This window comes from Rousettus aegyptiacus, unplaced genomic scaffold (genome assembly GCF_014176215.1).
Source record: "Rousettus aegyptiacus isolate mRouAeg1 unplaced genomic scaffold, mRouAeg1.p scaffold_m13_p_1, whole genome shotgun sequence".
Lineage (NCBI taxonomy): Eukaryota > Metazoa > Chordata > Mammalia > Chiroptera > Pteropodidae > Rousettus > Rousettus aegyptiacus.
Window position 1 is genome coordinate 14,442,529 of NW_023416284.1, and position 121,896 is coordinate 14,564,424.

The window sequence follows — 121,896 nt, forward strand, 5'->3', positions numbered from 1 at the left end:
CTCTCCATGCTACTGCAAAGACACTCTGGATTCGTTTTCTTTAAAAGAGGGGTACAGGAATAGGGGGCAACAGGGAGAAAGCGTCCCCCTCAGTTACCAAAGTAACACTCATTTAAGAACATTTGGAAAGTATTGGGATAAAAAAAACACATGCCCACATAAATCCAATCACTGCCATCATTCTGGCGTGTTTCCTGCCCTCCCCCCACATAGATTATTTTGATTTATTCTTTTTATAGTTGTAATGATACTAGCAAAACTGAACTGATTATAAAAATTATGGGGTAGCTTAAGGGAGACAACTCGAATGTGGTGCAGAGAAAACAATAGAAAAATCTACCCAGCGGAGACAAGGGTGCTGAAGACCAGCACCTCCTCCAGGGTGGGTGGGAGTGTGCATGGGCAGAGCCTTCCTGGGGGGCGGCTCGACAACATCCGTCAAAATCTTCTCTACGCATGACCTCGACTCATAATTCTGCTTAGAATTGTACAACAGAAGTCAATACAAATTTAGGTGAACGAGGATGTTTGATGTACCACTTTTTTTAAATAAAACAAGGAAAAAATGGAGACAACCTAAATGTTTATAAGGGCATAAGTTAAATTATAGTATGTCCACAGAAATGAAATACCACGCCGGTATGGAAGGCGCTCCATGGCACTTCGTGAAGGGGAGGGGAGACACACTGCAGGACGGTATGTGGTGTCTCATTTTGGTATTAAAGACAAACACAGAATGTTGATGACCTGTCAGGCACCGAACCGTGAACAGTGGTGACCGCTGCGCCTTCCCTTTCTCACAGGTAAAATGGAGGTAATACGGGGTAATAGTTGTTCTTATAGGATTGAAAGAAGAAATTATTTAGTTCATGTACAACACTCACCAGTGCTTAGGCATATGAATGTGCTTAAGCAGTATTAGCTAAGTCAGAGATTCCTCGGTTGCATTCCAACTCTGCCACTCACTCATTGGGTAAATTTCTTAACTTCCCTGAGCCTTGGTTTCCTGCAGGGTTGTAAGGATTTGGGCTAAAAGTATGTCAATATCTTGCTGAAGAAATTGTCTCTAGCTGTAGTCGCTGGCCCTGCTGCAGAGATGGTAATACCGGTTTCTAAATGTTATCCCTGAGAGTGGATCCCCTTAAATCCCCGGGAGATGGGGAACACACATCAGTGCTCCCAGGCCGGTCGGAGGGTACTGGCGTGGCGTGGCTGTGGCGAAGGGCCAGGCTCGGCTGCCACTCAGCGCTAGCCATGTGTTGCCCAATGGAAACAGCCGAGAGCTGCTAGATCATACTGTTTTCTAAGAGAAGTTGTGAAATCTCTTGATTTTTAACTTTTGGGCAATTAGTTCAATTTTGTAAACACTGAGAGGACAAAAAAAAAAAATATGGCAGCAGGCCATATTTAGCCCATGAACTGCCAGTTTGCTCTCTCTGCTCCAGCCTTTCTATGCTTGGGTTAGCAAAATATTAACTAAGTGCTTGTACCTGTCTGTACTTCTCCAGTGCCTGGTCAAGTTTATTCTGCAACCTCGGGTCTGCTGGCCTAGTATTCCTATCAGGTACTAATTCAGTCTGGTGGGTTCGAACGGGTATTTCATTGTGGTTTCAATTTGCCTTTCCCTGATTACTACTGAGATTAAATATCTATTTATGTATCTATAGCAGTTTCCTCTTCCTCAGTAAAGTTTTTAAGTCTTTGGATCATCATCTAGTTACTTACAGATTTAGGGCTTCCTTAATGGAATTTTTCTTTTGAACAGCATCACACCCACCAAACATAGTGCCTGCCACAGAGTAGGGGCACAATAAATATTTGAATGAATCGAGTCCTGTTTCAAGAGCATGATATTTCTTCATTTATTCCGCAGTTCTTGGCACAAGTATTATTGATTTAGCTATGAGCTTATTTAACAAGCACAACTCCCCTACTTTGTTGAGAAAACAGACTAAGAGAGATTTGTCTGTGTCTTGCCCCATTAAAACCAGGAAATGAAAAGAAGTGGCTGGCTACAAGGGAACAGTGATTCTTTGAGACGATTAGGGAAGTATCTACTGAAAGGGGTATGAAAGTTTGAGGGAGGACGAGACTGGAACTCTGATAGTCAAATGCATACATAGAGCTTATCCTAACAGGCTGAGATGTGAGTGTGCCCTTGCTAGTTGTGCGCATCATTTGATGCCTAGAATGGAACGTACCCTTTTACCCGTGACAGAGAGGGTCCTCCCTCCATTACTGGTCAGTCACAAAGTGAAGCCTCTTTTGTGGTGAAATGGGAAGAACCAGAGACCTGGGTTCCAGTTCCAGTGATTCTCATTACTTCACTAAACCTCAGTTTCTTTTTCTGTAAAATGAGGATAGTGCCCACCTCATAAGGCTGTCCTTTAAATGAGAAAACACTTAAAGCACCCACTTCTGCTAAGTCACCTACTTGATTTTTGTTGTCACTACCATAATTAGTCTGCCTTCATAGCAGGTCAGAGGAGCCTCTTATCTGGCGGGGTGGGATCTAACAGATAATCTGTCTCTGGATCAGCCTGCCTCTTTTAGACAACTCTGCTCCCAGGAATAGTCTTCCTGCGAGTTAGCTGATTCTTGGTTATACAACAGCTTCTCTAGATAGTAAGTTCCTTGAGGGCTGAGGGCGGTCACGCTGGTTTAAATATGATGCTTCTGTGTGGCTAGAGGTCATGCTGGTTTGCACACGGCAGTTCTGTATGGCTGGTTTTGCATCTGTGTTCAGATAGATTACCTGCTTTTTTTGTCTTCAAGGTAGAATACGCCACCCTCATAATGGACTGGTAGTATTTGTGGACGTACATTTATCAGTTTCAGGGCGCCTTGATCAAGGTTGGGGGAGGGAGGGTGCGCTGTGAGCATTGCCTTTTCCCTCGGCTCTCCTTCGTATACCCTCCACTGAAGCCACACTTCCACTTCCTCCAATACTGCAGACTCTACCAGACCTCCAATCTCTTTACTCCTGCTGTTAGCTCACCTGGAATATCTTTCCACACTCCTCACCTTTATTCTCATCCTTCAAGTTCTAGGTCAAGTGATCTCTCTCTGAAGGCTCCTCTGGCCCTCCAAGCAGAGTTAGGCCTTCCTTCTTTGTAGATGTTCATTCTTTCACTCACTTGGTTACCAACAGCTTTACTGAGGGTCCTGTGTCCAGGCAGAGGCTACTGGGATTCATTAAATAACAAAGAGTCCTTGCCCTAAACAAGTTCACCGACTAGTAGGAGAGACTGACCCAAGCATGGGGACAGACATGCAGACTGAGGAGCAGCACCTCACCTGCTTTGGGGCACAGATGACAAGGAATGTTCCTGAAGGTGGTGACACCTGCATTCTAAGAGTGTGTGGGTATCCAGGTGAGGGACTGGCTTGGACAAAGGTACAGAGGAGAGAAATAACGGGGTGTGTGCATGACAAAGGCAAGCAGTTGGTTTTGCTAGAACATAAGCAGACACTAGAAACCTAGGACTTTCTGTTAGGCTGAACCATATGAAATTGTTCTTTTTGTAGGTCAAAACAGAAATAGTCATATATTATCAGTTTCTTATGATTCAAGTAATATGTCACCCTTAAGGTCTTGGATTTTATCTTAATGTTTCCCAAACTTTAGTCATTCTTGAACCTTCATGATTTTACCTTATATGAATTTCTACCTACTAAGTATCCACTTAATTTTTATTTAAAGAGACTCATTTTTTTTTTACTTAAGTAAATTTATTTTAAAAGGAAACTTTGTCAAAATTTTAAAAAATACATTATTATTCTAAGTAAAAAGATAATTGTAAAAATAAACTCAATGAAAACAAAACTCTTGCTAGATCCTGTTGCCTGTCATGCTCTGCCTAAAAACTTCCCCTTTTGTAAATAAAGGGGGTCTGAGCAATTGTTAGAGAAGTATATAGCTGGAGAGTTTGAGAGAGTAGACATTGAACCAAGAAGGTTCATGCAGTAGGAAATTAGAGGAGAAGATGGAACAGGGATTAACTGGATGTGGTAGGAGAGAAAAGAGGAATTGAGAATGGCTTTCAGGTGTCTCCTCTGGAAGAATGGGGGTGGATGATGGCGCCAACTGTAACGGAAAACAATGATTTAGGAAGGGGAACCGATGAGGTAAATTTTGCATGTTTTGCATTTGACGTGCCCCAGGGTCCCTTCAGGCTGAGATGCCCAACAGGCAGCCAGGGCGAGGACTGGGAGCAGAGCCATTGGGTCCAGACAGTCGTTGAGGCTGACGATGTGACCCTTCCAATAGAATAATTTGGAGGCAGCTATGTGGTGGGTGTGCTTTCTGTAAATCTTCCCAGCCTAAAAATAGATCTCTGCCTTTTTTTTTTTTTTTTTTTTTAATGGAGGAGTAGATGGAAGTCCCAGGGGGCAACAGTGTTCTGTTCTTAGTCATCTCTGTCTCAACAGCTCCTAGCTCACCAGAAGAGAGGAAGTTTAAGGAGAAGTTGACAAAGTCTTATCTTGAACCTGCTAAGTCATAGGGTGATTCCAGGGGAAAATATCCATCCACATAGATTCAGAGCTCCACTGAGCAATCTGAAGTTTGGGACTAGACTTATAGATTTGGGGATCACCAGCCTGTAGGTGATGGTAGAGACCATGAGAGTGGATGAGGACATCCAAAGAGAGCAGAGTATTATAAAAGTAGTGGGCGCAGGACTCAACCTAGTGGAACTGTAGCCTTTAAAGGGAGAGAAGTGGTAGAAAAGGAGACAGAGAAGGAACAGTCAGAAACTTTGAAGTTACTCAGGAGAGCGAAGTGTCATAGAGACCAACAAAATGGAGTTTCACACACAGGAGAAATGACCAGTGTCAGAAATAGTGGAGAGGTCTGACATGATAAGGACTCCTTTAAATATTGCAATTGGGATTTTACTGGTGACCTTAGAAAGGTTATTTTCAGTAATGTGGTGAGAATAGAAACCAATATTCATATTGGATTCAGGAGATGAACAACATAAACAGCAAATATTCTTTGTTTCTTTGGGAGTGGTATAACATATCTTTGTTATTTATTAATTCAGCAAATATTTATTGACTGCCTGCTATTTGCCAGGCACCAGTCTAGGTGGTGATGAATAAAGCAGTGAAGAAACACAAACTTCCTGCTCTCATGGCGCTTACATTCTAGTGGTGGAGAGAGAGACATTACAAAAAATATATCAGGTAGTGATAAGTGCTTTGAAGAAAAATAAAGTAGCAAGTGTATATGTGTGTACTATTTTATATAAAGTATTTAGGTTAGGTCTCTGGTCAGACGACTGTTATAAGGGATTATTGAGTTTGTTTTAAAGCACAGTATCAGATCAGTTGTAGTCTTTAATTCTTGATATATTGTCTACAGTGTTAAAACAATTTATAGGTTATCACTCCCCTACCTAGGATCCATAAAACTTTACCATAAAATATAAATTCCTTACCATGGCCTCTAATACCCTCCATAATCTGCCCACTGCCTTTCTCACCAAATTCATCTGGTACTACTCTTCTCCTTTCTCATTCCACTGTAGCCACGTGCACCCAGGCTGGACTGAATTAATTAACTAAGCGTGTCAGTTAGATAGTGTCTTCTCAGGTGGCTTCTCTGGCAACTGTCAGCAAAGCAGTTTAAGGTCAAAAAGCTTGAATTTTGGTGCCAGACAAACCTGGCTTTGACTCTTGGATGCGCTCCTTGGGTAGGTCATAAATCCTCAGTTTTCTCATCTGTGAAATAGAGATTATATGATATCTATATTGCTGGATTGTTTGTAGGAGAAGGTTGATAGTTAATGCAAATTGCTTAGCATGGTGCCTGGGACATTGTGAGAGTTCAAGAACTGATACTGTTATTATGATCACCATTGTTACTTTGTTATTACTTTGACCTATCATCCCTTCTCAGTTCTCATGAGGAACATGCAGCGAGTCTCATGCATGGAGGAAAGGGGACTGGCACCCAGGTGTCAAGACACGGAGTGGAGGCCAGCGTGGGCTTTGCAGCTGAGCAGACCTTGGTTCACATTTTGAGTTTGTCACTTACCACATTTGAACTGGTTGCTCAACCTCTCTGAGCTTTGGGTTCTCCATCCTAAATGCTTCACAAGATTGTTGGAAGGTGGAGAGATGAAGCTTATACAGGTAGCATAGAGTGTCTAGAAGGCACTCGACAAGCATCAGTTCTCATCCCTGTGTGGTATTTTCTTAATCTTTTCTTCTTAACTCGGTGGTTTTTAATCCCTCCCCTCCCTAACCCCGCCCCCCCAACAAGAGGAGGGAGATGTGGACCCTTTGAGAATTTGTCATCTATGGATACCCAGACTCAGGGTTTCACAGACCCCTGCTAACATTCAGGTGAAAACTTAATCAACCCAGACTGAATCTGATTAGTCCATCTCTCCTTCTCCCTCTCTCTCCCTCTCCCTTCCTCCTCTCCCTTTCTCTTTCCTGTCCCACCCTGTCAGCTCCAGGCTAGCTGCCTTTAGCTCATACTTCTTCTAACAACTTCATTCCAAGGGCATTCTCAGCAAAGACCACTTTCTGGGGCTGAGGACATGGTATCACTTAAGTTTCCTAAGCATCAATTTCCTCCTCCATAAAATGGATAGTGAAGATTAATTACGATAATGTTATTGGTTGATAGTATTTTGCTATCAAGACAGAAATCTCATTTAATCTACAGAATAATACTGTGAGGTAGATCTTTCATTCATCTCAGTATTTATTAATTACCTACTATGTTCTAGGCATTTTTAGCCAGGGCGATGCCTCATGCAGCCTACATAATGGGAAGTGAAGATTAAAAAATGTGAACACTAAATAAGGTCATTTCAAATTGTGATAAATGCTATAAACAAAATTAAAACAAGATAAGGGAAGGCATTTAGGTAATTACCTGGGTACAATTTATATAAACTTTTAAAGTATGAAAGTATCAAAGTATATACTCGTTACTTTGATTTTTATGGTAGTTTTTTTTTTTTTTCTTTTTCCTGATAAATACAGATTCTCCACAGGCTGCTCTCCATGGGCATTATAGAATGCTGCAGTCTGCCCTCTTCAGACAAAGGGCCGCAGAGGATTTCTAGGCCTGATGTCCTTCAATTGTTAGTGGGGATTTAATCCAGCTTCAAGACAGTCTGTGGAAAGTGTGGATTTTGAATGTCAGACAGCATTCCCTGGAGCTGGCGGACCTCACTTGTATTACCATATTTGAGGAAGGTGAATCCAGCCTGAGAAACCCAGAAAGATGCCATCCCTAAGCAAATAACCAAGTGAACATGTTTGAAGGATGTGAAACAAAGATGAATATAGTCAGTTCAGAAAAATGAGCCCACTGGGGAAGAGAACAGTGGCTACAGCTGTTATCATTTCAGAACAAACTTCCCAGATGGAGCGTTTTCTATTCTCCTTTACAGCAGAACACACTATTCCCTTTACCAAGGCAATGAAATAGCTCTATTAATTGCTGCCTTAAAAAAAAAAAATCTACTCTTTGTCAGTTCCTTAATATCGATAAGCCTCCTAAGAAATCCATTAAGTGGGAGGACACAATGTCAGTGAATTCAAGTAACTTTTGACTATGGTTAGCACTGGTAAAATTGGGGGTTGGAGCTCAGGTTCTCACTGATCCCCAACTCTGTGTCCTTTACATTCACCATCTGACCAACCTCAGATGCTGCCTGCTTGGTAAGATAGTGGCAGAGCCAGGCTAGGAGAGGGCCAAGGGGAAACTCTCCACCCAGCAGTATTCCTCACCTGACATACTGTCCAGCCTGCAGCATCTCTCTTGACCATTTCATGAAAGGTGAGGCCTCCTTTCTTCTACTGAGGACAAGTTGGTTGTGGGTTTGTTTTTCTTACTTGTTTCAATGTTTTAAATGACACAAGTACCAGCCAGCCTGGGATTGCTCTTTTCCAAAATAAAAATACCTTTATTTTCATTAATAAGTAGCCCATATTAATTGCAAAAACTCAGAAATGTGTTTAGCAGAAGATGAGAGCTTCCCTGCCCATCTTTCTCCCCTGGTATAGCCTTAAATGTGCCTTCTGAGCAGAATGAGATGGGTTTTTAAATTCCTCTCATAGGGGACTCTATAGTGCTAGCAGAAGAGCTAGGGAGTCCCACCCCACTCAGGTTTTCAGGTGATACTCTGAGCTAGCCTTAAGTTTAATAATTAGTTCAGTTTTTAACAAACCTTCATGGAATGTTACCTGTATGCTAGGTATTGCTGAACTAACATGGACAAAACAGCCTCTGACCTTGGGAACTCATTTTGGTGTTGAACGCCCTTGCGTAAACCAAGGACCACAGTGGTAACTCCCTAATGAACATATACAGAGTACCATTTTTAGAAGTGATTAAGAACTTTCTTTTTAATCAGAATGACACATATGTAATTAACTGGTCAGAGAAGTAGTCACATATTCAAGTGTAAGAGTCCTTTGCAGGTAAGCCTGACTCAGGCCGACGTAGACGGGGTGGATGGGTGCACCCTCTTCAGAAGCCCCCATGCATCGGTGCATTGTTTCTTTTCATTCTGGTTGTTGAGCTCTCCCCAGGTATCAGGCACAAAATGTTCCATGTGTCCCGAGTATATGCCAGGCCAGTTAGTCAGCAATTCTGCTTCAAGAATCAGCCCATTTTCCATTGCACCAAAGCTACATTTTAAAATGGAAGGAATTTAAAATGTAAAAGCATTCGCTGTGCAGAGAGAGACTAGGGCCGGGACTAGAATTCATGTCTTCTTACACCCAATTTGATGTTTTTTCCATTATTCCCCATTATACGATTGAGTCTTAAGGCATCAAGTGGGTGGTCATTAATCTTGTATGGACTTTTTATCCAGTGCCAATGATACCAACTGGATTGTACCACTAACAGAGATTTAATGTTGTACAGGTCAGTCACCTGTGCATTTGATAAACAGCCCAGTGACAAGACAGAAAAATAATTGGACAATGTATCTACACCTTGAAAAATGTCGGTGGTGGAGGGAGGGGCACCAAGCAAAGGGGTGAGAACACTGTAGGGGAAGGGCTTCTTAGCGTAGTGAGTGCTGAAAGTGCATTTGAAGAAACAGCCTCTGTCATTTCCTTTTACGTAACTGGCACCTGGAAGAATCTCTGAGCAAGAGGTCAGGTACATTGCTAAACTGCTGCTGGAGATCTGACTAGGATCGAATTTCATCGGATCTAATCAAACGAGATGTAATCAGTGCTGGCATTTTAAGTCTATTTTCAATGTTTCGTAGTCCTTTTTAGTAGTAATAATCGTACTAGTAAAATTTAGTGCTTTAATACCCTCCAGGATAGTATCTTGGACTGGTCTGATTCAGGCCCTACTGCTTCAGAAGAAACAGCCATTCATTCATTCATTCATTCATTCAATTAGTATGTATTTGGTGCCTATGTACCAGACACTGGCGGGCGGGAAGCAAGAACCAGGGGCTATTACTTCATGTAGTTAAGCTGTTGGACTTTTCACAAATCCCTTTCTCTCTCTCTGGGCCTCAATTCCTTAACCTAGTCAGAGATGTGTGCTCATAGTGGACCTAGATTATTTGGATCCCAATTCCAGCTTCACCTCTTTCCTGTTCTGTGGCCACATGCAGGTTGATTTGGTCTTCCTGAGCCTCAGTTTCCTCTTCTGTAAAGTGGGGATGATAGAACTCGTTTCATCCGGTTGTACTGAGGATGAGATGAAGATAACCCAACCACCAGCGCTTAGTGTGCTCAACCTAGAGTAGTCGCTGTCGTCAATCCCTGCTGGTCCCTCCGAGCGGCGGCGGTCCAGCCCCCGAACCACTGACAGGTGTTAATTAGGCGTGGCTCACAGCCCCCCGAGGGTGGGGGGGTTAGGATTTATAAACCCGGGGTCTGGCGCTGTGGACTCAGTGTCTTGACCAGACACGGGAGAGGGGTAACAAGGTTCGGCCCCGCACACCGAGGGCCAGAAGCGGGGCGGGCGCGAGCGGCCCGCGCGGGGCCAGCGCGCCGGGACTCAACGGCTGCAGCCGTGGGTGCGCGCGGCCGAGGAGCGGGCCCTGGGGACCTGGGGACCTGAGGACCTGGCCCCCCGGCCCGGGGGCGGGGCCTGCAGCCGGCCGGGTCCCCGCGCCCCGCCGAGGCCCGGAAGGGGCCAGCCGCGCTTCCGTCTCCGCCGGGGATGCACCGAGGGCGGAGCCGCGGCCTGAGGACGCGACGCGAGCCCAGTTCCGGCGAGGAGGCCGCGCCAGTGACAGCGATGGCGGCGGAGTCGGCGCTCCAAGTTGTGGAGAAGCTGCAGGCGCGCCTGGCCGCGAACCCGGACCCGAAGAAGGTGAGCGGCGGGGGGCGGGGGGCGGGGCGGGCGTTGGGCGCGGCGCGGCCCGGTAACGGTCGGCGGCCCGAGCGCGGCCGCCCCGGACCCGGGGCCGGGCCCCGCCGCGCTCGCAGCCGGCGTCGGGAAGTTCGCGGCCCGTGGCCGCGGCCCACGCGGGGGGGCACGGCGCGGCGGCGGCGGCGGCGGCCGGGGCCCCGCGTCCCCGCGTCCCCGCGGGCCGGGCTGCGCTCCGCGCGGGCGCCGCGTGCCGGCCGGGCCCCCGGCGCCTGCCTCGGCCGCCCGGGCCCGCTGGCGCCCGCGGCGGAGCTCGCTCGGAGGTGGCTCCCGCCCGCTCCGTCCCCCCCTGCGCGGGGCTTCTCATTTCCCACCGACTCGACGGCGGGTCGCAGGGCCGGGGGGGTGCTTCTGCCCGTGCGGGATGGAGTCTAAGCCTGGCGTGTGGTCCTGCGTCTCTAAGAGACATTTTCATTGCTTTCCGGCTTGACATTAGAACGTGGGACCTTTTCGCTTTCTCAGTAATTCCCTTTCAAAACAAGACACAATAAACCTCATGTCACCTCGCTGTCTAGACGCCTAAAACTTAGGTTGTAATTGGAAGAAAAAAAGAAAAAAAGGTTAGAAGTTGAAGATAGATTTCCTTCTGGCCTTGATAGAAAGGGTCAGAGCTACCGTTTCTGGTTTTCAGCGAAGGATGTGCAACCATTTTTTAATTGTACTCAGCTAGTTTTTTCTTCTTTCTTTTTCTTTTTTTAAAACTGTTACGTGCATTCTTCTGCCTCTCCGACTTTTTGTTATCCACCTTATCGATGTCTGAGAGAGTGGTGGATGTTAGAATTTTTAAAAATTGAAATACATCGATGAAGACACCCAAGGTGTTTGACAGTCTCTGTCAGCATTCTAGTTAGAGTCTACAGTTTCTTAGAGTTGGATCTCTGATTCCCTGGAGTGCCTTTTGAAGAGCAAGTGCTTGAAGCAGTCCAGATAAAGTGGTGGTGAGATTTGGGTTCTAATCCATTTACCAGAAATAGATGTTTGGAGACATTCTTTGCTGATCCTGGTTCCTCGCCCACTTCTTCCTAAGACTAAATTAAAAGACCTAAGCGCCAGGCTCATGGGAAGTGCTCTGTTGGTATTAATCACCACTCTTCACAATTTTATTCCCCTTGTTCCCAGCTTTTCGTAGGTGAGATATTTTCCCTTCCATTTCTAAAGGCATCTCACCATCAGGCTACATTTTAATTCTTCTCATTCATACCTAGCTCAAAGATCCACTCCTTTAGGAAGTCGGTTTAGCTTTCTATCCTAAAACTGAAACGCTTTCAATTGTTTTGTGTTAGATTTTCTACTGCGGCTTCAGTACCTCGTGGCCAGGCGTATTTACAAGTTTCTTTTTACGGTAACCCTTTATGGATGTTTAATAAGTGGTCATTACTTCTGAGTACTGGTTCATTTTCATAAACAGTTTAGGTTTGTGACTAATCTTTAAAACCTTAAAACAGTGTTATGTACACCTACCCACCCCCAATTTGGTCTTTCTAAACGGTTAAAAAATAATGCACCATGTAGTACCTATAGTCATTCTTCCACTACAATTTAAATTTTGAAGTAGCTTTTCTAGTAGTTGATACGCATGAAATTTCAAAGTAGGAAAAGGTTTATTTGACTTCCTCATCCTGCTTGAACTGTTAGTGATTATTGTGAGTATTTGGGCTTTCTCTTCCCAGATAGAAAGTCACCCTGAACTTCTGGCTTTGCGTTACGAAGTGAGCATTAAGACGATGAGAAAATAAATGTTGGGAGATCATTTTTGCAAAGGGCACAGTCGTTGGCATTCAGAAATGAGCTAGCTGCAGGGGAAAAACTGCAAGCTGGCACACCGGCCTTCTCCTCAACCCTCTGTTAACCCAACAAGCTCCCACAGGTTGTTCTTGAAATTGCCAGATGATTACATAGCAGTATTGAATTTGCAACTGAATCTTGATTTCAAACCATTATTAGCCAATGGGTGTATTCTACACCTATGTTCACGGATTTTTGGTATAAAACATTTGGTATTTAACTGTACTTGTTTTTGCTTTAAGTCCATCTGTGATCGAGGCCTACTTGGGAAAGAGGTATGAGCAGAGACCAGGGTCACTCAGTTCCTACTATTTAATTGGAAACAATTTTCATGGCTGCTGAAGTTACCTGTCCTGTGTTATATTTTGAATGTGAAACTAACCAGAACACGGTGTCATGGCACGTGGAGAATGGGGGTCAACATTATGGACATCTTTTGCTCTTTTGGTTGAAGGAGTGTGCGTGCAGAGGACAACTTAAATTCCTCAGCATGTACTGTGCAAATATTTGACATTTCTCAGTGACCTGTTATCAGTTCTCGCAAACTCTACAATTGGTCTGTTGGTTTGGTAACAGTAAGTTTCCATCTACCTGAGGATGCCCAAAGTGCTTTTACCTTGTTATTGCTTTGTTTTCTTGAACCTCATTGAAAATACAGGGGCTCTGAATCTCTTTTTCTCTTACGTTGGGCTAAGTCATTTTGAAAATCTCCAGGGCTTTAGTTTTGCCTGTTATTAAGTTGCCCCACTACTAATCCAAAGCAAGGAAGAAATGCAGCATTTATTCCTCCTGTTCTAGGCTTTGAGATGAACACACCCTCAGTGACTTCTGGCCCCGTCCTTAATGTCGGCTTCGTAGAGGTCCCGAGGACCCTTTGTCCCCATGGTGACCTTTACACTGTGGACTTTAAACTGTCTTAACAACGCTTAACACTGTGGAGGAGCTCTTTTGCCTTCTTTGGGATGTGCTAAGAGGCACATGAGCTACAGCTCTATTTTCTGTTCCTGTTTTCTGAGGACAAGATTATAATGTTGGATGTTTCTCCTGACTTTGTAGTATACGCTGTGGCAGACACACTTGATATAACAACTCACTAGGCAGGTTACCTAACCTCACTGAGCTTGGTTTCAGTATCTGTAAAATGGGAGAATAATGTCCACTTTGTAGACATGGTCGATGAGGATGAAATGAGGTAACACATGTGAGAACTTAGAATAGTAGCCAGCAAAGTGGATGGTATATAAATGCCTTCCAGGGAATGGCATTAGGGGAGACAACCTGTTTTTAGCCTTTTCAATGATTTTAAAATTTCTTCTAAGAAAAGGAATTGGCATTAATCTTCGTACTCATAGTTAGGTGACAAGAAATACACATAAATTTTCCCCTGAGTTGGTTGGTGGTGGTGATCACATTTGAAGTGGAGGATACTTTTCAATCAGTTATGAAGGTGAAACTCCCTGGATACACCACTTGACTTCTCATTTATTCCTAGTCAACAGTATTATCACTTGTGATCCACTTGCTCTGTCTACTGACCATATTCAGTAATTAGTGATGTAGAATGACCAGAAAAACATACTTGCTATTTTATATAATAGCAATGTGACATAACTAATTATACCCTGGGCTACTTATGGAAAAAAAAACAGATCTTGTTATCTAACATTTAAATGTAAAGGTAGTTCAGTTATATATCTTGAACTACGTGTGCTTTGCAGTACTCCTTGAATGGTAAGCACGGAAACGTTTCCTAGAGAAAGGCATGGTCAGTCGTGACTTTTGGTAGAAATGGAACAAGTAGAAAATGGCTAGGGAATATCTGTTTGAAGATCCAGGGTAGTCATTTAAAATCTATCCATTCGTAAATGAAATGATTGATAATAAAATTTATTGAGCTTTTATAGCATTCTAGGCACTGTGGCTAAGGCTACACATGAATCCTCACAGCTTGTGAAGTAGAAACAGGATCCAGTTCCTGTTTTGCAGATGAAGTAAATGAGGTTCAAAGAGGTTACTGACTTGCACAAGATCACCTGGCAAGGAGGTGGCAGAGCCAGACTGAAGACTTTCTGACTCCGGAACTCTGTCTTAACAGCAGTGCTCTCCTGATTTTGACCAAGCTTCAGAGACTACAGAAAGGAAATGTGGCCAAACCCAGATCACTTTTCTAATCTACCCAGACACTTTTCGTTCACCATTAATGGCAATGCTCTGATTCTGGCAAGTTGAAATTGGTTTTGGTTTCCCACTGATTCCAAAAAAACAATTCTGTTAAACACTGCTGACTCTTCCTGGAAACATGATACCCTTTTCCTGTAGAGACCTCTTCTCTTTTTTATTTTTCTCTGTGCCAGGTCTGTGGGTAATTTTCATAAAATTGGTACCTTTCTCAGAAATTCTCTCTCAAAACTGGGGCAAAATGATAGTAGTTGATGACTTGTCTTAGAGTTGGTAGGTTTGATTCTCTTAAGTCTCATTTCCCCTTTATGTGGCATACTAATTGAAAGCAGGGACTCTAAAGCCACAAGCCTACTTGCATCCAAGGGCAAATAACTTACCTTTTCTGGGCCTGTTTTCACACGTGTAAAATAGGGCTAGGAACTGTACTTATTACTGTATAACACTTAGCACTGCGTATTATTAATATTGTCAGATGTTTTTATTTGTTCCAGTGAATAAGTATGATTTTATAGGAATTAATTTTTATTTTATTCTCTCTGCAGCTATTGAAATATTTGAAGAAACTCTCAACCTTACCTATTACTGTAGACATTCTTGCGGTAAGAATTGTGTAACTTTAGATATTATATAAAACTATATCCAATCCCCTTCCCACTGGGAGAGATTGTGCAGTAAGATAAAGAGCATGGGCTCCGGAAGTGAAAGAAACCAGACACAAGGCCATATATTGAACGATACCATTTATATGAAATGTCCAGAATAGGCAGATCCATAGACAGAAAGTAGATTGATTAGCGGTTGTCAGGGTGGTGGTGGTGGTGGTGGTGGTGAGAAATTGGGGGGCACAGGGTTTCTTTCTAGGGTGATGGAAATGTTCTGGATTTAGTGGTGATGGTTGCACAGTAATGAACCATTGAACACTTTTAAATGATTAAAATGGTACATTTTATGTGATGTGGATTTTATCTCAAAAACTTTTATTTCTAAAAATTAAAGGAACATTGGCTTTTGTATCAACTAGTCCTGGGTTCAAATCCAAGTACTGTGACTTTTGGCTGTTCATTCTTTGTAAAATGGGGCAGGTTTCTGAGTTGTAGGCATTGATTCAGATACTCTTAGCTTAGTGTCTGACACCTACCATAATCACTCTGGTTATTATTGTTAAAGTTCTGAAAGTGTTTTTGTTCAGGGTTTTCCTCTTCTGAATCTGGTATGCTTTGCTGCTATGTGCCATTAGAGGTTCGGGGTATAGAAACAAACTAATTTTGTACTGAGACTTTAGGGTATAGTTTAGGAAGGAAGTATTGGCCTGATTTCTTTGAAAATTGTGAGCCTTTTTCCACAACCCTCCAGTAATTACTTTGTCATATTTATAGGAGACCGGGGTTGGGAAAACAGTAAATAGCTTACGAAAACATGAGCACGTTGGAAACTTTGCCAGGGATCTGGTGGCCCAGTGGAAGAAGCTAGTTCCTGTGGAACGGTAAGAACATTACTTTGTAGGTTTGTTCAGTTTCATGGTGGAAGCATTTTGAGTTTTTATACCTTCTGTGCCTTATTTAAAATAATTATTTTGCCTCAATTATAAAAATAATCCATGATCATTATTGAATATTAGAAAATATTTAAAAATAGAAATAAGGATCAAAATTTCTGTGGTTCTATCATCCAAAGGCAAGTATTAATACTACATTTTGGTATGTTTCTTTCTAACCTTTTTAAAAAAGGCAATTTATATAGTTGTGAACAAACTATATATATATATATATATATATATATATATATATATATATACATATCAGCCCCTTTTTTAAAGTAACAAATATGTCCCTGTGATGAAAAGAAATATTAAGTGTTTTCATGTCCGCAAGATGTTTGATCTTCATATCTTGTAATAAAACTTGTCATTTTCCACTTAGCGAATATTTGAGTTTTCCCAGTTTTAAAACTTAATCGAGCATCTTTGAGCAGAACACATTTACCTTCTTCCCAAGACCCCGTTTCTGACTCTGCATTCTCCTCAGCTCTTTTGTGAGTTCAGGTTCCGTGAACTCACAAAACAATCCTCTAAACAAGGATTACACTGAGATTTATAACTGCTTTCTCTGCTTTTTCTTTTATTTAGAAACACTGAGCCTGATGAACATGACTTTGAGAAGAACAGTTCCCGAAAGCGCCCCCGGGATGCGCTTCAGAAGGAGGAGGAGATAGAGGGGGACTACCACGAAAACTGGAAAGCCTCCAGTAGCCGACCATATAGTCCTGATCACAGACAGAAAAAACACAGAAAACTCCCAGAGCTCGAGAGACCTCACAAAGCATCTCACGGTCAGGAGAGGAGAGACGAGAGAAAGAGGGGCCACAGAGTTTCACCGATTTACTCTTCAGATCATGAATCTTCCGATTACGGCCATGTTCAGTCCCCTCCATCATCTACCAGTCCTCATCAGATGTCTGTGGACCATTACAGATCCCTGGAGGAGGACCATGAGCCCTTTGTTTCACACCAGAAGGCTGGAAAAGGCCCCAGTAATGCCTTTCAGGACAGACTGGGGGTCAGTCAGGAACGACACCTGGGTGAACCCCAGGGGAAAGGGGTTGTGAGTCAGAACAAGGAGCACAAATATTCCCATAAAGAAAAACGCTCAGTGGATGCCCGGGGAGATGAGAAGTCATCCCTGAGCAGAGAGAAACCCCATAAGGCCATCTCCAAAGAGGAAAACCGGAGGCCCCTCTCCGGGGATGGCACAAAGGAGAAACTGCCCTCTAGTGGTGTCAAGAAAGAGAAGGAAAGAGAGGGCAGCACCAAGAAGTTTTTATCCACCTTGGAGGTTGCTTCGGACAACCACCTCAAAAAGCAAAAGCACAAAAACTCAGAGAAAACCAAATCAGACAAAAACAAACAAAGTCTAGACAGCTTAGACATAGGAAAGGGGGCAGGTGACCTGCTTCCCAAGACAAAAGAGAAGGTTTCTAACAACAACCTAAAGACCCGGGAAGGAAAAGGGAAAACTCCTCATTCAGATAGAAAGTCAGTGGGCTCCCTCCCAAAAGTTGAGGAGACAGATATGGATGATGAATTTGAGCAGCCCACCATGTCTTTTGAGTCATACCTCAGCTATGATCAGCCCCGGAAGAAAAAGAAAAAGATTGTTAAAACAGCCACAACTGTTGGAGAGAAAGGACTTAAAAAAAATGATTCGAAAAGCACTAGTAAAAACTTGGATTCAGTTCAGAAATTACCTAAGGTGAACGAAAACAAGTCAGAGAAGCTTCAGCTCACTGGAGCTGATTTAGCCAAGCCGAGAAAGGTAGGTAACCCCTTCATCCCCTTGGTGGCTTCCCGCTCAGAGCATCTGGCTCTGCTGAGCTCTCAGGACTTACCCTGCTGCTGTTTTGCTTGACTAGCTTTTATATGACCTGTTGAATTTCAGTTTGAAGTAGTTTCCTTTGGGCTCCTCTAGGATGGGGAGTACCCAAGGAAAGTATGTGCTGAGGTGTCCCGTTGTGCTGGGCCCATCTATATGTATTTCCTGACTTAGGCTGTAGGTGTCAGACATGACTGCTGCCCCTTCTCCAGCCCGGATTTGCCTGTGACATTATCTGTCTAGTCGGCACTGCTGGGAATGGACTGTAGGAAGGGAGGCTGTGCTTGCAGAAGAGGGCTCTCCAGTCACTAGTCTCTTCTCTGCAGGTCCCCACTGATGCATTGCCAGTGTTGCCAGACCTCCCATTACCTATGATACAGGCCAATTATCGGCCACTTCCTTCCCTTGAATTGATATCCTCCTTCCAACCAAAGAGAAAAGGTAATTTTTCTATCTCTGTCTTTTTAAATGGAAAAAAGGATTTAAAAAATTGATTCATGCTCTGTCATCAGATTTTGGTGCATTTCCCAATTACTTAGGCTCTGAAGTTTGATGTTATGAGTCTGAATCCAGCTCTGGCTTCGACAAGTTATATGAACGTGGGTAATAATTTCCTTGGACATCAGTTTCACATTCTATAAATGAAAATAATAATGGTATCTGCCTGTTTGGATTAAAAGTGATAATGCTGGTTTATATTTCATAGCAAAATATTAGCAATATATTTCATAGCAAAAGAATTTAAAATCAGGTGTTCCTCAGCAAGAGATCAACAGCTAAATCATGGTTCATCCACACAGTGGCATCCTATGCAACTGTAAAAAATGTGGGAAGTCTGTGTACTGACATGGCATGATTCCTAAAATGTGGTAAATGAAGGGAAAAAATGATAGTATGTTATTAATTGGTTAAGAAGAAATAAAATACATAGTTGCTTATTTTTGCAAAAACTGGTAACTGGTTGCCTTGAGAAAGGAAACCGGGAGGATGTGGAATGGGATGGAAGGAGTTTTTACTTACATTCCTGTTTTTCCTATACTATAGCACACTCTTCACCCCAGGAAGAGGAAGAAGCTGGATTCACTGGACGAAGAATGAATTCTAAGATGCAGGTGTATTCTGGTTCCAAGTGTGCCTATCTTCCCAAAATGATGACCTTGCACCAGCAGTGCATCCGGGTACTTAAAAACAACATCGACTGTAAGTCACATGCTTCTCTCTTGCTCTCAGGCATGTTGTGGCACTGGGATCTTACCACTGAGTGGCTTGGCTGCTACTCAGTGCTTTCACCTTTGATCTCTGCAGCAATCTTCGAAGTGGGAGGTGTCCCTTATTCTGTTCTTGAACCTGTTTTGGAGAGGTGTACACCTGAACAGCTGTATCGTATAGAGGAATACAACCACGTGAGTATCCTGTTTGGGTGGAAAGAGAGCAGTTTTCTGGCTTCTGTCTTCAGAAATAGCTTTGTCTTTGTGAATTTGCTATAGCTGAAGGACAAGCCAGTGGTCAGATTACTGTTCTGGACATATTTGGTTTGCCCGCGGACCTTTAACCCATTTCCTTTTTAGAAAAAAAAGTGCAGCTTGCTGCCAGCATTAATTTTATATAAACACACTCTTCGAGGCTCAAGCAAATCTGACTGGTTTTCACTGTGAAAATAAATTATAAAAACTGTTCTTACAGTTATTTCTACACAGAACTTGTCTCTAATCCTGTATAACAGAAATGTGTACGTAAACTGGATTCATCAAATGAATCTTTGGCTAACAACTGTTCAAGAACGATGTAAACATCATGCATAGGAATGCTACGTTTTCTAGGATTTGACATTTTCAGCAATTGAGAATTACTGTATTTTGTAAGTGGAAACACCACTACTAAAAACAGAATAAATAGAATGATGTCATATATTTCCAAAGACGATCGATATCCTAGAGCGATGTGAAAATAATAATAAAAGTGAGATATTTCATGGCAGGTTTTGGGGGTGTGGTTAGGACTAATCTGTGAGTTATCTGGAGGTAAACGCTGCAGCCACAAGTGCCACTGGTGAGCATTCTCAGGGCAGAAGGGAAATGGGTTAAATGATATTTTTAGTACCTGCCTCTAGAGGCTTAAGTGGGTCTCTGGGGTAGAATCAAGGTGGGATTCAAAGGGAGTGAGAAAACGCTTTCCTCATCTCCCTTGAGCTTGCCTAGTCACAGAAATTAAGGGGGGATTCTGGCAGCACAGCCCTCCGGGACCCAGGGTGGGGACAGGGCTTTGTGTTGATACTCAGGTGTCTGGTGAATTTTTAAAAGGGCACAGATGACTAGGTTTTTCCTAGAGATATTCAGATCTATTCAAAAATCCTTCTTGTAATGCTGGGATGTACTCATTTGATTCCATTAGCTGTTTCCCATTCTGAGGTTATAACATCCCTCTTAGGTGGCCTGCTTGCCATTACAGTTCAGTGCTTGGGAAATGCCCAGATTTGACTTCATCTTGGTTCTATCCTTTACCAATTTTTCTAAAGGAAAATACTGATCCTAAACTAATTTTGTATTGTTTTGTGTCCTAGCCCCACAACCCCGCAAAAGCAGCTAGCACAGTGCCTTATACTTCTTTTAATTTAGCGATTTAGTTTTTTTTCTAGAACTAGGGTATTTTAATATGCTACTACTATGCAGATCAAAAAATCATTAGGAAACGTAATTAAGGGTGGAAAAGAGATATGTAAGAGCGCTTGCATGTAAATGATGTCCTGGTTCTGGTTTTAGGTATTAATTGAAGAAACAGATCAATTGTGGAAAGTTCACTGTCACCGAGACTTTAAGGAAGAAAGGCCAGAAGAGTATGAGTCATGGAGGGAGATGTACCTTCGGCTTCAGGATGCCCGAGAGCAGCGGCTGCGAGTACTGACAAAGAATATCCGATCTGCACATGCCAATAAGCCCAAAGGTGGGTGGGGGTGCCGACGGGATGGGGCCTGGCAGAACAGTGAACCCTGTGCCCTAGCTGACAGCAGGGCTGTGGTGGGCTTGGCTGATGTAGGGCCTCTGGCTCCTAAGTCTCTTGAATTTGCATAAGTGGGGCAGGAATGGTGGTTTCTTCTGCCCCTGCTAATGCTACCCTACAGAGGGGGTTTTTCATGGTTGATGAACTTTAGGGGCACTTGAGCCTTTATTTCTTAATAGTGTAGAGTATTAAAAAACAGCATCTCTGCTCAAGAAGGCATATTTTTTCACAGGCCGACAAGCAAAGATGGCCTTTGTCAACTCGGTGGCCAAGCCACCTCGTGATGTTCGAAGAAGACAGGAGAAGTTTGGAACAGGAGGAGCAGCAGTGTCCGAGAAAATCAAGTACAATCTCTGCTTCTCTGTGGTTTCTATATGCTCAGGGAAGGGTCCAAGTGCTTGTCATTCACCCTGAAAAGGCAGCCTAGGGACAGGAAGCAATTCATTTGGGGGGTGAAAGCACAGAGATGCAGGGTGGGTTCTGGAAGCTGACCCTGACCAGCTTGGCACTTGACCTCTCTGAACCTCAGCTTCCTTGACTGCAGTGTGGGCTGGCTAATTATTCTTGCCTCTCAGAAGGATCAAGATTAAATGGAGTGCAGGGCCTGGCTTCTGGGAAACATTCACTTATACTTTCCCTTTCCTCATTTAAGCAAAAATGGGTTTAGTATGATGCCTAATTTAATCTAAGTCACATTGGCATTTTCGCAATGCAGATTTACACATAAACATTAATGAGAAGTTGAGATCATCATTCATTCTGAAATGCTGAAGCTGTCATCTCAGAGCCATCACCAGAATCTAGAGTGCTGAGTTTCACTGGTCAAAGCCACGAAACTGAGCCTACCTCAGCAAGGCCAGCTTCAGGCTGTTGGTGCTAAGGGCAGCTTTCTCATGCTGTGACTAACCGGCTTTGTTCTGTGATACAGGATTAAGCCAGCCCCATACTCCACAGGAAGCAGCCATGCTCCCTCCAGCAGTGGCAGCAGCAATAGCTTTAATGCCAGCCCCGAGGAGCTGGCATATGATGGCCCGAGCACCAGCAGTGCCCACTTGGCACCTGTGGTCAGCAGCACTGTTTCCTATGACCCTAGGAAGCCAGCTGTGAAGAGTGAGTAACTTGGGGTTCCTGCTCGGATTTCAAAACTAGCATTTGTACCCCTATAACGTCATTACCACATCACATTTTGTATATTGGAGGTAGCACATGTATGATGCCTTGCTCATAGCTTGTCCAAATGTCAGTGCCTCCTTTCTCCTGCTTGTTCATATGCATGTTTATTTTTTAAATGATAATTTTAGTGAACATCCATTTTGGCACTATCCCCAGTATTCTAAGGTGTCCATCATTCAGTATTCATTTCAGGTGCCCCGGGAGGGTGGGAGTCCTGGCCTAAGCTTTGGCTGTGCTCAGGTTAACCAGTTGAGAGAGCAGGCTAGCCTTCCTTAGGTGGTATGTGCATTCAGGTCCTCTTAGACCTGTTGCCACGCTGGACAGATGGGGGTGGGAAGGGAGTGATTTTGCCAGTTTGGAAGTTGGTGAAGCAGAATTATATTCTGGCTCTGTGTGGCCATTAGAGTCTGAACTGAATTCCAGTTCTGCGACTGACTGTTCAACCAGGGGCAGGTTGGCCAGTCTGCGTCTTGGTGAGGTTGTTAGAGATGGTTCTGGGCCTGGCAGGTGCTCAGCAAATGTTAGCTGTGTGCTGCTGCTTTATTGTGGTGTTAGCTGACAGCTACTACCTGCATCCATTTAAGGGGTGGTGCAGAGGCCAAGACTTTGGGTTTGATTGTATACCCCTGGTGGTAAATGTCTAAACTGCTATGGATCTGAAACAATGGCCTCATTTCTCTTTTCACAGAAATTGCCCCAATGATGGCAAAGACAATTAAAGCTTTTAAGAACAGATTCTCGCGACGATAAACTGAGGACTTGCCTTGGAGATGGAGTTTGGGGGTGAGGAATACAAAGACAGTGGGGATTGGGGAATGGAACTTCCAAAGGAGACGAGAGTCTTTTGCTCGTGGAAGCTCTGGTCTCCGAATGTGCACGGTTTGCAGGTGTTGCACCTGCGGGCCCCTGTGCCGCAGCCACTGCCTCCCTGCCTGGAGAACACTTCAGAATTCTGAAGAAGATGTGAAGCCTCAGTCGCACTGAGGATTTTAAGGTCAATTATACTTTTGTTGTTAATTAGCTTCTTTGTAAACTATAAGACATAGTTTTAATTAATAAATATTGCCCCCAGATTGTATTTATATTACCCCCAGGTTTTTCTGCTTTTGTTTTTTGTCCTCTTCCACACACTTAGCTTTTAATTTTCAGGGTCCTTTATTAAAGCTAGACAAAAGCCTGGTGAAAGCCATTCTCCCACCCCAGTTCGACTCTCCTGAGTGGATTCCGGTCCAGCGGAAGGACTGGGCATCCCCAGGGCCTGTGTGCTGCCTGTTCCACACAGGGCAAGGCGTGGGTCCTGGGCTGCCTCTCCTAGAGGGGAGCCTCCACGTGCAGACAGGAAGTGTTTGGGTTGGACCCCTCACCTCTGAGGCCCTGCTCAGTGTTGCTTTGAGTTCCTACGCAGGTGCATCTCTTCTTACTCATTAAATAGTATTTATTAAGGAGGGTTATTTGTAAAGATCTGGAGTCTTTCCCCCATCCTTTTTGCCAGTTCCTACTTTTTTTTTTTTTTTTTTTTTTTTTGAGGCTCACTAGAAGACATAGAGCCTTGGGAATCTATTTGCACAGAAGCCCAGCATTTTTATAATTTCCAGTTTCTGATTCATAACTTTAGGGTTTTTTCCCCTCCCCTGTTTTTTCTTCTACTAGCATGGGGGAAAGACATATACGTGACAGGGCTTTTGTAGCACCCCGCCCCCCCCACCCCAATACAACATTAGAGTTTTAAAAGCCAGCACTTTAATCTCTTGATCTCTATGAATTACTACTAGAAGTGAATGGTTTTAAAAGTTGGAAATTGGTTTTGTTTTTGCTTTATTTAAAAAGTAAGATCATGAGATTGGAAGAGCACAACAGTTTGCTGTTTTATAGAGAATTCTGCAGCTAAAGCTTTTTTGAGTGTTTAGGACAGAATTTGAAGGGAAGGGCCAACTTAGCAAAAGTGTCTGAGCCAAGGCATCAGATGGGGGGAGCCGCAAGGGCACCCATCTGGTTTGGGAAGGGAGGATCTCGCTTTCGCATTGACACAGGAACAAGCTCAGAACTAGGAAGACAGTGTCAGTGCCCTTGGCTGCTGGAGAGCACTGATGTAGTAGGAACCCACTTGGTGGTGACCGAGGTGGAAGCTGTAAATTTGAGGTGCCCGTCCTCAAGAAACCTGAGGGCGTGATCAGTGTGTCAGCCTGAGGAGCTTGGCAGTCAGTCCCCTCTATGTGCTCAAAGCCCAGAACTGGAGCCCACAGTTTTTAACCAGCCTGGAGACCTCAGTTAGACTAACTTTAAAGATTCCACAGCAGCGCAGGAAATCTGTGCAGCAAGAGCTGCATTGTTCAGTGAGTGTTGCTTTGCAACGGGACATAAGTATTGCTGTGTTTTAATTTGGTGTATTTTTAAATTGGGTTAAGTGTTATTTCTCTTGATTGTTTGTATTACCATTCCACCCCTTTCCCCTACCGTGCTCGGCAAACCTGATATTAGGAAGCCTCTTACCTAAAACCAAATGAGCATCTGGGTCAGGTGCCAGGTATCTGTTGCCTAGAATAGCTTCCTCGAGGTATCCACGACCTTGAATTTGTCTCTTAGCTGTGTGTTCAAGTCTTTGTCATTGAAACCAGTTTTTCATATTTCAGATTTAGATGTGTATGATTTAACTTCCTTTATTAGGTGTCTTTAGGCAGGGCAGGGAGGGAATAAAAAGACATATATATGTTCATCCCAACATCACTACCATAACGATTTTTGATCACCCCTGTTTGCATAGAGCCAGATCTTTCCCCTCTCCCCCTCCAAGAGTGTCTGCATCAGGGATGTGACTTGGTGAGAAGAGTAAGGAGGGAAGAGGAAAAACCAGATTTCTAAATGACCTTCTCACCTGGGTTATTGAGACGGCTGCAGAGCAGACACAGGATGATGTCGAACCTTTGGTCTCATTTGTGAAAACTTGTGCAATTTTATTTTCTGTGCTACACTACATACAAATCACCAAGTTACAAATTAACCGTTTGTGATTGTTGGTGTAATGAGCAGTTTCTTTGGGGCTTTTTCTTTCCAGGAGGCGGGAGGGAAAGGAGCAAGGTATCATCCTGCTCTTCATTTGTATTTTGGTCCCAAAATGTAAATACAATTTTCTATGTTACTTTTTTGTGGTAACTACCAAGATGAATATTTTAATTAGATAAGTTATATGAAAAGGAAGAAAAATTCCATGTCTAAATAAAAAAACAAAAAATCTCATTTACTGTTGTCTTTCTTCCTTTCTCTCTTATTGTGTCAGAGGATGGAAGTTGGTAACAAAGTGTCTGGTTTGTGGGCTGTGAGGCAGAGATCTTCATCCTTGGGCTGGGCCATAAAGGATGTTGGATTTTTGTCTGTAGCAATGGCAGGATTGGGAAAGGGGAAAGAGCCCTGCGAGCAAAGGGAGGAACTCATAAAAAATGAGCACCTCGTAGGGACCAGGCACTGTCCTTTGTTATACTTGGAACCCTGGGACTGAGTTATTGACTCCATTTTACAGTTAGAAGCTGTGGCTCAGAGGGGTGAAATAACACAGCCAAAGCCACATAGCTAGTAAGTAGCAAAGGAAAGGGTTGGAAACACATTCTTTGCAAAGTGTGTGCCACTCCACCATTCAGTCACTTCTTGGGAGTTGTGAAAGACACAGGTAGGTCTCCTCAGTCTTACACTGGTTTCTTAATGAGAGCATAATGAACACTAATGCAGAAAGGTGAGTCAACAGGGAATTAATGAGAACCTGCTGTGTTGGCATTGGCTGAGATGCTGGAATTTCAGCATTTGCTAATAGAGCCAAAGGCTTGGTTTTAGCTCCTGCACATATTGAGTGGGCTGGATCTTACACCAAACCTACAACATCTCATAGCAACACAGTTGTATTATCTCTTCTCTCTTAAAAAGGGCATTCTTGGTGTATGGGCTGGCCTTATTTTTCCCAGTTCTTTACTGGATCTAATTTTCACTGTTAGATATCAGTATGCACTGAAGGTAATTATGGAATGTGGTATCTGATGGATGACTTTATCCAGAATTTGTAAGGTAACCCTTTGTCCCTTATTCATTAACTCTACATTTGCTGAGCCAGGACCTGCATTAGACCATGGAATACAGAGTAACAGTCAAGTCTGGTGCTTACAGTCAGGTAACAGTAACTGATCCCACTGGTTATGCACCTGCTACGTGCTAGGAACCACTGTCTCATATACATTGTCTTGGTTATCACAATGATCCTACAAGGTAGGTAGTAAGAGCCCCATTTTAAAAATGAGAAAACTGAAGCATGGAGAAATTAAGAACTTGCCCAAGGTCATCAGTGAGCAGTGGTGCTGTGTATTGGCCTGACTCCCAAGCACATTCTCAGTCACATTTAACCATTTCATACACAAACGCACATACCCAATGTTCGGTTTCTGCAGCAAAGCTGACTGCAATGCAAAAAGATGCCCGGGCCGAGGCCATAATCATTTCTAAGAATGACTTTTTTTCTCTGCTGTATATAACTGATGCCCAGAAGAATCATCTACCTGGCTTATCACTTTGACAGATGCCTCTTCCTTAAGGTTTTTCCACTTGCATTCCATGTACACTTAAGTCTCTCCCTAGTTACTGGCTAAATAGTGAAATAGGAACTTTGTCTTCAGAAGCCCCCAGACTTCTCTCTGTGTAATGCCTACTGTCTCATCTCTCTTCAAAAGCTGCTGAGGAAGGTTCAAGCTATCAAAACTTTACATAGTTTTCTATACCTGTTTCTCAAGCATAGAATCTTTGGGGTTGGGGCCTCATAATATGAATTAAAAAAAATAAAAGGCAACCCAAGTAATTCTTAAAATGTACATTAAAGTTTGAGAAGTGTTCTGGAGGATTTGCCACAAATAGTTTAAAAGCTCTTCACAGTTGGCCTATTGGTCAGGGCTGGGAAGCTTGTGCATTCAGTCACACAGCAAATATTTGTGTTGTCCTCACTCTTGTCACTGAATAAGACAGACATGGCCCCTGTCTTCAGGGAGCTTTCATTTAGGAGGGAGACATTAATCAAACACCTGTACAAAAATCATGGTTTAAAGTATAGATTTCTAGGCCCCACTGCAAAAATCTGTGCGAATAGGTCAGAGGTAGGATCTGGAAATATGTACTTTTTTATAGGCCTCTTCCAGTGAGTTTGATGAGCAGCCTCGTTTGGGAATGCCAAGTGTAGTGGAAAAACAATGCATGAGCTTTGGAATGAATCAGATCCAGGTTCAAATCCTGACTCCACCATTCTAGCTTTGTGACAACTTCTCTGAGCCTCAGTCCCCTCAACTGTACGATAGTAATAATGGCACCCCACAGGAATTCTTGTAAGGATTCAGTGAGAAGGGGAGTTCAATAAATTTTGGTGTCATTCTTTCATTTCCTCTAAGTGTGGAATGAAAGGAAAAGTTTTGTTTCCTATTGATGGGAATCAGAGTTTTAGGGTAACAAGCTAAGAACTATTTGGAGATAAGCGATTCCTTCTGGATAACTGAAATCTTAGCTAATCTTAGCCCCTACTGCCCCTGACAGCGCTAGTTCAACTTATTTATTTTTTGGGCACCTAGCTATTCTATCGGTCCCCTTACACTATAGTCCCTAACGACCACCAAAAGGGCAGACTCTACGTAATTTCTTATCTCGAGGGTTACAAACTCAAACACCAGGAGTTTGGTGTAAGAGGGGTGGGAAACAAGGAAAAGGAGAGCTATTTACACAGCTGCACTTGATTGTTTCCGGGTGGAAGGCAGGGCCCAGTGCTACCATACTGACGTACTGAGTTTTAAAGAAAAGACAGAAATCTAGACTTCTTCGTAAAATGTCCCAGTTTTTAAAAATCCTGTGCCACAACTATATGCAATATATCATAAAACCTATATAAAGTGGATAATTTTCCGGAAAAGTACAACTTAGCAAAATTGACTCCTATAAAGGTGGCAAGTCTAAATAGACTAATTACCATAAAACAAATAAAGTAATTGGAGAGCCTCCCTTGTAAAAAAGTCCCAGGCCCCAGATAGTTTCATGGGGGACATTCTTTCAGCCTTAACGATCGTGTAATACCTATGCCACATAACTATTCCAAAGCCAAAAAAAAGAAGGAAAAGTACTATTGAAGCTAGTATAATACTGATATGGAAACTGGATAAAGATTACACCAAACAAAAACAAAAACAAAACAAAGGACCAATCTTATTTATGAATATTTATGTGACTATCCTAAATATTAGCAGAACCTAACAGCATATTAAAACGAAGAAGTCATGCCTAAAAGGGGTTTATTTAGGATTGTCAGGATAATCAGACTAATTAGGATATACTAGGGTGGTAATTCTCAACTGGAGGTGATTTTGTCCCCAGCAAGACACTTGGCAAAAATGTTAAACATTCCACCACAGCAAAGAATTATCTGGCCCAAAATGTCAATAGTGCTGAAGCTGAGGAACCCTTGTTACTAGAACTTGGTTATGTTCTAGTAACAGCTGCCAAATCTCAGTGGCTTGAAACAATGTTTGTTTCTCACTCATGATGGGGCTCTGCTTTGTGTCATCTTCACGCAGGGATCCAGGCTAAGGGAGGAACCATCCCCATGCTTCTAAGCTTTTCGAGACAAATGAATATTGCTCTGGCTGCTAAGCTATGTCCAAAAGTGACATCCATCATTTCCATTATATTTCATTGGCTGCACCTAATTTCAAAGGAACAGGGATGTATGATTCATCCATAGGCCTGAACACAGAAAACTGGAAATATTTGCTAACAGCATCAAAGCCTCAGGTAATCCACAAAGCTACCCAGCCTCAAATCCTGTACTTCCTAGATGGGCACCCTTGAGCAAGTGACTTAAAAATTCTCAGTGTCTCGGTTTCTTCGCCTTGCAGAGCTCTCATATAATGACTTAATAAAACATGTAAAGTGCTTAGCATAGTGCCTGGCACATAAAAAGAGCTCAGGACATGTTAGCCAAAATGTCAATGATGAATTCGGTGAAGTATCCAACATGGAATGGGCATTTAATAAAGGATTGTTGTTATAACTGAAACTCTGTAGAAAATGACTTGTCCAAGGTAACCTGGCTGGTAAGTTCAGCATGGTAGTTAAGAGCCTGAGCTCTGGGATCTCAGCTTGGCACATAGTAAGCATTCAATAAATGTTAATATTGGGAGAAGACTCAATGTAGTTAAGAGCACAGACTCTGGAGGCCCACTTCCTGGGTTCAAACTCTAGTTCCACTACTAACCAGCTGTGTGAACTTGGGAAATTTACTTAGCCACTCTGTGCCCCACTTGTCTCATCTATAAAATGAAGATAATAATAGGACACCAGTAATTATAAAGGTTAAAAAACAGAAGTAAAGCCCTTGAGATAGTGCTTGGCAAATTATTATTAGCTATCACTACTACTATACTCTCAGTTTGCCATAAAGAAGTATTCAAAAGTAACAGAAACAGTTTCTCTCAGCCTAAATGAGACAGGAGATAAGGGAAAATGGATAAAATTCATCAGTTCTTGAGCTACCGAAAGTTTGCAGATAGAGCTGGGGAGTAGGAGAAAGAAAAAAATGTCGGAAGCTTTTCCTACCTGCCCCAGATAGTCCTAGAAGTCAGTAAGAATTTCCATTTGTCCTTAAACATCCCTGCGACATAGGACTGCAAGAGAAAGGACAGGCAGAGTAAGCAGAAGCAAAAGACATTATTCCCAAATCAAAGCTACCTGGTAAAGGCTGGTTTATTCCAAATCCAGCCTCCTAAGCAATTGCAGTTTCCCATCTGACCAGACAGAGGCGCTGAGCTGAAAGTCTTGCTGTTGGCAATAGTAATAGACACTAATTAACCACCTTTGGGACAGACATTCCAAGCATATTCATACATTATCTCATATTACCCTCATCATAAAAGCCTACAAAATAGGTAGTCTCATTATTCCCATTTTATATACGAGAAATCTGAGGCTTAGAGAAGCTAAGCAACTTGCCCAGCAGGCCGTACCTAATATTTGCGGCACTGGAGCAAGAGTACAAATGGAAGCGTACTTAAAAAGTTGTAAACGGAACTAATAAAATGTTAAAACAAAATACAGCTTATTCTGGTACTTTGACAAACAAACTTTCACAATGACCCGGAAGGCCACATTCAAATTTCTGAGTCTCTTGAAACTCCGCACTAGAAGGTGGTAGAAGTGGGGAGAATAGGACTCTAGCCCTACTTCCCTTCTCTTCATACCCCTAAATATGTCTCCCTGCAAGGGGCCTTGTGCACATGCATGCAGATGGCCTGACCTGTATGCTCACATTCTGTTATAGGGTTTCTAAATTGAAAGGGCCCTTCAGGTATCCAGCATAATGAATAACTAAAGAGCCACAATATCATCACATTTCAGAATATTAGGGACCTAGAGAAGATCTTAAAAGCTTCCAGAAAGGGAGTGTGGGGAAACTCAGACAAAGAATCAGGAATCTAAATGACATTGTACTTCTCAAAGCTAGAAGAAAACAGCAGTATCGTCAAAATCTGAGAGAATTCAATCCTCAGCCAAATTATCAAATAAATATAAGAGAAGAATAAAGACATTTTCGGTGGTCACTTAACATGTATGGTAGTGTGGCAGTGTAGTAGCCACCTCTAAGGTGGCCTCTAATGATACTTGCACCTTTACATCATCCCCTCACATCTTGAATATGGATGACCTATGGGATCATGGGATATGGCAGAATAGACAGTATGTGACTTCTAAGGCTAGGTAGTAAAAGACATCGTGGTTTCTATCATGTTCTGTCTTGGACCACTTGCTCTGGTGAAAGCCATCATGTCATAAGGACACTCCTATGGAAAGGTTGATATGGCAAGGAATAGAGGCCTCCTGCCAACAGTCCACAATGACTTGCCAGCCACATGAGTGCACCCTCTTGAAAGCAGATCTCCCAGCCCAAGTCAAGCTTTCAGAAGACTTCAGGCTCATGAGAAAGCTGAACCAGAACCCAGCTAAGCCAGAAATTGTGAGATAAATGTTGTTTTAAGCCATTAAGCTTGGGGAGTAATTTCTTATACAACAAAAGATAACTAATACAGGTATGTTTTGGGAGAGGAAAGAGCCATAATGTTTTGCAGTTCTTCCAATCAAAAGGTGAAGTTTATTTCTCTACCCTTGAATTTGAATTTGGCCAATGAAACTTGTTTTGGCTTAAGGGGCATTAGCAAAACTTACAGAAGCTGAAAGTTAAAAAGTGCTTGTGCAATTGGGTCTTCCTTCTCTTGCTCCTCGAACTCTGCAACTGCCACCATGTGACTAAGTCAGGTAGCCTGCTGGAGACATGTGGCCCATCACCTTAGCTGACAGCCAATATCAACTAGACATGTGAGTGAGGCCATTCCAAACTATCTAGCTCAAGCCAACTGGCCCGGAAAATCTTTCCAGGAAATCTACAGAATCATGAGAAATAATAAATGCTTGTTGTATAAAGCTTTTAACTTTGGGGGCGATTTGTTACACAGCATAAGCTAATTGATACAACACATTTACTTCATATGCACCTTTTATTTCAGGAAATTATAGGATATGCTCAAAGCCTGGTTACTTCCTAACTTTATCTGATTTGAGCAAGTTAATTCACGTGTTGCAGCCTCAGTTTTCCTCATCTTCAAATTGGAGGTGACATTAGGTAACACTATCTTAAAGTTCACGTGACAAATAATTGAAATGAACTACATAATGTACTGAACACAATGACTGGCACATAGTGCTCAATAAATCAGTAAAGAATGACAATGATGAAAATGACTGGAAAAAAGCCAAAAGTGAGCAAACGTCATGAGTAAGGCCTGTGTTAGTCCTGCATTGGGACATTATCTTTCAAAGAAAGGCTATTGAGTATATCATTCAATTAAACATATACTAAGCTTCTACCATGTGCCAGGCCCTTGGCCTGAGACTGTGATGCGAAAGCATGGCATTGAACTATTCTGAACTAGAACCAAGCTTGCCTGTTTCACAAAGAATTGAACTAGAACATCAAAATATTTCTGAATGAAACTTGAACATTTGGATATTTTGGTTTGTATTTGGATATTTGGACATTTTGGTTTGTATTTCGCCAGCCCCCAGTCTTGCCTGGATGCTCCAGAGCCAGAAGTGAAGGGCAGGGGCTATCCAGAATATCCCATAGCTCCCTTTACAGCCTCTATCTTTTCTCCTTCCCACCAAGGAGTAAGAACACAGTCTATCCTGAAACCAAAATAATTTCAACTCTAAATAGTGGCTCTCAATTCTTTTAAACTCAACCCATAATATGAAAACATTTTAACAGTGCACCTGAGTACACAAACCCAAGACTTAAAATGTGTGATACATTCTTAATTTTTTTATTATATTGTTTTATTTTTTGAATGCTGGTCACAATCCTCTGAGTGGATTTTAAGACCCCATTAATGGGTCGCAACCAGCCATTTGAAAAAACTGCTCTTAATTATCACACAGGAAGGGGACTTAAAGGTCATCTAGGCCAATCCTTGTACTTTATAGGGAGTAAACTGAGACTCAGAGAGGTTAAGTCACTTGTCCAAGGCCACACAGCTAGTAAGTGGCAGTGCTTGGATTTGAATCAAGATCTGGCTCAACTATTTAATTCTTACCATATGTCAGCCATTGTGCTGTTCTTTAAGTGCCTTATTTCATTTAATACTCACTGCGATCCTATGAAACATATTATCATTCCCACTTTACAGACGAGGAAAGGCAGTCTCAGGATGGAGAAAACGAGTGTCATACCGTCAGTAGCAGACCCAGGACTTGTCTTCAGATCCGGCCGTCCATAAAGCCCAGCTCTCGACCGCTAGGCCCACTGTGAAGAAAGTGGTTTCAAAAGTGGGTTTATGAGCTCTAAGCGCCTAAGCGTGCACATGTGAGGCAGTGATAACGTTGTGCTCCCTGCTCTCCAGGGCCTTATCATTGCGCACGCATTTCTCCACCAGCTCCCCCAAACGAGATGGATTCGAAACCCAGCGCCACCGTTTACTCGGAAAACCACCTAAGCATTCTGCCCATCAGTTTCCACATCTGTGAAGCTAGGATAAGCAATAACATCCATTTCCAGGACTGAAAGAGTCAACGTTAATTCCCCGGCACGGGGAAGCCCTTGCCAAAAGCCAATGATACTCCGCGAGCCCCGCCCCACTTCTCCCTCGACGCATGCGCCGCACAGGGGCGCCTTTTACGACGCAGCGGCCGCGGCGCGCTTGGCGGCCGGAGCGGAGCGAGCGCGGTGCGAACCGCGGAGACGGTTCGACAGGACGCGCGGGGGGCGACGTAGTTATGTCGCACGGACACAGCCACGGTGGGGGCGGCTGCCGGTGCGCGGCCGAACGGGAGGAGCCACCGGAGCAGCGCGGTCTGGCCTACGGCCTGTACCTGCGCATCGACCTGGAGCGGCTGCAGTGCCTCAACGAGAGCCGGGAGGGAAGCGGCCGCGGTGTCTTCAAGCCGTGGGAGGAGCGGACCGACCGCTCCAAGGTGGGCCTTTCGGGGCCTGGGGCGGGCCGAGGCGGGGTCCCCTGCGGGGCGTCAGGCCGCCCGTCTGCTCTGGCAGCCTCATTCCTGAAGTTAAAAATAACGACAGCGCGATTGCCAAGCCCTTTGCCGTGCCCCTTTCCTGCCACCCCTTTGGGAGCCGAACAGGATCGAGTCTCCTCATTTTGAAGAGAGAGAGGAACTGAGGCCCAGAGGAAAGGGGGCGCTTTGGCAGTGTACAGCCAACGTTCTGTTCCAGGGCTTCGGTGGGTAATGAGGGAGAATGGCCATGAGGGCGTTTTGCCTAACTTCTGACCGCTAGTTGCAGTGGCTGCCCGACCATATCACCTGATGAAGACCAAATACTAGCCCTAGGGAGCTGAAACCCTTTTATCCTATCTAGAGTATTTACCATTGTGGGGTCACAGCCATTTGAAAGTTGCGGCCCGCATATGCACAGATCTTTGCGCCCGATTTCAAGAGGCTAGTTGGCTCTGAAGTTCATTCACGGGCTCCGCAATAAGAACCCTCTGATTAAATGGTCTGTGGCTATTAAGTGCCGAAAAACCGAGAGAGGTTTACTGTTTATCTTATCGCACCCCACTTGTAGAACAGGGTAGAATGTACCTGAAATTGTAGGCTCTCAGCAAATATTTGTTGCTTTCTCCCTTCCCCTCCCCACCCCATCTAGTTTGTTGAGAGTGATGCAGATGAAGAGCTTCTGTTTAATATTCCGTAAGTATCTCCTTAGTGCTTGCCTCAGGCTAAATAGACTGTACCCAGTTGCTTTATCAGAATTCATTCATTGGTTGCGTCAAGAACCATATGTTTGTAGAAATGGGGTAAATTACTGTGGTGGGTTTAAGGAGGAAAACATCATAGCTTTCTCCGTGCAGACTGAAAAAGAGGTATTTGTTGAAAGATAAAAGTGAAGGTAAATTTCTTAGACTGCAGAATGTGGGCAGCAGACAGGATCTTAGAAATTATCTGGTACAAGTCTGACACATGAAGCCCAGAAAGGGGAAGGGTCTTGCCCAGAGTCACACAGATAAAGCAGAGGTTCAAAGCCACGTTGACAGCTGTATGTTTTGCATTCTGGCAGATTTACAGGCAACGTCAAGCTCAAAGGCATCATTATAATGGGAGAGGATGATGACTCGCACCCCTCTGAGATGAGACTGTAAGTGGAAAGGGCTTAGGCCCACAGGAAGCTTCTAATTCTCTTTTCTCTGGTAGCACTTCATTCCTGAATAATACTCTTTCCTTTTTATTGGGTTAAATATCCCCTTCCCCCCCTTAAAAAATCTTGGTCTAGTTCCGCATCAGAATACACTCATCTCTTCCTAAATTAATGAGTTTTTTAGATTAAGCATCTTTAAGAACAACAGTTTGTCTCTTTTCAAAGTGCTTGCTGTGGCACCATTTATTCAGAGAGCATCCTATAAATGCCAATTGTTGATGACTTTGCAATTTCCTTAATAACCCAGCTACAGATCTCAAGTGATCTTTATAGATTCTATTAGAGCTTCAAAATGGCCCCTTGCTATTTTATACAGTTATAATCTTTGTGTGTGTTTTGTTGACATGGAATTACTCCATTTATTTGTGTGGCCTTTAGTTAGTAAAATTCAGTATTCCTTTTGCAACACTGGATCTGTCGTCACTAGAACTGGTACTCCTTTTTAACAACTTGCTTAAAAGAAGAGAGAACTGCTTTTAGAGTGTTGGAGAAACAAATATCAGAACTTAAAATTTTTTTCCTGAAAAATTGATCAAATTAGAGACTCATTTATGTGGGAGATGGACTGACTTGAGAAGGCAACTAGACATATTGCTTTGTGGTTAAGATTGGGCTCCGGAATAAACTGCCGGGGTTCAAATTCTGGCGGTATCACTTGCTAGCTGCATGGCTTTGGGACATGACTTATCTTTTCTATGTCTCAATTTTCTCAGATGTTAAGTGTCAGTAGTAATAGTATGAAACTCATGTGATTGTGGAGAGAATTGAGGTAACAACATGTAAAGAGCTTGCAATGAGTCAGGAACACAGTAAGTGCCCAATTTTGGGAGAGCAGGTACAAGTGCTTGCATAGCCCTCAGTTCTAAGCACTTTACACATATACTTTATTGAAGCTGTCATTGATTATACCATTCCTTTATGTGCCATTAATAAAGAAAAAATATTGCCTGTTCAAATACGACATGTCATTGAAACATCCAGAAAAGTTAAATTGAGACTTAAATCAATGAAATTTGAACACAAGGTGTTAGATGATATTAAAGAATTGTTAATTTTTGTAAAATGATATGATAGGTATTTTTGAAAGAAGTTCTTTAAGAGATGCATACTGATATATTTATGAGTGAAATGATATGTTTAGGATTGCTTTAAAATATCAAGCACAAGATGGGGGAGATAGACAAAATTGGCATAATGTGGGTTACTGAAGCTGAGTGATAAGTGTTTGGAGATTTGTTATATTTGCTGCTTTCGTGTGTATTTGAAATTTTCCATGGTAAAATTGTTTTAATAGGTGTGTCTCTTAGAATTGATTCAATTTAATCTCCACATCAGCTATATGGGATATGTACTATCACTATCCCCATTTTACAGATGAGGAAACAGACACAGAGAGGTTAAATCACTTGTCCAAAATTATACAGCTGGTAAGCGACAGAGCCATTCTTTAAACTTTGGAAGTCTGGCTCCAGAGACACTGCTTTTAACTTCAGTGCTATACTGCCTCTCATAATGCTGCTCATAAATGTTCACCATTATTATTATTGTCTGCATTATTCTTAGAAACACTTTGAAGCAAACATTTGTTTTCTTAAATTCCATGCATTTTGCTGCAGCTAACATCGAGGCCCCTCCTGTGTGGGTGTGTTAATAAAACGCTCTAGAGATGATGGGGGTGTGTGTCTCTCCATCTTTTTGAAGTATAGAGGAGAAAGCGGTTTTTTGAAAAATTTTTTCTTCATTAGCACTTTTACTTGACTTTCCAAAAGCCCATTGTGAGTTTGCAGTCTTTTATGCTCTTTTCAAAACAGAAATCCCCAAATTGCATTTTTTTAAGAATTGTAATATGACCCATTACACAGGGTAATTTTGAACACAAGAAATGCTTGAGTGTTGGGTTACCTGATCTTATCTCTTAACTGTGTTTAATATGTTTCTGCCAAAATATTCCCCCCCACCATGAGTAAGCTGTTTTATTTAAACATCCTCAGCTTGGTCTGAATGCGCTGAGTTGCTTATTTTCTCCATGTATTCGCTGCATGTGACCTAGTTTGAGCTATCTCTTTGTGTATTGCTTCTCATGTGATCCTAACCCACTCAAAGATGCCATTGGCTTACGTTGCAATTCTCAGCTCTTTTCTTGTTGGATTAAAGATATTTGTGTGTAAATGCCAGTAAAATGCCATTTCCAAAGTTTGATCTTCGTTTGATAGAACCAAAAGCAGTTGAATCAATAGGAAGTTTTGAAAAACTGAAAAATGGGATAATGCACCTTTCTTGATTTTTCTTCCCTTTTTTTCTTTAGGTACAAGAACATTCCACAGATGTCCTTTGATGATACAGATAGGGAACCAGACCAGACCTTTAGTTTGAACCGGGACCTTACGGGAGAATTAGAATATGCTACAAAGTAAGCACTGGGCCTGTCTCCCACTCTCTGTGGCTTCTGAGGAACACCAGGCACTCCCTCATTTGCAGTGAGCATACATCCATTAGCACTTACCAGCCTTGCAATTTATTTTTGGCCCATCTCCTTCTCTTTCAACATCAGAAACGAGTTAACAATGGAGCAGGCTTGATCCTTGGTTTGGTCAGTTTTTGGCAGAGGTTCATTGCAAGCCACAGACTTGTTAACTCTAAGCAATTGGCACACCTGAATGAGTTCCTAGGTGGTCTTAGGAAAGATGTTTTCAGAATTCCTCTGTGCCCAGTTGGCTTACATTAGGCCAAGTCACACATGACTACCTTATTTCTTCACTGGTTCTCTCTCTTTCCCAAGGAGAGGTCAACACTGAACTTGCTTTAGAAACCCTGCTTGGTCATACAGCATTTCTTAATCCTGCTCCTTGAGGGCAGGGCCAGTGTTAATTTTTTTCGATCTCTGTTGCCTGGGGCAGGATCTGTTAAGTCCTCTTAGTAAATGTTCACAGAATTAATTGCTTGTCCAAAGGAAAAGAATGAGACATGAGACCCCAGGAATGTTCTCTGACATTTGCCTGTGTTTTACCACAAGTTGGAGGTTGAATTATTCTTAACATGTAGTCAAATACTCTCTGAACTCTAACCTATGTCTTCTCTCCCCTATTCTTTCCTCCTCTAGAATTTCTCGTTTTTCCAATGTCTATCATCTCTCAATTCATATTTCAAAAAACTTTGGAGCAGATACCACAAAGGTCTTTTATATTGGCCTGAGAGGAGAATGGACTGAGGTAAGACAGGGTTGGAAACCCTCCAATATTTGCATGTATCTGCATGCTGTGGTAGTGAGAGCTTTAAGGAAAGGAAAAAGAGCAAATTGAAACATTGCTTGCTCCCAGTCTGTTCATAATTTTCTTGGTTTCACTACTGTAAACTCCCTCTCATTTGACAGGCAGTAGGTATTTTTAAGGGGGTGGGAATAGTACAGTTAATACCAATTTAGTTTTTCACTTTAAAATTCTTTCCTTCATTCAACATTTTGGATAACCTTTCTTGTTCCAGGCATCAGCAATAAGATAGTTGATAAACAAGCTAGACATGGTCCTCTTCTCATGTTGCCTCCAGTATAGGGAGGGGAATGAATCTTCTGAGTTATGGGGTGAATCAGTAATGATCTCTGCAGGCTTCTCAAGAGAAAAAGTATCAGAAGGGGAAAGAGATTAGATGATGACATCTAGAAATGTTCCTGAATAAGGACTCCTCCAATGTATGGTCTGGGAAATGGCCAGGTGACCCAGCCTCTCCATTTTCTTGCAGCTTCGCCGACATGAGGTGACCATCTGCAATTATGAAGCATCGGCCAACCCAGCAGACCACAGGGTCCATCAGGTTACCCCACAGACACACTTCATTTCCTAAGGGCTGGCCATGGTTCCCACAGAGGCCCTGTGTCAGTGACGATGTATGACAACCTGTTGGGAAGGACAAAAAGATGGGGCTCCGGAGAGAGTTGGCTGCCACAGCCTCTGCCAAGCTTTGTCTTTAGGGCTTGCTGCAGAAACCTGGTCTATGGAAGACACCACACCACCAGAGAGGGTTGTGTGGGTGCCAAGGGGACAATCATTGTTCCTAGGGCCCTGTAGAAATTGGGTCTTGGGCTGGTCAGCATCTGGCAGTCATGGATAATGCCTGCCTTTCCTGTCAGTGTGGCCGTGGGATTCCAGGTGTCTTGTTTTTATGGCAGGATTTTTTGTGTGACTTGTTTTTTAAAAATGGAAACTATTCCTGGGCTGCAGTAAACTTTTTGAAGCCTCAGCATTGTGTTTGTATTAGCCATCAAGAGGGTCTCCAACTAGAATTTCACGTCCCTGCTTGCTCTTTCTCCCTGTCATCGTTCAACATTCTTGTCAAGTTGCCCAGCTTGGAGTTGTCTGTAATGCACTAATGTCCCATGGTTATAGCTAGAAGAGCAGATGATGCTTAATTAAGAGCTTGAGGAGAAGGTCTTCTTTTCCTTTTGCCTAGCTACGCAGTGTGGGGAGAGGATGGGTGTCATTACTTCGTTTCGGGTATCTTGGTCGAGGTAAGATTGGGACTTAGTTAAGATTCCCCTTGGGACGACCTTAATGTTTATTAGCTTCTAACTAGTGTTGTAAGACCAGTGCCAGAATTTGGAGATCTCAGTTCTTCTTTTCATGGCTTTTTATTCACTGTGACTAATAAGCTTCCTAATAAATCCTTGCCAGACTTACTGTTTGTATATTCTTTTGAGTTCTTGGTAGTACTGATGAAGCTTACTTTACCAGGACCTATATGGAACTTTGAAATTTGTTATTGTTTTGGATCAGTTAGATTGTAAATGTGACATTTATATCAAGACTAGATCAGTTTCTCCAGGAAAGGTCAAGCTTAATTCTGTACAGTAGGCTAAAAACATTCTTACACCCACCCACTCACATTTTATAAAGAGGAGGGCAAGGTTAAGTACCTATATTTCATTTCTCATGAAAAGAAATAACTTGTAGAGTGACATTTACAAAAATGAGGAAGAACAGGTTCTGGAGCTCATCAGAAGAAACGAGGGCAAGGAAAGTGAGTGAGCAGCAAATGCAGTCTGAACTTGGACCCAAGACTTTGGACTTAAATTTTGAAATTTAGGAGAGCAATTGGAGAAAATTTAAGTATCTACAAAGGGAAGATTTCAAATGGTCGTTATTCTTTCCCTTGCAAAAAATAGGAACAGTTGATAATGGGAACTGGTGTTGAAACTAATCCTTGAAAGAGTTCCTCTGAGGAATTAGCCCACACTGTTGTTGGGAGGTTATGCCCATTACTTCTCCAGACTGTCCTAAGTAAATCCTGCCACCACCAAGCTTTGTCGGGCTTCAAAATTTCCAAAATACACCTTGAAATCAACCTGAATGAAAGTGCAGTTTTTTATACACTAAGGGTCCTACTCAAATCTCAGTTACAGCCACAGCCTCTATTTCAGTTGGATCATGTTGAAGATAAATGAAGGGTTATGCTTTAATTTAGAGTAGGGGAAAATATAACGTTAGAAATCTTAACAGCAAGATAGTCCTTTATTAATTTCACTGATTAAAGCGCTAATCACAGCCTCAGATTGAGCCTCTGAATTGGCAGCTTCACTCAAGAATACTCAAAGTGCCTCTGTGTCTCAGGTGGTTGGGAGTGCAGGAAGAATTCGTTCTTCCATCAGCAGGCTCAGTAGGTATTCATTTGAGAGTGAAAGCAGCTGTGTTATCTTCACCCACTCACCCCCTGACATCTGATGGTCCTGGGTCTTGGCCTGCTGTGGGCCTCCGGATCCAAAGTTTTCCTGCTTCCTGCTCCAAATCCTGGTATCTCTATGACCTGTTGAGCTTCCAAGATTACTATTTTCTTTCAGTTCAAAGAAACACATGTAGGTTATGCTGAGGGATGAGCATGACTCATTCCATGTTTGCAGATGCCCACATGTTGTTTCAGGGACATGGTCCTTCAACTTGGCCTGCCTTTCCAGCCTTTCTGTGGACGCTGAGCCCTAGTTCCACCTAGTTACAGTGCAATGAGGAATAAAGGGTCAATCAGTTGTGCCCGAATGAAGCCCTTTTAACATCTGGAGCTCATCGGTGGTGGTATTCTGTGCAGTCTGCATGGCATTGCTTGAGGGCAGGGCTAAGAACACTGCTGTCTGTCCAGCTGTCCTGCTATGGCCGGTGTTATTTTCCCAGGGTCCTTTTTAAAGTCATTAAGGTCTCAAATTGATTTTAGTGTATGAAGCATTTTCACATGACCTCATTTGAGCCTACCAGCAAAGCTGCGAAGTAGGGTGGTTATAAAGTGTTTTTATAGCCCAAGAAGCAGGTGCAGAGGCAGCATTACAGTGTAATCCCGAGGTTGCTATTTACTTCTCCCTGGGCCTGTTGCCTCATCTTTAAAATAAGACTAAAGTACTAGATAGTTTCTAAAGATCTTTTCAGTTTAGCATAGGATTCCATCCATGATCTTGGCATAGGTCATGAAAATAAGTGCTGAAGATCCAAGACCATAATGAAGTGCCACTCGTGGGGATGGGAAGGTGGGAAACTTTATGCTTCTGTGAGGAATGCCTGTCTTTCCGGATAGCTTTCCTCCAGGAGGCGCATGGGTGGCGGCAGCAAGCGGGAGTCTCGGATGCATTGTCTGGATTCTGCAGGTGACTCCGGATCTTAATTACCGCGAGTGGCCCCACCGTATCCAACATGGCAGCTCCTATCTAGTGAAACCCTGACGCCCACTTCCGGGTTCCGTACCACTGGCCAGGCTACTTCCGGCAGCGCGATGGCTGGGTCCCCGGGACTTGAACGGAAGTTCCGGCGGGGGCGGCCGAGGGGGAAGAGTGTGTGTCTGTGCGGGAGAAAGAGGAGAATCGCCCGAGAGGTCTCGAAACGCCCAGGGAGTGGAGGTACCCTCGTCCCGGGCCAGCAGGCAGAGGGAGGGCACTGGAGGAGATCGGACCGCCGCGAGGGTCCTGGCGAGTGGGGAGGGGGAAACCGCAATCATGAGAGATGGGGGTGGGGAGTGAGGTGCAAAGAGGCGCTGGCCAGCCTTGGAGACTTTGGGGATAGAAAGGGGTAATAAGTGGGGGTCCGGGTGTGATGAGAGGGACTTAGGGTCGGAAGTAGAAGATCCCATTGTGGGGCGGGGGCTCCTCAGGGTCAAAGGTAGAACGCCCCTTTGTGGGCAGGAGCGAGTCCTGGGTCAGGGTAGAAAATGTCACTATAAGGAAGAGGTGATTCTTAGTCGGAGCAGAAGTTTGCATTGTGGGAAGCAGGAGACCCTGGAATAGGGTGGAAGTTTTTACTGTGGGGAGGGAGACCCCAGTTTGAGGGGGGCACCACTCCGAGAAGGTGGGATCCTGGGGTGAGAGGTGGAGTAGCCGGGTAGGGAAGGAAGGGACTCCCAGCCTAGGGCGAAAGGTGCATTCCCCTGTGGGAGGAGGAACCCCAGGGTCAGAGGTAAGGGATCCCACTTTGGAGAGATGCACTTGAGATCAGAGAGGAAAGGTGGAAGCCAATTGGAAGGGGTGGGCGCTGCAGGGAGCAGTAGGCACTTAGGGACAGGTAGTGGAAGCTTCTGAGGAGTTTGGAGGATGCTAAGGATAGGGAGAAGCCAGCCAACTGGACATTCTTTTGTGTGTTCAGGAGTCCCGGTGTGTGGTCAAGCTGGGGGACCCATTTGGAGTTAGTGGGAAGCAGCAGGTTGCCCATTCAGGGGTGCATGGGGCACCGGGTAAGGGGTGGGTGGTGGACCAGAGTCCTTGTGCCTTCTGGGGACACGGGCAGCCCCCTGGGGCTCTGGGAATGGCTGAGCGAGAAACTGCTGTGAAGGCCGGATGGGGACCGGATGGGAGTGAGGTTGGAGAAAATGCGTGTGTGTGTATGGGGTGGGGGGAAGGTTAGGGGCTGGAAGCATATCTCCCTAGCATTTTTCTCCCCTTCATTTCCCAGCAGGGCTGGGATTTGGGGAGGAGGGGACCCATGGGTTCTAGAGAAGGGGGATGATTGGAGAGGTGGGAGGAGGCAGCTACCAGCTGAGGACTGTTAGGTGCAGGGAAGCCAGCAGATGATGCCCTGGCTTCTCCCCTCCACAGTCCCTAAGCCCTGCTTCTGTCCATCAGCCTCAGGGTGTGTAGTGGCCAAAACCAAGGGTACTAGGGGGCCACCTCTGCTTCTCAGCCCTGGAATGTAGGCAAACTTCCTACCTGCTCTGGCCTGGGACTTCTTGTCTGCCTTCCTTTTGTGCCCAGGACAGAACCTGGGGTGCTGTTCGGGGCTGATGGCCTGGGTGGGCCCTGAGTTTGAGGCTTTCCCCTGTGTCAGGAATCTTTCTCCTGCCTGGGCTTGCTCTTGACCACTCACTTGAATTCGCACAGGCCCCAGCCTGGAGCCCTGCAGTGTATGTGTGGTAACACCATGTCTGTGCCCCTGCTCACTGATGCTGCCACTGTGTCTGGAGCTGAGCGGGAAACGGCCGCGGTAAGGGTCTGCTCCTAGCTGGAGGAGGTGTGGGAAAAATGGAGGTGGCAGTGATGAGAGAGAGGGGAGTAGCCTGAAGCCAGGAGGCAGGGCGTTAATAACCTCTTTGGCTGCTACCTCAGTTGCTTCCAGGTCCTTGGGGGTGGGGGAGGAGTGGCCAGAAGTTGGAGGACAGTGAGGAATGATAACAAGATGACTGGCCTCTTCCCCATCTCCCCGTCTCTGATCCTTTTCCAGGTTATTTTTTTACATGGACTTGGAGATACAGGGTGAGTAAGCTGGGGAGGTGTCTCCCCTGGGGAGGTGGGGAAGGGCCCAGTGGGCAGGGTTGGAGAGGCCTGTGCCTTCCCTTTCTTCTCCGCATTGTTGCCTTTTCTTCCTTCTCTCTTACAGGCACAGCTGGGCTGACGCCCTCTCCACCATCCGGCTCCCTCACGTCAAGTACATCTGTCCCCATGCGTGAGTGTTACCCTAGCAAGGGAGGGGCTGAGGATGGCATCTGCTTGGGGTGGGGGGTGGTCCTATGGTCTTAGGTCTGGTCCGTTTCGCCAGCTGCATCCTGGGGCCTGGGCCCTGGGCAGTCAGAAGTACCATTTTCAGCCTTCACTCCTGTGGAGCCCCTAGGAATAGTGTCTAGCCCCAGCGTAAGGCCTCCTAGACCTGAGACCTCCAAGAACCAGTGCCCCCTTTTCCCATTCCCCAAGTACTCACCTACCAAGCTGGAACCCCGTCATGTTGGGTGCTGCGCTCTGCTTCTCCATTGCTATTGCTGATGCCCCAACCACCGCTTCCAGCCCCACGTGGCAGGTTGCCTGGCAACACCTTAAACACAGGCCCTGCCTGCTGGGAGGGGCCCCCAGGGACTGCTCTGCCCCCTCCTGGGCTCACTGCTATGGCTTCCTTATCCCTCCGGAACATGATGGCCCTTCCTGCTATTCTTCCCCAGGCCTCGGATCCCTGTGACACTCAACATGAAGATGGTGATGCCCTCCTGGTAAATTTGGGGAGGGGGAAATGAGGAAATGGGAGTTAAGAGAGCTGTAGGCGGCTGGCCCAGGGTCTTCCAGTAGCTGCCAATGCCTCTGCTTTCCCAGGTTTGACCTGATAGGGCTAAGTCCAGATGCTCCAGAGGACGAGGCTGGCATTAAGAAGGCCGCAGAGAACAGTAAGGCCCCAGCCCCCCTTGAGCATCCTTCCTCCTCCTCCTCCTCCTCCTCCTCCGCCCCTGCCCCCAGGAAAGTGTTGGGCACTACCTCTGTCTGGCTCCCTTCCCCGGGCCCCTCTAGCAATTTTCTCCCTACCCAGTCATGCCCCCTCCTCCCAGTAAAGGCCTTGATTGAGCACGAGATGAAGAATGGGATCCCTGCCAATCGTATCGTCCTGGGAGGCTTTTCACAGGTGAGGGGAGAGAGAGGGTGGTGGGTGGCAAGTAAGTGAGCAGGTGAGCCGTGCCCTCATGAGTCCTCATTCTCTCCTCCCTCCAGGGTGGGGCCTTGTCCCTTTACACGGCCCTCACCTGCCCCCACCCTCTGGCTGGCATCGTGGCATTGAGCTGTTGGCTGCCTCTGCACCGGGCATTCCCCCAGGTGAGTGTCTCTATAATCCCCCTCTTGCCCTTTGAGTCTCCTTGTAGCTTTGGGATTGTGCTGAAGCACTGGCTTTGCCCTCTGAGTCTTGACTGGCCCACAGGCAGCCAACGGCAGTGCCAAGGACCTGGCCATCCTTCAGTGCCATGGGGAGCTAGACCCCATGGTTCCCGTACGGTTTGGGGCCCTCACGGCTGAGAAGCTCCGGTCCGTTGTCACACCCGCCAGGGTCCAGTTCAAGACTTACCCAGGTGTCATGCACAGCTCCTGTCCTCAGGTCAGTGGTGAGGGGTCACTTCCTGCTCCTACCTCTCTCCCTCCTCCCTCCAGCCAGGAGCCTCTCACAATCCCCTTTTCCTCCCAGGAGATGGCAGCTGTGAAGGAGTTTCTTGAGAAGCTGCTGCCTCCTGTCTAACCAGAGTTGCTGGCTCCCAGCACAGTCCCCCAGCTCACAGGGGACCCAGCACATGTGGCACCATCTTGGATCTGAGCCGGTCGAGCCCCTGTCCCTACCCTCCCTGACCTGTCCTCTTCCCATAGGCCTCTGGGGCAGGCTGGCCAAGGCCTAGCCAGGCCTTCCTTCTTGGCCTCAGCCACCTGGCTGTCTTCAGCAGGGTGTAGGCTGCTTTCCTCTCCCATTTCCCTGGAGGTGGGCCCCCCTGGCAGCAGTATTGGAGGGGCTGTAGGCAGCGGGAGAAGGGGCCCAGCCGCTGACCCACTCACTCAGGACCTCATTCACTAGCCCCGCTTTGGGCCCCCTCCTGTGACCTCAGGGTTTGGCCCAGGGGGCCCTCCCAGGCCCCACCTACCCCCCAAACCCCCCCAACTGATTCTGCCCAGATAATCGTGTGTCACTTCTGCCTCCACTCTAGCTGCTTCTCAATCATGAATGTGTCTGTGGCCCCCGGCCCCCTTGCTGCTGTGGGCTACCTGCCCCTGGGCAGAAGTGTTGGTGAGGGGGCGGAGTCCTTGGTGGGGGGCCTTCCTTCAACCCTTTCTGACTTGGGGGCTGGGCCCTGCCTCCCCATTACCTTCCTCCCCTACAGGCCTGGAGCCTGCAGGGCTGGACTGAGGCTCAAGGTCTCCCCCAGCCGTCTCACCCTCACATCCCCACTCTAGGATCAGGGGAAGGCGGGGAGGAGTTGTGTCTTGTCTTCTGTCTCCATGTGGTTTTGGGTGTTTTTCTTGTTGTGTCCTGGATTCCGATAAAATTAAAGAAATTGCTTCAACTCTCAGACCTGGCTGATTCTATCCCAGGGGTAGAGAGTGACTATATGTGAAAATCTGCTCTAGTGTAAGAAAACTTTTTATTTTAAATACTTTGGAGAGTGTATTCATAGCAGTATAAATTAGTGCCAGGGAGGAGGGTGTTTTGTCTTAGGGCCCTGCCTCCCCCACTCACTCTTGGTGATCCTGATGGCTTCCTGGACTCTGGAAGAGAAGAATTAGAGACCCCCAACTCCTGGTCAGTGGAGCCCTTGGCCTCATGCCTGGTAGGCTGAGCGAGCTGGCTGTTGTCTGAGGTAGGGCAGGCTCTGAGGCCCCTGGGTTCCTGTCAGATGCTGGAGAGCAGGCAGTTGTTTCTCGTCCTTTTCTGGTCCATGGTAGGGGAGAATGTCAGGCCTGTGCACCAAAACCTGAAGGATTCTGCTTCTGCCAGCGCCATAGATCTTCACCTGCAATGGGGCCAAGTGTGTGGTCGGGGTCCGCATTGGAATGCAGGGCCCCCACCACTTCAGGTAGCCCAGGGTGGGTATACCCAGACCAGATCAGCCCCCTTCTAGCCTCTGGCATTCTCCCAGGGGTTGGGCTAGCACTCACACATTCTGTCCAGCCCTAAGGCTGCTGTCCAGCCCAGCTCCTGGAGGGCCAGGCTGGGGTTGGCGTAGCAGGCAGCCACATCGCCTTCCCGCCGTGCCACTACCTTGTATGGGATCTGCAAGAGAGGGGGCAGTTGTAGCTCAGCTGTCTCACCAGCCAGCTGCTGACCAGGCCCTCAGGAAAGAGGGGTGCAGCGGAAGAGCTCTCTCCTAGCTCACAGCCACCTAGCACTAAGGCTGAGTAGGCGGGGCAGCGCCCATCAGGTAGACTAGTGCGAGGGGCCAGGTCTGCTGCTGAGAGTCAGGGCAGGGGCAGGTGGATGGCCTACCTTCCTCCCAGAGGCCTTCTCCATAGCCCGGACCATCTGCAGCACCGAATAGCCCGTGCCTGTGCCCAGGTTGTAGATCTGCCCAGGAGAGAACAGGGACTGTGGAAGGGGAGGGACTGACCACTCCTCTGGGCCCCATCTGCCCAGGGCTCCATCTCCCTCCCCTCGCTTCTCCTTTCTCTCCCTACCCGGCAGCCACACTGCTCCTTCAGTTTCCTCAAGGCCGCGATGTGGCCCTTGGCTAGATCCACCACATGGATATAATCCCGGACACCTGCAGAAGAGGTGGTTGGGTGGGACAGTTCAGTACAGTCCTACCTCTTAACTCTCACTCCTGGATCCTCCTGGTCCTGAGCTCACCTGTGCCATCCTCTGTGTCATAGTCATCGCCAAAGACATTCAGTGTCTCCCGTCGCCCAATCGCCACCTGGAGTAGAGGTCAAGTTAGCTCTTTCTTGGCCCTCAGCACCGTTATGCCCCTCAACCCTAGGGCCACCCTGTCTTTCCCCTTCCTTACTTGGGAGACATAGGGCATGAGGTTGTTAGGGATGCCCTGGGGATCCTCGCCGATGCAGCCAGAGGCATGGGCGCCTGTGGGGTTGAAATATCGCAGCAGCACTGCATTCCAGGCCTGTGGGACACAGGTCAGATGATGGGGTGCGAGGGCGCAGGCTGTGTCCCAACTGGATCCAGAGCCCTTTACCTCCCGTGACTCCCCATGCCTGTTCTCTATCCCTAAAAAGGGACAGGGGATCAGACCCTCCCCCCAGTGCTGTGACCTTGGATAGTTAGTGCCACAAGAAGGAAGTGCCTAGCTTCCTTCTTGATGAGGGTTGCTCAGGATCCCATCCTCAGGCACATAGGGGCAGAGCCAGGGCTGGGTCAAGGAGAGCCCTCACCTTGTCTGCCTGGCACAGGTCCCGGATCATTTCCTCAATGAAGAACTTGGACTTGCCATAGGGGTTGGTACAGCCACCCGTGGGGTGGGCCTCGTCCAGGGGCAGGTACTGGGGGTTGCCATACACAGTAGCCGAGCTGCTGAATACCAGGTTCTTCACCCCGTGGGCCCTCATGATCTGGCCGTGGAGGGGAGGCGTCAGTTGCTTCTGCCTCACACGTTATTCCCACCCCCTTACTCCTGCACAGGCAGGTGGGGCTGAGGTATGGGCACTCCCATTTACAGATGGGGAGGCAGGCTGAGAGGTAAAGAAAGACATGTGTCCAAGATGATACAGCTTGGGACCTGCCTGACTGCCCACGGTGCTCGGTACCGCCCTCCCAGTGTCTGTGTCCTTGACCCTTGTCTCACCTCCAGAAGCTGGATGGTTCCTGTCAGATTAACTCTGTAATAATCCAGAGGCTTCTGCACTGACTCGCCCACGGCTTTGAGCCCCGCAAAGTGGATGACAGCCATAAAGCTGTGCTGCAGGGGCAAAGCCAGGGTCGGAAGTTGCTTTACAGATTCTGGCCCTCGGCAGTGTCCCCTGCCTGCCAAGCCCCACCTTCTTGAAGAGACGCTCCAGGGCTGCCTGGTCCAAGATGTCCATCTCCTCGAATTCCAAAGAGCGGCCTGTCAGCTCCTGAACCCGCCGCAGGCTCTCAGGCATGGAGCCCTCTCCTGGTTGGGCACATGAAGGCCATCAAAATCAGGAGATGGGAGTGTTCAGTTCCCACAGGACTAGCCAGACACACATCCCTCGGAGGGAGAGGTGGAATCCAGAGTTTTACCTCCATACCCTCCAGAAGCCCCAGCCCCTGGCACCCCACACTCACCACGGATGGCATTATGGAAGTTGTCGATGACCACGGGCAAATAGCCTGCCTCCAGAAGCTCGAGCACCGTGTGGCTGCCAATGTAGCCAGCCCCGCCTGTTACCAGCACCTTCTCTGCCATCGCACCTGGCCCAGGACACAGAGTCTTAGAGGTGGCTGAGGCTGCTCACTCAGGGCATCCATCCAGTTGGATTCTGACCTTGGAGGGAGGCAGTAGTGTGTCCTGTATGATAGGGTGGCTCTGGAGGCAGCCCTGGTCCAAGTCTGGATACTGTAACTTTTTGGTCTTAGGCCTTAGAGATAGATCATTTATCCTCTCTTGGCCTCAGTTTTTACCTTTATAAGATAGAACTTATACAAATACCATATGGTAGTGTAAGGGTTAAATGAGGTGCTATTTTAAAGGCTTGCCACATGGTCAGTGTGGGAAGACTGTGGTACAGGTGCCATATTTTCTAGTCCCAACTAACCCGAGGTTGGGAAGATGGAACCTAAGCTTCCACACTGCCGTTCGCAAGGTGTCTAGAAACTGATAGTTCTGGGCAGAAGCAAACATAGCAGCAGCACTGGGACTCCAAGAGCTCAGGAAGGGGTTCTGTCTGCTCAGACTCAGGCCTTTCCAGTCTCTGCCATCCCTAGGTGTAAACTGGCTCCTGGGCTCAGTGTAATACCTCCTGATACACCCAGCCCCGCTGACTCCCTCTCCCTCAAACGTCAGCTGGGAGAGAGCAGGAAATGTACTAGATGGCCTCAGGGTGGGGTCTTTTGCCAGACAGGCTGAACCCAGCTCTGGGGCTGCAGCACTGCAGTCCTGAAATGGGCCCCACCCCAGGTCAGCAAGGCTGGTTCAGCCTCTGCCCATGCCAGGACTAGCCGCATAACTTGCGCCGCTTGAAACTAAGGGTCCCGCCCAACTCCAGCACTGAGCTGGCTGGTGTAGACGTGGCACAGGCGCCGACTCCGCCGCAAGGTGTGCACCCCGCCCTGAACAAACTCTGCGGGCAGAGGGGGTGGAAGCCCCAGACACTGAGGCCTTTCATTCGGGACGGCCTGGCCCGCGGCCCCCTTCCTCCAGGCTGCCTCAGTCCCCTCCTGGGCTCATCCAGCTCCAACCAATTTGGCTGAGCGCCCGCGGTGTGCCAGGCTCTGTACCGGACACGTTTGCATTATTTTCTTGAATTCCTCCCACATCCTAATGAGGCAGATAGCACTGTCACTTTACACACTAGTACACTAAGGTCAGAGAGGTGAAGTAATTGGCCTGCGGTCACACAGCTATTGATAGCTGGTCTGGAATCGATTTCCAGGCTCGCAGGTGAGTCCGTCACCCAAGCTCTCCCTTTCCCCCACTGCTTCCGGATGGACTCTGTTCCGGACGCCGAAGCCGTCCCTACCCCACCCCCTACCCCACCCCCAACCCCGCCCCGCCGAGGTCCGCGCACTGTGCGGATCCCCGAAAGTGGTCGCGAGGGTGCCCTGGGAGGCAGGAAGGTTGGTGCAGCCTCGCCCGGACAGGCAGGGCGACCTAGGTCAGCAGTCGCCTCCTCAGTTTTCCCAGCCTGCATAATGGAAGGGAAGAGGCGCTGGGTCTCGCGCAGGAATTAGTGCTATGACTCGGGGTGGGGTGCGCAAGGAATCCCTAGGCCAGGAATGAATGAACCCCAGGCCGCCCCAGCCACTGCAGCCGGAGCGAGGAGCAGCGGAAACTGGAAGCAGCGGGGGCGGGCCTGCCTGGCAGGACTCTGCCCAGGATGCCGCCCGGACCCCGAAGGCCTCCCTTGCTCCCCGCAGACCACCCTGCTCCTCGCGAGCCCTCCCGGCCCCACATTTTCCTCGAGAACCTGCTTGGGACCCGGCGTCCCGCGCTGCCTCCAGAGGAGCCGCCTCCTGTGCTCGGAGCCCAGGTCCCTTTAAGGGCCTGCGGCCCACCTGGTCCCGCCCCCTTCACGCCCCCAGGTAACGTGTCACTCTAGAGGCCGCACTACGGAGCGCCGGGGGGACAAACGGCGCTGCGGCTTCAAGGCGCCTGCGCAGCGAGCTCCTGTACGGACTTGCTGAGCCCGCACGGTCCAGTGCTGGAGCAGTCGGCGGAGGGTAGGGCCCGGGAGCCGAGCGTGCCCAGATCCCCGCGCCAGGCGCGAGTTTTCGTCCCGACCCCTGGAAACAGGCGTCCCGGGGCAGGCGGAGGGCAGCGCGCGGGTAGATGGGGTTCGTCGGGGCCGCCGGGCAGCTGTCCTGGGGCAGAGCCCACGAACCTGGCTCCCCTGTCACCCGTAGGTTTCCCAATGTTTTTGTATTTGCCAAACCCTTTCTTCGGAGTGAGCCTTACATGAAATACACGACTGCGTGGAACGGAAGCAGTAGGAGGCGGCGCTGACTGAAGGGAATGGTGGGGGGCGCCCAGAGGCTGCGGGTTCTGGGAAGTCCAGTTTGAAAACCTACCAGAGCTGGAAGGAGCTCTGAAGCTAAAGTGGGAATCACAGTGCTAATTGGATTCAGCCTTCACACAAAACGTGGCGCCTAGAGGGAATGGTTTGTCTGCACCCTGCCTACCACAGTGGGTTAGAAAAATGTTTCTGTTTAAAGATTAAGGTAGGGCTAGGGAATGATGTGTATAGAGAGAGGCATGACATACCGACTGATGAAACCTGGGCAAAGAAATAAACGCACAAGTGTTTCCCAAAGCTTGGAATGCCCCGGGCCTGCCCGAGTCCAGCAAGGACGAGTGATGGTTTGCAGAGCTTGAGCTACAAAGAGCTCAGGCCGACCAGATGCAGGCTACAGCCCTGGTCACAGAGCCAAGAGCCTCAGAAACAGTCCAAGGTAAATACTCCAAGGTATTCTGGCCAGCCCTGAGTTAAGCTCAAAGCCACCAATTTCCAATCACTATGAATTTGGGGCTCAGGGTGGGGAAACGGAGAAAATCCAGATATTAATAGTCTGCATTTTCCTCTCAGAGTGCAAATAAAGATGTTTTATTCCCCCACTCATACATACACACATCTGCATGGAACACTAGAATGGTTTTATCTCACTTAACCTTTAATTACATAGCTGTTTTCAGAACTCATGTTCTGAGTGGAGATTTTTCAGAGGTGCTGGAGTTGGCAGGTGGCCACTCACCCTTCATTCACAGGGCATTTACTGAAGCTCAGCCCTCACCCTTTCAGCAATGTCTTCTGCCAGCTTTGGGAAAAAACTCCATGCCCTTTTGCCCTATAAATCAGAGAGCAATGGCCCCAAGGCAATAGCAGGGTTGAGCTGTAAAGAGTGGCCAGCTGCAGATTTCAGCCAGAGATGAGACTTGAAGATCAACCCAGCCTGGGAATTGAGTTCCCAAGTGCCCTCAGGGATTCAACTCCTGGACTGCTGGATCCATGGTGAGGGGAGGCCTCCAGCACCCAAAGCCTCTCATGCTCAGGTCTGGCAGGGAGGGCCTGAAGCCAAGCAGCTCCTGTCCCTTGCCTCCTTTCTCCCTGGGGAGACCTATGTGCAGAGCTCGCAGTGAGGTGCCTGGTCCTGTTAATTTTATTCCCATTTCCAGGTGTCCATCTGTGAATCATCCATGCATGCCCCTATTCCTACACAGTGCCCAGAGCTTCAGGTGGGCAAGGGCTCACAGTTTACAGGTAGCCTGAGCCACTTTGGAGCTGGTTTTTCTGTTAAGGACTTGGCAGATAAAGGTCCCAGCTTCCAGGAGCTTCTGAAGATTCACACCCTTTGAGAAACAAGTCAAAGGAGGCAGTAAGTCATGACATGCCCTCAACACTCAGGGAAACAGACTGCACAGACAACTGTGATACCGAGAAAGTAAAGGTGAAGACAAGCGGACTCTTGTTCCTCTGACGTTGCGACACCAACCAGCTGCCTGGGAGGTTGTGTCCTTCTGGCATCTAGGGTTCCCTCTCTGACCCCCCTTGCATAAGATGGCTTAATCTGTGCAATGGTTTGTAGTGCCACCATCAGAATAGGGATCTCGTCAGTTTTGTTTAGGACTCCCATTTCCAGGGCCTAGCACAAGGCCTAGCACAGGGCCTGGCCCACAGTGGTCAAAAACTGCATATTGAAGTAATAAGAACTGTGAGGCAGAGAGAATAAAAACACCATCTAAAAGGGCCAAACCCAAAAACCTCTGTTCATACCAATAGCTTCTTTTTGCTGATGTGCGCTATGTGCTCAGCTCTGGGCTAAGCAGTCTACATTTCTTACTTAATCCTCATAATGGCCCTATAAGAGAGGTGCTATTATTATTCCCACTTCTTAGGCCCATAGAGATGAAGTTATTTGTCAGGTCACACTGCCCGTGAGTGGCAGGACTAAGCTTTAATCAACACTTCTGTCTGATCCCAAAGCACAGATGCCATATTGCTTCCAATCTATGCTGAGGGCCCTTACTGACTGAGCTCCAGGGGGCTGATTCTACTGTACTCACTTGACAGAAGACAAAACAAAAGTTCAGGGGGAACTGACTCATGTGCCTGAGCCCCTTCCAGGAGCTTTCCTTCCACCCTGGTGCCTCCTCAAACTCACACTGAGAGCCTGGCCTTCTTGGTCTCCATCAACCACGCTCTGGGATCTCGAAAACATACGAAAATCCCCTGCCACCTTTCCCCTCTTTACTGCCCCCCAAACAACAAACCCATCAGCTTCTGTCCCTGGTTTCAGGCAGAGCTCTGGCCAGCTCACGGCTGTCACCACAGTGGGGCAGGCAGACTTACCGTGTGAATGCCCAAGCCAGCCAGCATGTACACCAGGTCCTCAGTGGCCAAGTTTCCCGATGCTCCCTGTGCATAGGGACAGCCTCCAAGTCCTGCCACAGAAGAGTCCACGACACTCACTCCCATCTGGAAACACAAGGATGGCAAAACATGGCTGTCACTGTGGGGACCAGAGCCCACAAAGCTGGTCCCTGGAAACCTCCCTCTGTCTGCTGCCTGCAATTCCACCAAGAGTTATCCATTCCTTTGGCTTATGATTCCATTAAAGTTAAAATCCCACTGAAAGAGTTTCTCTTTTTAACTCCTGGAAATGAGTCTTTTTGGCTTACACTGGTTTCCTCTGCCAGGAATATCTTCCCTCAGTTCCTTTAATGGTTTCAAGGTTCCTTCTTACCCTTAAAGTCAGCCTAAAAGCCACCTCCTCAGGGAGGCCCTTCCAGGTCACCGACCTAGAGTAACCCCCTTCCACTGCCGGGATTTCAGACCCCAGCAGTTTACTGTGATGCATTTACATACTGTGTCTCCCCACAAGGTTGCTCTCCTCAGGGGGCTGAGACCATTTCCCTCGGTGGGCTGTCCTACACTCTCCTAGGTGACTGTTTCACTTCCTCCTCTCTCCATAATCCTCTAAAAGACCTTGCCCTTGACAACCACAACTTGAGAAAACGGACCCAGAAAGTAATAGAATCACCTGGCTTAAAGACATGAGCCTCTAGGAGATAACTTGAGGAGAGTGGGGGGGAAAGTGGCCCAGGATAGAGCCTAAAGACAACAGGTCACACTCAGATTAATGCCAGAACAAGGTTCCCGTGGTCGGACACTCAGAACTTCCCTTCTAATGGGCAGCCAGGCCGTGGCCTCCTCATTCAGGGCCAGCCCACAAGAAACAAACTTCAAGGGAAAACCGATCTGAGGTCTCCAGTTGATCTCTGGGGAGCAGCATTAAAGACTCTCCTTCCGGGTGCTCTCTGCCTACCTCTCTACCGCCTGGCTCCTTGCCTGCTCGCCACACAGAGGGCGCACTCACACGCGCAAGCCGGCATGCCACCGCAGGGCCAGGGACACGAGCCAGGGACACCAGTGCTCCCCGAGCCCCACCTCAGTCTGACAGTGCAGCGCTGCCAAGCCCCATTTCTGCGTCCCCTGTCCAGCGGCTGAACCTCTTCCCGTCCTTCAAGCCCTGACAGACCCCTTCTGGCAAATGCCCTCTGACCTCCCAGCCAAGATGGGGGTCTTCCCTAGCTCCGTGCTTCCTCCTTTGTGGCGTTTGTCATAATGCATTAGGGTTATCACTTAACCCCCTCACTGTTGCCCCTAACACATGAATGCGGAGACTTGGGGGAAGGGTCACGTGTCTGTGTCCACCATGGCCAGCCCAGGGCCTGGCACGCAGGTATCAGCATTCAGCACAGTGAAGGCTTGCAGAAAGCATAGAGGAAACACAGCTGTCCGGCTGCCATGCCCTTTGGACATGCGCGGATTACCTGCAGGGCCATCAAGGTGTTGGCCAGGGCCTGGCCGTAGGTGTCATGGCAGTGGACAGCCAGGGCAACCACTGGCACCTCGTACATGACAGCAGAAAGCATGTCCTTCATGGTGCCAGGGGTGCCCACGCCGATGGTGTCCCCCAGGGAAATCTCGTAGCAGCCCATGGAGTACAGCTTCTTGGCGACCTGAGAAAACAAGCAGGCCCTTGGGGGGACACCGGATTTCCCAAGCCAAGGGTCTAAGAGCTCAGAGGCAGGGGTCCTTAGCCTATGTGGAAAACCCCATGTCTGAGCACTAAATTCCTATCAGACCACAGGCTCCTTACAGCTTTACGAGTGGGAATGACAATCCTCGCTCCACTCCTCGGGAGACCAGGACATAAGGAAGCTGCCACTGGGGCCGGGCCCGGGCTCCAGCCCCGGTGCTCGCCTCTGTCTCCAACGTCACTCCTTCACGGAGCAGCTTCACGGACCCTGTCAGACCCGAGTCCTGGAATCAGTAAAATTGATCTCTTTCTTATAGCTTTATCCTCTGTGAGATCTGTGGAACCATGGGTCTGAGGCAGGCTAGTTATTTATTTTTAACAGAAGTACATAACTATCTAAATTTTCAGGAGCCCATGTGGAAACCCCTAAAACCACTGCGAAACCAGAGGAGCACGTGCCCTGCCCAAGGAGACGCTGCCCCGCGTTGTGCTGCTGAGAAGGGGGAGAAAAAACACGGCAGGGCCAGGGGCCCGGCGACGGGCGACTGTGGTGTGCTGGATAAAGGAAATAGCTAGAGGAGTGACAGGAGCTGCCGTGGCCCGCGGGGCAGAGGGCGCAGCGGAGGGAGCGGCTTTGGGTGAGAGCTGCCGGATTAAAATCCCAGTTCTGTTGCTCCCTGGCTGTGGGACCTCAGCAAGAGACTTAACTTTCCTGAGCTTCGATTTCTGCATCTGAAAAACAGCGATGAACCTTCAAAGGGCTACGGTGAGGACTGGTGGCAACGCGGGGCTGGGACTTGACGCCCGGCAGCCATGCTCCTCGGCTGGCAGTCGCGACTCTTACCAGTCCTCATTCTTGGATGCTATGTGGTGGTGAGGGACGAGCATGCGGGCTTTGGAGGTAAACAAGATGGGGGTTAAGACCTCATTGCACCATGTGCAACCTGCGTAACAAGTTAGATAGTCTCAGTTTCCTCAACTGTAAAATGGAAGAACAATAATAATACCCGATCTGAAGGTAGTTTTGAGGACTAAATGACACAAGCTCTTGTGTTGCTCACACCTACTTCCCACACTGTGTTCTCTCAGAGCTGGCCTGGTTGCCATCCAGAGGATGTCAAGTGGCCTCTCTGACCACTCCAAGGAAATGCAGGGACCCCTGGGTGACAAGCCACTCCACAGAAGACTATCGCCTCAATTATCATCTGTCCACAGACCAGATGGAGACTCAATTGGAGGCTTTCACTCCGGGGTGGAGGGCTGGGGCTCCAGAGACCTATCCTCCATGCTCAGCTAGGAGCAAATGCACGGCTGTGCTCATGAGAGGCTTAATGAAGGAGCTGGGTGAATGAATGAAATCAACGACCAACCAGGAAAGGGCGGCGAGAGGAACCTGTGCACTCATAGGCGAGGCGGCCAACCCTCGCGAAACCCCCGCCCTGGCACACACACCTCAGCTACTTTGGCCGGGGAGATCTTCCCTTCATAGGGGCATCCAAGCACACAGGAGACGTACCTGTGGGAAGACGGGGGAGGAACAGTGTCAACGCCCCTGAGCTCCCTGGCCAGCAGGGCTGAGGCGGGGGGTGGCTGTTTGACACTCATTCCTGGTTAGCCCACCATCAAAAACTGAAGCTGGGCTGGAGGCCAAGTGCCTGGGGGAACGACTAACGCCATAATGTGGGGCCAGAAGGAAGGTAGTGCTGCTTAGGGCCAGGAGAAGGCAGTGGAGGGCGGGGACTGACAGGCCAGTACTTCGCGAAGTGGGGGGTGCACAGGTCTCAGGAGAGGCAGCCAGAGACCAGCTGGGGAGAAGGAACTAGAGACAGCAACACATGCAGGCACTTGAGCTGTATAGAGGTGGGGTAAAGCAGAATGTGGGCCAGGGTAGCTGGGCCCATACTCGCAGGAGGAGACCCAGGATCCATGAAACCAAAGGCAGGGACAAGAGCTAGGCTGGCACGAGGGCCAAGGGATCAGCTGCTCTGATGAGCTGCCAGATGATTCATTCACTCATTTATTCAACTGGTATTTACTGAGTTGCCCACTATGGGCCAGTCACAGGGGTAGTGCAGTGAGCAAGACTGACAAGGTCCCTGCCCTCACGGAGCTTATTTCAAGGTAGTGAGATAGCCGATAAAAGGGCAATCAAATAAGTGAATGGATGATCTTAGAAAGCGATGTGCTGTGAAGGAAAGAACGTTGAATGTGACGGGAGCTACTAGAAGAGGCCAGTAGTAGCTGGGTGGCCCAGGAAGACCTCTGGGAAGACGTGACCCTGGAGCTGAGAGAAGGAAAGAACATTCCAGGCAAGGAGAAGATTCAGTTTAGAGGCCCTGAGATGGAAGAGTCGCCATGTTCAAGACAGAACAGAGGATGAACGGCTGAGGAATGGGGAGCAAGAGGCAAAGAAGGACAAGATGAGGTTGGAGAGGTGGGCACAGGCCTGATCACAGGGTCTTGCGAGCTGTGGTAAGGAGTTTGGATCTTGGATATAGGTGGCTTCTATTGCCGCCCTCGCTGTTGGACCTGAGACGCCACTAAAACCTTTTAGAGTCTAGCAAACTATTCTGCATATCAAGAGGCATAACAAATGTTTGCTGGTTAAACAAATTCAGACTCAAAGATCTCAGTGTGTTTTTCTGTTTTAATTCTCCCCCTTATTTTCTGATCATTGCTGAGCAAGGAAAAGGTGAGAGAAATACTGAGGAAAGAGCACAGGCTTGGGAGCTCAGCAGACCTGACAAGCCCCCGCCTCCCTATCCATCCATTTGCCCATCGGTTCCTGAGCACCTACTGTGTGCTGGGCCCTGAGGTGGGAGAGAGGCACACCAGGGACCTGGAGAGATGCGGGCTCTGCCTTTATGGACAGCATGGGCTAGTGGGGGTGGGAAGCGGGGGAAAGTCTAATAAGCAGCTAAGTGCTATGTTAGAGGATGTCCGAGGGACTAGGGGAGCCCAGCGGAGGGGTCCTAACTCCAGATGGGAGACAGAGAAAACTTCCTGGAGAAACTGGCATCCACGAAGGGACCTGAAGGATGAGCAGGAGTTAGCTCTGACAAGTAGGTTGTAGGAGGAAGACAGTTCTGAGTCTACAGAAAGCCAGGCAAAGGCCCAGAGACAAGAAAGGATGGGAGCATGTGACAAATGGAAAGAAGTTGCAGTCGGGCTGAAAAGCGGTGCGAGAGGAAGCAGGGCTGACAGCGAGTGGTGCACAGCGAGGCCGCACAAACGAGAGCAGGGGCTGAATCATGCAGGGTCTTGTAAACCATATGGAAAAGTCTGGAGCCAGGGAGTCACACTGTAAGGTATGTAACCATGGAGTGATGTAATCAGAAAGAGCACTCTGGCTGCAGTTTGGACAGCTGTGTGACCCTACAGCGGGCTCCTCATCCTTCCTGAGCCTCAGTTTTGTCATCTTTAAGTGGGGCTAACCCCATCCTCCTCACTGGGCGATTGTGAAGTTCCAATTGGGTATTACATGGACAATGCCTACCACTACTGCAATTTAAAGATGTGATCTTGGAGACATAAGAGGACTAAGGCAGTGGTCCCCAACCTTTTTGGCACCAAGGACCAGTGCTCCCATGAGAATCTAATGCCTGATGATCGAGGTGGAGCTGAGGCGGTGATGCTAGCGCTGGGGGGCAGCTGCAAATACGAATGAAACTTCACTCACTCACCCTCCGCTCACCTCTTGCCATGCAGCCCAGTTCCTAGCAGGCCATGGACTGGTACCAGCCCGCAAAGCTGGGGTTGGGGACCCTTGGCCTAGGGGATTCTTCAGGAACATGTGAAGAGTCAGTGGTAGAGTCAGGTGTACACTGACCTCTACGAACCCTGTCTAGTGTCCTCTCCTACTAGATTCTTCAGGTGAACAGACCCAAAAGTCAGCATTGGAGAAAGCTCTTGCTAGGATTTCCTCTGGCACATTTACTTGGGGAAAGATGTCTAGATGCAGAGCTTGGGCCACCTGCCCCCAGCATAAAGAGTTTGTGGGGGAGGGTCACTGAGTCAGAGCCTGGTCCTGGTCCAGAGGGTACTGGGGAAAAGACAAGGAGCACCGATGTGCTCTGACTCACCCCCGCACAGGAATACTGGCAGCCTGAGCTGCCTTCAAGATTTGGTCACACCGCTGAAAACTTTCTTCAATGGAGCAGTTGCTGTTCTTCTTGGAGAAGAGCTCAGAGGCAGCTGAAAAGAGGGCCACTTCCTTGGCTCCGGCAGCCACCTGCCAACAGCCAGGGGGATTCCTTTTAGCATTTTTCTCTTCCAAGACCACCAAAGGGGTAAAAACCCTTGTTTTATAGTGAATTTTAGATATATGAATGTTATGGGTTGAATTTTGTCTCCCCGAAAAAAGATATGTTGAAGCCGTAACCCCCAGTACCTCAAAATGTAATCTTATTTTGAAATAAGGTCACTGTAGACATACTCAGTTGAGATGAGGCCATAGTGGTTCCTACTCTAATGTGACTGTTTTCCTTACAAAACGGTGGCCATATGAAGACAGAGAGACACGGAAGGGAAGAGCAGTGAAGGTGAAGGTAGAGATTGGGGTGATGCACTTACAAGCTAAGGAATGGTGACGGTGTCTGGTCACCACTGGAAACTAGGAGAGAGGCCTCAGAGGCCTCGGAAAGAACCAACCCAGCTGCCACCTGGATTTCGGACTTTCAGCCTCCAGAACTGTGAGGGAAGACATTTCTATTGTGTTGAGCCACCTTGTTTTTGGTATTTTGTTATAGCAGCTGTAGGAAGTTAATATGGTGACTTAAATCTCAACGACAAAGAAACCTTGGCCTTCCCCCAAGGAACGCCACTGCCACTGCCACCAGCACCCTGGAGGTCAGCCGCTCTGTGAAAAAACTTGTTGTCTAAGTTAGAATCAACATCTCCAATGACGTTCTCATCCAAAATTACAAGAAACTTGGCAGATATTCGCAGCTACTGTTGAAGCTCTCGTGGAGAACTTGCTTACCTTTTTCTAAAGAGAAAATGGGTAAGGACAACAAAAGCTACCATTTATTAGGCACTTAGCAGTTATCAGGCTCTTGCTGAGCAATTTCTGTGCATTCCGTCTTCGAAATGCTCACAGTGTCAGCCCTGTTTTATAGGCAGAACCTGAGGCTCGTCAGGATCTGAGAGCTGGCAGTGGCAGGGCCAGGCCTGACAGTGGTCATCGCCATCTGAGACAGCCTTTCGGATGGACATCCTGGGACAGAGACTGAGGCCCAGGGCCGAGGCAGGGACCAGTGCCATCAACCTTACGTCAGGGGCCCCTGCCGACGAGCTAGTCTCTTACCGCTGCCTGGAAGCCTTTGATATTTGGGATCAGGACTGGGTAGTTGATGCCAGGAAACTTCTGGATGCCCTTCAACACTTCAGCAGGGTCAGCCATCTGGGAACCAAAGGAGATGCAACTGAGGCGTCACCAAGAACAGGCAGAGAGCCTGTGTACAGAAAATCTTTTAATCATAGGATCTCTGTTCTCCAAAACCCAGGAGAATGAGTCCTTCTGCAGAGGTGACTTCCCCCCATGCTTTTACTATATGTTTGCTGATGGGCCAGAAGGTCCCTTGGTATGGGTGATAGCCCCTTTTTCTCCATATAGCTAATACTGTCAGCTTTACATAAGCAGTAACAGCAGTAACAATACTACCAGACGTTTACTGAGTATGCGCTCCAAGCTGGGAGCTGGGCTCAGCTCTCTCTGTGTTACCCAACACTCACCCGGAACAGGATTTTCCTTCCCCACCTGACTGTCTCTGAAGCAGGCGGCATCAGTCTTTCCCTCTTACAAAGGCAGAAACTTCAAGCCAGGCCTAGAGATTCTAGACTTCTATAGCCAGAGGAGGTCATCTTTGACCAGAGAGGGGATGGCCTTAACAAGATCAACAAGCTAGTCGGGGGCAGAGCCAAGATTGAATCTAAGCGTCCTACCTCCCAGGTTACATTTTTTTGCTGCTAGGACTACTCAAAGCCGGAGACTGGGAAACCTACGTGCCTGACTTCTACTTACCTCCAGGGCAAATGCAAACCTTTCCATCCCACTCCTCGGAAAAATGCCTTTCACTGAGGACTGGAGCTCACCTGAGGAACCCACTTGGGAGACACAAAGCTGGTGGCTTCTATGACGGGGAGTCCTGCTTCAGAAAGCATGTCTATCAGCCTGATTTTCATGGGAGTAGGTATGATATTCTGCAATGGAGAGAGAAACACCGGAACAGACAGGTCAGCAAAGCTGGGAAGAAGTGGCCTCAGAAAGCAGTACCTGTTAGCTCAAACCTTTTGCTATAGTAAGCACTTAACTATCTCAACTTCCAAACACTAACATGAATTCACATGTAATCCTCGCCATTAGATGGGGTTCAAGGAATCTTCAAGTTCTATAGATAGCGTTTTGCAGAAGAGGCAGCTTCTCACCTGAAAAGGAGTTAATATTTACATGGAACAATATTTGTCTGCCATACAAGCTTTTCTTAACAATGTTTATTAATTTATGACCCCATCGTAAAGATGTTAAGAGCAATGTACCAAGAGCAGATGACTAACCCTCTGGGCCTTATGAGATAGGGTCCCAAAATTATCATACCCTCCCCTTGCCCATCTCTCAGCTGGCACATGATTTCCTCCTCATATGGTCAGCCTCCGGTTTCTTTCTCTCCCTCCCTGACTCTGTCTAGTTGCTAAGCAGAGTCTATGGATTCCTCTTTCCAAATCTAATATCATTATCTTGTGTATATGATGGCATGATCTCACTCCAATTCATCCCACAGGAATCCTCTTAAAAAAAATTTAAAAAAAGCAACTTTACTTAATGAAAAAAAAATACATGATTATTTCTGAAACATCTGCCAAAAACAAAAGAAAACCACCCTTAAAAACCTCTTGGTTATGTAACTTTCTAGATCTGTGCAGTCTAATATGTTATATACTAACCATTTGTGGTTATATAAATTTAAATGAATTAAAATGAAAAATAAAAATTCAATTCCTCAGCCACACTAATCACATTTCAAGTGCTCAGTAGCCACCTGTGTGTAGTGACTACCACATGGGACAGCTCAGGTCTAGAACATTTCCATCTTCACAGAAAGTTATATTGGATGGCACGCTTCTAATTTTCTGCTATTAGGGTTGTAAAGAACATCCCCAAGGCTAAATCTCTGCATGTGGCCTTAGTGACTTCCTTTGAGTAAATCCCCTTATGCTGGGGCTAAGGTCCTCGCCTGCACTCTACACGCCCACAGCACTCATCATCCACCCCGTCCCCCTGGGCCTTGGGATGCACACAGGGATAGCACACCTGTGGTACCGTCTTCTTCCCTTGCTTAATCATCACAGGTGCCTGCCTGGTTTCCCTGGCACTACCCTACGTTGGGCAGAGTGATCACGTCTCACATCCCTGATGCACCTGCCTAGGTCAGCTCTCGATGGTCGAAAAAACTTTTTTGGTTGATCTCCAACTTTACCTTTTCATTTTGTAGTCCGTCTCGGGGACCAACTTCCACAATTTTCACCTGCTTTGGGAAAGTTCCCACAGATGAGGTGCTGACCTTAGGTTAAAAAGAGGAAACAAAAAATGAGAAGAAGAGAATGTCACAATTCCCTAGTGGGAAAAATCTGGAAGAATGGATCCATCTTCACTAATAATGAGACAAGAAGCAGTATTGTTCACCATTTAATTCACGCTTGGTCTCTTTAAGAATTAAGAGCAGAAAGAAAATGTCATTTAGTAAGAGGAATAAACAAGATATTTGTGCTCCCAGTACAGGCCCGTTTCCAACTCCCCTGAAGTCCGGACCCATTTCCAACTGCCTGACAGCTAAGCATTTACACAAAATTATTTGTACCTCTCAAACCTTGAAGTCCCAAAGCAGAACTGTTTAATTCCTCCTAAAGCCCAGCTGATTTTATCCTTTCTCAGTAAAAAGCATCATATGCATCCCGTTGCTTAAGCCAGAAACGTGACTCATCCCTTCTCCCCATTCACCATGGTCTATAAAGTTCTTATCATTCGGCTACTGCAGATGCCAGTGAACTCATTTCATCACTGGTTCCTCCTGTTTGACATCTCCCTCCCCCACAGCATGGGGTCACTATGCTCCAGTCCCACTGGCCTTTCTCCCACACAGAGCCTCAGTTACTCTTCCCTCTGCCCAGAGTGCTCATCACCTGGCTCTTCCCACATCTGGTTCCCTCTCTCTTATCTTTCGGTCATAGATGGGCCTCTTCTGACCACCCGTTGTAAATAAAGCTACCAATCCCCTCACCCTCAGTATTTCCTATTTCGGGACTGTAATTACTTTCTTCAGAATACTGCAAATAATGTCCACTCAGGGTTTCCTCCAGTAGAATATGAACTCTTTGAGGGACTTTGTCTCGACTTCCACTTCATCTTTTGTGTTTGGCATTGTGCTTGGCATAAAGTAGGCACTCACTAAAAAGTTACTGAAACAACAAATAACTGTTTGAAGGGCACAGATATCCGAGCAGAGGGCAATTACTGGGTGTGGGGAGGAGTTAGTCTTGGACTTAGTGAGGTTGGGGGATGGAGGAGGGCTCTGATCATCACAGTCACAAGCTGGGTGGTGACAAGGAGAGCGGTCTGAGGGAGATGACACCTTCAGCCACTGAAGACATTTTTTAAAAAAAGGCCTTGAGTCTCTCCTCTATATAAAGTCTGCCCCAAATCTTCCTCTCCTCACTCCACGTAATACAATTTCCCTCTTTCTTCTATTCTTCTCAATACTACAACACTGAGAATTAATCATATTGCAATGTGGCAAGGGGAGAGGTGCACTGTGTAATCTAGTAAAGATCTCCTGAAATGCCTAAGGAAAGAAATATTCCCCACTATATCAGCTGGAACTTGAATGACTCTCTTGGACTGGCCTTGGTTTTATCCACCAAGCTTCCCAGAGATTAAGGTGATGAACAACTGAATTGCACGATATTAACAGGCTAAGCTGTAGGGTCCCTGCAAGTTGAATCTCTCTCCAACAAGGGTGTTCATTCTCTGTTGGTACGTAACCCTAAAACGACCCACTGCAATGTAAGCTTCATGAGGCAGGGACTTTGTCATCTTCACTGTTATATTTCCAAGGCCCTGGGACCTAATAGGGGCTCAATAAAGAATGGTTGAATGTTGTTGAAACAACGGGAAGCTTGCTTCCAAGTTCCTTTTATTAGAACAAAATAAACTCAATTTCACTTCCTTCCACATAACTCTTCATATAATAACAATTTGCATTTATTAGGCATTTAATATTTGGAGACACTTACAAGTGCCTTCTACACATTAACCCATCTCTCTCTCTCAACAACCTTATTAGGTAGAAACAATTACAATTCCCATTTTATTGTGAGAAATGTGAAACCCTAAAAGATTAAGTAACTTTTCCAAGGTCACACAATTACTAGTTGCTAAGCCAATATCTAACTTGGCAGTGTGGATCTAGAGCATGTGCTCTTAACCTCTAGGTCATGTGGCCTCTTTGCCACCTTTTAGTCCCTCCAGGCATCTCTTCTTTTGGTTAAAGATCTAGTTTTGTCACTCTGTAAAGTTCTGCTCAGAGATGATTCCCCTCTAACCGCCGGTCCTGAGCCACAGCTTCCGGAGCTATGGTGTACCTATATCAACGGCTGCTACCGACTAAAGCCCAGTTCCACCTTCGGGCATCAGTACCTCATTTAGTCCTCACACAGCGGGGACTATCATTATCCCAGCTCCACAGAGAAAGAAACCGCCTCAGAAAGATTACCCCAAATCATGCAGCTAGGAAGTAAAGAAGTTTGGACTTGAACCGTCTGCTTCTGGTATCACGTCTATGCTAGTAACTCCATAGAGGACCTATTGCCACCATCTCATTAAACCAGGACATTTTTTTCACAGCATATTGATATCCACCATCCATTCCATTTAATTTTTTTTTAACTTTTCAAGTTGGAATTACTATCTTTTTTTTTTTTTTTTTTTAATACATGCTCAACTGGTAGAGGTGGCTGGCTAGTAGACATTAAAGTGGTTTTCTGAGAGGGGTTCACTGCCAAGATAGTGCAATCTTTTCCTACCACACAGTTATAACTCCTAAACTCTCTAAGGCAAAAATACACTGAAAAATCACTTACTAAGAGCTAAAACAAAATCAAATGCTTTACCTACTTTTCTTTAATTTCAAAACGACCCTGAGGTAATGTCTACCCATGTTAAATGTCTGTCCATGTTTACCCATGAGAAAATTGAGGTTTATAGAGTAAATAACTATGTCACACAGCCTAGAACGTGGCAGAACCACTGGCCCACACACTTGAACTTAAACTAACACGATTTAGTTAACCCTTACCTAACTAGGTCTCTGATATTTTCCTTCCACTCACAGCATGGGAGAGGAGAAAAACATCAGGATCAAACTGGCTCAAAGTACAGTTCCAAGGGAATCATAGCTTGGCCCAAGCAACCCCAGCCCTTGCAAGGTACTTTGGGACAGTCGCCAAGTGTCCCCAAACGCAACAAGAGCTGGAAATGAAGTCGAAGGGAGAGAATGGCCTTGCTTTTCCCACTAGAATCTGGAAGGGTATTTGTGATTTTTCGGTAATGAGGAGCTTGGAGAAGTCTGACGCTTAATTAGAGGGAGAAAGATGCCAGAGTCACAGCGAAGCGCCTTGAATAGGGAATCAGGACACTGGTCTCCATGACCCAGACAAGTCGCTCCCCATCTCTGGGCCTCCGTTTTCCCCCACTCCCCTCAAGGGGTTTAGGCACGACAGAGAGGGTCTAAGACTCCGAGGCCCCCTTGACTCGACTCTAGCCTGAACAGGTGTGCGGCTTCGCGTCTGGTGGAGTGAGCCGACCGAAGGCAAGCCCCCGACCCGCACTGTCGCGTGGCCTGCAGGGCCGCCCCTGGGCTAGCAGGGAGCACTTACGGCCCGGAAGGACGCCAAGCCCACCAGTCTCTGCGGCAACGTCTTTCCTCGCATCGTCGCTATCTTGGCCCAGGAGGCTGCTGGGAGGCCCAGGGTTGCCCCAGTGACCGCCCACCGCTGAGTGGCCATGGCCACGCCTTTTGGGCGGGGCTCTGCAGCCACGTGGCGTCTCTTCCCTTGCTCCACCCCAGCTTCACTCCCATAGTTCGATTTCTGTCACCACATATTTGACCCCTTTTACCCCTTCTACCGCCCTCCTCCCCTCTCCCCCCAGCCTCTGATAAACCCTAGTCTATTGTCCATGTCCACGAGTCTCTGTTTGTCCTAGTCTGTCGCCATAAAAAAAATTAATTGAAAAATAAGGAAAAGAAAAAATAAAATATTCTGTAAAGAAAAAAAAATCTTGTAGTTCAGTTACTGTGTTGAAATAAAAATATTTTTAAGTTTTGAAATCTAAAAAGAAGATATAGAACGGCCCAAAAACACATAAAAAGATGCTCAACATCAGTAATCATTAGGGAAATGCAAATCAAAAGCACAATGAGATACCACCTCCCATCTACATAATAGCTATGTTAAAAAAAAATGTCTGGGCTAGGATGCAAAGGAATTGGAATCCTTATAGGTTACTATTGGTGGGAATGCAAAACGGTCCAGCTGCTGTGGAAAACAGTTTGGTGGTTCCTCAGAAAACTAAGCATAGAATTATCATATGACCCAGCAATTTCACTGCTAGGTATGTGGCCAAGAGAACTGTAAAGCAAAGATTCAGAGAGATAACTTGTATGTTGATGTTTATGGCAGCAGTATTCACAAGAGCCAAAAGATCTAAACAATTCAAATGTCTATCAACTGATGAATGGATAAACAAAATGTGGTGTGTGTGCGTGTGTGTGTGTGTGTGTGTGTGTGTGTAATAGAATATTATCCAGCCAAAAAAGGAATGAAATTTCAATACATGCTATAATATAAATAATCTGGAAAATATTATACTAAGTGAAACCAACCATATACAAAAGGACAAATATTGCATGCTTCCACTTATATGAAATGTCTGGAATAGGCAAATTCACAGGGACAGAAAGTAGATTAGTCATTAGACAATGCTGGGAGAGTGTCGAGGGAAGATGGGGGTGACCGCTAAAAAGTACAGGGTTTCTTTTTAGGATGACAAAAATATTCTAAAATTGATTGCATGGTTGTTGGACAACTCTGTGAATATATTAAAAACCACTGAATTGTACATTTTAAATGGGTGAGTTGCAGAATGTAAATTATATCTCAAAAAATACACATAATTAAATAAATAAAGGGAGGAAAAGTCCCTAAAATGGCCAACAACACAGTCCTTTGAGCCTCAAAGGCACAGTCTCACCTTTCCAACTGCTTGAAGTTGGTTCATGGCCCAAGGAAGCCTCCACAAGTACAGTGTCATGGGCCTTACAAAGTCTCCTCAGCTGTACCACATGTCCCCTGGTAGCAGCTGTGGCAGGATTTCCTATCTTCAGAAAATTCCCAGCCCATTAATGGCCTGTGGGAGTCACTTTTGTCAGTTTTCTAAATAAGCACAGTGAAAAGTAATTTGTCAGCTTAAGACTTGTGGCAGATAGGAGGAAGTGGCCTTCCAAGGTCCCTAAAGAGTTGAGACATGCCTCAGGCCTCAATTTTAAGATGGGTTCAACCCATTCTTCACTGCAAACTGTCCTGGCCTGGTCTGGTAGTTCCAACACTAAATTATTTGAGACATTTGAACTAAGGGCAAATTTGTATAAAGTTCAATTTACTTGTCTCCAGTGAGAAAGATCCTCCAAGGTAGGTTTACTGGAGACATTTGACATTATTTAGAAGGTTTAAGAGTTGGGGACATACCTTGATCCTCTGTTTTGTAAGGGGGTTCTTATCCACAAGCCGCCACAGCAAACCATCCTTACCTGTGACCCTTCGCTGAGCTAGTCCACCTGATCGGGGAGGCTGAAAGCAAATGATACACCTCAGACTTCTATTTTGTAAGAAGCTGGATCGACTAATCTCCATTAGACACTGAATTTGGAATCATATCTACTCCAGACATTAAGGTGCAATCTGCAAGTCTTAGAGATGGGGCAGAGTTTGGGACTCGAGCTAGTAAGGGCTGGATCTACAAAACTCTGATAGAATCAATCACTGTGGAATCAAGCCCAACAGGTGCAGATTTACTCTAGACACTTGATGCACTTATTCAAGACTGAAGAGTTGGGGACACATATTGAGACTCAAAATATTTATTTATTTATTTATTTAGCATCCGGTCTTCCTAGGTGGTCTCCCATCCAAGTACTAACCAGGCCCAACCCTGCTTAACTTCTGAGATTAGGTGGGCTCAGGCACGTTCAGGGTGGCATGGCTGTAGACTGGGACTCAATTTTGTAAAGAGTTGGATCTGCCAATTTTCAAAGCAGCCATTCTTGAATAATGCCCAACAATGCAGATTTACTCAAGACATTGTGTGCAATACTGAAGACTTAGAGTTGGGGCCACACTTTGGAATTGGATTTTAAGGAGTTGGATCTACTGGTCTCCATGGGAACCATCGTGGAATCACACTTTAAAGCACTTCAAATATCCAGTGTCTTCTGGAAGAGTTAAGAGCTGGGAATACACCTGGGGCCCCGATTTTGTCAGGAGTTGGATCTATTCTCAGAGACGTTCCTCGGGATTTACTGGGGACCTTCCATACAATCAGAGAGGTTGAGGCGCGAAAGCATCCAACGGGGCTGAGAAGTCTCCCAGCTCCATCTTGCGGTCCCTACAGCTCCTTCCTCTGGGAAACTTAGGGCTATCTGCGCTATAAGAGTTGAGTTTCCTGCACGACTTTTGCTAATTTTGTTTTAGATACTTTAATATCTTTTGTTATTACAGTAAATGGAAGTTTTTCATTGTTTACTTATTTCTGGACTGTAGAAATGAAATTTTTATTTATTGATCCAACAATCTACTAAAGTATCTTATTAATTCTAATAATTCATTTGTATATTCTGTGACATTTTCTGTGTGGACAATCACATCATTCGAGAACAGCTTGGTTCCTTCCTTACTAATTCTTTACTTCTTTATCCCTTTTATGTATTTTACTGTATTTATTAGGGCATTTCAAACAACACTGAATACAGTGATAACGGATATCTCATCTCACTCCTGGTTGGAAAGGTTTGCTTGTAAACACCTGCCCTTTAAGTATAAAGTTTGCCATAAATTCTTAGTTTGTACTCATTTCTTGTCTTGCTTGGCAAAGAGTTTTTTTTCTTAATCATTAATGTGTTTTAAATTTCATTAAAAAATTTTTTTCAGAAATTATTGAGAATATCATCTAGCTTTTCTCCTTTAATGTGGTGAATTCATTGATAGATTTTCCATGTAATGGTAACCTTAAATTCCTGAAATGTAACCAATTTTAACATGATTTATTATGCTTTTATGACTATTGCCTGGATTCAATTTGCTATATTTTCCTTAGGACTTTTTGAATCTTTGTTCCTGAGTGGATAGAATTTTCCTCTTATTTTAGTCTTCTCCTGTAATTGTGGTGTCAAAGTTACTGTAATATTAAGAGTAAGTTGAGACATGTTCCCTTTTTCTATTGTCTGAAAAACTATAAGACTTCCAATCTCTTTGGAAGTTTTGTGGGACTTATCTGTAAAACCATCTGGGTCTGGTGTTTTCGTTGTAATTAAGATTGTACACTAGACTCAGTTTCTTTAAATGTTAGAGGACTTTAAAGTCCTATTTCCCTGTAAGCCATTTTGCTTAATGCTATCTTCCAGAAACATGTTCATTTTATTTTAAATTTTATTAGTATAAAATCATTCATATTATTCTTTTTAATCTTGGTGTATAATGTCTGTTTCCATTCCTAAAATTGTTTCCTCGTGCCTTATCTCTTTTTCCCTTTGTCTATTTTATTAGTATTTCAAAGAATTAGCTATTGGTTGTGTTGATCATTAATTATCGTGTTCTGCTTCTTTAGTTTCTGTTTCTCATTTCATTACTTCTACATCAGACATATTTTGCTGGTACAGTTGTTGTCTAGGTCAAAAGACAGATTCCTGGTGCTTTCTACCATCTTCCCAGAATTCTCTCTAAAGTTTTTTTTTTTAAGCTACATTTCACAAATTTTAATAGTATTTTCATAATCACTCTAAAGATTTTCTAATTCCCCTTATGGTGCCTTCCTTGATCACTGAGTTAGTTATTTAGAAGTATGTTTTAAAATTTTCAAACATGGGGTTTTTTTCCTCCAAGTTTTTATAGTCCTTTAATTATGTTGCTGACATATTGTACAGTCTATACAGTATTGCTTCTTTGGTATTTACATTTGTAAATGTTCCGTATGTGCTTAAGAAAAATATTCCTTAAATAATGGGTAGAAATTTCTAAATATACCTATTAAATAAAAAATAGAGCATTTGATTAGATCACAACTAAAGGGTTATTCTGGTAGTTTACCCAAAAGAACAGTATTAGAAGTGAGGAGCAGAAAGACCAAACAGATTTCATTTTTTCGTTCTGCATTGAGGAGGCTTGGCAGGCCCTTTTTAAACAAACAAACAAACAAACAAACAAACAAAAAAACCAGAAACATAAAGCTCTAAGCAGTCCACATAGAAACTGGGAGAAGAAAGCTACGATATGCTTTTTGGTAGAAATGATTTGACATACAAATTTATTTATTTGACCGTATTTTAAAAACCAGAGCAGAACCATATCCATTTTCTTCACGGTGTCACTATACACAGGCTGAGCCCGGAGTTGGCTTTGGAAACTTCTGAAAAGCTAACTCTTAGCAACCTAGCAAGCCTTTTCCTTTCCCTCCAGGCTCTCCTGCTCATTGGGAGGTGTTGGCGATGCTAGCGAAGTGGCATGTGGTGGAGGAGCTTACGCCTCCTCCCATAGGCAACGACGTGACCTGGGTTATTCTTTATAAGGAGGCATTGAGCAAGCAGGTTATCAAACACAGAGAATGGAGGGAAGGTTCACTGTAGGTAATTTCCATGGGTAGGAATGGACGAACTGTCAGAGCTTAACCGCTTAGTACCTCCTTTTGTGGGTCGGAGAGAGAGATGCTAGCACTGAATCTTAGAGCTTTGATCTATTGAGAGCAATACACTCAGTTCCTTTGATTAAAATGTGTTGGAAAAGCCATCTCTGGGTAGAAAACAAAGAGTAGTTTATTACAATGATGGTACTGTAAGAGGAAAATCAAAGCAGTGAACAGCGAGCAGTGTCTCCTTCCTCTTGAACTCTAGTGATCACTTTACTCCCGTCATCTTTATGGTCCAACCAAACTCAACTGGGAAAGCGGAGGGAGATAACTGGGGCAGATAAATGAGGAGGCCTTCTGATGGACTTGTGGACCATTTCAGATCTTTCTGGATCCCCAACATCATTATCTGCAGAAAGCAAACAGGAATGGAGAACACATTAACGCATTAATGAGTACAGAATATGGCCTGAACATGGCGGGGAACAAGCATGCTGGGCCAGGGCCGGGAAGATAGTCTGAAAGGGGAATAAATATGGGAGAAGCCTGGGGAGGGAAGGAAAAAGTAGGGAAGACCTGTCAATGCCTTTAGAAAAGGTTACATCCCTGAAAGGACTGACCGAGGCTCCTTACCTGTGTGGTGGAGGTAGCTTGGGGGGATTTAAGGCTTAAGACTCCATTTTCTGGCCAGTGCAGGAAAATGGCATAAACTGCCGATCCTTTTGAGGTATAACTGGGAAAAAAGAATCATCATTGTCTAAGATACCTGGCTTGTTTCCCTGACAAATAACCTACATTCTCCTTTCTATTAGATACCAGTCCCAAGACCTTGAGTCTGTCACTGCACTAACAACTCAACACTAATTAAGTCTGTGGGAAGAAAGCGGCCTCTTTCTGGTAAGACCTTCCATTTTCTCTCTCTATTGATTTATAAGTTTTCTTTAAAAATTTTTAACTCTTATACTAGTTAATTCACACCAAAGCCATTTGCCTTAGTATTCAAATATCTTTTTTTTTTGTTTCAAATCCAAATCCATGTGAAAACACCAGATGATTTAACAAGGGCAAAATGTGCAGTGAAGACAAATTTGTTATTCTGGGATTTCACCGTGCTTAGAGAAGAGGATGCAAACCACTGAACAGAAACGCATTCAAAACAGAGGGTGATGACATGGTTCCCCTGATCCAAAGACCTGCGCTCTACGGCATAACACTAGGAGGTATCTTTTACTGAACACGGAGCATGCGCCTGGCACTCTGCTGGGAGCTCTGCATACGTTATCTCATTTAATCCTCACAGCGACTCTAGGAAGTTAAGTAGCATCACCCCATTCGGCACTGAAAAAATTCATGCCCAAGATCAAACAGCTAGATCCACAATTCCAAGTATGAATCATGACTTCTCCACTTACTAGCTCTGAGGTCCTAGGCAAGTTATACTACAGCCCTGGGCTCCCATTCTCACTCGTAACATGGGGATAATAACCATTATCTATGTGGTGGGCTTGCTGAGGGGATTAAACTTGTGGAAAGAATTTAGAACGGAGACTTGCACACTGTAGGTGCTACACAAGTATGAGCTGTTACTATGTTGAGGAAGCAGTGTAACAACGTCAAGTAAATTGACTGGCGCTTTGTAGCTCCTTTTTGTGCCGAGCCTAACTCCTCCCTTATGAGTCAAAGATATCCTGGTGGCTTAAGATGTCAACTGGGGTACAGTTTTAATAGCCAAAGAACAGCTTTCAGGCTTCCTTGCGATGACTTCCAGCTTGGCTAACACTGCAGACACAAGGAGGTGCCAGTTCAGGATGGGCTGCAGGTCCATTTCTGCACATGACGGAAGACAAGACTCACCATAAAGATGTGTTCTTTTCCGACTGCATCCTCCATGGTTTAGAGGCATAGATAGCCTCCCCGTTGATCCTCAGCCACTTCCCTACAGCAAGTAGCCTTTCTTGGAAGACGGGAACAATCAGTCCATCTTTAGTTGCCCCAACGTTGAGAAGATAGTTTCCTCCCATACTTACTGTCTGAACCAGTTCCTGGAGAGGGCAGAAAGAACAAAATCCTAGCTACGAATGCCAAGCCTGGCATAATGCCTAGAACACACAGGTATTAAGAGAAGAAAAGACTCTAGGGCACATTTCCTCCCTGCTTTGTGAATATCCTTTACCCTTTTGAAAACACTATATATTTTTGTAATTATAAAAGCAGGAAGAGCTTATACGAGAAAAGAATAAAAAATATCGCTACAAGATGGAGAAATATATTAATTCAAATTCCAGGGAGCGATCATGGCTGCTTCTCTGTGAGACTGTCCTGCCCTGGTGGTATGGAGGGCCATGTGTCAGAAGCACAAAATACGAGAACAGAGCACTTCGCCATGAAGGGGTCACATGGAGTCATATAGGGAGAATATGGGGCTCAAAGAGAAGAGACTTGGAAGGGGAGCCAGGGAGACTTTGGGGAGATGGAAGAGATCTGAAGAATTTAGGGACACTCTGTATGTGATGGGCTATATAAGTGGATATGCTGCCCCTTATCAGAAGTTCTGCTTTCCCACGGTCAACCACCATTCAAAAATATTAAATGGATTTCAAATCGCACATCGTTTTGAGTACCTGGCTTCATCTCATCACGCAGGTGGATCATCTCACATCATCACGAGAAGGGTGAGAACAGTACGATAAGCTATTTTGAGACCACACTCACATAACTTCTATTACAGTATATTGTTATAATTGTTTTATTTTATTATTAGTTATTATCGTTAATCTCTCACTATGTCTAATGTATAAATTAAACGTTGTCAGAGGTATGTATGTATTGGAAAAACAGTATATGTAGGGTTCAGTACTATCCGCGGTTTCAGGCATCCGCTGGGGATCTTGGAACGTATCTTGAGTAAGTGAGGGACTCATGTATGCTCTTCGAGATTTCTGGAGTGGGATCTGTGATGTGTTTACTATGACTTTAAACAGGTACACTTCGAGGTGGCCCAGAAAAATTAAGGTTATATACAGAAATTTTAAAAAGGAGAATTGGTTACAGTACTAAAACACACCACACCATTAACTTTTTATGTTTCCTTTTGGTCTTTTTCCTATGGAGTTAACTTTATATCATTGTGATAAAATGTAATTTATTTTTTCACTCGACACTCTAAGCATTAACCCGTATTACACTGATAAACATTTTAATGGTTAAGGACAATCCCCAAATCTACTTAATTATCCCTTTATGGTTACAAGAAATTGAAACAACCCATATGTCCGACTGAAAATAATCCTGGGAAGAATAACTCTGTGTGTAACTTTCTTCTGCAATTATAATTATTCCCTCAGGACAGTTCATTTAACAACCTCAAGGCTTCTATCGGCCTGCATTTCCATCCAGGGTGCTTCCACCACGCGCGGTCAGAAGGCTAGTTTGAGATAGGGGCTAACAGGTGTCTTACCGAAATGATTTCAGCTTCATCTGCAATGTCAGACATCACTATGTCGCGACGGTAGCCCCAGGAGAGCTTGTCTATGCTGCTGCACATCTCCCACTTGTGACCTGGCAAGGTCGAAGGCTTGAATTTGTCTTCACAGTTGTAGTATCCTCCATGGTGACAAGAACAGTTCACACCCCATCGGTCATTTACTACCACCTCACTCTAAAGGAGGAAAGAGTACAGGGTCGTCAAGGGTAAAACCCCTTAGCTTCCTTACATAACACACCGTGATAAATTAAGAGTCTATTTGGAAGCGAGGAACAGAGTTAGTCTACAGCAGTCGTTCTCAACTGGGGGCCATTATGCCCTGGAGAGGAATTTGGCAAAGTCTAGAGACATTTTTGGTTGTCACAACTGGGGTGGTGCTACTGCCACCTAGTGGGTAGAGACAGGACGGCCCCAACGCAACAAAGAAATGTCCAGCCCCAAATGTCAGTAGTGTCGAGGCCGAGCAACTCTGGTTTAGTGATATGAAACCTTAGAACTGGAAGAGCCTGTTCTAAAGATCACCTAGTAAATCACTTATTCTATTAGAGTAGAAATGGAGAGAAGACTTGCCCGAGGTAACATCCCCAGGTAGTTTCCTAAAGCGGGGACTATGAATCAGGTATTTGAACCCAGCCCAGGGCACTTTCACTACATGACCTAGTAAAGAAAGCCAGCAATCAAATATTCTTTTCCTTCAAGGTTTAGCTGCACTATGAGAAAATATTACATGGCATATTGAGATGTAAATGTTTACTACTACTATGAGGCTCATAAGTGAATATGCCAGTATGAGCCTCGTAGTAGTAGTAAACATTTACAGAGATCCAGCAGAGATGAGCTAAGGAGACAACTGTCCATAACACGTGGACAATTATAATATGACATCACATCAGAGTTAACTATCTAGGGATTAATGTAAATGGGGAACACTGATCCAGGGGTGCTTCTCACTTCTGCCAGGAAAGAATATGAATTGTCCAGAGCCATATTTAGTTTATATTAGACCAATATTTATTATGTGCCCGACCGGGCCAAGTGCTGTTCCCAGGGTTGGGGACACAGCCATGGACAGACCCGAACCCCGGCCCTTGTAAAGCTGACAATTTAGTGAAAGGGACAGATAATAAACATTGTAAATGGTATCTGAAATGTGTTAGACCAGGGGAATGCTAAGAGACAGAGATAGCAGGGAAAGACACGTAGCGTGCCAGGGGCATGGTGCGATTTGACACGGGGTGGTGGGGAAGCCTGCACTGATGCATGACCCCTGAGCGAAGGCTTCCAAAGAGCACAGGCGTGAGCCGTGTGGGAATTACGGAGGGAATGGCAAAGAGAAGGGACCGTTTCCCCTAAAAATATCTTTATAATGTGAATATAGCTCCAAAATAACCCTCTTTCCTGATGCAGGAGAGAGCATTCGGAATGAGAGCGGGTAGATCAGGGTCTGCAGCATCCCACCCAAGGGTCCACATCTGAGTCACCCGGTGAGGACCCTCGATGGGGAACTATGATGCTGTGCCACTAAAAGTCCCCACGCATTTGGCAAGTCCCGGAAAACTACTCTTGATTTGTCACATGAGTTCTCTTTCTTTTTTTCTTTCTTCCCATTTTCTGAGTTTACTAATAGTTACTCAATAAGAGGTTTGTGAGTCTACCAAGATAGCTTAGTTCAAACTGTTCTTATACTTAATATTTTTCTAGCTCCACAACAAATCTAGAATATGTGAAATTTTTGAAATTTTCGATAGTGAAGATTAAGACTTCTGCTACTTCGTAATGGACCAAAGTACAAATGGTAAATGAGCAGCTATTATGCAGTGTAATAGTGTTGGTTATGGGGAGGAGGGGGAGGAAGACAAAGTTCCCTCAAAAATTTGGATAAAAGGAAAATGAAATTTCCCCTTGAGAGTTAAACTACATAATCAACATAGAGTAGGTGAGGTCATAGCTAGTCACGGTTTACTCCTATCATTTAATTTTATATGCTTGGTATATTAATTTTAACAAGATTTAAACCTATGTTGTCAAAGTCATGTATTAAAGGAGAAAAATAAAGCTTATACTCAAGGAAGGGAGGTAGAAAGGAGAAACCCTTAACATCAATTAAGTCCCCTGGCCCCTAGACCCCCATGGTGATATTACTATTTATTAATGATGCTGTTGTCATTACTCCAGACCTTGGCTTCTTATACTTTCTTTTATCACAACAGATAAGTAAGAAATAAATAATATAATCACATACCTTGACTGGGCTAACATTGTAGAGCCAAGAAAGGAAACCTGTAGAGTTCCAGTACGTATCAGGACTTTCCCAGTCTCCATCAGACCAAATCAAGTCAGGTTTGTACCTGAAAAACACGCCATTAGAACAGTTCATTATCTGAATCCATTCACAGTAAAATCTTATGAATCATTTTTTAACAAATACTTACAAATCAATTTTCTCCCATTTTGAAAGTACCATAAAATTACCAGTGTAGAGAATGTGGAAAACTAAAGAGACAAATACAACCACAGAAACACACAAAAAACTCTCTGCTAACAAAACCACTATTTAACACACAGCACTTTTGTAATTTTTTTATTATGTTTTAGTTTTAGGCGAGGCAACTCTTGGTTGACCTCAGAGATCGCAAGGACTTTGTCAGCTTACAATCCCTTATTTTTTTTATTTTTTACACCTACAACACCTGATCTTCCTAGGTGGTCTCCCATCCAAGTACTAACCAGGCCCGACCCTGCTCAGCTTCTGAGATCAGATGGGATTGGGCTTGTTCAGGGTAGCATGGCTGTGGACTACACAGCACTTTTCTATAGTTCCTCCTAATCTTTTTTCTTTCATGACTTTTTAAGAACTAGAGTTGTAATCAGTCTTATACAATTTGGTTTCCTTCTAGCAACTAGTTTCAAATAAGAGTGGTGCTTCCAAACGGCAGAATTAAGGCAGAATTAAGGTTCCCGCTTCTGAGACTATTTAGAGCTTGAACTCTTCTGCCAAATGCGTTATTTTGGACAACTACCCAAAGCTTTGACCATAAAGGATGTATAAAAAGAACCACTTGAGCCACAGCTGCAACTTCATATGTGATTACTCTTTCTGGAAGCGTTGTGAATGTGAGCATTACCTATAAGGTAAGCGTTATTAGTCCCACTTTAGAAAGCAAGAATCTGATGCTTCACAGGGCAATTTGGTTTAGGTGACAGAGCCTGTCACAGGAGCTGGGATGCAAATGTAAATCTGCCTAATGTCAACTCCTATTCCGTATTCTATAACTAGGAGAGCAAGCAGACTCCAGGAAAAAGATTGCCTATTTAAGGGGCAAGGTATAGTAAGCTGTATTTTATTGTGTATGAGAAACTGTACCAGGCATTTTATGTTCACCACTTCATTAGTTCTTACAATGGTGTATATTATCCCCATTTCACGGACAGAGAAACAGAGATCTAGAAAGATCAAGTTGTTTGTTCAAGGCCAGTAAGGAAAAAAAAAATAAACTGGACTTCAGATAGAGTTCTGTCTGACTCTGAGCTTCTGCTAGTCTCTTACAACTGTACTATTCCTTTAGAGTGACAAATCCCAAAACAAAAGTGATCATTTTAAGAATATTGATAATAACACTTATTCTGTACCAACCGCAGTAACAGATATTTTTCACATATTACTCTGAGCCCTCTACAGGAGGCATTATTATCCCCACTCTACAGGGTGAGACTCTGAGGTGCAGACAGGTGATTTGTTTAAGGCTTATAAGTAACAAGAGCCAGGATTCAAACACAAATCTACTGGATGCCAAATCCCACACAGGGTCCATTAGACCCTGTTGCTCTCTCCAAGGTGCTGACCAAGAAAACACCAAGGTGACTGAAGTTCTGACTCGCTACTGTCCTGGGTTTTGCTCGATTGTTTCAATTTATAAAGGGAACGTGACCACATTACTGAAGTTTTGCAAAGTAGGAGGAAAAATATATATTTTGCTTTAATACAACCACCATTTTTATTATTTTGATGTCCTCTAGATTCTTTCATATACTCCCTTCTACCCTTTCCCCCAATATAACAGTATCCTCTAGGAAGCTCTGATTTTATTGATAAAAGTCATAAAGCCAAAAACATTTCTGTTTCTTACCTGTTAACAAGGTCGTATAGCTCTGGGATTGTTTTCGCAGTGACAAAATACTGTGTTTTGAAGCCATTTTTCTTATCGCGTAGGTAGAGTGGATGGAACCATTCTAAGAGAGAGTAATAGAGTCCGTAGCGTATGTTCCTTAAACAGAAAAAACAGGACAGTTACTGCCTTTAAACAAAGGAAAAGTAGTTTAAAAAAAGTCAGTGGCAGTATGTTTACACCTCAGTGAAAATCGCCCATAAGGCCATTCCAGGGAGTGGGATCCAAAACCATCTCCTTAAATTATCTCTTATCATTCAATTAAGCAAACATGATTGAGTTTACTATGTTTCTGATAGTATATAAGTATTTTATTTATTATTTTTTTACATAAATATTTTAACATCAAATGTCACTTAAACCATATTTTAATCTTTAAGTCAATTATCTCAATAATAACATATAGTCAGTTTTTTAAAAAAATGTTTTCTCTGTCAACCATAACATTATGTATTGTAGAGATATTGAAAAATAGAGAAAAGTATAAAGAATAAAATATCCAAAATTTTATCACTCAGAAATAATCATTGGTAACATTTTCATGTAGATGAAATTAATGAATAGTTTATTGTTTCACTTATCTAAGACTAATAATAGTCCTTAACATATTAAAAATGAAATGTGGTTAAACTGACCTATTTTCATATACAATAAAGCTTGTTTTGATTTAAAAATGTTGAGTGTTACAGAAACACCATAAGGCGTCATAAGCCTCGGGAACTAAAAAGATACAAAGATAAAAAAACAAGTATTCTAAAGTCTGGATCTAATTAACACCTGAGTTTTACAGCAGGACTATTAGCTAAGCACATCTCTGGGACACCAAATATAGGAGTCAGCACGTGCTTTCTTAAAGAGCCAGATAGTATTTTGGTCTTTGCAGGCCTTGCAGTCTCTCACCAAGCTCTGAAATTGTAGCTTGAAAGCAGCATTAGGCGATTCATGAAAGAACGGGTGTAGCTATGTTCCAATCAAACTTCATTTACACAAAGAGGCAGCTGGCCCATACCTTAAACAGGATGTCAATTTTACCAAACCACAATAAGGCATGGTACAAATATGACTTTTACTCCTTATAGGCAAACATACCTGGAACTGTAGGGTCCAAACCCAGAATACCTGGGTTCAAATCCCACTTCTGCCACTTCTCATCTCTTTGGTCTTGGGAAGTTACTTCTTATTAAGTGGCACATATTACAGAGCATTAATCAGAATCAACTCAGTGGCTCCTTACCTCACTTTTTGCGGCTTTAACTGCTCTTTTCAGTTCCGTTTTGACCTACCGTTTACCTACACCTTCCCTGCATGCCTGCAAAGGTCTGTGTTGACAACTAAGGGGGATGCAAAGATGAGAGACCCAGTCCCTGGCTTCCATCGGATGCTGAAAAGGGACCTGGTTTGGAAGGCCTTCCAGAAAGCATCATTCACAGTGTCAATGGGGCATTGTGGTCTATGCTGGGTAACCAGACAGGGCCATGAATTTCTCTGATGGTCACCTTTGGTCACATGAAAACTGCCAACCGTCAAACACTACTAATTCAAAGGCCAGAAGCCCTTCAGGTTACTGGCTAAATGTAAACTTAGAAAATACACATGAGTAAAGAGGGTGTCATACACTGGATGGCTGCTAGATCAAAAGCAATGATGGATTAACCATATGTAGACACATACCTCTTCCGAATGGCTGTTCCCAAGTCACCAACCAAATCACGGTGAGGCCCCACATCCTTAGAGTTCCAGTTCCATGACCTAGAACTTGGCCAGTTTGTGAAGCCTTCATGATGCTTTGCTGTCAGGACTACGTACCTGTGGACATCAAAACCATATGAGCAAAGGAAGTGGGCAGTGAGCTATGAGCATGAACTTACCCAGCATGCCTGAGGCTTTTGAAATGGGGGAATTTGCTATCTGCATGTGGAATGAGGTATATGCAAAGGTGTTTTAAGACTAAAAAACAAAGCAGGCAACTCCATAAAACATAATAATTTATTACAGGGTAATTTACTTATAGGGATGTAGAGTCAAGGTGGACAGACAACCTGGGCGGTCTGCACAGCTTATTCTCTGCTGCTCTACAGTTACTATAGTAAATCTTCTAAAGTATAGCTGAACTACTAATGATTGACAAGGCAAAGGGACAAAGAATGCAGGATGAGCCAGGCACCCTACCTCCTCGTGGCCTTATGATTGATAATTGCTTAGAAGTGACACTAACACCTAGCTTGGTATTCGTCTCAGTTACTATACCATTCTGGCCACTTACTGACAAGAATCTTTATGATTACATTGTGTAGGCTTACAGGACACAGTTAGGCATTAACTGACTACAAGGCCTGTGTATGTTGGCCGACTACTTAGGTTAGTCAAAGTTAAAGTACGAATAGAGAGAGAGTGGGGGCTTACAAAGATGGAGTCAGTTTGTTCACAATGATATCTGAACACTCGCCTACACGAAATGTACTTGTGTGAGTTGCTGTAGTCACAACGCCCCTTGGGTATTGCTCCAGGAATGGAAGCAAACTTGAGGAAGCCACAGTCCTTAGTTCCCTGCCTAGGAGAAAGCCCAGAGAGAAGGAAGGAGCAGGTGAAGGAAAAGATATGTACCTTAGCTCTCCCGTTCTTGAAACTTTCCGAGAATTAACGATTAGCTTTTCTTAACCTTTTGCCCTAAAGAAAGAAATCTCTACTGGAAATAGCAGATGATAGAAAAGTAAGTGATCTGTTTTACCAAGCCCATATGAACTGCCTCTCATTTACAGAGGTGATAAAAATCTCTCCGGCCAAGCAGATGCACCTTCTCCTTAAGATTAGGCGTGCCACATTCAATTCTGCTGCCTTCTGGGGACAAAACGCAGGACCTATAGGTATCTTAAATCAGACAGAGTTGTGTGACCCTGGGCAAGTCGCCTCACCACCTCCCACAGTTCCGTTCCCACCTGCCTAATCCCCCTCCAATTGCTCTGATCCGAGGAGGAGACGCTCCGCCCGCACCTGCGGCGACACTCACTTGGCCCCGGCGGCCAGGAAGAGGTCGGCCCAGTCGTCAGGGCTGAAGAAGTGCGCCGTGAACTGCGGCCCGAAGTCTGCGTAGCTGAAGTCGGGCGGGTAGTTGTTCTGCATGAAGCTCTGGTACTGCGGCGCCCCCTGGCCCTTCCAGTGCCACCAGAACCACTCGCTGCCCCAGGCTGGCACCGAGTACACGCCCCAGTGCACGAATATACCGAACTTGGCCTTGTCGAACCAGTCCGGCAGCGGCCGGGAGTCCAGGCTCGGCCAGTCTGGGGTATAGCAGCCCTTATTCCGTATGGCCGATCCTACTGTTCCGAGCGCCAGCACCATCAGCAGCTGGGCGCCTACCGCCCGCCGCCTGATTTCGGGAAACCGCATCTTTTCCTCGGCGCTTCCACTGCCAGCTCTTAACGCGCAGGTATGGGCGCGCGACCCCGCCCACTCTAACTAACGATTGGCTCGGAAGAAAAAAGGGGCGGGTCAACTCAGGCTGCTTGGCTACCGAGTTTCTTCCCCTTCTCTTCCGCGGTTCCTGTAGCGCCCTCTGCCGCTCAAAGTGGAAAAAAACGTAAGGAAGCGTTGACAGCGCTCTGCTGATGGACGAATAAAAACTTTTTTTAGAAGAGACTTCGTTGCGGGTTAAATCTTGGGGTTGTGGAAGGCCCTGTGTGTGCAGAGAACTGCAAGTAGTGCATTTTGCCTTTGGGTGTCATACAGGACTTTTTGAGCTGCAGTATAGAAGAGCAAGCCTGGAAGTCGGGCGGGTAGTTGTTTTGCAGGGATGCCAGATGGAAGAGCATTGTAACAGTCCCGGTAGTAACAACGAGTAGAAGGATGATGGTAGAAACTTTGTGAGGCAAGTGGGAGTAGAAAAGTGGGCGCTGAAAGGGGAAGAGCAAGGGTGACCATTTTTCCTGATACTTACTGAACTTTGGGAATTCTGAAGCCATTCAAAGAGCGTAACGTCTAATGGGGGAAAGGAATGTTTTTAGAGTAAGTAGTAGGATGCAAAATTGAGAGCCCCAGGCTCTGGGACTACCTTGTCCGTCAGGAAAGTCACCAGTTCCTCTACAATCCGTACATGTAGTGCATGCTCAGACAGGAGGTAAGGCCAACAGGTATGCGAAGTCTAATGACCCCACGTGGGACAGCCTGTTCCCACATATCAGTGAGAGAGCGGCAGCATGTCAGAGTTGGAAGGGACTTTGGAGATCCTCCGCATGGTCTCCTTTTCTCCATTTTAGGAAGGAGGAATCCGAGACCCAGAGTAGGGATGAATGTTGCTCAAGATCATGCAGCTAGTTAGGGTCAGAAGTGGGACCGGAACCGGGCTCTCCAGAAGTGGAATCTATGCCTCTCAACATGCTGCTTCTCTCTTGCACCACGGGAGAGGTCAGAACCTGTGTCGACAGAACCAAGCACTTCCTCCTCCTAGGAGTGGTAAAGAAATACAACGGCCGTGGCTGTTATTTTCTTTGTCTTCAGTGTTTCTTCTTCTGCAAGGCTATGCTGAAATATTGTCCAAAACAGTAAGCACAGACACCTTAAACAATCCTCATACATTTTCTAGTGATCAGAATAACAATCTTTGATGTTACAGAACTCATTTCTCCTTAACCTTGTGAAAAATCAATCAATAGAAAACTCTTTTAAAATGCAGTCGGGAAGCCAGAAGAGAGAATGCTCACTCACATATCACTCCATGCATACTATTATACTTCCCAGTAGGAAGAGGTATGCCTTGCATCTCTGATAGGAAGTACTACGTCAGCAGGAGAAAGTAAAGATTCCTCCTTTTCCTGTAACAGCTCAGCCAATGAGAGACTAACATAACTCAGGCAATGAAAAGTCACTATACTTCATGGGTTTCTTCCCATGGACTCTTCATTTATAACAGGAAATAAAAGACCAGTCCTCTCCTTTGTTTCTCTGGACTTGAGCATGGATTACTGTCAGACCACATATCCTGAACTGTAATTGTTTGCTATTCTCAAATGAACTCATTTTGCTGGAGAAATATCTGGCCGTCTCTGTTAAAGGTTAGCATCCTCATAACCAAACTGTAAAACTACAAGGGCAGGTGAGAGACACTGTAATAGAGTGAACAATATTGGAAGTTGGGAAACCTGGGTTTCTTGCACTGGACACCACCTTGTGGGGTCTCCTTGAGCAAGTCTTGTTCACTGTCTGGGCCCGTTTCCTCGTCTAAACAATGTGAGCAGTTCCCAGTGATATCGAGGGTCTCTTTACCCCCTTGCTCTCCTCCTTCATAAACTCTATTTCTTTGTTTAAAGCCTATATAGAATGTAATTATGAAAGAAGAGAGGTAGAAAGTGTGGAAGTGCATTTAATTTAATGATTTTCAAACTCTAGCTTTACTAAAGAAACATTTACTGAGTATCAATTTATGCCAGGCACTCGGGGATTTTCTTTGCTAAAATGAGAAAAGACTCCACCAATGAATAAAGAAAGGCATGCTCCAACTTTAAGGGATTGCAAATGCACCTTTACAAAATCATGCCATTTCAGCTAGGTTCAGTAGCATCCCCTAAAACTTCATGTCTACTCAAGACCTGTGACTGTTACCTTATCTGGAAATAGTCTTGTAGATGTAATTTGTTAAATTAAGATGAGATCATACTGGTTTAGGGTGTGCCTGAATTCAATGATTGGTGTCCTTAAAAAAAGACACCAAGAGACAAGAGAGAAGAGGAGGCAGAAGGTCACCTGAAGATAGAGACTGGAGTTATGTTGTCACAAACCAAAGAACACCAGGAGCTGCCAGAAGTTGGAAGAGGCAAGGAAGGATGTTCGCCTCGAATCTCTGGAAGGAGTGTGGCCCTGCCAGCACCTTGGTTTTGGACGTCTATCTTCCAGAACTATGAAAGAATAAATATCTGTTGTTTTAAAGCAACAGGAAACTAATATAGGGCATAAAAAGAAGCAAATTCAGAAATAATGATGAGTTAAGGTTGCAACAATCTGTAACTTTAAGGTTACAGAAGTCTAATATTACTCCTAATCAAGCTGAATTTGACTGAACTAGGTGAAGAGATTAGTGGTCAAGAGGGCAGGCTTGGTAGTCAAGCAGAACTGGTCTGGAAACCTCAGCTTTTGGTACATGTTAGCAGTGTGAACTCAGGCAAGTGATTCTGCTTCTTGATCAGGTTGCTATGAAGACAGAGTGAAATACATCATTTAAAAGTATTTATCCCAGTCTACAGACATGCCACCTTGATCAAGCCCAATCCCGTCTGATCTCGGAAGCTAAGCAGGGTCAGGCCTGGTTAGTATTTGGATGGGAGACCGACCACCTAGGAAGACCAGGTGTTGTAGGCATAAAAAATAAGGGATTGCAAACTAACAAGGTCTTTGCAATCCATGAGGTCAACCAAGGATTGCCTTGCCTAAAAATAAATAAATAAATAAATAAAACTACTTGGCCCCGGTACACAGTAAAGACTCAATAAAAGCCAGCTGACATTTATGAGGAGAGCACAAAGCAACTCTACCTAGAGTTGCCTCAGTTAATCTCTATCATATGACCCTGATGATTTCCTTCATTGTACCACCTGTAATTATCTTCTTTACATTTATTTATTGTCTTTCTTCCCACCAGAATGGAGAATGTAAGCCTCAGTAGACAGGGGAAGAGTCTCATTTATGGCTGGGCATCCAGGACCTAGCATAGACCCTGGCGTGTATTTATGAGATGGGTGGATGAGTGAGTAAATGAACGGTGATCACCTTGTCTTGTAAAGTATTAAACGAAGATATGTTTAATCAATATCTTTCCTTTTATTCTGTCTACATTGGAATTCCTCACAATCCTCCTGCCACCAACAGTTTCTCTTGCCTACTGTTTTAAGCCCTTCCTGTAGGAATCCAGCTTCCCTGATATGTAAAATATGGTGTCTTGGGATCTTTGAAAGCATGGAGATAATAGATTGTGGGATGTCAGCCCTGTGCTTGAGACATAGTGAAGGAATTTCCCCCTCCTCCCTCTTGCTCTGTTTATTATTTGTTATAGGGGTGTGGAGGAGACAAAAAGGGCTGAACTGAGAACACGTGGGAACAATTTGGGGATTTGTAAAATCTTTGTAAATGTCTTCTTTTTTTTTTCAGAGTTAGGTTAGACTGTGACATTGCCTGCTTCCAGTGGCCCCACCAAGCAGGATTTCTTCGGGTCAATAAAGTTCTCTGAAGAGTCTATGTCTCAAGAGGTTCCAGCTTCCTCTGTATTCTCCCAGAGATCTCAGAGGTCACAGGGGTTGTGAGTAGGGATTATTATGGTGTCATGGAAGGCCACTGCCCCAATAACAAGATGCCCTGAACTGAAGGCTTGTCAGTTACCTCTGAAAGAGATGCTTCGACACCCTTGATCCTCACTGCATCACAATTCTCGGTCCTCAATGGGAAAGGGTGACCTAAAGGTGGAGCCTTTCGTGCTCCAACAATTAAGCAGGAACATATATATAATACTCTGAGATCCCAGGAGAATACCCATTCTTCTCGGATTTCCTCCAAGTCTTTCATTGCTGAGCCTAGAGTCTCCCTCTGGCTTCTGTGTTCTCTGGAAGATGCAGGCACTAAGCCATCCTGTTGAGAAGGTTTTCCTGACCTGACATGCACTGAGCCTCTTGCCTCCTGCCTCTTGCCCACCTGTCCGCTCCTAACAGGGCCTAGCCGTGCAACAGACTGCGTGCAGATAGGCATGGCCAGGCTACCCTTGAGGGGTCAGTGCCAACACTCTTTAGTAAAAAAGGTAAATGTCCAGGCCCCTGGGGATGGATAAGATGAGATAGTCAAGATGGCTCTCTCTCCTCCAGGGAGTGAAATGATTCTGACTTGTTTTTTTTTAAAACTGTGAAAGAGGCCACATCAGCAGTATAGACCTCTGGAATCTGGCTACTGGGTGATTTTCACATCAGCCTCTGTCTCAGTGACTGAGGACTTCGGGGCTTCTTCTCTTCCTTCAGGCCCACGTCCCCTCAGGTACTTCCTCCAGCGGGCCAGGCAGTGGTGGGCAGAGCTGCGGATCTCCCCACTTCGCAGGGCATAGATGATGGGGTTGACCATGGAGTTGATAAGGCAGAGCAAGGAGCAAAAGGCGAAGACTTTCTTGACTTGGTCACTTAGAGTGGTGGCCAGGCTGTAGACCATGAGGGCTAGTACCGGGAACCAGCATATGAAGAGCACAGCCAGCACCACCCCCAAGGTCTTGGTCAACCTCACATCTAGCCTCATCCGGGCCATTCCTGGCACCTGTCTGCCCTGGTGCTCAGTCAAGCTGGCTACATGCTGATGGGCCTTCCAGAGGACATGCCCGTAAGTGTAGATGATTCCAGAGAAGAGGAGGGCAATGAACAGGAGCCAGCCCAGCAGATAGTCATTGGGGATCAGAGGAAAAAGCTCAGAACAGGGACTGGGACAGCAAGTCCATCCCATGAGAGGCAGGTAGGAGACTAATGCCGAGAGGACCCACATGATGCCCAAGGTCACCAGTGCCCTTCCACGGGTGAGAAGGGCTTTGTATGCAGATGGGTAGCGCAGACAGAGGTAGCGGTCAATAGCTGTCAGCAGCAGGCTGCCTACAGAGGCTGTGAAGGTCATAGTCACGCTGCCGATCTTCAGCAGAAAGACAGCCTTGGAATCTATGCCATGGAAGACATGGAAATTTACAAAGCTGCCCACAAAAACCACACTGGCCAGGCAGTCAGCCCCAGCCAAGCTGCCAATGAACAGATATGAGGGCTTCCTGCGGAGCCGGTGAGAAGATAAGATCAGGTAGAGCACAGCCAGGTTCTCCAGGGCACTAAAGAGGCCCAGGGTGATGCACAAGACCGCGACGGCTATCTTTTGGTGACTGCTCAGGATCATGTAATCCTTCATGGGGTTGAAATCCAAGCCATCCTTGGAGCCATTGGCTGCCTCCATCACTGAGCATTTCTCCATGCGGTGGGTCCCTCAGCTTCTGCTGGGCTTGCCAAAAGGTCTTTACTGCAGTACAATGAGAAGAAGAAATGAGTCTTTTTCAATCAGCACAAAAATGACCTCATACAATCACTGTCTCTAGCCAAACCTTTTACCTGTGCAGATGGATCATATGTTGACATAGCGATTTATATTTTGTTCCCTCTGTATTTTGCCCTTTCTCCATTCTAGTGGGGCGCTAGGTCTATACTGGGTGTGTGGGAATTCAAAAAGCAGAAGTGGTCTGCAAGCTTTTTGGTCTTTTGTTTTCAAAAAGAGTAATCCTAAGGCTTCCCTTTGAAAGTAAGGGAAAACTCCCAGGGTCAAAAATTAAGAGGAAATAAAAACCAAGAAAAAATGAAATCCAGGGCGGTAAGATGGAGAAGTTTTTTACATTGGTGTTTTGTTTTGTTTGCCAGTTTTGGTAAGTAAGATACTGAAGTTTAAACAACTATTTAGGGATGGGAGACAAGACATTGGCTTCCCACCAATAGGATGGCCAGATAAAATATAGGAGTCCAGATAAATATGAATGTCAGGTAATGAATCATTTTTTAGTATAATTATGTCCTAAATAATGAGGAAAAAATAAAAAAGCAGGGCACCCAAATATTGTATGAGACATTCTTAAAAGATAAATTCAAAATTTCTCTAGAGGGATATACTATCTACCCAGGTCACACGAGGTTCCCACATATAAAGGCCCATGGACCTTGAGCTCACAATGCAAAATTACAAAATGCATAAGGAAACACGAACAAAAGTTAGCAGATGTGTCAGACAGAATTAGACTTCGAGGAACGTCACATGGGTATATGTTATAAAAATATGTTTAGTATGATTAAACAATGGGAACCAAAAACATAAATACATAATGCGAGACTGAGCAGATTTGAAAAAGAATCAAGTAGAATTTCTGGAAGTGAAAAATAAAGTCATCGAAAAAAGAAAATCTTAAGAGCGGGTTAAAGAGCACCATAGACTCATTGAAAAGCATTGATCTAGAAGGTAGATCTGAAGAAATTTTGCAAAATGTAGCACAAGGAGATAGAATGATGAGAAATACGAAAGAGGTTAAGAGATATGAAGGACTGAATGAAAGGTTTAAATATATCTAATCGAAGTTTCAGAAGGGAAGAGTAGAATTTGTGGTGGGCATTTGGGTGGCACTATTCAGAGAGAGATAATAGTAAAGAATTGTCCAGAATTCTCCTGGACATGACTCCTGAGATTCAGCAATCACAGTGAACTCCAAGCAGAATTTTAAAAACTAACTAATTCTACATTCACATCTATCACAATAAAACTCCAGAACACCAAGGACAAAAACAAAAAGCACTCAGAAATGAAAGATACAATACCTGCAAAGGAATCACAATTAAATTTAATAGAAAGATTTTCTAATAGCCAGAGGATAGAGGGAAAAAAAATCTAAATTATCACTCAGAATAAAGATATACAAATAGAATTCCCCACTAGCAGACCTTTGCTGAAGATACATCTAAAGGAATTATTTTTAGAGGGAAGAACAGAAAGGCAAGAAGGAATTGTAAACAAAGAAGTTGGTAAATGTATAAGTCAATTTTTAAAAAATGTCTGATTTGCAGGGTATAAAAACAAAGTGGATGTAAAATTGCTAATGACAGTCACACAAACCAAGAGAGAGATGAGCAGAGTTGAAGCTTTTATTTAGGAAGTGATTATGGCATTGATCTAATTTAGCCTTTTCAAAATCAGGCATCATCTCTCACTTGGTTTACTATAATATTAACTGGGTTCCCTGCTTTTAACCAGACCCATCTTTAGTCTAATTTCAACATAATTGCAAGAACGATCTTTTTAAAATGTCAGATCATACCATAGTCCCGATGCTGCATAGGTCTCATTCCATTCGGTATAAAAGCCAGACTACTGACAGTGGCCTAGAAGGCTTTATGTGCTCTGACCCCTTTACCTCTCTGACCTCCCCACTACCATGCTGCCCTTGGTCAACCAGCTTTACCCACATTGGCTTTCTGATGGGTCCAGCCTCCTGCCACAGAGGCTGTTCCCTCTGCCTGAACACTCTTTTCCCTAGATATATGTTTGGCTCAGTGTCTCATCTTCTTCAAGTTTTGGCTCAAATTTTAACTTTTCAATCTGCCCTATCACACTATTTAATACTGTAACTTACCCCACCTTCCTGTCCTTCTGGGTCCCTCTATTTTTTTTTCTTCTCATCACTCATCACATTCTAACTAACATATAATTTACCCTACATTACTTACTTATTTATTGTGTTTCATTATTTGTTTCCTGTCTGTTCCACTAGAGTTTAAATTCCACAAGGTCAAGGAGCTATTTTGTTCACTTATATAAGGGCTTAGAATAATATCTGATATACAATAGCTACTCAATAAATATTTGTGGAATTGAATTGAAGTGAAGTTGAATAGTGAGTGATTTTAGCATTTCTTTCTCAGAAGCTGGCAGATTAAGCAGACAATATGTTAATTAATAGGCTGTATAGGATTCGAACACACAATTAACAAGCTTGATCTAATAGGCATGTATGGAACTCAGCACCCGATAATTGGGGAATATATGTCGTTTTCAAGCAACTGTGATCATTTACCAAATGTCCAAGGTAATGTCATTTACTTAAGGCTAAGTCTTAGGTGAAAAGTAAATTTGACAAATTAAAAATTATCTGTAACATACAAACCATGTTTCCTAACCATAGTACGATTTGTTTAGAAATGAAGAACTTAAAAAATATAACTAATGAACTTCATAAGTACAAAGCTTTAAAAACACACTTCTGTATAATTCCTGGGTCAAAAAATAATAAAGGAAATTAGAAAGGACTTAGAATTGTAACATATTAAAACTTGCGGGGTGCATCTGAGTGGTATTAAAAGGGATATTTATAGCCCTACATGCTCATATCAGAAAAGAAAAAAGACTAACGAGCGACACACACAACTCATGAAATTAGAAAATGAACAAAAGCATAGATGCAAAAGAAGAAGAAGAGTAAAAATTAGTAACACGGGGAAACAATAAAGAACAGAAAGAATTGATAAAAGCCGAAGCTAGATATTTTAAAAGATAGTAAGACAAACTGCTTAAGAAAAAAGGAGAGAGGCCACAAATAAGAAAAACATCAGACGTGAAAGAGAAATGGTCAATAATCCTTTGGAAAGATGTCTAACCTCCGGAGCATCCACAGAAATGCCAGTTTCACTCCGATCTGATTGGCAAAAGATTAAATCTGACAGTATCGAGCGTTGGAGACAGTGTGAAGTCACGAGGACTTCGAGTGTGTGACAGAGGTATAGGCTGGCACAGGCACTGTGAAGCGCACAGTGGTTATCGCGGTTATTTACTTTTCACCTAAGACTTAGCCTCAGGTAAGTCATAGACAGAGGAGGCTCAGGGATGTTAAACCACTTGGTGGAGGCCACGCAGCTTCTCAAGGTCAGGGACTGACCATTCACTATTCTTGGGTCTTCAGTGCCGTGTATAGTGCCTGCTATACAGCAGATGCTCAAAAAACTGCTTAATGAATGAGACCCATTTAAATGGAAAGGTGTTTTCTCAAATGGAGTAGGACGAGAGAGAGAGAGAGAGAGAGAGAGAGAGAGAGAGAAAGAGAGAGAGAGAGAGAGAGAGTATATGTATGTGTGTGTGTGATGGGCGAGCACACAGCACACAGTGCAGGTTCAAATCCCGGTGAGGGGTAGGAGGGTGAGAGGCAGGGGACTTGTTCAAGGCATGCCTGGTTTCCCTATTTTTCATCTGTACAATGAGTTTTCGTGAGGATTTAAGTAAATTAACAGAATACATAGACGTTCTTATTGTTATTATTAGGAGCATCCTCAAACGGGGATAATTCACCTACTCGGTGAGGTTGTTAAGAATAATATGCCTGGCTCAACACAGAGCTCAATAAATGGCAGCCCTTATTATAACCCAGTGTTTTTTAAATTTTAAGAGAGCAGAATGCGTTTTGCAGTCAGTGGAACCCCGATTCATAAATCAGGTAAAATCTGAGTCCATGTCAGCTATTGCCTCTCTTCAAGGCAGCCCAGGTTCCTCTGTAAAATCTTCAGGTTCCAAGAAACAGATCGAAAACCTCTTATTTAATCAACTCCATCATTTTACCGTTGAGAAAACAGTCCAAAGAAGGGTATGTAATTTGCCTAAGGTCGCCCAACAAACTAACGGCAGAGCTGGAACTAGTTTCCACATTCCCCGAGGCATAAGACAAAACTCTTGCGCTGTAAGTAAGCACCGAGATGATTCTACCCAGAGAAGCCGAAAAGGGGCGTATTCCCTGAGACAGAGGCACTTTGCTGAACGGTGCCAAAGTCACACTTGAGTCGAGACAGGAAATGGTGCCAGCCCGAGTTCTCGACTCCGGTCACAAATAAGTGGATAAGGCAAGTCTTTCTCAGCTCCCACGTCCTGACCCTGCCACTTTTGGACGCTTCTTCCCTGTCCCCCAGCAGCCCTCCCCCTCAACTGTCCTCTCAGAGAATGGCTTACCCCATGCAGAGTCCAGCCTAGAATTGGGATGCCAGGGGTGGGAGTGGCTGCATTTGCGCTTCAGCGAGGCCTGACATGGCCACCAGCCTGTGGTTATTTTCCAGATTAGGTCAGGGCAGAAAACGCAGACATTTGCATGCGGGTCCTAGCAAGACGGGATGCGTGGAGCAACAGGAAAACCTCTGGGTAGATAGAAATTCTTTTGGAGCCATAGATGGGGCCTTTATCCAGGGCAAAGATTCATCTACATACTCAGCACTGATATTCGCTACACTGTTGCTCTGGTTCCGCCTCTGCTGCGGCTTGTCATGTGACTTTGGGCAAGTCCCTTAACTTTCTGAGCCCCCTTTCTCCTTTTTGAAATCACAATAACAATACCTGTCCCATTCTCCTGGAAAACAAACAAACAAACAAAACAAATGAGCTGCTGATCATCACGGCTTTTTAACACGGTCTGTGGGTCGGTCTGTGGGTCGGCTGCGATAGGGTAGCAATCCTTTCGAAGTGTATTAAGACTTTATTTCTGCACATTTGTTATGTGGAAAGGATTCATATTTTTATCAGCATGTCAGTGGAGTTTCACATGTTAAGAGCCACTGATGCATACAAAATCATTTTGCGACCTGGCGCCATACAAATGTTAAGATTAAAAGAGAGCCGATCAACCAAGCGTTTTCCCTACCTTAAAAAAAAAAAAAAAAAAAAAAAAGGAAAAAAGGAAAAAAAAAATGCCAAAGCCCCACCTGACACTCCTTCCCCAGAGAGCCCGGCCATGCTGCCTAGGTATCCAGGGCTGCAGCCTGGAGCCTGACTCGGGCTGAGTGTCTGGGAACGAAACTTTGAGGGCTGTGAAAACTGCTCAGGAAAAGGTGTGCCTGGGGGTTTTCTGACCTGAAGTGAAAGTGTGAAGTGGAAGAATGCCACACTCACAAGTGGCCCCACCATTACTGCCGTGTGTAAAGCCTGAAGGCACCTGGGGAGGGAGGACAAGATGTGAGGTGAGAAGGCCCTCCATCTGCCCTTCGACCAGCTGCTACACCTGCAGTGAGGAGCTGAGATTAGAGGCCAAGAGGAGTTGTCTTTACCTCCCGCTGTGAGTGCGGAGGCCTATGTTTCAGTCCCTGAGTGACTCTGGGCAGGTCCCTTCTCCTTTCTGGGTCTTTTTTTTTCGTCTCCAAAGCAGGTGGGTTGACTAGGTGATTTCTTAGGTCTCCTCCAGGAAACTCACCACGTCGGATCCCAATGGCATGGGCTTTACAGCCAGACCTCCCTGGATTCTAATCCAGGTCTCTACTTTATGGGCTCTGTGGTGTTGGGCAAGTTACTCACCTCTCCGAGCCTCTGTTTCTCATCACATCTTCGTGCAGATTAAATGATAGAAGTCTACTAAATTCATGGCACTGTGCTTGGCTTATAGTACGTGTCTAATGAAAGGCAGGAAATCCTTAACAGAGTTAGTTTATAAGATTCTCATAGAATTTCGTGTTTGAGTCTTGTCCATCTTCCACCTGAGAGCTGAGGTGGATAGAAAGACCTCCGCTCATTCTCAGTGGACACTTTACCACTGTGATGGCAGCACCATCACGTTTTTAAAACCTGTTGGACCTGCCTGAACAATTCATCATTAATAAACCAAGGTGACCCTCTTGACCTGCTTTCTAACAGGCTGGGCTCTTGGTGCTATGTCCAGTTGTGGGAAGTTGTCATGGAGACTCCTTGTACATTTCCTAGTCTCCCTCTGTGCTGTAGTACTTGGTTGCAGTAGCAAGGAAGTTTTCTGGAGTTCGAGATTGTAGGCTATGTTCTTTTGCCCAAATCTCACTTATTTTTTCAGAGCCTATATCAAAAGCCGCCTCTTCCAGGAAGCATCCCCTGGTTTCTTCTTGCTCCTCCAGGTAGATGAAAGTCATTGAATCCTACTGCGTGGATCACTGTATACCTTCTATTAATGATGTCCATTCCCCATGTTACTTCCTGGACTGTGCGTTTCTAATTTTGAGAGTAGAATCTGGGTCAGGGAATGGCCATACCTTTGTATTCTACTGCCCCTCATACCAAAAAATAGCCCACAGTAGATTGTCAGTGGAGATCTTTTCAAGTAAAGCATCTCCTTATGGAGATGCAACTCAGCCCAGAAAAGCAAGACAGTTAGATGGCCCCTGAGCCACCACACCCCACTGCCAAGCTCATGGCTGACATTACCCATCAGTCCCAGTCCTCATTCACCCTAATCCTGACCGTGAGCTTCTCACCACAGTGCTCCTGACCCAGAGAACAGGCTTGCGGGAAGTGGCGAGAACCACAAGCAGCAGGTCTACAGCAGGAAGTGAACTAGAAGGCTGGCGACTGTCCAGGCCCTCTGACCTTGTAAACAGAACGCCAGGGTAGACATTCCTAAAGTGGACTTGGCACGGGAGGTGGGCAGCACTTGGGGGAAGGAACTTAAAAATCTCTCTGGTGATATAAGTCCTAGGAGAAGTTTACGGATACCAGGCAAAATACGGAAGCTGCCCTAGGGGAGAGATGCAAAGGGCTGTCAAAAGGGTCTTTTCCTGAACCAGTTTCTTTAATATAATCTTCCTGGGATTTCTAGCACTTGAGCACAGGGCCCGGCACAAAGTAGGGGCTTAAACATTTTTCAATTGACTTATTGAATGAATAAATGAATGAATGAACAAATGTCTATTAGAGAAAAAAGCAAGCTTCTTCAGACAGATTTCTGTGTTTCCTCTTCCCTCGGCTGCCAGGAAACTCAGAGCTAAATGCAATGCACACCTGCAGGCCTGGGTCATCCAAGGTTGGTTCTTGACTCATTTATTGCTCCTATTAGTGGTTTCTAATGCTTTGCTTTTATTTCAACTTCCCTAATTCATAATATAGGCCACCTCCTGTCCTTTTAAGAAAAAATTTGTAATTTACAGAATGGGGACAAAAGAGCATCATTAAGGTCTCCATAATTCCCCTCTCAAATGTCTGTTGGTTGTCAATGAAACCCAGTCCCCGATATTCTGCTCTGTGGGGGTGAAGGATTCCACCCCAAGCCTGCTATCCCCTCGCCATTCATCGCCCCAATCCAGAAGTCTGTGGGGTCATCACCAGCCCGTCTGGACACACATTCTCCCTGGACTGTCTGTTGCCATCTGTCTGTATCATTCGCAGCCTCCTTCCCAGGAGGAACTGGACTAAATGGTGTCTGAGGCCGCTTTCCACTGTATGAAGGTTAAGTGCCAAGGGCTTTGGATTGAAACCTTGTTGGGTTCAAACCCATCTCTGCTGCTGGTGGGCCGTGCAACTTTGGGGCGAATTACTCAAACTCTCTGAGCCTTGGTTCCTTCATCTGTGACTAGGTAAGCGAATCCCTGCATCCTTGAAGTGCAGATTAAATAATTATTTAAAACAAATTAAGCCGTAGTGTGGCTGCCTGATTGAAATATAGAGAGAGTGTGCACGCGATATGTGGAAAGAAAGTCCTAAGTTAAAAAGCAGGTCCTCCAGGTATGAGCCCTGGATCTGGTATCCGTCAGTTCTCTGGAGGAGTCACTTACTATTTCTCATCCCAATATTGCCACATGAAAAGGCCAGATGGTAACGATAATGAGTGCTTGGCATTGTACTAGCACTGCCACGTGCTATTTCATCTAAACCTTAAAACAACCCCGGGAGGCTGGTATTATTATTTTCCATCTTTTAAAGATGAGGATGAGCCCCGAGATGTGAAGAAACTTGCTGGGTGTGTGTGTGGGGGGGGTGGCGTGCACTGGGGACCTGTCCTCTTGTCTAATCCTCTGAAGGCCAGGGTCTACATCCTGTCGCTCTACATTCTTTTCTCCCCACAAATGCTTGGCACATTAACTGACAGATATGAAATCTGCCCACAGGACAGTTTCGTCGGGCAGTTTATCTTCTTCCTCTTTTCAGCTACCGTCTACCCCATGCAACTTCCTTCGTACAGAACGAACTGGTGATGCCTGCATTTATAGCGCACTTGACAGTTTTCACTGTGGGGGCAGACTCACAGCTTTTTTCTGAAGTGAAAGTAGGTAGTGTTCCTTGAGGTTCATAGAGGGCAAGTCACTCGCCCCAAATTCCACCGCAAGTGGCAGGACTTGAGCCCCGTGTTACGCCAGAGTCGGGTTGGGCAAGGGCCAGGATCTAACACACGTCGGTGACCAGGGCGAGGGGCCCTGCTGACAGGCACAGACGACCTTTCATCTTTAGTGCCAGGGCTCAATTACATCCTTTTTTCCCCCCTCTTTTTGGCTTTTTCCCTCTTCTGACCAATTCCACTCGCTAACACCTCCATTGCTGTCATTAGCTAGACTATAGTCCTGTCCCCACCAGCCTGGTGGAGTCCTGACCATCTCACCGGCAAAGATTTACCAGTCAGGCCCAGGGACTTGGGAGTCAGACGGACCTGACTTCCAGTCCCGGCTCAGCCAAGTGTTAGCTTTGTGCTCTCGGATAAGGTCACTCACTTCTTTTTCTCAGTTTTCTCATCTGTAAAATGGGAGTAACAAACGGTACTTATCTCCTGGATGGTGGTGAGGCATGAGGTTTAATTGATGTGCAGTGATCAGTTACTGCACAGAGCAAGCCCTCCACTGAGGGCAGCTTATATGTAACATGTATATCACATGATAGCTTTCTCCTCACTCTCCCAACTTCTTTGCTAGTTGGCAACAAATGAGTGCCAAAGTCATCTCTGTTGTGCCCTGGGCTGTTGGGGGAGTCAAGGAGGGAGGTGAGAGGCAGGAGGGAGAAGATCCTGTTTCCACTCAGGATTTTAGAGTTAAGGGAACAGGAAGCTGAGAATGCACTGGGAGCCTGACGGTTATTAACCAGGCTGGGGGGTGAAGACATCAGCACCTGTCAGCCTGCTGTCACGACAGGAGCCCCGGACCAAGGAGACGGGAATCTGGATTCCAGTTCCAGTTTCAAGTGGAACTGATATCCGGATAACCCCAGATGAAACGGTCTCGGTCTCAGTGTGTCCATCCGCATCAGAAGGGGCTTTTTGGCGAGTTCTCAAAGGGTGCTTCCAAGTTGGAAGTTGTGCAATTAACCACAGGGGACTGGTGTGGGTGTTTATCAGGTTTCAGAACTGGCTGTGAGAAAGACAGCTCAGGAAAGCCGGAAGTAGCCGCGGTTCTCTGAGTTCTCAGCGCTTCTCTACCGTCTTAAACATTACCCGGACCCTAAAGAGCTCTCGCTGGTGTAGGTTACATCCATCAGTTTTTACTGTATTAGAAAATAAAGCTCACAACTTAAAAATATCTTTAATAATCCTATTACAAGTTAATAGATACAACATATTTTTAGTGAAAATACTTTTTTTTTTTTTGGCAAATCTCTTCTCTGGCAGCTGGACTCTTATTTCTGTTTTCGCACTCAACCTGTGGCGGTATGTCATTGTGGTTGAAGTTTACGAAGCACATGCATTTGTCACTGTTCTCCAGTGCTTCCTTTGCGACAGGTACTATACGAGGCCTTTGACCTGCATTGTCTCTTTTATCCTTCCAATTGCCCTTTGCAGGTAAGTTGTCTTATTTTCGTTATATTATAGATGAGGAAACCGAGGTTCTGATGGATGGATTTGCCCAAAGTCACACCGCTTGTAGGTGGCAAAGTCAGAACTCAAACCCAGGCTGCTATGCTAGACTTGTTGCCAGACCCCGCCCCCCCACCCCCAGAAGATGGGGAGGGGGGAGCAACAGGTGTTTTAACACTCTGGGGACAATCTCTTCCCTTTTCATCCTTTCCTCTTTGGAACATTTTCTCTTACCAGGGCCTCCAGCAGCACCACCGGCTGCTAAGACACTAGAATGTCAGCTCTAAAAGACTATTTTTTTTCGTGTCTCATATGCTTGGAACACTACCTGCACACGCTGGCTGCTTGGTAAATATTTGTTGAACGAATTGGTTGAAGGAGTTCTTTCTGACACTCGTGAAAATCCTTAAGGGTGGTTATATTCTTCCAGATTTTCAAAGTGGACACAACTGATCTATTTATGGGGGGAAAGATGGCTTGATAAAGTCTATCCCAGCAAGAGAAGAATGCCTGGCTTAACATTTCAAAAGAGACTCTCAAAGGATCTGTGGCAAGAGGATTTAGGAATAGATTTTCAGAGCCCAACTTGCCCCTCTGTAAATGCGGGGGGGGGGGGGGGGGTGAGGGGTGTCAGTGAGGAAATGTACCTGAATAACAATGGTTTGCTGTGTGCCTAGCACAGGGCTTTGCACGTAAACTCAATTCTCACATTAAGCAAAGGAGGTGGTACTATTACCATCAGACAAGGTGATAGGAGGCACAGAGATGAAGCGACTTGCCCAGAGGCCATACCAAAGGGCAGAGCCTGTTTAAACCCAGGCCCAGGCCCGGAATCGTCATACCTCCTGCTCCCCTTTGCTCAGCCGGCTCCTGCAGCTTTCTCCCGGGGACTTCTCCTCTTCCGGGTGGGGCGGGTGCTCTCGAAATACTGTAAGTAGCACAAATTTCCTTGTTTTCTGCTTCACCAGATCCCAGGGTTCAGGGGCTCATGACGGACACTTTCACGTGCTGTCTGAACACATGTGTCTTAGTTCTGTCCCTACGGGGAGCTCCCTTGTGACCCATTCTCTGCCTTTTATTTTCACCTTTACAATAGGAATGAAAAGACCTATATCCCTCTTTCAAAGAAAATCTGCGACAGGAAATTTCGAAAACTCAGTCATAATAAAGTGTAAATGACACTGATGACTGTGTCTTGATCTCCCTCACCTTGGGGGTAGCTCGCTACTGTTGAAAGCTTGGTCATCGGCCATTGGAAAGTGTGTGGTCATGGCGGGGAGTAGGTGAGTTTGGGGAACATTGTTAAAATTGTTAAAATTACACTGGGAAATAGTGGGCTTTTTTTTTTTTTTTTTTTTTTTTTGCCCATCATGTGCTCTCTTTGTAGGACAAGCAAGGCATTAGAACCAGAGGGACAGAGAGGCCTTCAAATGATGACAAGAACTTTCCACGGTGGCTTCTCTACACCACAGAGAGTAGAAAAAATGTTAATTGCATGGTATGTGTTCTGAATCACCCATGGCTTCCTTCTGGTTAGTCTACCCGTTCCCGGGTGAGCCGGAGCCTAAAGGAGGGGGTCCCTGTCCTCACTTTAACTCTAGCTGTTCCTAGAGTTGCGGCAGTGGAGGGGGTGGGGCTGGAATCCGGCTGGCCCCCGGAACAGAGTTGGGAGTGATGGGGCAGCCGTGCGGCAGAGAGCTCTGGAGGAGTAGCTCTTGAAACACACTGGGGATTAGGACAATAATAGCAAGTAACGCTGAGCGAGCGCTTACCGCATTCTGCCTCCAGCCACCACTGTACGCACGTTACACACGAACGCAAATATTTTTCATGACAAGCCAAGGAGGGGACTGGTATCACTCCCATTTTATAACGGAGGGAACCAGTCCCGGCACAAAGACTGACCGACCGGGCTTTGGGCCCCTAAGATCTGCGAGTGGTGACAAAGTGGCTGCAGGTTCACAGGGACAGCTGGGCAGAGGCTGATGATAAATTTAACCTGCTGTGAGCACTCAGGCCGTGGAGAGATGAGGAGAGGCCAGAGATGGGCTGAGATCTAGGGAGCCGATGCTCATGCACACACCCTCTACCCCTTTGCAATAGAATGTATTCACGTGCATTTGTTGGTCTGTTCTGCTTTTGGTCCTGGGACTGTAAAGAGGAAAATATGTTACTATTTTTGGTCTGGGATTTGGCATCGGACCCAGCAATACAGTACACTAATTTGCAAGGTGACCTGGATTTCTATCTCCTGCTTCTGCGAAGAGAGGTGGTTAACAGGGAAGGATCAACTGAGAATAAGAAGGAAATATATAGACAGGCTTAAGAGCCAGCCCTGAGTAACGGGTTTGAGTTCTGATTCTGCCTCTTATTAAGTCTGTGGTCTTTTGGGCAAATTACTCATCTCTCTGGGCCTCAGTATCCTCATCTGTAAAATGGGAATAATAAAAATATCTCCACTCAGGACTGTTGTGAGGAGTAAATGGGGTGAGTGAAAGAGTTCCTTTTGCTTCCTGCCTTTCATTGTTGGTTCATTAAAGATATAAATTCAATAATGTAAAATTAAAAATAAGACCATATATCGGCCAAAGCCACACTGAGTGGCTAAATGGTAAACAGCTTGGTTGGGAGTCATGAGATTATCCTTGGTTCGATCACCACTAACTGCTGCTTTTGTGCGTTTGTTCGTTTGTTTGTTTTCCCAGATGAGGGCTCGTCTCGTCATCTCCGTGTCCTCAGAACCTGTCATCCCACCTTTATACACGACAGGTGTTCAATAAATAGAGTTTAATGGATTACTGACCTTAAGCGGGCTTAAGGTTAGTAATAGCTCATCACATAGTTTTCTTCAATATATGTTTTTTCCCCTAACACCCATCTCCCTGTCCCCTCCCCTTTGGCAATTATCAGCTTGTTCTCTATATCTATGATTTATCTTGTTTTATGATTATTATTTTTTAGATTCCACATATAAGCGAAATCATATGGTATTTACCTTTGTCTGTCTAACTTCTTTCACGTAGCATAATATCCTAACTGCTGTTTTTGATTTTTCCATTTATCCAAAAAGCTCTCACACTGAGAAAAATATCTTTTAAGCAGTAAAATAATTTTTCGCTAATTAAAAAAAGATGGAAACAGGTGCCGCGATCTTCTCCTCTCTTTTGGGAAAAGCTGATGGGAAGTAGTGGAAAGATGAGCCTGGACTTGACTCTTAACTCTGCCGTTTACCCGTTATGTCTGAGCCTCTGGCCTCATCAGTCAAGTGAATATTAAGATGAGTCTCCTGTGAGGACTAGAGAAGCATCTCGCTCCTCCTTGGTCCTCAGCAGACTCCTAGTCATGCTTCCTGCTCCATCGGATTCCCCAAAACCCAAACATACCCATGGAGATGCACAGAAGATGGACTCAGTGAATTCTGGCAGAGGCAACACCGTGAACACAGCTGTGGTTCTCAAAGAGGAACTGTGGGTAGCCCCAACCCACAGAGAGAGGAGAGGGGGTGGGGTGAGGCTTTGGTGGGAAAAGCTGCCTCTAACTTGCAGTGTAAGCAGAAGACTGGGGGGCCTCCCCTGTGGGGGTGGGAGCAAAACCCATGGGATTCTTAACCCAACCTGCCTCTACCTTAGGGTCTCACCAACATCCTCCCCATTTAGATGGGATCCTGGGAGCCTTCCTCCCACACCTGGCTCTAATGACACTGGGGGCTCCACCCCACCTGATCTATCCCATTGTTCTGCCCTTGTCTGCCATTTTTTTTTTCCCTTGGCTTTTGGGGTCTTTGTGGCATGGAGCTAGGGGCAGGACACATCTCATGCTCTGTGGACCCTTCCCCTCCCACGAGATGGACGGAAGAGGGAATGGTTTTATCTCTTCCTGAACTCTGCTGAAAGAAATCTGACCATTCCTCGAGGCTGCATTGCACATTAGCGCCTACAAGGCACTTCCCACGCGCATTCTCCTGTGTGATTCTCACAATATACCATGATTCTGCATTCGGGTGCACCGAGGTCTGAGTCTTGGCTTTCCCCATACCACCAGCTATGTGACTTTTGTTTGCAAGGTCTTAAGCCTGTGTGAGCTTCAGTTTCTCACCTCTCGGATGGGGGTGGTGATAGCATCTCTCTCTTAGGCTGTTGTGAGCCTCCATCCAAGTAAAGTTGTAAGGCTAGCACAAGGCACTTCCTACGCGCATTCTTCTATGTGATTCTCACAATATACCATGATTCTGCATTCAGGTGCACCGAGGTCTGAGTCTTGGCTTTCCCCATACCACCAGCTATGTGAACAAATCACCATTGCCTTTGAGCCTAGGTTTCCCTTTTCTGTAAGGTAGGGCTGCCTGTCTCCCTTCATAGAGCACCCCTTTAATCTCCTGGCTTCGGAACTTTGTGCGGGGGTGGGGATAGAAAGTAGAAGCCTTGTGAAGACAGCCTTTCTTTCCATCCTCTGTGAAAACCTGAGCTTGGCGTGAAGGTTAAGCTAGTGTAGCGTCCTAGGTGGGTGTAGAGAGAAGAGCCTGCATTTGTGATCCAAAGGCAGGGAGAGAGAAAAGATGGCCCCAGACAGGGAAGACACTAGAGGTCATGGGTCCCTTGAGTGTTGGGGACCTGGGTTCTGCTCCCCAGAAGTTTCTTGGGAAGATGGTAGGCCCTCTGGGAGAAGAAACTAAGATACAGTAGAGTTGAATCTTGACAAAGACTTGACTCCAGGCATGCTAGAGAAGTGGACAGGGTTAGATTTCAGGGGACCAAGCCCCTTTGGACAATGGGCATCCCTCACAGGAGGAGCAGAAGACTAGGGGGCACACAAACCAGGGGCTTCCCACACTCTACACTCTGTTTGTGACCCTCTGAGTCAGTGTCCTTGCTGGAAGGTGCAGGTGGGGCCAAGGGAAGCTCAGCACACACTGAGATTCAATCACCAACCAGCCCATTAGGATGAGGGCTCAGAGTCCTATTGCATATGCTGCGATAAGAATAAATAAAATAACATTTTATGCACAGCTGAGAGCAGGCGGTAAGATTAATAAGTGCGACCAGATAAGGGGGGAAGAGAAGAGACTGCCACTGGAGGGCCGTGCTCAGCCAGCCAGGCCACAGTGAGCCCGCCTTAACCACCGTTATGTCTTTAGCTGGCCGAAAGGTAAAGGACGTGTTTCATTGGTAGAAATTGATGCTGGGGCCCAGGGAAGGGTAAGGGGCCACCTCCCAGGGCCTCCCCAAATTCCTCCCTATCCCCTCCTGGCCTCGGTGCCCTCAAAGGGTCTATGTGCTACTCATTGGAGGGGAAAACAGCCATGGCCTCATTTATTCTCATTTCTAATCCACAGCAAGGAGAGATGGCATTAAGGCCAAAATCTCCACTACAGCCATTCTGAGCCCAGTGCAGGTCCCCATCCCGGCGCCAGCATCATCCAATCAACCCTCATCGCAAGCCTATGAGCGATGGTCTTGAGCCGAATTTCTCAGAAAAGGAAGATGAGTGGGAGAGAAGTGGACTAATTTGTCTGAGACCGTAGAGTTTCCAGAGACAGTGCTAGGATCCACACCTGGCCACCGGCCCCAGTGCACACTCATAAGCACTGCTGTTCCGCCAAGTGGAAGCTCCATAAACCAGTGTGTGGACTCCACTAGACTACGCTTCTGAGCTACCTCGCTCGGGAGTGCAAGTCTTTCTGCGCCTCCGTTTCCCCATCTGTCAAATGAGGGCACTTGGATTCATCGGATGATCTCTAAGTCTTCTTCCAGCCCTAGTCTTTTGGGGTCTTTCCTGGGCCACCATCTGCTATTTAAGCCTGCACCTTGTAAGGCGGGGTGTCTAAGTGGTTAAAGAGTGGGCTGTGGAGCCAAAGTGCCTAAGTTCAAGCCTGGTATTCTCATTTAACACCCGTGTAACTTTAGATAAGTTGCTTAGCATCCTTCTGTAAGATGGGAGTTAATGATAGAACTGACTATATACGGTTGTGGGGATTCAATAAATTAAGCCACGAAAGGCCCTCCGAGCAGTGCCTGGCACACAGTAAGGCCATTTGCATGTTGGCGATTATCACCTTCTATCCTGACCTTGGTGGACATGATTCTTGTCATGTCCAAGGGCGAGGACCACACCAGCCCTAAGCCTTCCCGTGACTGGTTCTTGAAAACTCATATGACATCAATCCTCTGTCCCAGGCAGGCCCACCCAGCTTCTTACATCCCAGGGGACAAGGTGTAAGGTAGGAACACAGGTTTTTTGGAACGAGGAAGACACTCAAACTAAAACAACCAAAAAGCTACTCACGGTTGTCTGTGGCTGAGCTCCCTGACCCTGCCGGGCACTGAGGAGTCCTGGTGTCTGAGACCTGGTCCTGGGTCCTGATGAGACTTCCTGTTAGCTGCTGTCCCCAAACTGGCTTTCTCTTACTTTTGCTCTTTCTCACATCACAGATGAGTGAGCACGGGGAGGTCTGGTGTTCCGTCCCTGTCACCACTTCCCCTCTGGGTCCCCAGTGCCACAGGTTCTTGCCCCTGCAGTCGAGCTGTTTCTCATGAGGAACTCTGAGGGTAGGGCTTGGGCATAGGTCCTGGAGGTTAAGGGACTTGGGTTCTAATCCAGCCTAGTTGTGATGCCCTTGACCAATTCACTTAAGCTCCCTAAACCTTAGTTTCTTCATCTGTAAAATGGGAACGATGCGCCAGCCTTGAGCAATCCACGTAAGCTCCCTAAACCTTAGTTTCTTCATCTGTAAAATGGGAACAATGCTCCTGCCTTACATGATCACCTGAAAGAACCTTCCATTCGAATGCCTCTTCCCCACTGGACCAGAGCTTTGAAATCGAAATGTGTCCAGGTGCCAGGCAGATAACATGAACGAGTGAAGGAAGCTGGTATGGGGCAACAGGGAGTGGTGAGGACTGTGGGGAATAAGGGAACACGTGACCCAGCCAAAGCAGGCCAGCATCTCTAAGTGTGAGCCAGGCCTTGCCGTTGGGAATGCAGGCCCAACTGCCAGACGTTCCAAGTATTTGAAAGATGGGCCACATTTTCGAAGAGACACTAGGAATTATGACTTATGTAATGGCTTTCAATTTTAGAATGTTGACCGCAAAGTCAAATCTTTAAAAAGTATCCTGTGAGTCAAACCAAACACCATTTTTGGCTTTTGTTTGCTAAACCATAAGCTTCCTGAGGGCAGAGAGTGTGTCCTTAATGACCAGTCCTGGGCTCATTAATACTCAGGTATTGGACTTGATACAGTTCAGTGTTTTCACACATATTATCAGGCAAAATATTTAATGAGAATCTACTTTTTTTTTCCTTTTTTTTTTCTTTCTGGGGATACAGGGATGAGGATGATAAAGTTCTTGCCCTCCTAGGCTAATGGCCTTTGATTATATCATCAGCTGTTTTCACTTACTGATCCCACACTCCAGACCCTAAAAGTTAGATCTAGGCCAGGGGCTCACAAGAAGAGAGATTTTGCCCCTGCGATAGAGTTGCCAGATTCAGCAAGTAAAAATATAGGATGGAAGTATTTGAGACACACATTTCTAAAAAATTATTTGTTGTTTATTTGAAATTGACATTTAATTGGGCATTGTATGTTTTACCCAGCAACCCTACCCAGAGCAGACATTGGGCAATGTCTGCAGGTGTCATAACTTGGCGAGGATTCTATTGACATCACATGTAGAGGCTGAGAATACTGCAAAACATCCTCCAGCACATGGGGTTAAATATTAATAATGCCCAAGTTGAGAAAGGGCTCTAGATCTGCCCGGGTCCCATCAGAGCAAACCCCACCCTGGGGGCTTTATTTGATTTAATAACTAATCCTTTGGGGAGAGGGCGCAGTGATAACTTTCAGCTTGTGCCTCTTCCAAGAGCAAGTACTTGATTGTCGGTAAGGAATGGGATGGAGAGCCCAGGGTGCCAAGAAAGAGGACAAGGAGACAGGAGGTAGCTGGGGATGGGGGGCCATCTGCAGCCCACATCAGACTTCCATCTGGACTAGGATTGGAGAACACCCGGGGTGAGCTGGCAAAGGTCCCGTAGATGCTTCCGTGATACTGAATCCTGGACCCCTAGCCTTGAGGAAGGAAGCCCCACTATGAAGAAGAAAGGTGAGACCGCCCCCAATGCCTGGTCCTCCATCGCAGCCCGAAGTGTGTAATGACAGTCTGAATGCATGCGTGCATGACTGAGAGAATAAATGCAGAAAAGAAAGAAGCTACTTAAAGGCTAAGGTGGAAAGGACACTGGGAATCTGGGTTCTAGGGTGGTCTTTGCCACTGCCTAGCTGTGTGATGAGCTATCTCCTCTGTATGGCCTCAATTTCCTCATTCCTAAAATGAGGAAGTTGGAGATAATCAGGTGCTTCTCTAACTTTCGAGTGTGTCAGAATCATCAGGAGGGTTCGCTGAAACACAGATTGCTGCCCCCCTCCAAGTTTCTGGCTAAAGTATTTTGGGGAGGGGCCTGAGAATCTGCATTCTTAACAGGTTCCTAGGTCCTAAGTTCCTTGAACACAGCTTGGGTAGCACTGGACAAGATGATGAATTAAGGGCCCTTCTTGCTCAGTTGGTCCAGGATCTCCAAGTCCTTGGATACCCTGTGCAGGGCCGATAGGGCCCACACAGGCAGTCAGATCTCTTTTTCCCTGAGGAAGGGCTCACGTCTCTTTGGGGGAGTATCCAGGAGCTGATTTTCTTCAGTCCTCCGGGTCAGCAGGCCTCACCAGCCCTTGTACTGTGAAATGCTGCCATCTACTGGAGGCATTCACTCAGTGCTGTGCCCAGAGCTCTGCCATATTCAGGGCCTGATTGAAGGAGGAACTGTTTGGGGGGTGGGGTGGGGTGGGGTGGTCTTATCAGACCCCCAGGGAAGAAGCCTTTGTAATTTCTGGGCCATTTGACCCCTTCAAATAACTCAGTTTCCAATATGGATACTGGCACCTGAATTAACCTGGGAAAATGAGAAGGAAATGCTTATAAGCATGTGGGATAACATATTTTCATCAAACGGTTGCTATTTTCTATTTTTAAAAACCTGATGTACAGTAATCTTAATTTACTAAATGCAAATGGTGGTGGTGATATTTCCATGGAAGAGGATTTGTGTATCTTTACAGATTTTTACTACAGACACCCCTTTTTAGGTGGTTCCATACGGCGTGTTTAAAACATGGTGATTCACTTATCGAATTAAGCAAAAACAGAAAAGAAACCAATAATAATGTTGGCAAGCATGTAATGGGAGTTGAACCACTGGGAGTGGTTAAACAAAAAACTTCTATGTTGAAAGTCTTTTTATTTTTTATTATTATTAATTATGCCTATAGAACCTGGTCTTCTTAGGTGGTCTCCCATCTAAGTACGAACCAGGCCTGACCCTGCTTAGTTTCCAAGATCAGACATCTTCTCAGATCAGACATCGGGCTTGTTCAGGGTGGCATGGCTGTAGACAATGGACTGTGGCATAAACCGAGGACCTTCTGTGTGTGAAGCAGATGTGCTAACCACTGCACTATGGAACCACGTCCCAATAAACGAAGGGTTTATTGGACCACATTGCTAGCAAGAAAAAGGAGCCGGTCCTGGGGCATGAAGTCTAAACCGCCAGCAGCAGGTGAAAAAGGCGCTGTGCCCACCATCCTGGAGTTGATGGGCTTTTTTTTAAATACACAAATAGTAGGGAGAAAGGTGTAAGTTGTTTTGAAAGAATCACATTGGCTATAGATAAAGGGGTTGGGAAGGTGAAGCAGGCGAGTTCTGGGATAGGTGCAGAGTTTGCAGAAAAAAAGTGTTTGCTCCTTTGGATTAATTGTGGGCAGTAGTCTGGAAAGTTCGTGCATATGCAGGATGCGATGGCCCCTGGGGTTCGATGGCTCCTGGCTATTCTCTCTTTCGATAATCTTGGAAACTAGCCTCCTGGAAGTTAATTCCAAGTTCCAACAGATGCTCAGGAATGTAAGCATTCTTGTTGGTTTTTGCCCTGCTGTTGGTGACTGAGTAGCCTTCTTGTCTCTTCTTTCCACTCTCTGGCCTGCTGTAATTTAATTTAGAACAAATCAGAATTTTCTCCTTGTCAAAGTGTAACCTGACTGAACTGCCATGAGGTTTTCCAGGAGAGGGTAGTGGTTTTAATATAGGAAGAGGCATGATAACTACACAAACTGACTAAATATTAAACCGAGTTGTAATACACAACTGACTAAATATTAAACCAAGTTGTAATCAGAGCCTGCTAAGTGCAGCTGGACATGGGAACCTGGCTGATAGGCACAGGGCCAGACACGGGGAACATACGGGAAGATTCCTGCTGAGATGACTAACAGCTACTTCCCCGCGCCTTGAAGGCTGCAGACTCACACCTGGAAAGGAAAACAGATATAAACTGAATTCCTTGGACGCTGGAGGTCTCTCTCACTCTCTGTCTTTGAGAGGATACCATGTCTCTGTGGACCTTTATTCCTTCTCTAATAAACTTTCCTTTTGTCTCTAACTCTGGAGCGTGCTTGAATTTTCTGTGTGCAATCAAGATCTCCCTCCCTGTCTTCCTCCGTTTGTCTGTCTGTCCGCCCATGTCTGCCTGTCTGTCTGTCTGTCTGTCTGTGTCTCTCTCTCTCTGTAGGAATCGAGTCCCCACTTGGGGGGATTCACCCTGTCCTGCATCGGTTTGAGCACAGTCTCTGAATCCAGACCTTGGTTTCCGTTCTGGCTTGGGGACAATCTACCTTACTTCAGTCACAGCACTTTCTTTTTCTGCTTTCAATTTCTTCAACTGGAAATGAGGAACTTGGAGCCGGTCAGTGTTTCTCAAACTTTAATTTCATTAGAATCACCAAGAGAGCTGGTTGAAGCACAGAGGTGCCGATTCAGGTCTGAGGTGGGCCTGACGGTCCACACTCCCAACCAACTCCCTTGTCACGTATGTGAATGAGTCGCCTTGGGCATGGGCCGCTCCAAGCATGAGCCTGAGCTTCCTCCCCTGGGAATCTCTGGAGGGTGACTGTAGGTCTTATGTGAGACAATGTGTATAAAGCTGTATGTTCATCGTGACGAGGAAAAAAAAAAATTCTGAGATGTTCAAAATTAAAATTACAGTGACGAGAGGGTGAAAGAGACAGCACAGTGAGCCTGCGAAGGGCTGTGGACCAGATTCGACGACACTGCTCACATTCCTGTACGTCTGTTGGAATTTGGGATTAATTTCCAGGTGGCTATTTCCATGATTATCCAAAAGAGAGAAGAGCCAGACACCACAGAACTCCAGGAGCCTCCGCTTCTAATTTACACACCAACCGCCCCACCTGCTGCCCATGGCCAGTGCACAGGAGGGGACACCTCTTCCTTGCAGACGCTGCTGTCCCTGTCCCAGAACTGGCCCCGCTTCCCCCTCACCCATCCCCTCTGTCTGTAGCTAATGCAAATCCTTTCAGAATAGCATATACCTTTCTCGCTCCTACTTGATGTATAAAAACACTTGCAAAACTCCAGGGTGACAGACATGGCGTCTTTCCTACCTAGCCACGCTGCTGGTGGCCTAGACTCCACGCCCCAAGATCAGTCTTCTTGTTCTTCTTTTTGTTTCTCCTGGAAATGGCCTAACAAACCCTTTTTTAAAAGAGACTTTGAGCGTGGAAGTTAAAATTTTTGGTTTAACGTTCATATTTGAATCAGTAATTAACTTGTACAAATCTATATTAAAAAGTGAATGATAAGATTAAAGATGCTACAGTAATATTATTTAGGACAGTGAGAACCAGGAGACATTCTAAACATCCATTATCATAGGGGAATTACTTAATAAATTGTGTTGGAATGTGTTGGAATGTAACACGGCTCTTAAAAATGAAGTTTTCGAAAAAATTGTAATGACTTCAGAAAATGCTCACAACATAATATTAAGAGAAAAGAGCGAAATGCAAAACTGTTTTTAAGTGGGCAAAAGACTTAGACATCAATAAAAGACATCTATAGTTACGTAAAGATGCTAAGCAGGAGGCGGGGATTTGGGGTGTGGGGGCGAGGCCTCTTCCCCTCTATATTTGAACCACTGGGGCCCTGGGGCTTTGTTTTGGCTCCTCAAAGATGCCACATTTTCTCCAACCTCAGCGCCTTCAGTGATATTTCCCCTGACTAAAAAGCTCTTTCCTCCTTATTCACCCCTCAGAGGTCAGCTGCCATGTCACTGCCTCCCCTGGGAAGCCCTCCTTGACTACCCAGGCAATGTTAAGCCCCATTGTTATAAGCACTTCTTACACTTATAATTCTTGTCCTTCTGTTTCAAATGACTGTTCAGCCCACAACAGCACAGGCCTGCCTATCACGTCCCCTGTTACATCCTCTGCGGCTGGCGGCAGTGCCTGGCACATGGTCAGTCCCCCATTAGTAATTGCGAAAATTGATCTCGGTGAGGTCGCTTAAGTTTTCTGGGGAGACAAACTGGAATCTGGGGAAACCTGATGAGCATAATATTAATCCTTAGGCAATGCTGTCCCCAGGCTGCGAAGACCTTGGGGAAGTCAATTCTGCTCTCTGGGCCTTAGTCTCCTCTGGAGAGTGAGATGATTGGGTTTCCAGGAATGGCGAATAGATTTTATCTCGAGCGCCAAGCCTGGCATTTTGGTGGTGGTTGCCATAACGCAGTGTTGAGAAGGATTCTGAAGCTGAGTCTAAGCTCAGTAGGAAAAAGTGCTCTGATCAATTAATCAGGTCTGCAATGGTATAAGGGGAGCAGGAGGAGTTTCCAGGCCAGGTTTTGGCATCCTTGCTTGGAACATAGTTCTTGAAGATTTTTTGGGTCGCGGCCCCCTTTAAGAAGCTGATGAAATTCAAGACAAGCGTGAGGGGACGGGTGGAGAAGCAGGTGTCACGTCAGAACGCGGAGCCCTGTGGCCATCCGGAGAGCCCTTGCCTTGCCTCAAGTGGGCAGTGCCTCTCAGCTCTGCTGATCATTCCTTTGGGAATGGGCTCCAATGGCCAAGCCACGTGATTTTTCTGGAGAAGCCAAATCTCTGGATTTGTATGTGAAATGTCTTGGCTTTTTAATCAAACACGGTGAGAAACAAACACACGTTTGCAGGCTGGATCTATCCTGCCAGTCTCTAGTTTGCCACCTCCGCCTAAGGACCCCTCTGGTTCTTGCATCTTCATCTTGTCCCATCCTTGCCCTCTCCTGCCCCTCCCAGGGAGGACTGCTGGAAACTTCTCAAAGGAATACAGGCATATCCGCTCCCCGCTCCCCGAGGGGACCTATTCCTCCCCTCTCCGAGGCATTACCTTTGTGTTTCAAAAGAAGGGGACGTGGGACTCACGTCCACTCAGAGCTACGCCTGAATTCCATCCAGACCAACTTTTGCTATTTGTTAGACCTTTTTTTTCCTCTGCGTATGAAAGTAAACAGAGGTCACAATTCTGCACCTGTGCCAAGCTGAAGTACAGAGAAGCAGAATAACACATGTAGCGCCCTACTATTTTTGTAGATTTGAAAACACCTACACATGCAAAGCAGTACAGCAAATTTGACAAGGATGCATTTAAAGTCAAGGATACGTAGTGACACAACAGGTACCTGAGAGGGGTTACCTGTGGTGAAGGGGAATGTGTAGGGGGGAAGGGATAAAAGAAACTTAATACATCAATGAAGCAGTTACACAATAGAGGACTGAAGGATTCTGCGTGAAACGGTAAACTCACCAAAGGGTCCCTTTGAAAGAGCAATAATTCTCACAGTGAACATTTTTTTTTTTTTTGAAATTTACAAATATATAAGGAAGAAGACAAAAATGCCCCCCGGATCCCACAGCAGGGAGGGAGGTAGCCACGCTAACTTTTGATGTCTTCCGCTCTAGGCTGCCCTCCATCAAGGCCTGAGGCGTTAAAAGACTCAGCATGCTGAAGGGAACCAAAGTTTGGCCACCCCAAAAACGGATAGTGATTTTAAGTTGATTATTAAGAAAGAAAAGACTCAGAAATAAACCTTTGTCCCTCACCCCTTCCTCGTGAAGGGAACCCAAAATTTGCCACCCTGAAGCTACTTTTTAGGATATTGGCTTTAAGCTGTTTATTAAGAAACAAGCCTCAGAACAACCTTTGGCCCTCCCCACTTTCCTGCCCAAGGCATTTAGACAGAAACCCGCTTCCTTCAGGAAGGAAACCTCAGAATGCTGCCTTCGCCTCATTTGAATTAAGTATGGTGAATAAGAGGACCTCGGGCGGGTACCTGTTAGCGTGATGCCCACTCTGTTCCATCAGTTCTGAGTTGCCCAGCAAGAACTACTCCTTGAGCAATGCCTGCCAGGCATGCTCTGCTCTTCTTTAAGTCCCTGTAAATCTCCCAGTCTCACTTCTAAAACCTGATACTGTGCTCCCTCTTTTCTCCTTAGTCTAAAAGGTCTTACATACCCAACGTTGCCTCATCGTCTTTAAGATTTTCATGCTCGGTGAATTCCCCATGCACAGGAATTAGAATTTTGACTTTCTCCTGTTAATCCTCTCTCTGTTAATTTGATTATTAGCCCAGCTAGAAGAACTTAGAAGTGGGAAGAAAATAATTATTTTTTTCTCCCCCCACTCCTGCCCTTGCCCAATGCCTATGAGGGCCAGGGGACAGACAGAGGGGCGGTTGAAGAGATGAATTAGAGGGTCGATAAATAGAATCTGAGTTTGGAGCCAAACTTTGGGCTCTGGTGCTCAGGCCAAGCACGTGGGTATTTCTATCAGGTCTGTGCCCCTGGGTCACAGCCCAGTTCCAGCAGTAAACAATCAGCTCTATAAATAACAGCGTGGGCAGGGGCTGAGGGCAGGTCTGAGTCTGCCAGGCTCAGAGACCCAAGAGCATTTAATAATTGCCTTGGCTAGCTCTCACTATTGGGCAAGGACAGATAACATCCGGCTTCCAAAACAGGAGTGTGGCGGGCAGTTCAGCAGCAGAAGATCGGATTGGATTTTTAAGCTGCACTCTGGTCATGAGAAGCAACACAGCACAGTGGTTAAGTATCTGGGCTCTGGAAGCCAGGTGGACCTGGGCTTCTGTTCCCAGTTCAGCCACTGAACAGCTGTGTGACTTTGATCAGTTTACTTAATTTCCCAAACCTCAGCTTTCCTTTGTATTCATATTACCTAGCAATTAAATGCAAAAAATGAAAAGCACCATTTAAATATCAGAGACAAGTGTAAACACAAGATGACTAGAACAGGTATGGATCCTGTCACTGACAAGGGCTCCTCCCCAACCAGCCTGTAGATAGGCTCCTCCGTGCCCTCTTCTCAGCTAGGCCTTGACCTTGGCCTCTGTTCCTTCTTGGGCCTGCCCAGCCCAGGCTTAGCGAAGAATCAGGCTAAGCTGTCCCTCGCCATTCTGTCCCTGATGCCAGGTCAAGTCCTCATCCTCCTCTTTTGATGTTTAAGTCCTTGGCCTGCCTTTAGCAAGAATCCTGTTAGGCTCTTTTAACAAGAATCCCCTTACCTTTGCTCTTCTCAGTAACTTCATTCACAGACTCCCTCATCCTCGTTCTTGGCTATAGGCCCCCAGCTGCCTTTGCGGTATTTGGAGTTGAGCCCCACCTCCCAGCCTCCCCATTGCAATATTCTCGAATAAAGTCTTCCTTACTGTTCTGACAAATGTCAGAACACTTTTTCTTTAACACCCCCAATCTGAACAAAAAAATGTAAACGTTAACTCAGGAGAAACCAATGTCAGGCAGTAAATGCTACTCTCCTGTTGTAAACGCCATACGATCCCAATTCTTGGCCCAAAGCCCCAACCCATTGTAGGTCCTCAACAAGTGTTTGTTGAATAAATACATATGAGTGTCTTTGGGATGGGAGAATAATAGGAGCTATAGTGTTTAAGGGGTTAGTTCCATCCGTTCCTTTAGCTCAGGAAGGTGGGATGTCTTGTAGAGAAGGAGCGCTGGGCATCAGGAGATTGGTGTCTAGTCTGCAATTCTGTCCGTGTCCCTCATGTGTGAAATGAATGTGCTGGGTTTGATAAGAGGTTTTTGAATTAAAAAAAAAAAGTTTTCTCATCAAACTTTTTTTTACTTCGATCCATGAAAAATTCATTTTACATTTTGAACCAGTATAGTTATAATACATATTATTTTACATAGTGCATCTAAAATTGCAACATCGGTTTGCTGAAACAGTAATAATTCTTACTATATGGATATATGCTGGTTTTTTTTTTATTCTTTTCTAATCTACTGTTTCATTTTTTTTAAATGCTATTGGTAGCCAAAAAAAAAAAAAAAAAAATTCTATTGCCCACCAATGGGTTGCAAACTGAAATTTGAAGAACGCTTGTTAGAGGGACTCCGCCTAGGTCTGGAATTCTAATCTGCCTGCATATTTCTGCCTCCATATTTTCGGTTACACCAGCCTCTTTCTCATGCTTATCTATTTGATCTTGACTCCTTCAAGGCCTACCTGAGTCCTTCCTCTCACAGGAAATCTTTTCTGATTTGTCACAAGTCCCACTTCTCAGTCTGGTTTTTCTTTCCCTCCTTAAATGACCTATCTGTCAATTAGCTGGTAGGTATGTATGTATGTGTCTAGAACTGTGCTCGGGATTATATTGGAATCAAAAAGACAGAAGACACATTCAGGGGCCAGGTGCTGAATTGGAGTGATCAGCAAGACACAGAGAACAACAAAGAGCCTGAAAAGAAAGTGTCCGGGAGAAGGAGGGGGTGGGGGGTGGGCAAGGAGAGTGAGAGCCAGGGAGAATTAAGAGCCTGAAGGCAGGGGAGGGGCAGGAAAACCGATTCCCTAAACAAAGAGGAGCTGGTCTCTAAGGTCCCAACCGCAGGGGTCAAGGGAACCAGGTCAGGGGGAGGAGCTTCCTGCTCCGGGACTGGCTGGGTTTCCCGCGATTGAGCAACCCAGGGTTGGGGTCAGCAACTGCAGTTCCCACTCTGAGCAGATGCCAAAGTGTCCCACTGATTGAACACTCCTGACCCGGGGTTGGCTCGAGAGACGCTGTGGATAGGTTTATCTTGAACCTTTCAGGAAAAGGAAGTTGACTGAACTACATCGCGCGGTTTTGTTTATTTATTTAAATTATAATTGACATACACAATGTTATATTAGTTTCAGGAGTACGACATAGTGGTTCGACGTTTATATATATTAAGATCGACCACCGCACTACTTGTAGTAACCCTCTGTCGCCATACAAAGTTCTTCTGATATTATCGACTATATTCCCTGTGCTGTACCTAAATTGTAACTGAATAGGAACAAAGATTCTCTCTTTGACCAAGCTCTATTCAGGCTGCCTTGAGCTTTTCCATTAGGCTTCAACGTTTGGATTTCCACGTTTTTCTCTGCATTGTCCAGTTTTAGCAAGAATCCTGATAGGTTGGTTTAGCTAGACTCCCCCATTTTTAATATCTGATCACCTTATTTATCTAATCAGGTACCTCATTCCCCACCCCCCAACTCCCGGGTGGTGTCTGATCGATCACCCCGACCTGCCTTCAGCAGAAACCCTGGTAGGTCAGCTTAGCCAGAATACCCCCTTACCCCTGATTTTTTCTCTTAAGTGATTTTCCATCCTCTGACCCCCACTGGCTATAAATTCCCAGTTGCCCATGCTGTTTTGGAGTTGAGTCCGATCTCTCTCCCACTGCAAAACTTCATTCACCACAGGGATCTCTACACCTATCGCGATGGCTCTTCTTAAATAAAGTCTTTCTTACCATCTTTAATAATTGTCATGAATAATTTTTCCTTTAGCAATAGCTTGCAGGACCCGTGAGAGGACAGAGGAAACAGTCAACAAGTAAGGGGCTGTGGGGAATACTTGGCTCCCTCTAGGGGAGCCAAGACCAGATCAGGGACCGAGTTCTAGTTCTGCTCTGCCTCATGCCGGGTGTGTGATCTTGAGCAAGTCTGAGACTTAATTCTTCTGTGAAATTAGAAGGTGCGATGGACCTGACTTTCTGTAGGTACTTAGTAAACATCCATTGACTAACTGAAAGGAAAATGATAACGATGTCCATGTATCGAGTCCTCATCATCTACCGGGCACAGAACTAAGCTTTTCACAAATATTTTCTCATTTAATCCTCCCAACACTTAGCAGTAAGGATCATATAACCGTATTATATTACATGTGGTAATATAATATAACATAGTATTCCCTAAGAAGGAGGTAGAAGGAGCTCTAAGTGCTTTAAATAAGACCAGGTCCACCATTCTTTGTGCCCTGAATTCTAATCTTTACATGGTCTTGTAGACCAGGAGGCAAATCTCATCCTACCTCACCCCAGAATGTCCTGCCTCCCACCCTAACTTCGTTTCCTCAAAGCCTTGTCATCTGACACCCACCATATATTTCACTCACTTATTCATTTGTCTGTTTCTCCTCCCTAAAATATAAAACTCATAAGGGCAAAAATTTATGTCTGCTTCGATCACTTCTACTTCCCTGGTGCCTAGAACAGTGTTTGGTACATATTAGGTATTTAACTGATGTTTGTTGATTGACTAAATGAATGAATAAAGTAGCTGAGCCTCAGAGAGTTGTCCGGCCAGCAAGAGGCAGAGCTGAAATTCATACCCAGGACTGTGACTCCTTTGGAGGCAATCCATTTAATCTCTGTACCATGACCATTTTGTTCATTCAGCAAATGTTTATTGAGATCCTAATCCCTGTTGGGCACTATTCTAGGTGCTGGGGAGAGAGCAGTGAACAAAATAGACAGAACCGCTGCCCCTAGGGCTTTTACGTCCTGGTGTCCTCTCATCTGAGAGAGGCCTAACGGCAGATTGTGAGGGTGGTGGAAGGGCGGAGAGCCGACACTCCCTGTTACGCACCCATGGTAGACAGGACCAGTGGATCGAGGCCTCCATTCCTGCAGATGCGGCTCACCAGCCTCCTCAGTGCAGCACTCCAGGCTGCGGCTGTTGAATGAAGTTGGCGCAAAAAACAAACAAACAAAAACCCTAATTTGCCATGTGTGACTAGCTGAACCCACATGGGCGTGAATTCCAACCCCGTGCTGTGTGGCCGGAACCTCTGCGACTACAAATGTGAGTTTCGTGGCTGGCACAGGCTTGGGGCTCCTTCCCACTGGCCTTGGACAATGTCTCTCCCTCATGAGTTTCCCTGGCCACCGACCTGCTTTGGGGGAATGGAGGGTAAGGAGGTTCTCCAAGGCACAGATCCAAAGGCCTTCGAGGCGACCAGATTGTAAGGAAGCTGGGAGTGTAGCCTGGTGTAAGGAATGGCATAGGCTCTGAAACGAGTAGTTCTGGGTCTGGATCATGGCTTTTACATCCACCTGTGTGACTAGGAAATCACTGCACCATTCTGAGCCTTAGTGTCCTCACTCGTTAAGTGGAGATAAGGCATTTACTTGAAAAGGTTGACATGAAATTAGTTGAAGTCATCTGTATAAATGCCTAGCTTTGTGCTTGGCACATAGTAGGCATTCAGTAAATGTTTGATGAGTCAACAGATGTATAATGAGTGATTGAATGGATGAGTGGTCCAGCAGGAGAAGCAGACACAAAATCAAGTCTGGCGGATTGTATTTTCCAAATAGGACTTTAATAAAAGTCTCTTATCCATATCACTTCTAGCATGGAGAGGTGAGGTCTACACCACTTCCTCTTGAAATCAGGTGTGCTGGCTGGAAAATTACTGCTTGGCTATGACCATGGGAACACAGGCTGTCACCCGTAGGAACATAACATTCTAACAATAAGGAAGACTTTTGTGATTATTTTAATGGAAAGAGTATGCCAGAAGTGACGCTATGTGACTTTCAAGGCTAGGAATAGTTGCTCTTGAAGCCTGCAGTTACCATGTCAGGAATCCGACTGCCCTAAAGTGGCCATGCCGTGAGGAAGCCCAGACTTGGCTTTGGAGAGACCACATGGAGAGGCTGGGAGGGTACATGAAGCCAGAGAGACGCCCAGCCAGCTCCCAGCTGTTCCAGCTCTATCCACCATCCACTACCAGCAACCACATGGAAGACCCCATGTCAGACTGCTCAGCCAGTCCTTGCCAAATTCGTGACCCACAGAAACTCTGAGAGATAATAAAATGACTGCTGTTGCTTTAAACCACTAAGCTTCGAGGTGATTTATTCCAGCAGTAACTGGAGCAGCAAGCAAGTCAAACACCCTATGATGAGCAGTATAATAGAAGTTTGTAGAGTGTGTTTGAAAACACGGAGGGAAGAGAATTAAAAGCAGTTGAATGTGCCACACGAAGAAAGAAATTGCACTAATTTATCTAAGAGGATATGACATTGGATTGAGTAATGTTTAGATGAAGGCTTTCAGATACTGGAGCTCAAGTACAATTTCCATTCCCTGCTGTTTTAGGAAACCTCCTGGATTTCCACTACCTCCACTCCCGCGCATTTTCCCAGCCCCTTGTGGACTCCTACAGCTTTCAGGCTGTTGGGTAACAGAAAGAGCATTGGATTTGGAGTCGGGTTTAAGCTCTGCCCCATCATCTACTAGTTGAATGATTATAAGCAAGTCTCATTAAATCTCAGTCTCCTCATTTACAAAACAGAAATCCTGCAACTGCTAACATTCATTAAATGCTCTACATGCTAAGCCCTTTCAACTTCACTTCTCCGTACAACCACCCAGTGAGACAGAGGATATTATTGTTTCCATGTTACCAAGGAGGAAACTGACCCATAGATCTTAGGTGACATGCCCAAGGTGTGTATCCGGGAGCGGCACAGCTGGGATTCCAAACGAGGCAGTCTAGCTCTAGAGCCCTTGCTGTTATCAGCGTGGGTGGGGTGAAACTCAAGGACAGCTTGTGCATGAAAGGGCTTCTGTAAACCACACTAGAGCCCTGTGCAAAGGTGCGAAACCTATTTATAGCAGTTTGCAGCTACCTCGTGGCACCTGCATGTTCTGCATTCCAGTGTACACAGTTGCTCGTGTTTCTAGATCCTATAACCAACGCTCCTTAAAGGCGGGACCCATATCTTAATTCACCTCTGTACCTGCACGGCATCCGACCCAGCTCTAAGGACGGAGTTGCGGCTCCGAGGGGGGAAAAAAAAAATGTGGGTGGCGTGGGTTCCTCCTTTAAACTGAAACACTAAGGCAATTATATCTGTTCATAAAAATGTAATGAAAACAAGAAAACCTTCTAAAACACATTGAAAAACATTCTCGACGTTCCTGAAACACTTCTAAACCTAGCTTTCTATCCTGGGCTTGAAAACACAACCCAACATTTTCTTTCTGAGAGTTGGCAGATGTGGTCACGAAAGAAGGGGAAAAAAGCAGCAGCAGAGTCTTTATGACTCCATCAGACACTCCCTGACACGGTCCTCAGGGAGGGGAGGAGGCCTCTGAGCACAAAGGGCAGAGTCTGACTGGGGAGGAAGTGGGGTGAAGTTATTTGAAAGCAGAACTCTCTTGGACCAAGAAGTTCTGTGGAAACTTGTTTTCACAGAAGTCTTTTGTGTGTGAACTGACCCAGAAATTCTCGGGAAGTTGGAGAGAAATTCGATGTTGTGAGGCAAGGCAGCTGCCCATGAAATTAGGTGCAGAAGCTTCCCCAAAGCTGAAGTCCTTCTAAGAGAAGCCTGGAGAACCCACACAAGTAGCCAGTGTAGCAAGAAGGGAAATTCTTCGCATGTTTGTGTCCGTGAGGGGGTTTGGTCCTTCCTTTTCCATAGTAAGTCTCGAACTTCCATAACAACTTGACCTTGAACCAAAATAGAAGGATTTCTCAAATTCATTCGACTAGGGCTAAATACAGCTGAAAGAGCTCATTTTTCTATTTATGAGCAGTCATCTGAGACTTTGGCCAATCAGAAACCTAAGCTCCAAATTAAAACTGATAACATTTCACATTATCTGAGATGTTGAAGCAGGCAAGTGTGCATGAATAGTACAAGGGTTAAAGACACACCTTTGGAACTGGATGGGCTGAGTTTGAATATCAGCTCAGTTGTTTTGTAGCTGTAGAGCTGTAGGTAAATAGTTTAATCTATTTAAACCTCAATTCCCTGTGTTATAAACTAGGTACAATAGTGGTTACAGATTCCCAGGGTTACTGGCAGGATTAAATGAGTACAGATACATATAATTTAGTATATTAAGTCCTCAATAAGTGTTAGCCATTGCAGTAGGCAGCCCCTAAAATGGCTCTCAGTAATCCCTGTCTCCTGGCATTCATACCTTTTGTGTAATCTCTTCTTGATTGTGGGTTGGACTCAATGACTAACTTCCAACAAACAGAATGTAGCAAAAGTGTTGAGATGTTACAGACCTTGAATAGCCAAAACAATCTTGAAAACTGAAGAAAAGGTGGGAGGTCTCATACTTCAAAACTTATTACGGGTTTACAGTAATCAAAACAATGTGATACTGACATAAAGATAGACATACAGATTAGTGGGATAGAATAGAGAGCTCAAAATAAACACTCGCATATATGGGCAAATGATTTTCCATAAGGGTGCCAAGAAAGTGTAATGGCTGAAAAATGACTGCTAGAAATTTATTACTTGCAGGAAAATTACTGCTTGGCTGTGTCCATGGGAACATGGCTTTGTCCATGGGAACATAGGCTGTCACCCATAGGAACATAACATTCTAACAATAAGCTTTCTGCTTCTGTAGCTCCGCTTACGCACCTGATCTTTGAGTTGACAGGTAGTGAATAGAAGAAGGATAGACCGTTGTGTTTAGACAGAATGAAGAATGGGATTTGGGGCTTAAAACCCCTGTACCTCTACATTTCGAGGCTGCTTAATTTGGGGTCTGCGTACCCCTGGCAGACCCAGCTGGCTGAATAAAGAGTGTTTCCTATAATTCACTCACTGAGTTCTGGTGGTCCGTGTGTCTTTCGGGGGCTGGCGGCTACAACAAAAGGACAGTCTTTAACAAATGGTGCTGGGAAAACTGGGTACCCACATGCAAAAGAATGAAGCTGGACTCTCATCTTATACCAAATACAAAAATAACCCCAACTGGATCAAAGTCCTAAATCTAAGAGCTTAAACTCTTAGAAGAAATACTTGGAACAAAAGCTTCACCACATTCGATTTAGGAATGATTTGCTGGATTGTGACAACAGAGGCACAGAAAACAAAAGAAAAAATACATGAATAGGACTTCGTGATAACTAAAATCTTTAGTGCAATAAAGGCCACTATCAACAGAATGAAAAGGCAACTTATAGAACGGGATAAAATATTTGTAAATTATATATCTGATAAGGATTAATACCTTGAATAAGTTAATAACTGCTAATACTCAAGAACAACAAAAAACAAATAACCCAATTCAAAAATGGGCAAAGGACTAGAATAGACATTTCTCCAAAGATGATATACAAATAGCCAACAAGATATGAAAAGATGCTCAATACCACTAATCATTAGGGTAATACTGCACATCAGAAACAGGTACCTACCACCTCGCACCCATTAGAATGGCTACTATTTAAAAAATAGACAATAAAAATTGTTGGCAACAATGTGAAGAAATTGGAATCCTGTGCATTGTTGGTGGGAATGTAGGTTGGTACAGCCACTGTGGGAAACATGGTAGCTCCTAAAAATTAAAAATAGAATTACCATACGATCAAGCAATTCCACTTGGGTGTATACATTAGATATATAATTTGTAAGTAGGTTGCTTTTTCATTCTGCTGATTTAAAATGGGTCTTGAACAGATACTTGTTATACCTATGTTCATAGCACATTATTCAGAATAGTCAAAACATGGAAGTGACCCAAATGCCCACTGATGAATGAATGGATAAGTAAAGTATGGTATATACATACAATGGAATATTATTCAGCCTTAAAAAGGAAGGAAATTTTGACATATACTCTAACCTGGATAAAATTTGAAAATATTATGGTGAGTAAAATAAGCCAGTTACCAAAAGATAAATGTTGTATGATTTTGCTTATAAGAAATTCCTTGAGTAGTCAAAATCGTAGAGACAGAAAATAGAATGATGGTCGCCTGGGGCTTGGGGGAGGGGAAGTGGGGAGTTATTATTTAATGGGCATAGAGTTTCAATTTTATAAGAAGAAGAGTTCTGGAGATGGACGGTGGTGATAGCTACGCAACAATATGAATGAACTTAGTCACGGAACTGCACATTTAAAAATGGTTATATCGGTAAACTTTCTGTGATGTGTACTTTATCACAATGAATAAACAAACAAACAAATAAATAAATAGAAAAAAGAAGTAAAATAAAAATGAGTCTTTTTTGTCTGCATACCATTACACTTGT

The 121,896-nt window shown here is 45.4% G+C and overlaps 7 protein-coding genes, 3 long non-coding RNA genes and 3 pseudogenes across 15 annotated transcripts; 6 read left to right on the forward strand and 7 right to left on the reverse strand.

Moving 5' to 3' along the window:
• The first annotated feature begins 10,128 nt into the window (after positions 1–10,128).
• On the forward strand, positions 10,129–24,568 carry ELOA (elongin A). Its single transcript, XM_016126757.2, has 12 exons — positions 10,129–10,321; positions 14,887–14,943; positions 15,721–15,827; positions 16,470–17,655; positions 18,039–18,153; positions 18,757–18,912; positions 19,018–19,115; positions 20,472–20,652; positions 20,942–21,053; positions 21,638–21,819; positions 22,571–24,001; positions 24,071–24,568. Exons 1-11 carry the CDS (start codon positions 10,169–10,171, stop codon positions 22,630–22,632), a joined length of 2,409 nt encoding a protein of 802 aa, XP_015982243.2. The 5' UTR covers positions 10,129–10,168; the 3' UTR covers positions 22,633–24,001; positions 24,071–24,568.
• LOC118610045 lies at positions 23,382–33,025 on the reverse strand. The gene is made up of 2 exons (XR_004953729.1): positions 32,927–33,025; positions 23,382–32,740 (listed from the first exon to the last, which is right to left on the reverse strand). It is a non-coding gene; the product is annotated as an uncharacterized LOC118610045 (long non-coding RNA).
• Positions 33,026–33,116: 91 nt separating this feature from the next.
• PITHD1 (PITH domain containing 1) lies at positions 33,117–39,314 on the forward strand. Its single transcript, XM_016126764.2, has 6 exons — positions 33,117–33,408; positions 34,097–34,140; positions 34,508–34,585; positions 36,951–37,055; positions 37,746–37,854; positions 38,381–39,314. The coding sequence occupies exons 1-6, from the start codon at positions 33,211–33,213 to the stop codon at positions 38,480–38,482; spliced, it is 636 nt and encodes a 211-aa protein (XP_015982250.1). The 5' UTR covers positions 33,117–33,210; the 3' UTR covers positions 38,483–39,314.
• Positions 39,315–39,436: 122 nt separating this feature from the next.
• On the forward strand, positions 39,437–45,904 carry LYPLA2 (lysophospholipase 2). Its single transcript, XM_016126765.2, has 10 exons — positions 39,437–41,510; positions 42,981–43,083; positions 43,321–43,352; positions 43,477–43,542; positions 44,030–44,077; positions 44,178–44,248; positions 44,408–44,481; positions 44,568–44,669; positions 44,773–44,946; positions 45,034–45,904. The coding sequence occupies exons 2-10, from the start codon at positions 43,006–43,008 to the stop codon at positions 45,082–45,084; spliced, it is 696 nt and encodes a 231-aa protein (XP_015982251.1). The 5' UTR covers positions 39,437–41,510; positions 42,981–43,005; the 3' UTR covers positions 45,085–45,904.
• Positions 45,905–45,959: 55 nt separating this feature from the next.
• Positions 45,960–50,547, reverse strand: GALE (UDP-galactose-4-epimerase). Of its 3 annotated transcripts, none has more exons than XM_016126760.2 (11): positions 50,433–50,547; positions 48,592–48,717; positions 48,321–48,436; positions 48,128–48,241; positions 47,718–47,894; positions 47,336–47,449; positions 47,179–47,245; positions 47,007–47,092; positions 46,819–46,896; positions 46,491–46,605; positions 45,960–46,345 (listed from the first exon to the last, which is right to left on the reverse strand). In XM_016126760.2, the coding sequence occupies exons 2-11, from the start codon at positions 48,710–48,712 to the stop codon at positions 46,287–46,289; spliced, it is 1,047 nt and encodes a 348-aa protein (XP_015982246.1). In that variant the 5' UTR covers positions 48,713–48,717; positions 50,433–50,547; the 3' UTR covers positions 45,960–46,286. The 3 variants fall into 3 exon arrangements, with proteins under 3 accessions (XP_015982246.1, XP_015982245.1, XP_036085920.1); XM_016126759.2 differs by having other exon boundaries at positions 48,592–48,790; positions 50,433–50,527; XM_036230027.1 differs by lacking the exons at positions 47,336–47,449; positions 50,433–50,547 and having other exon boundaries at positions 48,592–49,977.
• Positions 50,548–51,544: 997 nt separating this feature from the next.
• Positions 51,545–66,045, reverse strand: HMGCL (3-hydroxy-3-methylglutaryl-CoA lyase). The gene is made up of 9 exons (XM_016126762.2): positions 65,932–66,045; positions 62,478–62,561; positions 61,096–61,203; positions 60,308–60,403; positions 59,085–59,233; positions 56,455–56,518; positions 54,794–54,982; positions 53,310–53,435; positions 51,545–52,309 (listed from the first exon to the last, which is right to left on the reverse strand). The coding sequence occupies exons 1-9, from the start codon at positions 65,983–65,985 to the stop codon at positions 52,208–52,210; spliced, it is 972 nt and encodes a 323-aa protein (XP_015982248.2). The 5' UTR covers positions 65,986–66,045; the 3' UTR covers positions 51,545–52,207.
• Positions 66,046–68,203: 2,158 nt separating this feature from the next.
• LOC118605094 lies at positions 68,204–68,322 on the reverse strand (annotated as a pseudogene).
• Positions 68,323–70,600: 2,278 nt separating this feature from the next.
• On the reverse strand, positions 70,601–82,052 carry FUCA1 (alpha-L-fucosidase 1). The gene is made up of 8 exons (XM_016126758.2): positions 81,606–82,052; positions 80,270–80,404; positions 78,560–78,697; positions 76,675–76,780; positions 74,406–74,606; positions 72,803–72,990; positions 71,582–71,681; positions 70,601–71,357 (listed from the first exon to the last, which is right to left on the reverse strand). Exons 1-8 carry the CDS (start codon positions 81,983–81,985, stop codon positions 71,217–71,219), a joined length of 1,389 nt encoding a protein of 462 aa, XP_015982244.1. The 5' UTR covers positions 81,986–82,052; the 3' UTR covers positions 70,601–71,216.
• LOC118605005 lies at positions 77,111–77,229 on the reverse strand (annotated as a pseudogene).
• Positions 82,053–84,823: 2,771 nt separating the features above from the next.
• Positions 84,824–84,946, forward strand: LOC118605435 (annotated as a pseudogene).
• Positions 84,947–86,467: 1,521 nt separating this feature from the next.
• CNR2 (cannabinoid receptor 2) lies at positions 86,468–104,087 on the reverse strand. Of its 4 annotated transcripts, none has more exons than XM_016126796.2 (3): positions 103,941–104,087; positions 92,111–92,501; positions 86,468–87,607 (listed from the first exon to the last, which is right to left on the reverse strand). In XM_016126796.2, exon 3 carries the CDS (start codon positions 87,560–87,562, stop codon positions 86,516–86,518), a length of 1,047 nt encoding a protein of 348 aa, XP_015982282.1. In that variant the 5' UTR covers positions 87,563–87,607; positions 92,111–92,501; positions 103,941–104,087; the 3' UTR covers positions 86,468–86,515. The 4 variants fall into 4 exon arrangements, with proteins under 4 accessions (XP_015982282.1, XP_015982280.1, XP_015982279.1 ...); XM_016126794.2 differs by lacking the exon at positions 92,111–92,501 and adding an exon at positions 98,501–98,586; XM_016126793.2 differs by lacking the exon at positions 92,111–92,501 and having other exon boundaries at positions 103,941–104,086.
• LOC118610048 lies at positions 98,790–100,754 on the forward strand. The gene is made up of 3 exons (XR_004953734.1): positions 98,790–98,941; positions 99,046–99,156; positions 100,364–100,754. It is a non-coding gene; the product is annotated as an uncharacterized LOC118610048 (long non-coding RNA).
• A 3,870-nt stretch (positions 104,088–107,957) lies between the features above and the next one.
• Positions 107,958–109,535, forward strand: LOC118601695. The gene is made up of 2 exons (XR_004950533.1): positions 107,958–108,569; positions 108,746–109,535. It is a non-coding gene; the product is annotated as an uncharacterized LOC118601695 (long non-coding RNA).
• Positions 109,536–121,896: the final 12,361 nt, after the last annotated feature.

Bases quoted from the DNA above. Each gene is read 5' to 3' on its own strand.
- ELOA (XM_016126757.2), top strand. From the start codon at position 10,169: ATGCACCGAGGGCGGAGCCGCGGCCTGAGGACGCGACGCGAGCCCAGT. The intron at 19,116-20,471 runs GTGAGTATCCTG...TTCTGGTTTTAG, and splicing joins GTATAGAGGAATACAACCAC to GTATTAATTGAAGAAACAGA. The intron at 20,653-20,941 runs GTGGGTGGGGGT...ATTTTTTCACAG, and splicing joins ACATGCCAATAAGCCCAAAG to GCCGACAAGCAAAGATGGCC.
- HMGCL (XM_016126762.2), bottom strand. From the start codon at position 65,985: ATGCGAGGAAAGACGTTGCCGCAGAGACTGGTGGGCTTGGCGTCCTTC. The intron at 56,519-59,084 runs GTGAGTCAGAGC...GTCTTCCCACAG, and splicing joins GCCAGTATTCCTGTGCGGGG to GTACGTCTCCTGTGTGCTTG. The intron at 54,983-56,454 runs GTGTGTGTGCCA...TTGTTTTCTCAG, and splicing joins CCCCGGCCAAAGTAGCTGAG to GTCGCCAAGAAGCTGTACTC.
- GALE (XM_016126760.2), bottom strand. From the start codon at position 48,712: ATGGCAGAGAAGGTGCTGGTAACAGGCGGGGCTGGCTACATTGGCAGC. The intron at 47,093-47,178 runs GTGAGCTCAGGA...CCTCTTCTGCAG, and splicing joins TGACACAGAGGATGGCACAG to GTGTCCGGGATTATATCCAT. The intron at 46,897-47,006 runs GTAGGGAGAGAA...TCTCCTGGGCAG, and splicing joins AGGAGCAGTGTGGCTGCCGG to ATCTACAACCTGGGCACAGG.
- LYPLA2 (XM_016126765.2), top strand. From the start codon at position 43,006: ATGTGTGGTAACACCATGTCTGTGCCCCTGCTCACTGATGCTGCCACT. The intron at 43,084-43,320 runs GTAAGGGTCTGC...ATCCTTTTCCAG, and splicing joins CTGAGCGGGAAACGGCCGCG to GTTATTTTTTTACATGGACT. The intron at 43,353-43,476 runs GTGAGTAAGCTG...TCTCTCTTACAG, and splicing joins CATGGACTTGGAGATACAGG to GCACAGCTGGGCTGACGCCC.
- FUCA1 (XM_016126758.2), bottom strand. From the start codon at position 81,985: ATGCGGTTTCCCGAAATCAGGCGGCGGGCGGTAGGCGCCCAGCTGCTG. The intron at 78,698-80,269 runs GTATGTGTCTAC...TTTCTGTTTAAG, and splicing joins GGAACAGCCATTCGGAAGAG to GAACATACGCTACGGACTCT. The intron at 71,682-72,802 runs GTGAGTCTTGTC...CTTTTTTCCCAG, and splicing joins GAAAAGAACACATCTTTATG to TTATACCTCAAAAGGATCGG.
- PITHD1 (XM_016126764.2), top strand. From the start codon at position 33,211: ATGTCGCACGGACACAGCCACGGTGGGGGCGGCTGCCGGTGCGCGGCC. The intron at 34,586-36,950 runs GTAAGTGGAAAG...TTTTTTCTTTAG, and splicing joins CACCCCTCTGAGATGAGACT to GTACAAGAACATTCCACAGA. The intron at 37,855-38,380 runs GTAAGACAGGGT...ATTTTCTTGCAG, and splicing joins TGAGAGGAGAATGGACTGAG to CTTCGCCGACATGAGGTGAC.
- CNR2 (XM_016126796.2), bottom strand. From the start codon at position 87,562: ATGGAGAAATGCTCAGTGATGGAGGCAGCCAATGGCTCCAAGGATGGC.